The sequence below is a fragment of the Nicotiana tabacum genome, chromosome 10 (assembly GCF_000715075.1).
Source record: "Nicotiana tabacum cultivar K326 chromosome 10, ASM71507v2, whole genome shotgun sequence".
Classification (NCBI taxonomy): domain Eukaryota; kingdom Viridiplantae; phylum Streptophyta; class Magnoliopsida; order Solanales; family Solanaceae; genus Nicotiana; species Nicotiana tabacum.
The window spans coordinates 11,004,791-11,148,969 of NC_134089.1; the positions used below are offsets into that span (position 1 = coordinate 11,004,791).

Sequence of the window (144,179 nt, forward strand, 5' to 3'; positions counted from 1 at the left end):
TGAGGCAGAAAAGTTAAATTAGAATATACCAGTTTTAGGGAAAACAAATAAGTAAAAGTAGTCTTGAGAAAGCCAAGTTGCAAGCAAACAGTTCCAAAATATCTCAGAAAGAGTAGAATGATGTAAGAGTATTGAACTCAAAGCAGTATTGTAAGTATGTAAGTAAGTCGAAAGTATTGAACTAAAGGCTCGAGGTATTCATTTCGAAGTAGTGGTATAAAAGTATTGAATTGGAAGTGTGTTAAAAGTGCGGAAGGGTAGTCCCTTTTATAGTGCAGAGAAGCAAATAAGAAAGGTAAGAAAATAACTTGCAATCAATCACATAGGATTTCCCTTCAGTTAAGGGATTTGATTTCAAACGGTTAGAAGACATTTAAGGAAAGAAATTTTGATTAAAACCTTTTCAAAGTAGCACAAAAGGGGTAAATACATATAAGTCTATTTAAGGAAAAGCTCAGTGGTACATGGCTTGGGAAAAATAAGGAAAGGGAATCAATCAAACAGCCAGGGAAATCAAAGTTACAGGTTTAATCTCGAATGAACTAAGTCAGGAAAGGTAAAGAAGGTTAAATTAGAGAGAATCAGTAACAATCAGTCAGGACTTATTAAAAGGAATTCAAAATCAATCAATTAGTCGGTAAAGACCTTTTGAAAGAAGAGTTCCCATATATAAATCACACAAACATGTGAATCAAGAAGTTGTATAGAAGAGAGTTTACTCAAAGAGAGGTTCAGAATCATGAGCAAGAAAGGGTACAAGTCCAGTTTGCAGACTCGCAATGAGTCTGAGAGTTCAGAGTCCCAAAGCGGAACCTTAACTCGCGCAAATTCAAAATTGCAAACAAACCACCAAATCCAAGGGTTTCAAAGAGATGAGAAAGCAAGTCATTGAAACAGGCTCAGAAGCCTCTTTCAATAAACAGACATGATACAAAGAAAGAAAGCTAATTTGAGGTCATAGAGAACATATTTGATAAACTCGAAACTTAAACAAGTTCAGAAAAGAAGAGGTGATACAGACTTAAAGTAAAACAGAGGAAACATGTTCAGCAAGAACGCAAACAGAGTCTAATAGAGCAAACAAAAATCAAAAAAAACTCAACAGTAAGCACATATAGTAGAAGAGTAATGGAAACATAACAAGGATTAACAGGAGTAACAGGTATAGTAGAAAACGAAGAGCAGGAGAACAGTACACGCGTAGTAAAAGAAGCCATACGAGCATAGCATAGACAAACACACATAAAGAAAGAATCAGAAAGATCTTTTTTGAAAACTTTTCAGAAACAATTTTTGAAAAGAAAATTTGGGGTAAACACGTTAGAAGCCCAGTAGGACACGAACATACCATAGATCTAAGAAAATAAACAGATAAGAGCCTCGAACAACTTAGGGTTTCGGAGAAACCCTCGAAATGGGAAAGGCTTGGAAGACAAATCAGATCCTGAGTCGAAGAGGTGAGGAATCAGGCTCTTGAGGCCTGAATGTGCCGGAGCATGGCCGGAGAAACTATAGAAATGAAGATCTGAGAAGATCTGGAAGAACCATCGAAGTCAGCCTTCAAAACATCGAACACCCAAGGTATAATGATGGAGAGGGGTGAGTACGGACCATCCATGGCCTGAGCAGCCATGGATTCCGGTAAAAACATGGTGAAATAAGGTAGGTGGAGGCTAGGGTTTCGAAGAACTGATGAGAGGATTTGAGAGCGTTTAGTTCAAAGGCGGTGGGTCAGGTGAGAATGAGGGAGATTAGGGTAGGTCGTTTGGTTTAATTATGGAAGGGTGAGTTATGGTCGTTGATCTTGGATGATCAACGGCCCAGATTTAGGAGGGTAGGTGGGAACCGGGTAAGGGTCATTTGGATCGGGTTGTGGGTATGGTCAAATTAAAAATTGGGCCGGTCCAAATGGGTTAAGATTGGGTCAAATAATGGTTAAAATTGAAAGGTAAAAATGTTGTATTTGAAATGGAATGAGCCTAGATGTTAAATAGCTAGTTTTCCGTTTTATTAACGTTGTATTTGAAATGGAATGAGGCTAGATGTTAAATAGCTAGTTTTCCGTTTTATTTTATAAAAAAAAAAGTAAAAAAAAAATTAAAAGCAAACTAAAAGTATTGAGACAATTAATAATATATAAATATTAATTTTAAAATACTGAAAATAATTTTACAATTGTAAAATTCTATTAATCTTAAAGTAGGCTAGAATTGCAATTATATGCAATTTAGCTTTAACAATACCAAATATAATTTGTAAAAATATACAAAAATCACCTTAACTATATTTTGGTATAAATATGAGAATAAGATAATGTATTCACCAAAATAATAATCTTGGGAATAATTATTGGTTTTTATACTGCTAAAGCGGACAATAAATTGATTTTAAAATCTTTGTAAAAAAAATTAGAAAAAATATCAAAACACTTGGGTATAGCTTTTATATATATATATATATATATATATATATATATATATATATATATATATGTTATTTTGAAAGTATATTTGCATGTAAAAATACATAGGTAAAAATTGGGTATCAACAGGAGCGTGATCGGAATGTATTTTGGAGGTCCGTGGTAGATTTAGGCTTGAATTGCAAAATTGGAATTTTGGCATTTTCCGGTTGGTAGTGGAAATTTGGATATCAGGGTCGGATTTTAATTTGAGAAATTGGAATAGGTCCGTTGTGTCTTTTGGGACGTGTGTGCAAAATTTCAAGTCTTTCGGGCAAGATTTGATAGACCTTTTGATCGAATTTGGAATTCGGAAGTTTTGGAATCCTTAAGCTTGAATCTGAGGGTGATTTGGTGATTCGATGTTGTTTTGAGTATTCTGAGGGTTGGTATGAATTGGAATGGTGATATGTGACTTGTTCGTATTTTTGGTTGAGGTCACGAGGGCCTCGGGATAATTTTGGATGTTGTCTGAAAGATTGGAATTAAGTTTGGGCAGCTTCAACTGTTGTTCCTGTCATAAGGTGTGAGCCCGCAGAAGCGAAGATAGGGCTGCAGATGCGACCAAGGGTGTGAAAGGCAGGAGCCGCAGATGCGGTGAAGGGAGCGCACCTGCGATGGAGCAGGTGTGAGTGTTTGACCGAAGATGCAATTTTGGGCGGATAAGTAACTTTCGCAGGTGCGCCCTGTTGGACTGCAGATGCGGTCGCGCAGGTGCGTGTTTGAGGCCGCAGGTGCGGAATCCCTGGGCCAGAAGCTATATAAACTTTCCTTCGCGAATTTCAGCTATGTTCCACCATTTTTGAGATGGCCTGAGAGCTTTTTGAGAGGTTTTGAAGAGGGATTTAAGGGATAACGCTTGGAGGTAAGATTTTTGAACTCAATACTCGATCCTATGGAATTATTTTACTAATTAGGCTTGAAGAAATTAAGGGTTAAAAATTGGAGAATTAGAGCTTGGTATTGGAGAGTTTCCACTGGGGATTTGAGGGTCCATTTGGGGTCCAATTTTGATGTTCTTGGTATGTATGGACTCGTGGGAGGATGATGATTCTAGTGATATGATTTTTATCGAAATTCGAGACGTGGTCTGGGGGGTCGGGTTTGGTCAATTTCAGGATTTTGGATGTAATTTGATTATTTTCGTTGGGCTTTGTTCCTTTAGCGTGTAATATTGATGTGAAACTGATTTTGGTTAGGTTCGGAGCAATTGGAGATCGATTCGAAGGGAAAAGGCATCACGGGCTAGAGTTTGGACAGGATTGAGGTATGTAATGATTGTAAATGTTGTCCTAAGGGTATGAAACCCCGAATTTCACTTCGTGGTGCTACTTTGAGGTGACGCACACGCTAGATGACGAGCGTGGGATTGTGCACCGTTGGGGATTGTGACTTGGTCTATCCCGTATGACTGTTAAGTCGCGTATTTGATTGAAAACTATTTGATATCATTGTGTTTTGGAAAATACTACCATGTTTTGGATTGAATGCCATATTTGGGCCTCGTACCAACCATTTTGGACCATTGGGGGATTTTTACTACTATTCCTCTCTATTTTGACTTAATATCGGTACTCAGTCATGTTGTGTTCTACTGTTTTCATAACTCTACTGTATTTACTCCGTTTTGATATTTTAAATAATATTTTGGGTTGAGCATCATGTTTTACTGTTGCCCTAGGGGCTTGAGAGATTTATGAATGAGTTGTGTTGTGAGGATACTATGGGATAAGGCGGAGCGCTGCAGCATTTGTACTGATTTGTGACATATGAGAGACCGAGGGCCTGATTTGTTATGCCACGAGATGGCTTGTGATAGCGCTTGGGCTTTAGGAGCCGCTCCGGAGTCTGAACACCCCTAGTGAGCGCGGGTACCCAGTGTGAAAGATATGATATTGCCCGAGGGGCTGTTGTTATGTCATGTTGTTGCCCGAGGGGCTGATTACGAGTGATTGTGAGGTAGCCCGAGGGGCTAAATCTGTTGATATTTTTTTCGAGGAGTGCTTGTAGTACATGTTTGCCCGAGGGGCTGTTTATGTTTCTATCCTTTTACTCAATGTTTTCATCACTCGTTTGAAACTATTGAAAGATGTTTTAGAAAGCTTTTACTGAACTGAGTTGTTTTTACGAATTTTATTGACTTACTGTATTGTTCTACACATATACTATTTTGTTATAGTGCTATGATGTGAAATTACCTATTTTGTTACTACTCAGCTTATTACTTACTGAGTTGGCATACTCACATTTCTCCCTGCACCTTGTGTGCTGATCCGGGAGTCTCAGGATGCGATAGTGAGTGCTAATCAGTCTTCTACTAGGTAGTTGCTTGGCGTTCGCAGCCCAGTACTTCTCATTCCTATCTTATTCAGATTGTCTTAGTATTTTATTTTCGGACTATGTTGTCCTTTCTTGTTCCTAGATGAGTTGTAGTTGCTCATGACTAGTGACACCCTGATGTCGAGCTTGTGTTCTATTTCTGCACTGCTTGTTTTAACTTATATTATGGGATTTTAGTTCATTAATGGCTTAAAATGACTTATTATGAATTTCTGGTTAGTTTTGGGGTTTGTGTCGGCTGGCTTAGTTTCACGTTAGGCGTCATCACGACCGGGTCAGTTTTAGGGTCATGACAAATACCACAATTGTTTTAGCTCATCAATCAAAGGTTGCAAATATACATCAATCAAACTTCTCGGATTACGTGGACCGGGGATAATACAATTTAAGAATATATATGGACTAGTCATACACAACTCGGGTGATAGATTATAAGGTGTAAGAAAAACAGGACAACATGAATATGGTATCGCAGATATAGAAAAAGGCGTGAAGCCGTCCGCACACAGACCTAACCGAATGTTCCTTGGTTCACTAGCAAAATCTGGATATGTCCTATCAAAGTGCTTCCAAGCTTCTCCATCTGAAGGATGACACATAACACCAGGTGGTCTTCTATTTTCAAAGTGTCATCTCATATGAGAAGCAGAACTCATCGACGCATATAACCTCTTTAACCTAGGTATAAGAGGTTAATAATGCATCGCCTTGATAGCAGCCATATTCCTACTAGAAAGCCTCTTGAAATGAGGCTTTTCGCAAAATTTACAACTGTCTAAAGTTGCATTATCTTTATAATATAACATGCACCCATCTTCACAACAATCAATTCTCATTGACGAAAGTCCTAACTTATGAACCAATCTCTTTGCCTTATAGAAATCACCAAGTAAGTTAATATTATGGTCAAGTAGTTCACTCATAAGGTCAATGAAAGAGTCCATGGCTGCTTGAGAAATATTCCAATCAGATTTGATACTTAGTAATACAACTGTAACAGACAGCTCAAAGTGCGAACTTCCTTCACATAGTGGACGACTAGCTTCCTCTAATTGTTCATAAAAATGTTTTGCGTCATCATTAGGAGTTTGTTCAACATTTTCATTGGGCTTACCCCCGAAGTGCATCCCAAAAGCATCCACAACCATATCCTATATTCTAGAATCAAGATTTGTATTCTCCACCAACCTACTACTTTCACCAACAACCATGTTATGAAATATCTCACGCCTACCATCGATCTCTCCATGATTAAAAAAGTAATTCTCTATAAACCCCTTCCTATAAAGATGAAGCTTAACTACCTCCGGTTTTTCAAACTTCATATAGTCATACCTGACACAAGGACACCTAATTACTCCTTCACTTTGGTATGGTAAAAGTGACATTGCATGTCTAATAAAGTCATCAACCCTTCTACAAAATCCTCCCGCAATCCCTGTTGATTAGGATAATTCCTATTGTACATCCAAGTACGATGTTCCGTCTATACAAAAAAAAACAAGAACAAATTAATTTAGTTAATTGATATCCTACTCTTTTTTTAGTTAATCATATCCTAAAAGTTCCAATTCATATCCTAAAAGTTCAATTCATATCCTAAAATTTCAATTTATAAACTAAAAGTTCAATTTATAAACTAAAAGTCCAATTCATATCCTAAAAGTTCAATTCAAATCCTAAAAGTTCAATTCATATCCTAAAATTTCAGTGCATATCCTAAAAGTTCAATTCATATCCAAAAGATCCAATTCATATCCTAAAAGTTCAATTCAAATCCTAAAAGTTCAATTCATATCCTAAAATTTCAATTCATATCCTAAAATTTCAATTCATAAACTAAAAGTTCAATTCATATCCAAAAGGTCCAATTCAAATCCTAAAAGTTCAATTCATATCCTAAAAGTTCAATGCATATCCTAAAAGTTCAATTCGATTCACAAGAACAAATCCTAAACCCTAGATTCTAACTAAACTATTCAAGACAATACAAAGTTAATAATTCAATTATAACCAAACTATTCAAGACTAATTAAACTAATTAGTTAATAAAACTAATTAACAAAACTAATTAAAACAAGACCTAAACCCTAGTCCTCAATAAAATACAATGTTCAAATAATTGAAACACTAATTGAAATAATAAAATACAATGTTCAAATAATTGAAACAAAAACTAGAAATAACAAAGAAATGGGTTGTAATTCAAACCTAGAATTTTTAGGTGGAGAAGGAGAGGGGCGGCAGTGACAGTGGCCGACGACAGCGACGCGACGATAGGCGACGGGAGGTGCCGAAGTGAGGAATGGGATTTGTGTGAGGGAAATATAGAAGGAGAGGGGAAGGTATTGAGGGAGGAGTTGGGGAAAATTTGGGGAAGAAAGTAAGAGAAATAGGGGGAAACCCGTTATTTTATTCTGTATTTAATAATTACCAACCAACGTTAGTCGGTAATTTTGGTCGGTACATTAAGCTTTGACCGTTTGACCAAATACCGACCAACTTTGGTAGTTTTTTAAAAAAATAAAACTAAATTCTTTTATTTCTTAAAATATTATAAGCTATGAAAAAATTATTATAAACCATAAAAAAATTATTATTAACTATAAATATTTATTTTATTTAACTATACAACTATTATAAATAATTATAAACTATAAGCATAATCTTTACAAAAAAATTATATTAACTAGGTAATTACTTTTAATACAATATAATAGCATCTGTGTAAGTAAATTTTCTAATTTATATTTAAGTATATGAGTAATTTCACACACACACATATACTATATTATAATTGATAATCAATCATATATATTACTACGTACGAATAATTAATCAATTAATAAACTAATATAATATTATTCTATTTTAGGTCGAGACTTTTTTATATATATTAATCAATATAGCTCAAAAATTTTGTTTTAATATTCATCGATGCATCTAAATAAGTTATAAGTTGATGAATCAATTTACAAGTCTATCAATCTGTGATGACCCAAAAGGTCATCACTTGTTTTAGAAATAAATTCTGTGTCCCGAGGCCTAAAAAACCTCTTTCAGTATCACCTCAATTTGTATGCGCAGTCCGTGCATGTAGCCGGAAGGCCATTATGTGAAAACCTGTGAAAAATGATGAATTTTGACTTTAAAATGAATTTAAGTTGACTTTGGTCAACATTTTGGGTAAACGGACCAGGACCCATGATTTGACGGTCCCTGAGGGTACGTAAAAAAATATGGGACTTGGGCATATGTCCGGAATCGAATCCCGAGGTCCCGAGCCTGAGAAATGAATTTTTAAGGAAAATTATTTTCTGGAATATTTATGAGTTTTTGAAAATGAAATGTGTTTAAAATTTGATGATATCGGGACCGTATTCTGGTTTCGGAGCCCATTACAGGTCTTATATATGGTTTAAGTCGAGTCTGTGAAATTTGGTAAGAAACGGACTTAAAATGACGTGAATCGGATCGTATTTGAGAAAATTGAAAATTTTGAAGTTCTTAAGTGATTTCATGATTTTGATTCTAAATCCATAGTTATTGATGTTATTTTGGTGATTCGATAGCACAAGTAAGTCCGTAGGGTATTTTTGAGGTAGTGTACATGTTTGGTTTGGAGCCCCGAGGGCTCAGGTGAGTTTCGGATAGGTCCTGGGAGGTTTTTGTACTTAGGAAAATTGCAGAAACTGCTATCTGTTGGTGTCCAGGTCCTTGTGCTATGAGATCGCATAGGAAGGTTCGCGATCGCATAGTGTAATTTAAGGGGGTCCTATTTTGTGCTATGCGATCCGCATAGCTCCTTCCGCGATCGTGTAGAGTAAATTCTGGGAAGTCAACAAATTGTTCTATGTGATTGCATTATTTCTTCCGCTATCGCAATGGGTTGAGCCAAGCCTGGAAAGGGAATTATTTTCTTTTATGCGGTCGCACATCCTAGTCCACGATCGTAGTGCCCAATCCCCCCTTACCCTATGCGATCGCATATCCTTGCCCGCGATCGCAGAGACCAATTTTGCCCAGACATTTAAACAGTAACAGAACACATTCGGGATTAAACCTAAATTTCATAACTTCTTCTTCTAAACTCCAAATTGGGCGATTTTTGAAAGAGAACTTCACCACAAATCCATAGGTATGTAATCTTAGACTCATTTCTTCAATTTCCATTAACACACATTAGATTTCTAGGCCTAAATCATGTTCTTAGGGGTAGAAAATTAGGGATTTGGGTAGAGTTAAGGCTTTTTGTATAATTGGAATTTAGACCACGTTTTGGGGTCGAATTTCAAAACTAATTACATATTCGGGCTCATGGGTGATCGGGTTTTGGTCCGAACCTCGTGTTTTGACCAAGCGGGCCCGGGGTCAATTTTTGACTTTTTGGGAAGAATGCTAGAAAATCTATAATTAAGCATTGGAATTGAATTGTTTAGCGTTTATTGATTTTATTAAGTCGATTATGTCTAGATACAATTGATTTGGAGCCAAATTCTAAAGGAAAAGCAGTGTTTGAGGCTTGAGTTGACCGTGGAAGTTCGAGGTAAGTGTTTGGTCTAACCTTAGCTTGAGGGATTAGGAGTCGTGTCTTATTTGCTACATGTTAACTATGGAATACGACATATAGGCATGGTGACGAGTATCTATACATTGGTGTCAAGCATGACCATGATCTTAAATTGAAATTTTTGTGCTCTTAATAAATACTGTGAATGCCTAAGTTGTTGATTCTCTGTGTTGCGCAAGGATTTTGATTATTCTCATGGAAATTACTTACGATTGAGAATTGGTGCTAGTTGAGGAAGTTAGATGTTGGAACAAGTTCGGTTATAGTTGATTTTTCCCTTGACGGGACGTATTTACTTATACTGTAGATTCCCTTGCCGGGATAGTGTTGTTTCTTTATTGATCCCTTGTCGGGACTCTCTTTGTGATTTGGTGTTGAACTGTATATGTGGATCGGGTTGCACGCCGCAACAATAATGTAATTGGATCGGATTGCACGCTACAACAATAATATAATTGGATCAGGTTGCACACTGCAACAGTGATAAATGATATGGATTGGGTTGCACGCCGCAACAATATTATTATGATTTGGATCGGGTTGCGTGCCGCAACAATAGATAATAAGAAGTGCTTATTGACTGGTTACGAGTTCCTTATCATTTTGCTGTGAATTCTAAATTGTCCTTATGCTTTAATCTTGAATTACTATTGATAAATGATGTTTCCCCGCAGCATGTCCGCCTTCCATCTTTACTTATTTATTTCTGTTTTACTTTCCGCTATATATTATTTAACTGCACAGGTTTATTTGGTAGTCTGGTCCTAGCCTCGTCACTATTTTGCCGGGGTTAGGCCAGGCACTTACCAGCACATGGGGTTGGTTTTGCTGATACTACACTCTGCACTGTGTGCAGATCCTGGAGCGGCAGCTTTTGGACCATAGCGTTGGGTGGCTGCCTTCAGTCCAATCAGAGATCCCAAGGTAGTCCTGCAGGCATCCGCAGGCCCCAGTGTTCTCTTCTATCTTTATATTCTGTTTTCATTTACTTTAGAGACAGATTGTATATTTCTTTCTAGACAGTTGTTTGTAGTACTTGTAGACGGTCCGTGCTATTGCGACACCGGTTCCGAGTAGAGATGTACTTGATATTGTCGTACTCGTTTTTGGCTAAGTTACCAGATTATGTCTTTCGCATGTATTTAATTATTGTTAATATTTCACTGTTGATTGTATATTGATTTAAACTGTTTAAAAAGGCTAACTAAAAGAATTAGTGAATCTATAATACTCGGCTTATCTAGCTTTCATGAGTAGGTGTCATCACGACTCCCGAGGGTGGGAAATTCGGGTCATGACAAGTTGCTATTAGAGCTCTACGTTACATAGGTCTCAGAATTCACGGACAAGATTAGTAGAGTCTGCGGGATCGGTACGGAGACGTCTGTATTTATCCCCAGAGGCTACAGAGTTAGGAAAAAACTTCACATTTATTCTTTCCTGTCATGCGGTTTGGTTTCTCAATGCTAATTGAATTTCTACTCTGTTCTTTCGTAGAGGCGAGAACACGCGCTTCTTCATCCACCGATCAGCAGCCTGAGCCCCCAGCAGCAGCTCCATGAGGGGCAGAGGGTGAGGCCGAGGTCGAGGCCGTGTTAGAGGCAGGAGTAGGGGCAGAGCTCAGCCTAGAGCAGCAGCACCAGCAGCGGAGCCTCAGGTTGACTTTGATGATGAGGTTCAGGCCTAGACAGTTCTGGTGGGCCCAGCTTAGGTCCTAGAGGGGTTTATTGCTACCTCAGTACTCCAGGATGCTCTGGTCTATCTAGTGGGCCTTATGGAAAGTGTCACCCGAGCAGGCTTACTTCCTGTAGCACCAGCTGTCTCTTAGGCTGGAAGAGGAGCCCAGACTCTTACTACTCGCACTCCGGAGCAGATGGCTCCCCAGTTCCAGACTCCAACAACTCAGCCAGTTGGAGCAGTTCAATCGGGTGTGGTAGCGCAGACCAGTGATGGAGCATGTATGTCGATGCTTTGTGGAGGTTGGATAGGTTCACCAAGCTCTTTACTACTACTTTCAGTGGTGCATCTTCTGAGGATCCCCAGGATTATCTAGACAGTTGTTATGAGGTTCACACTAACATGGGGATAGTGGAGACCAATGGGGTCGACTTTGCTACTTTCTGCTTGTCTGGATCCGTTAAGACTTGGTGGAAAGATTATTGTTTGGCTAGGCCAGCCGGATCACCAGCTTTGACTTGGGAGCAGTTTCCTCAGCTATTTCTAGAGAAGTTTCTCCCCATCACTCAGCGAGAGATCTATCGGAGGCAGTTTGAGCGTCTCCAACAGGGTTCTATGACTCAGTATGAAACCAGATTCATCGACTTGGTTCGTCATGCTCTTATCATACTTCCCACCCAGAGAGAGAGAGTGAGGAGGTTCGTTGATAGACTTATTCAGCCGATTCAGCTTCAGATGGCTAGAGAGACAGGGAGTGAGATTTCTTTTCAGGAGGTGGCCAATGTGGCCAGGAGAGTTGAGATGGTTCTGTCGTAGGGAGGTGGTCAGGGGTCTGCCAAGAGGCTTCGTCATTTAGGCAGATTCAGTGGTGCCTCATATGGAGGCAGGGTTTCATATGGTAGAGGCCATCCTCCTAGGCCTTTTCAGTCAGCATTTTAGGTTTCTCACGGTGCTTCAAGTGGCTGTGGTTCTCATATGCAGTATTCTGATCAGCAGCCCTATAGTGCACCACCAGCTTCTATCAGTGCACCACCGCTCCAGAGTTTTCGAGGTGGTCATTCAGGTCGCCAGGGTCAGTCTCAGTTTCCTCAGGCACAGCACTCGGGTGGATGCTTTGAGTGTGGTGAGTATAGTCATATCCGGAGGGCTTGTCCGAGATTGGTGGGTACTCAATCGCAATAGTAGGTTCCCGTGCTATGGTTCAGGCAGCAGGTGTTCCACCGCCCGCTCCGCTAGCTAGGGGTGGGGGTTGAGGTGCTAAAGGTGGAGGTCAGGCAGCTAGAGGTGGAGGCCAGCTAGTAGCAGGCCGTCCCAGAGATGTAGTTCAGGGTGGTGGGGTCCAGCCCCGATGTTATGCTCTTCCAGCCAGGTCTGAGGCTGAGGCTTTCAATGCAGTTATCACAGGTACTGTTCTGGTTTGTAGTAGAGATACTTCAGTCCTATTTGATCCAGGGTCTACATACTCCTATATGTCATCTTATTTTGCATCGTATCTGGTCATGCCTAGTGATTCCTTGAGTGCCCTTGTATATGTGTCTACACCGGTGGGTGATTCTATTATGGTAGATCGAGTCCATCATTCTTGTATAGTTATGATTGGGGGTCTTGAGACTCGTGTAGATTTGTTACTTCTGGACATGGTTGATTTTGATGTCATACTGGGGATGGACTGGTTATCACCTTACCACTCTATCTTGGACCGTCATGCCAAGACTGTGGCCTTAACCTTGCCAGGTTTACCTCATCTAGAGTGAAGGGGGACTCCTGGTCATTCTACCCGTAGTGTTATCTCTTATGTGAAGGCTCGGCATATGGTCGAGAAGGGGTGTTTGGCCTATTTGGCATATGTTCGTGATTTTGGTGCCGAGGTTCCTTCTACTAATTTTGTGCCTGTTGTTCGTGAGTTCCCTGAGGTATTTCCTTCAGACCTGCTGGGTATGCCACCCGACAGGGATATTGACTTCTGCATTGACTTGGCTCCGGGCACTCAGTCCATTTCTATTTCGTTGTATCGTATGGCCCCACTTGAGTTGAAATAGTTGAAGGAGCAGTTGCAAGACCTGCTTGAAAAAGGTTTAATTAGACCTAGTGTTTTGCCTTGGGGTGCACCGGTGTTGTTTGTTAAAAAGAAGAACGGATCGATAAGAATGTGCATAGATTACCGGCAGTTGAACAAGGTTGCAATCAAGAATAAGTATCCACTACGAGGATTGATGATTTGTTTGATCAGCTTCAAGGTGCTAAGGTATTTTTAAAGATTGACTTGAGATTTGGCTACCATCGGTTGAAGATTAGGGCATCCGATGTCCCTAAGATAGATTTCCGCACTCGGTACAGGCATTATGAGTTCTTAGTGATGTCATTCGGGTTGACAAATTCCCCTGCAGCTTTTATAGATTTGATGAACTGAGTGTTCAGACCTTACTTGGATACATTCGTAATAGTCTTCATTGATGATATTTTGATCTATTCCCGCAGCCGGGAGGAGCACGAGCAGCATCTTAGAGTGGTTCTTCAGACTCTAAGGGATAGTCAATTGTATGCCAAGTTTTCGAAGTGTGAGTTCTGGTTGAGTTTAGTGACATTCTTGGGTCATGTTGTATCAGTAGAGGGTATTTAGGTGGATCCGAAGAAGATTGAGGCAGTCAAGAACTGGCCTAGACCCATATCATCTACAGAGATTCGAAGTTTCTTGGGTTTGGCAGGCTACTATTGTCCGTTTGTGGAGGGGTTTTCATCTATTGCAGTCCTGATGACTAGGTTGACCCAGAAGGGTACCAGTTCAGGTGGTCGGATGAGTGTGAGGTGAGCTTTCAGAAGCTTAAGACAGCTTTGACTACGGCACCGGTATTGGTTTTGCTCACAGGTTAAGGGCCTTATACAGTTTATTGTGATGCATCTCATATCAGACTTGATGCGGTGTTGATGTAGGATGGTAAGGTCATTGCTTATGTTTCGCGTCAGTTGAAGATTGATGAAAAGAACTATCTGGTTCATGATTTGGAGTTGGCAGCCATTGTTCACGCGTTGAAGATTTGGAGGCATTATCTGTATGGCATGGAATGTGAGGTGTTCATGGATCACAAGAGTCTGCAATACTTGTTCAAGCAGAAGGAGATAAATTTGAGGTAGAGGAGGTGGTTGGAGCTATTGAAAGGCTATGATATCACCATCTTATATCATCCGGGAAAGGCAAATGTAGTGGTCGATGCTTTGAGTAGGAAGTCAGCCAGTATGGGTAGTCTTGCTTATATCTCGGTCGGTGAGAGGCCGCTTGCTTTGGATGTTCAGGCTTTGGCCAATCAGTTCATGAGGTTGGATGTTTCTGAGCCCAGCCATGTGTTAGCTTGCACAGTCGCTCATTCTTCTTTATTAGAGTGTATCCGAGATCGGCAGTGTGATGATCCTCATTTATGTGTCCTTAGAGACACGGTGCAGCACGGAGGTGCCAAGCAGGTTACCTTGGGAGATGATGGAGTTCTAAGATTGCAGGGTCGAGTTTGTGTGCCTAATGTGGATGGGCTTCGAGAGTTGATTTTAGAGGAGGCACATAGTTCCTGGTACTCTATTCATCTAGGCGCTGCTAAGATATATCAGGATTTGCTGCAGTATTATTGGTAGCAGAGAATGAAGAAGGACATTGTTGCTCATGTGGCTCGGTGCTTGAACTGTCAACATGTTAAGTACGAGCATTAGAGGCCTGGCGGTTTGTTCCAGAAGATTAGATTCCTGAGTGGAAGTGGGAGTGTGTCACTATGGACTTCGTTGTTAGTCTCCAACGGACTCAGAGGAAGTTCGATACAGTGTGGGTTATTGTCGATAGGCTAACCAAATCAGCACATTTTATTCCTGTGGCAGTCTCGTATTCTTCCGAGAGGTTAGTTGAGATCTATATTCGGGAGACTGTTTGCCTTCATGATGTGCCCTTATCTATCATTTCAGATCGAGGTACGCAGTTTACCTCACATTTTTGGAGAGTAGTTCAGTGAAAGTTGGGCATACGGGTTGAGTTGAGCATAGCATTTCATCCTCAGACGGACGGGCAATCATAGTGGACCATTCAGATTTTGGAGGATATGCTCCGAGCTTGTGTCATTAACTTTGGAGGCTCGTGGGACTAGTTTTTGCCTTTAGCTTTGCCTACAACAACAGCAACTAGTCGAGTACCCAGATGGCTCCTTATGAGGCTTTGTATGGTAGGCGGTGTCGGTCGCCGGTTGGATGGTTTGAGCCGGGAGAGACTCGATTTCTGGGTACGGACCTAGTTAGGATGCCTTGGACAAGGTCAGGATTATTCAGGATAGGCTTCGTACAGCTCAGTCCAGGAAAAAGAGTCATGCCGACCACAAGGTTCGTGATTTGGCTCTCATGGTCGGCGAGCGAGTATTGCTTCGAGTGTCGCCTATGAAAGGCGTGATGAGATTTAGGAAGAAGGGCAAGCTTAGCTCTAGGTTCATTGGCCCATTTGAGATTCTTGATCGAGTGGGAGAGGTGGCTTATAGACTTGCGTTGCGGCCGAGCTTATCAGCCGTGCATCCAGTGTTTCATGTGTCCATGCTTCAGAAGTATTACGGCGATCCATCCCACATGTTAGATTTTAGCACTGTCCAGTTGGACAAGGACTTGTCTTATGAGGAGGAGCCGGTAGCTATCCTAGACCAGCAGGTTCGTCAGTTGAAATCGAAGAGTTTTCCTTCTGCTCGTGTTTAGTGGAGAGTTCAGCCTACTGAGGCATCGACTTGGGAGTCCTAGTCCGACATGCGTAGCCATTATCCCCATCTTTTCCCCGACTCAGGTACTTCCTTCTTATGTCCGTTCGAGGATAAGTGGTTGTTTTAGAGGTGAAGAATGTTATGACCCAAAAGGTCAGCACTTATTTTAGAAACAAATTATGTGTTCCTAGGCCTTAAAATAAGCCTCTTTCAGTATCACCTCGATTTGCATGCACAGTCCGTGCACGTAGCCGGAAGGCCATAATGTGACAATCTGTGAAAAATGATGAATTTGGACTTTAAAATGAATTTAAGTTGACTTCGGTCAATATTTTGGGTAAACGGACTCGAAATCGTGATTTGACGGTCCCGGAGGGTCCGTAGAAAAATATGGGACTTGGGCGTATGCCTGGAATCGAATTCTGAGGTCCCGAGCCCGAGAAATAAATTTTTAAAGAAAATTATTTTCTGGAATATTTATGAGTTTTTGAAAATGAAATGTGTTTAAAATTTGATGGTATCGGGCCCGTATTCTGGTTCCGGAGCCCGGTACAGGTCTTATATGTGGTTTAAGTTGAGTCTGTGAAATTTGGTAAGAAACGGACTTGAAATGACGTGAATCGGACCGTATTCTAGAAAATTGGAAAATTTGAAGTTCTTAAGTGATTTCATGATTTTGATGCTAAATCCATAGTTGTTGATGTTATTTTGGCGATTTGATCGCACGAGTAAGTCCATAGGGTGTTTTTGAGGTAGTGTACATGTTTGGTTTGGAGCCTCGAGGGCTCGGGTGAGTTTCGGATAGGTATCGGGAGGTTTTTTAACTTAGGAAAATTGCAGAAACTGTTGTTTGCTGGTGTCCACGTCCTTGTGCTATGTGATCGCATAGGAAGGTTCCCGATTGCATAGTGTAATTTCAGGGGGTCCTATTTTGTGTTATGCGATCGCATAGCTCCTTCTGCGATCGCGTAGAGTAAATTATAGAAAGTCACCAAATTGTTTAATGTGATTGCATTGTTTCTTCCGCTATCGCAATGGGTTGAACCAACCCTGGGAAGGGAATCATTTTCTTCTATGCGATCGCACATCCCAGTCCACGATCGCAGTGCCCAATCCCCTCTTACCCTATGCGATCGCATACCCTTGTCCGCGATCGCAGAGACCAATTTTGCCCGGTAATTTAAACAGTAACAGAACACACACGGGGTTAAACCCAAAATTCATAACTTCTTCTTCCAAACTCCAAATTGGGCGATTTTTGAAAGAGAACTTCACCACAAATCCATAGGTATGTAATCTCAGACTCATTTTCTTCAATTTCCATTAATACCCATTAGATTTCTAGGCCTAAATAATGTTCTTAAGGGTAGAAAATTAGGGATTTGGGTAGAGTTAGGGCTTTTTGTATAATTGGAATTTAGACCTCGTCTTGGGGTCGGATTTCAAAATAATTACATATTCGGGCTCGTGGGTAAATGGGTGATCGGGTTTTGGTTCGAACCTCATGTTTTGACGAAGCGGGCCCGAGTCAATTTTTTACTTTTTGGGAAGAATGCTAGGAAATCTATAATTAAGCATTGGAATTGAATTGGTTAGCGTTTATTGATGTTATTAAGTCGATTATGTCTATATACAATTGATTTGGAGCCAAATTCTAAAGGAAAAGCGGTGTTTGAAGCTTGAGTTGGTCGTGGAAGTTCGAGGTAAGTGTTTGGTCTAACCTTAGCTTGAGGGATTAGGAGTCGTGTCTTATTTGCTACGTGTTAACTGTGGAATACGACGTATAGGCATGGTGACGAGTATCTATATGTTGGTGTCAAGCATGACCGTGAGTCTTAAATTGAAATTCTTGTTTTCTTACTAAATTCTACGAATGCCTATGTTGTTGATTCTCTGTGTTGCGCAAAGATTATGATTATTCTCGTGAAAATTACTTACGATTGAGAACTGGTGCTAGTTGAGGAAGTTAGATATTGGAACAAGTTTGGTTATAGCTGATTTTTCTCTTGCCGGGATAGTATTGTTTCTTTATTGATCCCTTGTCGGGACTCTCTTTGTGATTTGGTGTTGAACTGTATATGTGGATCGGGTTTCATGTTGCAACAATATTATGTTTGGATCGGGTTGCACGCCGCAACAATAATATAATTGGATCGGGTTGCATGTCGCAACAGTGATAAATGATATGGATCGGGTTGCACGCCGCAACAGTGTTATTATGATTTGGATCGGGTAGCGCGCCACAACAATAGATAATAAGAAGTGCTTATTGACTGGTTACGAGTTCCTTATCGTTTTGCCGTGAATTCTAAATTGTCCTTATGCTTTACTCTTGAATTATTATTGATAAACAGAAAAGGGTTCAAAATGCCCCTAAACTTTTGGAAAAGGTTTAAAAATACTCTTCATCTACCTATTGGACTAAAAATACCCCTCCATCCACTTTTTTAGTTCACTTATGCCCTTTGACCGTTAGGTTAATGCTAAATTAAAAATAATTATTATTCTTTTTTTAAAACGTAAAAGAAAATTGCAAAATATTTTTGTTTTTTTAATCTAATGCACCAATAATCCACTAATTTAGTAAAGTCTTCTACTTTTTTTTTCATTTTTACAAAAAAAATATATTTTTTTCAATTTTTTTTGTAATATTCCCCCGCAACATGTCCCCCTCCCATCTTTACTTGTTTATTTCTGTTTTACTTTCTGCTGTATATTATATAACTGCACATGTTTATTTGGTAGTCTAATCCTAGCCTCGTCACTACTTCACCGGGGTTAGGACAGGCACTTACCAGCACATGGGGTTGGTTCTGCTGATACTACAATCTGCACTGTGTGCAGATCCTGGAGCGGCATCTTTTGGACCATAGCTTTGGGTGGCTTCCTTTAGTCCAGTCAGAGATCCGGAGGTAGTCCTGCAGGCGTCCGCAGGCTCCGGCATTCTCTTCTATCTTTATATTCTGTTTTCATTTACTTTAGAGACATATTGTATCTTTCTTTCCAGACAGTTGTTTGTAGTATTCGTAGACGGTCCGCGATATTGTGACACCGGTTTCGAGTAGAGATGTACTTGATATTGTCGTACTCGTTTTTGGCTAAGTTATCAGATTATGTTCCGCATGTATTTAATTATTGTTAATATTTCACTGTTGATCGGATGTTGATTTAAACGGTTTAAAAGGGCTAAATAAAAGAGTTAGTGAATCTACAATACTCGATTTTCCTAGCTTTCACGAGTATGCGTCATCACGACTCCCGAGGGTGGGAAATCCGGGTCGTGACACAATCTCTAAAAGAACCCGACCATGTGTTCCTAGCGCTTCGTGTTCTTAAATATATATATACGGCTATCAACGTAAGTACGTATACACACACACACACACACACACATACTTCATTGTAATATTTTAACTATATATATAGCTTGTTATAGTATATGTTAGTGTGTGTATATATATAACACACACTTCGTTGTGCTATTTTAATTACATATATAGCATGTTATAGTATATGTTAGTGTATTCATTATTCGTATTACAAAAGAGTTAACGGATTATATTCATTCATCACTAATAATGCATGACATAGATTAATCGATATAGGTCAAGACGTTTTGTTTTTATTATTAATAGATATAGGTCAAACATTTTATTTTTAATATTCAACAATGCATCTAAGTAAGTTATAAGTCGATGAATCAATTTACAAACAGATATATTTGATGATAAATTATATATACTAATTAGGATCTTCACAAGTCTATCAATGCCTGAAAGAACCCGACCCTGTGAAGATCCTAATTAGTATATATAATTATTCATCAAATATATCTGTTTGTAAATTGATTCATCAACTTATAACTTACTTAGATGCATCATTGAATATTAAAAATAAAACGTTTGACCTATGTCTATATCTATCTATCTCTTTATATACATATAAAGGTAAGTCTCGAGAATGCGGTTTGAAGAACGGCGGAGTTGAGGTTGTTGACGTTAAGTAGTTTACAGAAAAGGCTCAGAATTAACAAATGGTACTTCATTAATCGCGTTAGTCTTATAAATCTTATTTTATGAATGCGATTTATAATTTAACAACTGCGACTTGTAAATCGCAATAAAGGAAGACATTTTGTTTTGCATTTAAGTAATCCACCAAACATTTCAGAGATCGTGGTCGTGGACAAAGAAGAGGAAGAGGACGCGGCTACTATCAAGAAAATAATGGACAAAGGTATGACAAATCAAAAATTGAGTGATATAATTGTTATAAATTTGAACATTACTCTTGGGAATGTCGTAGCAATGTTGAAGAGAAAGTAAACCTTGTTGACAACAAGAAAGAAGAAGATAAGTCAACGTTGTTGCCGGCACTCAAGGAAGAAGACAAGAATGATTGTAGCTCATGGTATTTGGACAATGGAGCAAGCAATCATATGTGTGGATGCAAAGAGAAGTTTGTGGAGATCAATAAAACAGTGAGAGCTAATGCGTCTTTTGGAGATACCTCAAAGATTCAAATCGGAAGGATAGGTACGATTCTGATCTCCTGTAAAAATGGTGGTCATAAGTTAATTCAAGATGTTTATTATGTGCCAAAATTAAAAAGTAATATTTTGAGTTTGGGACAACTTTTTGAAAAGGGATATGATATCCACATGAAAAATATGCATCTTTGGCTAAATCAGGTGGAATTCTAATTGCTAAAGTGTATATGACAAAGAATAGATTATTCTCTCTGAATCTTAAGATAATTGATGCAAAGTGTTTAAAGACTAATGTGCAAGATGAATTATGGTGTTGGCACATGCGATTTGGACACTTGAATTTTGAAGCACTCAAATCAACGGGAGAAAAGAACATGGTGCATATTTAATCTTTAATTAATTGGTATGAGTATATTTTGTACCTTTGCTTGTGAACATTCAGATGGGGTAGTCTTAGATCTGATTTATGGATCCCTTTTGTATTTTTTATACATGTTATCTCTCTCTTCTTTTTTTAATCTTTTTGTATGTGTCCCTTTTTCAGTATTAGACAACTCTAGTCCCGTTCTGTGTAATAGTTAAGCAGTTGTATTACTATTCAATGTTGATAAATGTTATGGACAAATTATTGATCATGTAATCAGAGTTATTAAATATAAAAATGTGTCCATTTTTTAAAAGATTAATAAGGAAAGTATGCCATATGAATTAAAACAAATATCATAATAAAATTTTATGACGGTACCATAACTAAGATTGAAGAACCAGATATGAAATCTAAATAGTCGTAGAAGGGGACAATATATTCTTCATCCGTTTCAAAATGAATGAACATATTTCCTTTTTAGTCACCTTCAAAAAGAATGAACCCTTCCTAAATTTGGAAACAGTTTAACTTTAAAGTTTTCCTTTTACCTTTATAGCTACACAAATATTTATGAATTATTTTAGACCACAAGTTCCAAAAGTCTTTTTTTTTTTCCTTAAATTTCATACCCAGTCAAATAGGTTCAAACAAATTAACACGGAAGAAATATAAATATACGAGAAAATCATAAAAACCTGAGAGTCCTCAAGCTTCATTGAAATGAGATTGAACAACAACAAAAATAGTACTACCTGTCATTCCTACATGTTTCATTAGAAATCCCCTTGAGATGTTACCGCAGATTTTGTGTTTAATCTTTTCCAATTAGAAATGCCCGATTGGTGAATGATCGAAGGTTTTTATGTATGCTTGGTGTAAAAATTCTTCCCGTTGTCAATGCATATAAATTAAATCCAAATATTAGAAATGTTCAACCAAAGAGAATGGCGAAGCAATTGCAGAAAAAACAACAGATGAAGTGCGCGTTTGGACATAAGAATTGTGAAATTCCAAAAAAAGGTAAAAAAGAAAAATGAAAAATTCAAGTGAAAATGGTATTTGAAATTTAAAATTGTGTTTGGACATAAATATAATTTTGGATTGTTTTTGAAGTTTTGTGAGTAATTTTTATAAAAATTTTAAAAAACAACTTTTTAAAATTTTTCAAATTTCCAAAATGCATCTTCAAATGAAAATAAAAAAAAATTATGAACAAACATTGATTTTGAAAAAAAGTGAATTTTTTGAAAAAAGGAAAAAATTTCTTATGTCCAAACGGGTTGGAAGTTTGATGGCTTCGAAAAACATTGCTCGGACAAATAACTTCAGAAACTGCCCCTAGTTCCAAAATTTCACATAAATAGAATTAAATGTTACATAAGATGTTGAGAGAATCACCTTACAAGGATGTACAAACACAAGGGGCACTATTTTACACAGATACAACAAGAAGCCAAACCTTTTATACAACCCTAATATACACACAAAAAATAGAGGCTTACAGACAAGAAAAAATATTGTGGGAAACTATACACTTTGAAACCCCATAAGTGTTCTTGGAACTTGAAGATCTAACGTGAGAGTTTCCTGCTTTCATGTAGACGCTGTAGGTTACACTAATTGCAACATCATAATCTCCTAGCGGATTCTGGTTCATGGCCCCTATGCGATGAATCAACTCGATCAAGTCGAACGTCCTTCCAAGAGCTTGCATTGGATGATTTGAGCAACAAGCCTAGGGCTGAAGAACAAGTTGCTCTAACAATTGCATCCGTTGAACGACTCATTTTGCCAACTAACATATCGAAAACCTAAAAGAGTGCAGATCCCAAAAAAAAAATTAGAACATATAAGGATCCTTTATTAAAATCAGACAGGGAAACGGTGATATGAAATGAACCTGATTGTAGAAGAGAGCTGATATGTGCTTGTCGTCGGAGAGAGAAAGCACGCTGCTACATAAATAAACAGCATTTGCCTGGACAACTGGCCAAGGAGCATCAAATGCCTGTATACCAGAAATTTTTTACCAAGTTATTTTCCGAGTTTAGAGGAGGCTATAGAAAGCAATTCATCTCCAGTTTACCTTTAGAAAAGGCTATAAAATTTACTTGGTCTCACAGTTTTCAACTATTCTAGTGACACGGTACTCAAGTCGACTCCTATTAGCAAGTACATCAACAAAGAGAGAAAAGCTCCACCAAAATAAATCTGTGACTGTCCTTACAGCAATCCCATAAACTTTCTTACACCAATATATCAAGTTTTTTCCTCAGAAAATGTATTAAATAGTATCATATTATCAGCAACAGAGCTAACCATGCTAGAATTAAGATGCAACTGCAGCATCCACACTCTACAGATGCATAGCTTCACTCATCTCTGAGATAGGGCAGCCTTAGAGTATTCAATACACAGAAGGAAGCTTCAGAATTATTAACTTAGTTCACCTTTCTCCCCCAGTCAAACCCTTCAAGGAGAATTGCAATCAATCCCTAGGCATTGATTGCCTAGTAAAATTTGTAGGAGACAAATTAAAGGAAATTTATTCATCTTTGATTTTTTATTTGCTACTCAGATATGCCAAAAATGGTATATCTCTATGACAACAACATTATGGGTTGCAATACATGCTAAATGCCTAAATCTTCTTACTTCGCCATTCTCTAGCTTGGTTTTACATAGACAACCTCATCTTTTGCTTCCCATTATATGTTTCTGCATGGACGAATCAAGCACACGGCATGAACATCAAAATTTGACAGCTATTTTAGTATGCAATGAGAAAACATTCATCCCAAAATTTCACAACTTCGTCTTGGCAATTTTACATGTTTCGGTTTGATTCGACTACGGTGTATATATTCTCTACAAGTAAAGACATAATTATGGATCATGCAACAAAAGGAAGCTGCATTTACCTTTGAACGGTAGGAGATTACAATTTTTTCTTGTACCGACTCATCATAGAGCTAAACTTAATGGCATTTTCAACACAAAGACAAGTATATATTCAATAGTTCTTCTCTTAATGAAAGATTAAAAAAGGAACAACATGGACCTGTATTATTGATGCCATGTACGTATCAACTCGGGCAGCAAGATGTTGAGTTAGTTGCCTTGCAAGCTCTCGGAGAAAGTCTTCATAGTCGCTTCTATAAATAAAGGGAACTTAACACCATTTCTTATAAATAAATTAAGGACTACTCAAATCGATGGATACATACCGGTGGTCCGAACTAAACCAATGAGTGTTCAAAAGAGCATTTATTCCATCAATTTCCATCAAGGGAGCAACGCATTTCAAAGTGCTCTGGCATGTTGAAAAGTTAACTCATTTCACATCCTGAACAACGTAAAAAAGACAAATTGGCAGTTTAAACTTACTCGGCAAGCTTGTCTCACACTAAGATCATCCTCATGAAGATGTAGAACCATCCGTGGGAAAGCAGCATGAAACTGACGAGTAAAAAAGTGAAAATCATTTCTTGATAAAGTTCAATGAAAGGAAGGAAACAGACAAGAAATTGATTATCCAAATGGTGAAGTGAAAATTAACATACTTTTACTCAGCATACCTCTAACAAAAATGTAAGCTCAGTTAAATCATAGCCCATTCATAAATAATACATGACCAAAGAGGATGCGGATAGAAGGATACATTCATTACTCTTTTTTAACCAAGTAAAGTCTAATGATGGATGGCAGAAAAAAGAAGCATGAGATCCTTCAGATTAACAGTGAACTGATAAAGAAATGTGGACCGTAAAACAAAATATTTTCACTGCTGACTGAGGCCTCAGGGGGGAAAGTAAAAATGACGTCATCCAAACAAATGATGCCATGATGATAACACTGAAATTAACAGACCCATTAACAGCAAAGCGTAGCCTGGATTATGCTCCTCAGAGAAACAAGTTTAACTCAAGCTCAGGAAAAATGTAAAGTGGTAGAATATCTATAAGGGAAAAAGTTTATCACAGCATTGCTAGTCACAGTATTTCTTTATAATGGTTTCGCATTGTGCAAAACATCAGGCATATCCACAAAATGGGCAATCCCAGCCTAAGACAATAGATTGAAGATATTGAATCAAAGAGATCCAGCATAAAATAGAAATACATCTAGTAATTTCATGATTCAATAAATATACATAAGGAGCAGCTGCTATTGGTGGAAAGTGAATGCATTTTATAAAGAAATGGCAGCATGATTGACTTGGCCAATTCAGCTACATAACTACCAAATTTAATTGCCCCTTATTTTTCATGTAAGAAATGAATTGTATTGTCAATAAAATAAACATTGATCATTTGATGAAGAAGAACAGACATAATTTTGGACAATTAACTCCTTTACACGCGCTCATCCAAATATGATAAAGCCAACACAAACAAAACATCAAAGTCTCAGACCATTCTTGACTTGTGTATGTTGGATATAGGACCTTATGATGCAATCAAAATTGATAAAATTTAGAAGAATATCTAAAACTATGTACTAAAGAGAAAGATATTAAATCAAATTTAGGCGGTGACAAATAGTTGATGAGAAACAAGATACCTGCTCAAGAAATGAGTCTCGTTGAGGCCCAGTTCCATAGGTGCTCAGTGCTCCAAATGCAGCATATGCATTGGCTCGGATCTTCTCATTCATGCACGCCTTTCATGAGATAAGCAATTAGAGCTGTACATTATGACCATCTCAACATGCACTTGCTAATATTTCTAGTAATCCACAGTTTAGAAGATAATGATGAAACAATGTGCTTCTTTCCCAAGAGATAATAACACAATGATATGCACTAGTAATCAGAGACAAATTATAAAACCTACCATTGAGTTCGTGCAAAACTAAATTATTTCAGCTCTTATAGAACTTAGACCACAATAATGGCAACAACAGCACAGTACATTATATTGGTGTCACTCAGAGACTTAAAAACTTGCACATGCACTTAACAAGGGGTACAATATAAAAAAGTACAACTTGTATCATGAGAGATGTCTTGAAAGCTGACAAATAATGCAAAATATTGTGATTAAATCAAAACACATATCACCCTGGGATGTCCAAACAGAGTTGTGTTAGACACTGTCATGATATAAAATTCTTTCTAACACAATGGCACCCTGTAATTAATAATTTAGAATGTGGCACAATCGGACTAATACAGTAATTAACATATTTCAAGCTATTAGAATGGCACCAGAAAATCCAAAGTTGAAGAGAGGTAAACCCCGAGAGTCAATCAACTTACTTGCAGATTTCGAAGCCGTATGGAAAGGTTCAGGAGAACAGGTTCTACGGCATCCCTGGATGAAGACTCAAGAACCTACATCGTGGAATATGAGCACAAAAACATTCATGTGAAAGTAAAACAAAAAAGATAACAAAGACGGAGCAAGTTTTACCATCAGCAAACATGAGACTGCAGTTAATTGAACTGACTCATCTGAATCATCGAGCAAAGCTAATATCACACCTAGGATTTGAGTAGTATACTGGAGAACATGGATAGATGGCATCTGCAAGACCAGCATGTGAAATGAGCCTCAACCCGAAAGTGAAAGAAGTCGTCCCGCAATGATTACGGTGGTGTTTTACTAGTTCATCTTAAAAATTTCACGTTCTTTTGGGAGAAGAAATTAAAACATGCATGTAGTCAAAGCAAAGGGAAAAACAGAGGGAAGAAAAAGATGAACTAAAGGAGTATCTCCGAAGTGATGCCATAATATTATTTAACCAATGAAATCAAACTGAACCAGATTGACTCCTCACTGATTAAATCAAAAAAGAAAAAAAAATCATCCAGGAAAATTTGTCATCCCTCCTCATGGCCCAGAGAAAAGAAAAAGAAAAAAGAACACTGTATGGCCAGGAATACCTGGACAAGCCCTCTTAGACAAAGGCGCCTAACAGTAGGAGAATCATCTGATACATGCCGGCAAAGTGCTTGCACCATCTGCTCTAATAGGGGACCAAAGCCGTCACTGCATAAATTTGCATCCACACCTTAGGAAGCTTAGGAGAAGAGTAGGATTTGAGAACATCAATATAAACATTACTATCACAGTGTAAACTACCACATAACACTCTTGAAGACTGTAAGCTTACAAAGCTTTCTATTTACTTGTTTTTACCAGCACATGCTAGGTGCCTTCAACATAGTTCATTATGATTCATCGACTGAGTAGGGAGAACGGACATACACAAGTTGCCTCTAACTCAACTAGTAAGCTCAGATGTGCCCCACATTTTATAACATTGTTAAATTTTGAATCCAACTTCAAACATCATCTAATAATTGATAGAGCAGTCAGAAATTTCACATACCTATAGCGTAAGAACTCCGACAAAGCTGCAGCAGCTGATTCTCTTTGAAATCTTAAAGATCGATCCAGTGCATTGCTCAGTATCAAACATATGTCTGGGACCTGATAAAATACTCCTAGTGAGATTTTCAAATTTCTCACACAAATTTAATCAAGGAAATAAATATCTACAAGTACACTTGACATAACAAGAAAACTGGCAGTCCCCTTGAGCTTTTGGACCCGATATGGAGGCATGACTTAGATGGACAACAGCTTAAGATGAAATCTGGATATTGTCATAGAGCATCATCTGGCTTTGATGTTAAGGTCCTTTACATTTTAGGATTCTTTCTTTCTTATCCACTTTCGTTTTTTATATGGTGTAAATACTAGTAAATGAATCGGGAACATGACGAAATGGCCCCTTATCCTTGGGGATAGGTCTAAAGTAGTCCCCTAAATATTTCCTTGAGCAGTTTTAATCCTTTAAGTTTGTCAAAAGTAATGTCATGGGCGGCTTTCCAGCCGTGCCCCATGACCCCTTGGGCGCGCCCCGTGGCGTCCTAGCAAGCCTCCCAATGCCTAGCGCCACGGACGGCCCCGTGGTCTTGGCCGCGCCAAGTGACAAGCGCGCATGTGCCTTTGTCGCCCCACCGATATCCCTCGCCAGCGCCCAACCGCAGGCGGATGCCAACAGCACCGCGCACGCAGACCCTGATGCCAAAGACTATGCTGCTGACAACGGACCTATTTCTGCCTTGTAGAAAACTAAGTCTTTTTCACTGTAAATATAGAGTAGTTTTATTCCATGTACTTCCATTATGTTTCTCTAGCTTAATCAAGTCTAGTCTTGTAGCTTTGGTTTATTTTTTTTAAGTATTATTAGGGGGATCAAGCAATCAAACTTTCTAGCAAGCAAACAATTCTCTGTACTAGTGTCTCTCCCCCTCGACACCGCGTTGCCTTTCTGTAATAGCTTTCATTAATGCAATCAAGTTTTCTTTCATTCTCAATCCTCATTTCTGTTCTCTCAATTGCTCTTGACATTGGTTTTCCCGTACGGCACTGACAATCTAGTCTAGCGTACGGAGGGGACTTCAGTTGGCGGACAGTAACTGCACTGACATCAGTTGCTTAGCCTTACGTCGCCCTTACAAGGAATCTCAGGAAGGCGCCGCGTAACAGTTGGTATCAGAGCCTAGGCTCGACATCGGACGAGGGAACGCATTGCCATTACCACCATTTCTGACCATGGTGGAAAATTTCATCTTTGACATCAAAGAGTACTTTGATGCTGTTGGAGGCCTAGAAGAAGCTAAAAAGGTAGCAACTGCTGCCATGTATCTTCAGGGTGATGCTAAACTCTGGTGGCGGGTGAAGTACGAAGCCATCAAGGCCGGTGAAGATGCTCTCGAGACATGGGCAGAACTGAAGGCAGCCATACGTCTACAGTTTTTCCCCGAAAATGTGGAATACAATGCAAGGAGGAAGCTACGGAAGCTCCGCCAGACCAAGTCAGTGCGGGATTACGTGCGGGAATTCTCCGCGCTCATGCTAAACATACGTGACATGGGGGACAAAGACAAGCTCTTCACCTTCCTAGAAGGGTTGAAACCTTATGCCCGCATGGAACTGCAAAGACAAAGGGTAGATACCCTACCCAAGGCGATCCAAGCAGCTGAATGCCTTGGGGACTATCAAGTGGAAGCTCGGAAGGATCGGCCTCAGCCGCCTGTCCGAGCGGGAGTCAAAGGGGGCCAACCTAGCAATGGTGGCTCTAGCAGAAGTAGGGGAGATCGGAGTGCAACCAAATCTAAGGCTCCCTCCTCAGGCAGTAATAGTGCTGCGTCAAACAACAATGACCGGGGGAGAAAGCCTCCTTCGGGATGTCGTCATTGCGGCGGACCACATTGGAATAATGAGTGTCCACATGCACAGATGAACGCCCATCAAGCCTTTGATGATGGGACAGATGACATAGATGATGCAGACCAGACCGAGCCAGTAGGTGCCTTCAATGCAATTGTTAGCTCCATTTCTGAGGCCTTAGCGGGAACCAGTGCTGGCATCCGTAAGAAGAAGGACCCTTGCCCAAGCACCAAGAAAGGGAAAAAGAAGGCGGATAAGAAGAATCCTCCTAAACAAGAGAGGACTTTAATGTTCGTTGAGATGAAGGTAAATGGCAAGCCCATTCGGGCGATGATAGACACGGGTGCTACCCACAACTACTTAGCCTCGACCCAGGTGGAGCGCCTTGGTCTAGTTGTAGGAAAGGGCAGATGTAGTGTCAAAGCTATCAACTCACCTCCTCAGCCAGTGGGTGGGATAGCCAAAGAAGTACCTGTGAAGCTTGGCCCTTACGAAGGAAAATTCAACCTGCGCGTGGTGATCATAGATGACTTCGAGTTGATAGTTGGATTGGAATTCCTGAGGCAAACCAACACCATGCATGTACCATATGCTGACATGTGACTGATGATGGGAGCAAACGGGACCAAGCCCTGCATTATCCCGTGCATGCCCATGAAGATGGCCGTTGAAAACATCTCGGCCTTGCAGTTGAAGAAGGGGGTCAAAAGACATGAACCTACGTTCCTGGCAACCCTCTGCATTGAAGATGTAGAACGCTCCTCGGGTCCCATTCCTGAGCCCGTGAAGGAGCTACTACTAGAGTTTGAAGATGTCATGCCACAAGACATGCCAAAGCGACTACAACCTAGGTACATTGTGGACTATGAAATTGAGCTGGTATCGGGCGCGAAGCCACCCGCCCGGGCGCCTTACAGAAGGTCACAACCTAAACTCACCGAGCTTCGGAGACAATTGACGGAAATGCTAGACACAGGGATCATCGTGCCCTCCAAATCCCCATACGGGTCCCCTGTGCTATTCCAAAAGAAACATGATGGCAGTCTACGACTCTGTGTGGACTATCGGGCTCTAAACAAAATTACTGTGAAGAACAAGTACCCTATTCAGCTAATGGCAGACTTATTCGATAGACTGGGTGGTGCGACAAGGTTCACCAAAATAGACCTGAAGACAGGTTATTGGCAAGTTCGGATTGCAGAGGGTGATGAGCACAAGATGGCCTGTGTGACAAGATATGGGTCATACGATTTCCTGGTTATGCCATTCGGCTTGACTAACGCCCCAGCTACGTTTTGCACTTTGATGAACCAAGCCTTCCGAGAGTACATTGATGAATTCGTGGTCGTCTACTTGGATGAAATTGTGGTATATAGCCAAACATTAGAGGAACACCTGATGCACTTGCGGAAGGTCCTAGCTCGATTGCGGGAGCATGAACTATATGCGAAGCTATCTAAGTGCTCATTTGCTCAAAAGCAAATTGACTTCCTCGGACATGTCATCGAGGAAGGGCGGATCAAGATGGACCAGCAGAAGATTCAGGCAATCACAGATTGGTCGCCGCCTAAGGATATCCACGCCTTGAGGGCGTTCCTTGGTCTATGCAATTTCTATCGGCGATTTGTGAAAAACTACTCCCTCATTGTAGTACCATTGACAGAACTCCTCAAGAAGGTCACGCCTTGGGAATGGGACCCAAGCGAGCGGAGGCCTTCAACGCATTGAAAGCGGCTATGTCTAGTAGCCCCGTCTTGGCCCTTCCTGATCTGGCCAAGCCATTCGAAGTACAAACAAATGCATCTGACTATGCCCTCGATGGAGTCTTGCTACAAGAAGGGCATCCTGTAGCGTACGAGAGTCGGAAGCTGAAAGATGCAGAGCGGCGCTATGCCGCCCATGAGAAAGAATTATTGGCTGTCGTCCACTGTTTGCGCCTTTGGAGGCACTATCTGCTGGGGACCCCGTTTGTGGTCAAGACAGACAACACAGCTGTTAGCCATTTCATGACCCAGCCGAAGTTGAATGATCGACAGGCCAGGTGGCAGGAACTCTTAGCTGAATTCCACTTCAACCTGGAGTACCGAAGTGGGAAAACCAATCATGTTGCTGATGCGCTCAGTCGGAGAGCTGATCTAGCATCGGTGTGCCTACTCACCACCCTAAGGGGGAGCGAAGTAGCCACCTCCATCAAGGACCAGATACAGGATTTACTCATCAAGGATCCTGCTGCACAGTATTTGGTTGATTTGGTAGGACAGGGCAAGACTCGCCAGTTCTACATGGAAGATGGTTTTCTGAAAGTGAAAGGGAACCGACTTTATGTTCCTAAAGGAGGAGATCTGCGAAGGACTCTTTTGGCTGAATGTCATGATACTCTGTGGGTGGCCATCCTGGTGAGGAACGCACCATGGCGTTACTTCGCCGTGCATATTATTGGCCTCAAATGGCCGATGACGTTGCTCAATATGTGAAGACTTGTCTAGTATGCCAGAAGGACAAGTCGGACCGCTTAACACAAGCGGGACTCTTGGAACCACTAGCTGTCCCAAAGAGACCTTGGGAAAGCGTTTCCCTGGATTTCATCACCAGATTGCCCAAGGTCGGAGATCTAACAACTATCTTGGTTGTGGTAGATCGGTTTTCCAAGTATGCTACCTTTATTGCTGCCCCACAATATATATCAGCAGAAGATACAGCTCGACTCTTCTTCTCTCATGTCGTCAAATATTGGGGCCTGCCCAAAGACATTGTTAGTGATCGTGACTCACGCTTCACTAGTAACTTTTAGACCCAACTCTTTAAGTGCCTTGGGTCAAAGCTGAGTCACAGCTCAAGTTTTCATCCGCAATCTGATGGCCAGACGGAGCGGTTCAATGGTATGTTGGAGGAATATCTCCGTCACTTTGTAACCGGATCGTAGAAGAATTGGGTGAAGCTTCTGGATGCTGCTCAACTGTGTTTCAATTCACAAAAGAGCTCTAGTACAAACAAAAGCGCTTTTGAAATTGTTACCGGACAGCAACCGCTACTCCCACACACAGTCAATGCACCAAATATGTCTAAATCTCCTCGAGCTGCTAGCTTCTCAAAAGAGTGGAAGCGAAATTTGGAGATAGTGTGGAGCTATCTTGTCAAGGCTCAAAAGCGGATGAAGAGGCATGCTGATCAGAATCGTCGCTTTGTTGAATACCAAGTAGGAGACAAAGTGATGGTCAAAATTCCAAAGCGTTACTTATTTGCGGGGGTCCATGACCCTCGCCTATTGCAAAAATACATTGGACCCTTGTCCATTGAAAGGCGCATTGGGAAAGTTGCATACCGGGTGGATAGCCCAGCTTGGTGGAAAATTCATCCTGTCTTCCATGTCAGCCTCCTGAAACCTTTTCGGGAAGACACGGAGGATCCTTCACGGAGCCAGCTCACAATACCCAATATTCGAGGGCCCAATTCAACCGGGAAAAGGCATATTGAAGCTATCCTTGATGATAGAGTGATTCATGCCTCAAGGAAAGATCACCAAGAGTTCTTAGTGAAATGACAGGGCTGTGATGCAGAGGAGAACACTTGGGAGAGGAGAATAAACCTCAAAGCCTACAAGAGCCTAATTGAAGATTATCTTGCAAGTAAGGCGCCGAGGACGTCGCCAACTCAGGTGGGGGAGAATGTCATGGGCGGCTTTCCAGCCGTGCCCCGTGACCCCTTGGGCGCGCCCCTTGGCGTCCTAGCAAGCCTCCCAATGCCTAGCGCCACGGATGGCCACGTGGTCTTGGCCGCGCCAAGCGACAAGCGCGCATGTGCCTCTGTCGCCCCACCGATATCCCTCGCCAGCGCCCAACCGCAGGCGGATGCCAACAGCACCGCGCACGCAGACCCTGATGCCAAAGACTATGCTGCTGACAACGGACCTATTTCTGCCTTGTAGAAAACTAAGTCTTTTTCACTGTAAATATAGAGTAGTTTTATTCCATGTACTTCCATTATGTTTCTCTAGCTTAATCAAGTCTAGTCTTGTAGCTTTGGTTTATTTTTTTTAAGTATTATTAGGGGGATCAAGCAATCAAACTTTCTAGCAAGCAAACAATTCTCTGTACTGGTGTCTCTCCCCCTCGACACCGCGTTGCCTTTCTGTAATAGCTTTCATTAATGCAATCAAGTTTTCTTTCATTCTCAATCCTCATTTCTGTTCTCTCAATTGCTCTTGACATTGGCTTTCCCGTACGGCACTGACAATCTAGTCTAGCGTACGAAGGGGACTTCAGTTGACGGACAGTAACTGCACTGACATCAGTTGTTTAGCCTTACGTCGCCCTTCCAAGGAATCTCAGGAAGGCGCCGCGTAACAGTAAGCATGTTTGGTCTCCATCAAATATTTAACAAACTCCAGTTATTAGATATAACTGTGAAAGTAAAAAGATTTAACGACAACTCACATTTGGAGTTGCAGTTTTGGCTAATTTAAGTCTATTTCTAGCGTCTGTTGCCATTGGTTGAGGTGTTCTGGTGTCCAATGTAGCTTTGGGTGTTCCAGTTTCTAGGGTTTGACGGGGCTTTTCCGGTGTTTTTGGTTAAACCTTTTTTTGTTCATAGTTCCCGTTAAATCTAACGGCCAGAGTTTGTTAAATATTTGAAGAAGACCAAAAGTGATAAAACTTTTGGCAAGCATACAGGACTAAAACTGCTCAGGAGTATATCTAAGGAACTATTTTAAACCTAACCCCAAACATAAGGGCCCCTTCTGTCCTTTTCTCTAAATGAATCAATAGTACTTTGGGGTCATCATTCAAACAGTCTTTAGAATTTTGATGTTAGGTCCTTTATATTTTAGGATTCTTGCTTATTTAGAATCTTTGCAGTTATTATTACTTGCTTCACCCTTCCATCTCTTCATCTTCTCGAGAAAATCTTTTCTCTTAAGTCTCCATGTTCCCAAGTTCCTATCTGCTTTTCACTTGGCTTTTTTCACAAAGCCAACAGTTTCTAGTAGCATTGCATGGTTTTCAGTTTATTAAAAGGATCAATAATAGTGACAAACTCTAGATGCACAGCTATAAAGGAAGTTCTCACTGATCTGGGTTGTAGGAACGTAAACTGTAAAACTACACAAGTATATTTCCATCTAGGTTTCAGTTTATTTCCATCTCTTCGCACCAGTCTCAACCAAAATTTATGACGACAGAATTAGCAAAGATGACAAGGGGATCTCTGGAACTTAAACATGATTTTGAAAGAGTTAAATAAGGGCAGAAATCTCTCCTGACCAGGTAACTTCTTCAAGGATGTATACGAATTAGAAATTGTTAGTTTCCTTCCAAACTCAACAATTTATTTCCACACCCACAAATTACTTGATCCTCAAAAAAAGTTATTTTCTCAGTTTAAAAAATTATCTAGAACTATGCACCTTGACAAAAGAAACAAAAACAAAAGTGAAAGGAAAAAGGAATGGGACAGGAGGAAAAATAGGGAAAAAAGGGTAAACAAATATTAAAATGTGGGTATATTGTCATCATAGCAAGTTTTTTCTCTTTTCTTAAGTATCATTATAGCATCCATATTCTTGACAAAGTTATGAGCAGAGGGAGACAGGAAGATAGAAGTAGCAAATAATGGACGAAGGAAGCAAGAGCAGTGTTTGTGCAAGATATCCTACCTCTTTTGGTCTTTTTATAGAAATGCAGCCAGACAGATCTCTTATAAGGTTGATCCACTTCTCATTTTCACTTTGCTCTCCATCTCGCGCAAGAATCTGATCATACAACAGAATCCTTATCATCAAAACCATCTTTAAAAAGGTCAATTATTTAAGGAAGATTTCCAAAAATGTAGTCTGAAAAATCTTCACCTTTCCCATTTCCAGATCACCAACACATTCACAGAATGCTTGAAATGCAGCCAGTAGAGCGCTAGATATAGTAGGGAACAGGTGAGGTAACTGTAATAGGTACATCAAATAACATGCTTTTGAAATTTTTAATAACCATGCATAAAAAGTGAGTTTTCTGGAACACTACCGCAGTGGTTCTAGTTCACCAGTACTAGCTAAGCCATGACAGCTGCCCAGGTGAAGCGTTAGTGTCGCAAGAACAGAAGCATAACTTTGCTCAACTGCTTTTTTACCAACTTTACCACCACCCCTGATGAATTGGAAGGAAAAAAATGATAGGGCAACAAATTCAGCAGGAAAGAAAAGGAAAAAGACAATGCAATTGGAAATAATACCTAAAAAAAGCAGTAAGAGCAACAATAGCTGCTCTTGCAATATTATCGTCTACAATACTATCAACTGCATGCCCAGAACTTTCATCGTGACACAGATCCCCTTCAAGAGGAGGCATCTGATTGATGACAGACATAACATGGTCCAGAAACGTGAATGAAAGTACTGAATGTTGTGAGAACACCTATTCAAGACAAGTAGAAATTGGCAATTAGTGGCAATTCAACTCAGATAAATGAAACTAGAACATCGATGAAGAAGAGAAATAAGTCGGATAATATAGCCTATACTAAAGCTTCTTTTTAATAAGGAGCATATAATAAAGTTTCTTGTAAAGCATGATCATGTAAAATTTAGGTTTTAGGATATATGGGCAAAACCAAGATGATTTTGTTGTCCCCTATTCTAGCATTCTTCTTTCTTTCATGGCATAGGTTCTCGTCATTAGTGTTATGAACAAAAGGTTTGACATCATTGAGGATCTCGGATTTCCCCAATGACATATAAGCAGGAAGAGAAGAATTTTTAAATTGATCAGTTTGTCCCACATCGACTGTGGAGGGTGGGAAGGTCACTTTATATAGGCCTGAGCAATCCTCACCTCATGAGCTAACTTTTGGGATTAAGTTAGGTCCAAGTTCCATTTCTTATCATGGTACTAGAGCCCGACCTATCCCAACTCTTGGTTTACCCGATGTCGGGCCTCCATATTATGTCCCGCATTGTCTAAAAAGGGATGGGAAGGTCTCTGTATATAGTCTTGGGTGAACCTCACCTCTTGAGCTAGCTTTTGGAGTTGAGTAAAGCCCAAGGTTTATTTCTTATCAAAAGCAACATAAGCTAGGAAGAGTAAATCTCAAAACACTATAAAACAATACATTTCTAAAAAGGGGAAAGCTCCAAGGTGTGGAGTTCCCTCTAAAAGTAATTAACTTCAGTTAACACTTCAAATAAAAGAGAGTAAAGGGCCACGCATAAGAACATATTGATTCATTTTGCTATGCGCCATTCATGGTGCTACCGTAGAAAATACTTTATTTGAAGACGGTGGTCATTTCGACCCTTGTTCATGACCTTTACCAGTCAGAATTCCTAAGGACCAGCTATGCAATTATACTCATATAATAATCTAACCATAAAACTACCATTAAAAATGGTTCTGATCATACATTTGGCTAAAATAACCCAAAATCTTTTAATAATTGTCCGGCCACATAAGCTTTCCTAAATGAAATGAGGTAGCAACATAAGTTGCTGTACTTTTTATCTCACATACACAGTTCAATAAAGTACTTCTGTGTGTCTCGCCAGATTAAATATGAGGTCCTGAATCTAAATGACTCGTCTTTTGGATGTTCTTTGGGTAGAGGTTTAGTAAAATTTTGGAGCCTCACTGAGTGATGTAATTTCATCAAGCCATGTGAAGATCTTTAGCACCTTTTGAAATTGCACAACATTGAATTATTTTCTTGTTCTTACACTGAATGTTACAAAAACTGATCACCTATTTGTCAATGAGAAGAACCAATTCAAGGACTATCCGAATGCCAATTCTACCAGCTCCTGCGCGAATGATATAATCAGTTAACTGCCTTAATCCCAAACTAGTTCCAGGGATATGCTAAAGGATGGAAATAATGATCCTCCATTTATTCATTAGAACCAACATAAAAACCAGCCTCAGTACCTGATTCAACGAGTTGCAGTTTACTTAATCATGCAGAGTATGTCAATGTGCTTTAATTTTTCAAGAACATAAAAGTTGATGTATGAGAAGACTATTTTTCATACTTCTATGTGGCTATCTTGTAACTAGTCCTTCATATTCAGTTTTATTACTTACATTCTGTTGAATATTTCCTCCCTTTTTTGTGTACTTTACTTATAGTTCCTCCTATTTGCTACCCAGTTCCATTCCTTGATCATTGATGCTTCAACTATTTTCTATGGCGCGTTGCAGATTAATTCTACCACACATCAAGGCAGATCTGAAGAATGAAAAACATGCCACCAGACAACAGATTAGGATACTCACATGGAAGGCATCCTGTATTGGCCACCCACCCCGTAATCTAGATATATCTTTTGTGGCTATGTCCTTTCTTGCAGCAGCTAAAACTTCGTTGAAAACAATTCTTGAGCTTGTGTTCTCCGCAAGGGAACATATCTTCTCACAGTTAAAGAAAAGATTGATGGCAACCAACACACTATAACACTACAAAAATGCAACGAAAACATAGCGCATCGGCTAATAAGGGAATCGGAAAAATTGATAATCTAGCCATAACGTGTAAACATATTCTATTCAGTGGTTAAAAAGAAATTGCCGCAAAGATACAGCACCAAGAGCTTCCTGACGTAAATACTTCTCAGTCACATGAATTACTGCTGAGAGCAATGATTGTGTTGTTCTGTTGGCATAAAAATATAAACCAAAGTTAAACAGAAACCTTGTCAATCCTCGGAAGAAAAGTTGAATTAACTACTTCAGTCAGTATCAATGCTAGTTTAAGATTGGTTTGGCTGAGAATACCTTGCAATATCTGTCTCATTCAGTGCATTCCCTCTCTTTGTAACAAACTCATTAACTGCTTGGATTGCACCTTCTGCAGATTGCTTGATCTTGTCACATATAGCACCTGAGCAACCATGCAAAGCTGCAGCAAGCTGCACATATTGGAATAACATGAGCCTACAGAGAACACGTAACTGGCCAGCACTTTATAACAAGCTAAATGATACCTCATCCTTTGTCAGCAAGATGCAAACAGAAGAAACAACCCTGTTAAACACCTCTGATGGATCAATTGAAGCATCCTGAAAATATGAATGAGTTCAGAAGCAAAGAGCTTTATACACTGAAGACGCAAAGTGAAGTAAAATACTAAGGTATTACAGCGCGCTCTCATTAAATACTTAGGTATCACACTGTTCTGTCATTTTATTATTCTTTCAGCAGGCAAAGATTTACAAAGAAGAAAAAGAAAAAAACAAAAGGAAGCATTCGGAAAACTCACACTTCGTAGAATAGCTATAACATCCTCAAGGGAAGACAAAGCACTATAGGATGATTCAATGTCATTGCTGAAACCAGAATTTGCAGGCCTTGGAAGTGATAGAGATATACTGAAATATAGATGAAGGATCTGCCAGAAGAAAAACATCAAATCTGTTAGATGCAAAGAAACGAAAAACAGAAGAAAAAAAAATATGCATGCCAATCACATAGGCCACTTAGATTCGTTGGAAAATATCGAAGCTTGCCTGAACAGAAAGTTTTCGGACTTCAGAACTTGTATCCACAGATCGTGGAAGATACATCATTGTACGCTCTCCCAAGCGCAAAGCATCACGGCTTGGTAAAGCAAATGCAGCTGGTATCAAGGAAAAAGTATTAGGTCAGTAGAAAAAATCTAATATGAAATCTATGCAAAAGAAAGGCACTTACAAGGCAAATTAGATAAGGTGTGATGTAAAGCACGGTCAGTTTTCTCTCTGTGGGTGCAAGTTCCCCGACATCCTAGTGCACAGTATCCACTGATACAGATCATCCGAAACTTGAAAAGTAGCTCATGAGCTGCAAGACACCCTCTTTTCCTCTGGTAGTCCAAAGAAGAGGAAACATACAGATCGACCTTTCTCAATATGTGCAATAATTGCTCTGCTCGACTTCTTCCATCCTCTCCACTAATTATGAGAAAGCAACAGAAACATCAGTTGAGAGAAAAAAACCAATCATAATGCATGGCCTGCGGTCTACTTGACTGCAATTAATGCATACATTCATGTCCTGTACCAAGAAGCCATCCAAGCACAGCAAGAAAGTTTCACACACACAGACATAATCATGGATAAATCTTCTTATCTAATCTTCCACTATTGAAGTTATTGCCGAACAGCTTTATACGCGTCTCATTCTACAGAATAACAGCGTGCAGCTCTGCTTTCTAAAAATTCTCCAAACCTTCTTCTGCATTTTGATGAGCACAATTTTCAATCTAAACTGAAAAGTTGTAGATATTAAAAAAGTTGATGGGCAGTTTAGACAACTTGACGGACACGACCTGCAAGTTTGTCCTTTCCCAAAGGCTCAAGCTATTCATTTTTCATTCTGGGAACATATACTCACGATTCTGATCTTCTAAAAAGTACTCCCTCTATCTCATTTTATGTGACGCACTTTAACTGAGAACGGAGTTTAAGCAAGAAAGAAAGACTTTTGAAACTTATGGTCTAAAACAAGTTTGTTGCTATAAATCATTTCACTAGGCGTAAAATGGGAAGTTTAAAGTTAAATTGTTTCTAAATATAGAAAGATATCATTCTATTTGGGACAGACTAAAAAGAAAAGTGCATTACATAAATTGGGATAGAGGATGTATTTAAGATCTGGGCTTAAAGGAACGTTACACTTAAATGAAAAGAACCGTAGGATGTAGATTTCTTCAATTATGTGTATCAAGCTCATAAGAAATATCTTCATTCAACTAGGAACAAGAGAATTTGCCTCACCTAAGCTTCACACTAATTTTTGCCATTGCCAGAATCTCATGGCTAATCAAAGCACCATAGCAAAGAAAATCGGTTTTATTTCACAATAAAGCTGCAGGATTCAATTTTGGCTATTTTAAAAAGAAACTGCAGTACTCCTTTGACAAAAATGTCAAGATAGTAGGTAGAAACAATGCTGTGGCAACCTTCCCCATTCCCCAAAGACTGGAGGGTGAGAAAACCCATCAATTGTTCAGCTTTCGGGATACAACAGATTTAGCATGTGTAACCTCTAAGCAGATAGAGACCTATACATAGGCTACAAAGTGGCAGGGACGAGAACTTGGATTCAGTATGGCCTCTCTGTAGATACAAACATATCTTAACTGTACGAGACTGGTATTACCATATTCTATCAATTGGATCAATTAGACTGTACTTGTCAAATATTGGCGAACGGTCATCACGAGTATCAAATATATTTACCATCCAAAAGTTGTAATTTTAATCTCATAATGTACTGTTGCCAAGTATATAATCGAGGATATGCATGTCATTGTCTTCCGCACAACCAACGAAAATAGATTTATGTACGTTGTGCATGATTCACTTTTTTTCTTTAGAAACAACTCCGTATTCTTTATTTGTTAATGCATTGATTAAATTAGACTTCAAAGTCGTTTTTGTAACTTTCGCAATATTTCGTAAGAAAAGTTACTTTCTTGGGGCAATTCAACTATAGCTAGTTTCATTTATTGAATATGCAACATGAATTAGTCTGATTGGTTTGATAATTAAGTGAAGAGATTATCTCCATAAGTAATTAAGCAGCTGCTACACATAAGAATATAGCTTAATTTAACCAAAAAAAATAATTAAAAAGACAAGTTAACCAGAGAGGGAAGTACCTTGTAATGAGTATTGTACATAGAAGAGTAATCAGGTTGCCAATAAGGGGGTCGATAACATCAGCAGGCTCATTAGGCAAGCCAAAAAATCCAACTGTGGCCTGCCAAGTGAAAAATGATGTTAAGAGGACAAACAAATCACGACCACCTCACGGATGAAGCTAAACGCAATCACCTTCATAACAAGGTTTCTTGTTTCAGTAGTCAGTTTTGGCTCTACGGAAACCAGAGTAGTGCAGGCACTTAAAGCAAACGACTGCAATTCAAAAACCAATTTCCAAAACAAGGAGGAAATTAGAGTAATTTACATTCCATTCACCATCTTGGTGTCTGGTTTTATTATATCAATACGATCTGTTGATATCATAAAAGTGGGTTATCCTGATGAAGATAAGTGAAATGGCATTGAGCAGAGAAATCATAGGCAATACACAAACCTGAGTGCGCAGATGCTCAGTGCTGGATTCAGAAAATCCATCCCCCTCATCGCTGCCCATTAATGTTAATATATAATCAAGTAACTGGTCTCTTCTTTTCAGGGGGAATGATATACCACTTTCAGCTGCATTTATCACTGCCTGACCTAAAGCACAATGATACACACATAAGCACCACTTTCAGCTGCATTTATCACTGCCTGACCTAAAGCACAATGATACACTCAAAAAACCCTGTAGTTTAATCAACACCATGCTCACTTTTATTTACATCAAATATGTGGAAATGATTGCTGCTGCAATGATAATCATCAGCAACAGCAGCAGCAACACCTTAATTCCAAAGCGAATAATATATTTTTTTTGGATAACCATGGTGAATCATGACATGCATATCCTCATGGTGAAGCAGCAACACCTTAATATATTTTTCTGGACCAGCTTGTGTGCACCCAGACTAATTCCACGAGGGACCTGCTACCTCCCACCAACACAGGTACCAGGTAACTTTGTCCACCAAGGATTCAACAAATGGGAAGAAGTCACATGGTATTTTTGCCTCCACTCCGCTGGAATTTGAACCCGAGACCTCATGGTTCTCAACCCACTTCATTGACCTCTAGGCCACACATCTATTTGTCATATTTAATCTTGCCCAATCTTGTATGACCGCACATCCATCTTAGCATTCGCTTCTTTGCAACACTCATCTAGTGGATGTATTGGCCCTTAATGGCCCAATATTCCCTCCCGTATAATATTGGTGGACTTACTCTTGTGGATGTGACAGACTCTCTATTACCAGAATGAAGTTGCCTAATTGACTTGGTTAATAAAGGAACTAGTTAATCATATATTTTAAATTTGTGATATATGCAAGAAAACTACTTTTGTATTTCATTTTAGAAAACTAACATTGAATATAGGAAAAAATTTAATCAAGAATAAGCAAATAAATTTGAAGTTAATTTTGTAAGCATAGATAGAATTATTTAAGCCTTCCTCATTTCTTACTCGGAAAAATAAAACTAGGTTATACAACTTCTTTTATTAATTGTTAAAACTATTTTACAACTTGTTCTGTAAAATAAAATATATTACTAGAAGGTGAACAAAATGAAATCTATGATAACAGAACAGAACTCAAAACATACTTCCAATATTTTATTTCTTAACACTTTGACACTAATTTATTTTAATATAATACCTGGTGTTATCAAACTTTTGGGTAAGATGACCAGTATCTATTCATTGTTCTAAGTTTTACAACCACATGGACTACATGCAAGCTAGAATATATAAGAAACTGAAAAGTTGTTGATATGGAAAACATATTCCATTACCGCAGCAAAATTGGAATCCATACAAACCTAATAAATCAATCGCTGTGATGACAGCCTGCTTAGCTGTAGGATGGCGGACATGAAGAAGTCGTGACAGCACATTGGTCCCCTGTAAGGAATACAGCAGCCATATAGTTCGAAAAATTATATTCCAGAGCTGATTATGCAATGCGCTAAAAAATGAACTTAAGAAAAAACTTGCACCTATTGACAAGAATAAGCTTATAATACATGGAACCCAAAAGATCAAAAAATTCATATTCTGATAAAGGATGAAAATAGCAGATCTGGGGAAACGACAATATTACATACCACTAGTGCATCTATTCTGGCTTCAATAACAGTTGAGGGAGCATATTTTGCAGCATATCCATACATTAGCGCCAAAGCAGCATGGATATCATCAGATTCTTCCATTTTACCTCTATCCGAGAAAAATGATAGAATTCTGCAGCAATAAAATCTTCACAATTCTTACAATACTCTAGATGCAATACCGAGAAAATAACAATGGTAGTACACAGTTGCCACAAGCTCGTCTGTCAAAGTGACTATTGCTATCTATTACCAAATTGACACAAAATGAGTTGTTACTCTGTAAGAGAATTGCATGACACAGCAGAAGCTGTTCCAACTTCTTAATTATAAGGAGGAGGATATACTTTTTATAGGGCTGCCATGCTGCTACTTTTTTTCTTTTTCTATTCTTTTAATTTAGACGGACATATCAGTTCATTTATTTTGATTTCCTAGTTTTCCGTAACACCCAGTGTTGTGAAACGCGCTCGCTTCAGCGCTTTAAGCATGAAGCGAAGCGAGGCGGCCACTGTGTCGCTTCTGTAGGTTGAAGCGTAACAGGTAGGTTGAAGCGTCCGCTTTTGCCAAAAGAGCGAGAAGCCCTAGCGAAGCGAGAAGCGACGGAAGCGCTCGCTTTTGTCTTTTAAGTCACTGACAAATAACAAAGCTCAGTCATTTTTTACAAAATCAGCGAGCAGCAGAGCAAGCAGCGACTAGGGTTTCAATTTTCAAGCCCCGGTATGTCCGCTTTTGCCAAAAAAGCGAGAAGCGACGGAAGCGCTCGCTTCTGTCTCTTCTGTCTTTTAAGTCACTGACAAATAAAAAAGCTCAGTCATATTTTACAAAATCAGTGAGCAGCAGAGCAAGCAGCGACTAGGGTTTCAATTTTCAAGCCCAGGTATGTCCGCTTTTGCCAAAAAAGTGAGAAGCCCTAGCAAAGCAAGAAGCGACGGAAGCGCTCGCTTCTATCTTTTAAGTCACTGACAAATAAAAAAGCTCAGTCATTTTTTACAAAATCAGCGAGCAGCGGAGCAAGCAGCGACTAGGGTTTCAATTTTCAAGCCCAGGTATGCCTAGCAGCGACTAGGGTATCTCCTCCTCCTCCTCCTCCCCCCTCCTCCTCCTTTTCATTTCGGTGCTTAAAATAGCCGCAAAATGCTGCCAATCTTTTTTCCCTTTAAGTTTTTCTTCGTTTTCTCATTCTCTTCTTCTTCTTCTTATTTTTGTTTCAGTTCTTAAAATTGCAGCAAAATGCTTCCAAAAGAAAAAATTTCTTCAATTCATCTTTTGTCCTTAGGCTCACTGCCAATTTTTTAGTATTGGCAGTTACATTTTTTGTATGTAGTTACATGTGTAACGTGTGTTGTCTATGCAGTATTTATTTTAGTATTTTTTTTAATTCCGCTTCACTTCAAAACAGTGAGCACTTCGCTTCTCGCTTCACGCTTCAAGCGAAAAGAGGCTTGTCGCTTTTCCTCGCTTCACGCTCTTCACAACACCGGTAACACCTTACAACGTGAAACTTGAAGCATCCGACAAACATCATGAACCAGTTTCTACTAGGGAAATAGGTAGATCAGTATTGGAGGCAAACAAGTGTTTTATGATCCTACTTTTGCACGGAAAATTTTATTTTATCGCACATGAGATAAAAGCATATATAAAACAATGAAATAAGTATAATAGTATAGGATGAATCACTACATAACAATTACCATATGCAACTAGGTTTTAGTTGAAGTTATTACTTAATATAATTGTATCATAGATAACTTTGAAAATTGGATTGAGACAGAAATCTTAATTAAGCCACATAAGATCAATCACATCTAGTCCAATTTTCAGAGTATCCCCACAATCAGGGGCGGAGCTAGAGTGCTGGGAGAGGGTTCGGTCGAACCCAGTAGCTTTGGTTCGAACCCTATATTTGTCTTAAAAAATCCATTGAATATGTATAAATTATTAATTTAGAACCTAGTAACTTAAAACAATTAGAATCCCAAACTCATAAGCTTGAAATCCTGGCTCCGCTTGTGTACATAGTTAGAAAGTTCCAAATGATAAAGGTTATGAAATTCCAGCCCTTCAAGTTGATGAACTTAGTTACCAAGTCTAACATACTACTTGTTAACAGGAACTTTCCTGCCACATTAATAAAATAATTACTTTATCTGAATTACCAAGTCTAAAGAAATTTCAGACGACAAGAAGATGCAAAGAACTCAATTAATTCATGGCTCAAACATCACCTTTGGAAGATACTTTGCCCAACATTGTCGAGGATATCTTTCAACTTATCCAGAACTGTGTCTAGGTGTGATGCAGCCACCTATGCAACATTGAATCAGCACACTGTAAGCAAGACAACTCCAATGACTCAAAGTCCATTAGAATTCTATTTCTAACAAATTTGCCAACTAGGAAAAACAATAGTCTGATTTCAAATTAATTACCAATCCCATGGCTTTTGCTAAGCCAAGTCTATTTGTTGGAATCGTAATATTGGCTTGTTTATACATCAGATAAATCTTAGCGCGAACATAGGCTCTGTCATGAACCTTCTGCAGTAAAATTCCAAGACACCTGAAAAGAAATGACGAGCTCTCAAGAAAATCTTTCTTACAAAAGATGGAAATTGCTGGCTAAGCATCAAACCACATAATTTGGTACTATTGCAGAGGCAGGAAGCTATCTAAACATTGTGACAATTGCACTTGAACCGTAACTGAATGGTGAGAAGCAAGGAAGTTTAACTTGCACATTTTAATGGTGCTTCTGTGAGAAGAGAAATCTGCGGTACCTCAACCATAAAGCTGATAATTTTCTCTTCTAGAGATTCTTCCGTTTTTTCTTTTTTGTCTTCAATGCTGGGAAATATATTTTTCAAAGAGGCTCAAATAGTTTTATGGCCTCAAAATTAAAAGCCTTTATTCAGTTTAGAGTGAAGAGGAGCTGCTAGAAGGTGAGATTTGGGAATCCAAAAGGCCCTCCCGAAGAACATGAGGAAGAAAGCTAGGATGAGCCTGCAATTAGTCACGTAGACAACCCATCCTAGACCGAACAAAAAAATTCAAGTAGTAGAATATCTTCTTTTTTGAGAAGGTAATATTTGTATATTAATAACAAACTACACAGGGTGTGTAGTCCCCCATATTTACAAGAATCAAAACAAACTCCTAGTCCTTAGTCTTCTCGTAAGGATTCTAATACATCAAGTAAAAATTGCACGGGGCGCGCTATTTGGTCGCCCCCATTTAACTTTTACTCAATTTTTTAAAAAATTTTAACTTGTACCCACTTTTTAAATAACTTCAGCTCCCTTTCTCCTCCTCCTTCCCCTTTCTCCTCCTCCTTCTAACTTTTACCTTTTATGTAGTACATATTTATTTTTGGTGCTCAGCACACATTGAAACAATTTATGTTTACTTTAAATGTACATCTGTATTCTGTAATATAATACCTTTGAAGTTGTTGTTCTACTCATAATAAGAATTTATTCTGAATACGCTTGTATATTGATAGTTCTTTATCTTTATCAGGTAGGTTTAGAAGGGAACTTGTTTAAAATAAAATTTGAATTCAAGAGTATTAATAATTCAGTAAGCAAGACATAAGTGGAGTTTAAAATTACAAAACGAAAGACAAAAAAGCAGAAGCTGAAGAAGAAAGAAAAGAACTGGAACACACAAGCACTAGAAAGAAAAGAGAACTAAATAACTTCAGCTCTTCGACAGTTACAAAACAAATCTTCAGCTCTAGAGCTGAAGTTATTTAGTTCTCTTTTCTTTCTAGTTGATCAACCGCGAAACACCAAAAACAGTAGTGATTGCCTCAGACTTCAGCTCTAGAGCTGAAGTTTCCCAGTTACAACACAAAAACTTCAGCTCTAAAGCTGAAGCTTACAAACAAAAACTTCAGCTCTAGAGCTGAAGTTCGACATTTACAAACCAAAAACTTCAGCTCTAGAGCTGAACTTCAGGCCCGACTACTAGAATGCTGAAGTTTTGCGTGATTGCCTTGCTACTTCAGCCCCGTATGCTGAAGTTATGCGAAAAAGCGAGTACGCTTGCAATTTTTTTTGCAAAGCGGGCACAAGTTAAAACGTGACACAAAAAGCGGGTATAGATGCAAATATTCAGGTTCTTTTAAGAGAATAAAATAAATTAAAAGACTTCCAAGATAAGATATCCAGCTTTTTGATAAAGATAAGATATGCAGCTTTTATGACAATTTATACGTTGAATTAGCCAAGTGGCATTAAGAAAAATTGATTTAATTGTAGACTTTAATTTATTAGGCATGCACAACGGGATAGCTAATTAAGTGAGAGTAGTAAGAGTAGCATAAAAAGAATTTGCAGTTCCAGGTGATGTTATCAAATTGAAGATAGCTGACATTACCGATGAAGCAATGCAGAGTGCTCGTCATCAGGACTATAAAGTTCATATTGCTTTTCAAATGCATTTCCAAGTGATATAACCCAGTCAACATCCTGAATTACATCCAAAGATTCTGCAATAAACTGTCAATAGACAAATTTAGGTCCAATACATATTGAGGCAGGGTGAAACTTTACATCAAGTTGCTGAAAGCTAAACATGAGAAGCACTATCTTAGTGCTGGGTTATTAATGAAATTACCCTTTTACAGCTAAAAAAAAGTTAAAACATAGATGCAATCACAGAATTTCTCGCATAACCGGGAGCTGATAAGTCATTGTTTCCTACAGAAGCAACATGCTTTAAGAGATTGAGAAATGTTTATTGTTCCAAGTAGTGAAAATTACTCATTGCTTTTTGTAGTTTTTTCATGCTTATTCTCTGCGGCAATGTTATTTATGATACAAAGCAACATATCAAGGATCAACAAATCCCCTACACGTCGATCTATGTAGTCTTGAACAATAATTTGAACGTAAAGATAGAGGAGACAAATTTCAATGTTTCAAACATGTGGATAAAGTTACTAGTGCTTACATTGATAATCATGTCATCCCAAGACTCTTGATATGAAGGATCCTGCTTTAAGTCTTCTGTATCACTCACGTATGCCTTCATCTTTGGAATCTAGAGCTTAGCAAACAAGATAACCCATTAAGACAGAGACGAAACTTGTCTCCGTACTACATACAAAAGCAAAGTATCCAATATTTCTTGGGAATACACAGAATTTCTATCCTATTTCAGCCCCCCCTTATGTTACAAATTCTAGAGTTCAGATCTGCATTTTAATTTCCCCCATCGTCCTGAACTATCGTTTTTCTTATCCCTTTATTTACCTTTTGCTAAAACCAATATAAATTTTAGGACATGTTCGCAATATAAGTTCATGGCATTTTGCTTACCTTCTCTTTGCCCCTTTGCCTCACGCCCTAACCGTCCCGTAGCTCCTACGCTATACCTTCCCCCTTCCATGCACCCTTGTTGCACCTTTCCCTGCAAGCCTATGTACTGTTGTCGTTCACCCCTCCACTACCCATTTTACCCGAACCTATTCCGTCCACCTCCATGAAGAGGTTATGGGGGCTGCAAGAGGTGAAGCGGCAGTGTGATGCGATGGTTGATAGGGGCTTAGAAAGAAGAGTCAAGCAACAGTGAGGAGAGTAGGCAAAGGCAGAGAAAGCAGATAAGGAATGAATTGCGTAAACTGCTCTCAACATCTGCTAATTTAACTGGAAAAATAAGTCAAAGGGAAAATCCCAAAATGAACCTAGTCGCAAGACATCAGTCGAGGAACTTCAAAGATTTGGTCTCAACTCTCGAAAGTATGCCAACAGTTTACTCTTGCGAGGGTAAATAAACTAGAAAAAGGATAACTTAGCCAAATAGCAGTAAGTTCAAGTTAAAAAGTGTTACTTTTAGAAGTTCCAATAAACTTAGCCAAATAGCAGTAAGTTCAAGTTAAAAAGTGTTACTTTTAGAAGTTCCAATATAAATAAGATGATCAAACCATGAAACATACACTATAACCCCATAATTTAGGTTGAAAATAACTAAGCAACTTAATAATTTAGCTAATAGTTATCAAAATATTTACAGTGATAATTCAATTTTAGCTAATTAGAAAATAATTAGACCTTCAACATCAACCTTCAATTGTCTGGTTATTCATATAGCGAATAATTTCAATCATAAAACCAGTAAAAAAATTGCTAAAGAATAATAAAGTCAGTTTGTTAACAAATTGCATCTATTTATACCTCATCTTGCCAAAACAAGTTGATGTTCTTTGGAAAGAGCGGTGCCAGATAACACAAGACCTGAAAAAACAAAAGAGAAACGTGTTAAAACCATAAATTAATGTTAGATAGTTATGTGTAAATAGTCCTAGTCCGATATGAAGTAGGAGTAGAATATGTCCTAGTCCCATACGTAGGAGTAGTAGAATATGTCCTAGTCCCATATGTAATAGGAGTAGAATATGTATTATATGTAGGGCTCATTGTATCATTGTTAAAAATAGATTTTTCTCCCGTGCATTCTCACACAATTATTATTAGATTTCATAATCATTTGACCTTCATATACAAATAGAGGACCCTTCCTGATAAACCGATGCAGAAAAGAGGGGAACATCACTTTGTCAGAATAAAATGAGGATCACTATTACTTGGGTGTTAACAGCAGAAGGAGATAACTAAAAAGAATACATCCAGATGGCCTAAGAATCATTGACATAATAGTGGGATGAATGTATGAAAAGGCCATGAAGAAGTCATAGCAACTATTCCGGATGCTGAAGACTATTATCATGCAGAAGTTCTTCTCCCCTGCCTTCCTTACATCCTTTGCATTTAGAGGAATTTTATATGCTTATAAATATATGAAAACTATAATACTTCTACAGTTCAAATTGGTGGAGTGAATGCCTTCTATGTGACGATAGAAGACAGTCAAGTGGAAAAAAAAGGAATTTCAGGAACCTGTAAAATCACTATAAAAACATAGAGCCTGAATGACATTAGTCTACTTTGACTCTCTCAAGCAGTTCATCATACCTATGATTAACTGCTTTGGCATCTAAATCACAATGTTACCCAAGTTTAAATGTCCTACTTCCAAAATACCCAATACAAAAGCTACGTCTAACTTGCTATGTTCATTCCACTAACCATAAGAATTTCTTTTGGGGCAGCAAGTGGATGACGAAAACAAAGGTACATAAAAAAAAATCCTGGTCTTTCTAGAGTTCTGAGCTTTCCGATACCATCTTGGTACCTTTTCAATAATACCTTTACCATTTGAAGAAAACAAGTACATAGAAATTTCATCTTGATGTCGACAAGACAGATCACTTGGGAGTAGGTCAAAAAGCTCAGGATGAAGCACATTCAACATGTACATAAATTAGGTCAAAAAGCTCAGCATGAAGCGAATTCGGCATGTAAATAAATTTGTTCTACAAGTGGAACGTGCTTCATCCTGAACTTGTGGCAAGTTCATTGGAAAAAGAAAGACAGGTGCCATCTACTATTCAAATATTGGCTGAGGGGCATACCAGACAGGACAAACAATGGCCTTTCCATAAGCTTGACACATAATTATCAAGCTAACGAAGCACTCAGCTGTAATGAAACAGGCTAATCTGCCGCCTCTAGCACCAAGTATGTGGATACATGCTGATGGGCCAAGTCATTTTCATGAAATAATGCTAAACTTCTATTCTAGAATGAAGGCAAGAAAACTACTCTTTTAGCCTCACACTTTGAGCATGAATATGTCATAAAAGAACTGAGCAATGCCATCCAATCCAAGCACACTAAAAACCATAGAGTAACCATTCATAGCAGGTTTATGCGGCACCATGTAATCTTTACTTCAGCATCAACACCCCAAAAACTTAGTGAATAAGAAATCATTTACATTCTACCCAAAAAGAATAGTAGTCTCTGCGCGAAGTACAAAATCAGCTCTACAAAATCAAAGATGGAAAGTCATGCAACTGAGTCAATGCTGCCCACAAAAAAAAACAGTTTGGAGAATTGCCAGTTTCAGAACTCCATTTGCAGAGTCCTAGAAGTGTTTCTTCCTCTTTGTTGCCTATTTCGAAAACCACAGCAACAGAATACTCCTCAGAACATGACAAAAATCTCTCCAAACAGGTTGGACTCACATATATCTAAAGCATCCCTTCTATGCCATTGCATAAATATTCAAAAATTCTTCTTCAACCAATTGACATCCAAAGGCAATTCACTAACTTTAATCACACATCCTATAATAGTCAGCAAGTACAGTTTCAATTATTAAGGACGACAATTGGTAAATACATAGTTCCTATACAGTACTTCTCGTCATTAGCCTTTTAATTTTAATAATAGATTGTGTAAAAAAAATTGAGCATCCAACCCAAAATCTTAGGACAATGGGTGAAGTGTCCCAAGACATTAAAAAATCCCTTAACACAACCAATAAAGGACAAGTGTATTCTCTAACACCCTTCCACACATGTAACCCGATTCTAGGGCTTATGCATGCACTTAAGACTTCTTTTTTCCTTTTCCTCCTTTTTTTAGGAAGCATGAAGGTAGATTTGATTTAGAGAGAGGGGGGGGAGGCCTAGAGTAGAAAGGGAGAGTAGGTTCAACAGGATGGAGTGTCCTAAAGCAAATTTAGTGGCTTGGTATGATAAATTGAGAGATAGATGAGACAAGCCCAAAGTGATAGAATAGATAGAGAGAGAAAAGGTCATGAAACGAACTTACCAAAGTTTGACTCTTATACCATGTGAAAGAATCAGAGCATTCAGCCCAAAACCTTAAGGCAATAGGTGGAGTGGCCCAGACATTATAAACCCCTTTGGAAACCCTTACACAACCAATTAGAAGCAAGTGTATTCTCAAACTGATTGCTTCATCATTGAGTTAACAGCCCCAAACAACTTTCTAGAAAGACCAACCCAAGATGAATAACCCAAACCAAGTCGTCTAGATTTAGCTGAATAATGCTGTCCAAAAGGAGCCTCTTTAATGTTGGACGGTAAAAAACTATAAGGAGAGAACAGAGAAGATCATGGCCCATGGGATGTTACACGGCAAGCCATGATGCAGACTGTTTGGAGGGAAAAAACTTGGGGCTTTCGACGGAAAGGAGTAGACCTTCAATCAGATTCTGTCATATCTTTCGTATTTTTGAAGCACAAATAAGATTCACACGTGCACATATGAGTGGATGGATTGTGCCATAAGAATATACGCCTCTAAAGTCCATTGATGTAAGCTCCTTGTTTTTTTTTTCTTTTTTAATACGCGAGGAATCCTCGAAGGCCAACTGGCACACAGTACAAAACTCGTTGGATAATGGGTCCTCCCCTTTACCCTTCTATGCTTAAATACCGAACTTTTGTCCACGACATGATTCGAACTCGTGATGATGTTTGCCTAACCCAGATATCACGCATTGTGCTCTTACCATTGAACCAAAGCCTGAGGGGCCCATTGAATACTCCTTATATTCAGCTTTTGTTTTTGTTTTTTTACCATCAATAATATGCCGTACTTAACACCCAAGAGAAACATTTTAAAAACTACATTAATTATTATAGTCTAAAGATGCTACACACAGGACTACATTGATGATGTTTGCCTAACCCAGATATCACGCATTGTGCTATTACCATTGAACCAAAGCCTGAGGGGCCCATTCAATACTCCTTATATTCAGCTTTTGTTTTTGTTTTTACCATCAATAATATGCTGTACTTTACACCCAAGAGAAACATTTTAAAAACTACATTAATTATTATAGTCTAAAGATGCTAGACACAGGACTTACGGTTAGAATCTGGGTTGCCAACTGCTCCCTAGCCAGAGGATTATGGAGAAGAACAAGCAGGCGTGCAAAAAGCTCCTAAGAGACCAAAAATGAGGTTAGGTAGCTATATACATTTCTTAAACATGATGAAAACATATAAAAATTCTCCGCTGCTCAGTGAAACTAAAGTTGATCACCTCAGGATGCGGAATATCAGCACGAGCTTTACATTCCAAAACCCCAGCACCACTTTGAGAAGATCTACGCCTGCACAATTCTGATATGCATTTGCAGACCTACAACGAAGGTACTTGAAGGAGTTATTATGAATTTATGATATAAAAAGTAGGTGTGAAACCCCACTATCGATAGCAAATAGAGCATGTAAGCTTGACTTAAAGAGAAGAAATTTTCAACAGGCAAAACGGGTAGTGAACCATGTCAAAAAAGGAAGGTCAAAAGTAGACAGAAAATATCCCATACCGTGGCAACTGCACCCGTGTAAACCCGTGGTATGATCATCTTCAACAAAAATGGCCATAAAACATGCTACAATCAGCACAAACTGAATTCAGTTAGTCCCACAAATGATAATAAGCATAAGAAGAGGGGGTAAAAAGCAAATAACTAAAATCTGTTCACACAAGAGTACAAAACTGAAATGTCTCAACAAAGGACGGAAACTCCCATACCTCCATCTCAGGGACAGTAACAGTTATTAGAAGAAGACCCGTTTCACAGATTGCCCTCAATTCTGACAGTGTACCAACCTCCATCTTCGTCTGAGAGAACTCAAGCATCTTATAGTTTAGAATATCCAAAATTAAATCTGTGATTCTGAAAGAAATTCTGACACGCTAATTGAAACATATGCAGGAGTCATCTCAAGTTGAAAATTCCCCATTGATCTGCAAGTTCCAGAATATTTTACAAGAGATGCATACCTCTATTTTCTTGTACACAAAAGGGTAATAACCATCATTTGACGAGTTCAATTCCCTGGATCTCTCAGTATCATCTCTGTGCAGACCAAACATTGCAGAGTGGCGAACAAGATATTCAATGAACAACTCTCCAGAAGGACCAACCAAGTAACAGTGGGAAGCCATAACCACAATCAGCTACAAAGCCAGCAACATAATCACATAGAATCTAGAATAGAGTAAGTGTTTGCATAACTTGGTCACTAAGGCAAACTTTCAAATATTAAATACCTCTGCAAGAGCCTTACAGACCCCTAAATTAAGCTCATCCAATAACAGCTTCACAACTTCAATTAGTAAAGGCCTCTTATTATGCCAAGCCTCGGACAATCTACAAAAGTAGCCGATGACCGTCACATGGGGAAAGAGAAGATAAAATTAACATTAACAAATTAAGGTGGAAAAAAATAACCTGGGTAACAAATGCTTTAATACACAAAGTGCACCAACAGCCTGAGGTTCTTCTTTCAGCTTGCATTTCTGGCAGCAGCAAAGAGCAAATACAAAACATTTAGTGGAAGAATTACCTAGTAAATAATCAAGTCTCACTGTCTCACAACCAAGTTCGCCATTTCATTTTTTTTAAAGAAAGGGTTGAATTCTAGAGTTCAAAAACAAAGGGAGGAAAACGAAAAAAGGTTTTCCCCCCTATTGCAAACTTTTGATTTCCTTTCAATTGCCTCCTTGGTAGGTGATACACTGAGCATAATATCACAAAAACAGTTCACGCATTGGAATGCATGAAAGAGAAAATACCCACATTGAGAAGGAAGACAAACAGATCCTCCGGGTACACCAAACCAATTGTTAGGAAACAATGCTGAACTTCATTATAAGTCTGCCATTTGCATAAAAAGCCAAAAGAACTATATATTAATCAAATATAACATCGTGAAGATATATTAGAACAATTTTAAGAGATGAAGGAGATCTTTGTTACATGGCAATAAGAAAGCCCTGGTATGTTAATATGGCCAAGGAGTTGCGGAAGAAGGAAAATCAACTCTATACAACCTTAGAGAAGCTACTAATTTAAAGAATGGTATTTAGGGTGGCCAGTGTTGTTAGCCTCTCGACATTCTAAAGCCTTAGATGTGTTTACCAAGACCCCCAGAAAGCTTCATTTTTTACAGGTTGTACATTAGCCACTTTATTATCAACAGAGCTTCTTTCCTCCAAACTGAGGAAATAATAGCAGCAATCTTCTTCAAAAGGACAGCACGCAAGTACCCAAACTATCTATTCAGACATGTGGATGAACAGACTAAGGCCACAATCCAACCTGGGAGTAGAAGGAGTATCATCGGACTTTTTAAATGTAAGATCTTTCTACAATGCTCTGTTGAAGAGAGAATCCAAAGGCTTCCCTCACGCAGGTAGCTATCTGCAAAATAATGGCACACCGAAAAAGTTCCCTTTTCTTAGTGGCCAGCTGCTAGTAGTGTGATTCTTACTACTGAAAATCATAGGAGAGAGGAAATATGTGCGTTGGTGCCTCATGCATAGTCTGGAGAAGGTCATATAGGTCGCACATCTACTCTTGTACTGATCTTTCTTCAAAATTGTGTAATTTTTCATCTAGTCTGATGTGTGTTAAATGGGAGATGCCAAAAAGTAATGTGATCTCCTTTTATAAGCTGGAGAGGGAGAACCTTAGAAGTTGGAGAAGGAGAACAAGGAGGACAATCAGTTAAGGTTAGGGAGATCCTTCCACGTGCCATTTTTTGGACAGTATGGCAAGAAGCAACAGAAGAGCTTTTTAAGGAGGAAAGTTCACTGGTAATGAATTAAGGACATTTTGTTATCTCTTGAATATTTTTGAAATGCGAAGAAAACCCCCCTCTGTGTAGATGATTGAATGGGTTTCCTAGAATCTAACTCATTTATGTAGTGCTGATGTTCTATGGAGCTGTATCCCGGGTGTTTTCCCCTTTTGTTAATAAAATCTAAACTATCTCCAGCAGGAAAAGACCATCAGCTGGTAAATCAATTGAATTCACTCTTAAAGATAAAAATGAATAAATAAAACAAGACCTTCAGCCCAACTGAGAAATCTGAATGCTCTTTTTTGTCATTGCTCCTACAAACCACAGGAAGCAGTGTTGATAATATGACAGTAAGATCCTGCACACATTACAGATAGTCAGCTACCTCTCTTTATCAGAATGATGCTAGAAATGGAAATGATCTAGCAACATGTAAAATGAAATGAATGCATATAACAACAGGCATACATCACTCTAATGAGTGAAACCTAAACGGCTCTCGAGATAAGTTACAAGTGGCATCCCAACATAAATACAATTTGTGGCAGACTATATCCAGAAGAACATAGAATAGAACCTCAAGTTACCATTACTAAAATGAGTAGGTTCAACAATTTTTTTTGGTCAAAGGACCATACGAGGATATTTGTCTGCACTTTGGTCTAAGATAAACCCCTTGGACTGAATTCCTATGCCCTTTTCTTCAGACTTTTTTCAATGTGGTAAAGGCCTAAGGGTGAAATAAGTAAGGTGGTTAACAAGTTACGTTACATGAACTTGGTTATCAAGCCTTTCTATATTCTTTTGATAAGTCAGATTTTAGCAATCATCAACAGTAGGACCATGGCATAAAGTTCCTCTAATGAAGAGAGGAATGCCACTCTGTTCAAAGTGTTTCTTGTGTGGGATAGAAAGTGAAACAAACAGCCATCTCTTCTTACGGTGTCGGGTCACCCATAGATTGTGGCAGCTTTTTTGAGCATGAGAGGCTTGACATGGATAATGCCCTGAACTACTGAAGAGTTGCTAGCTTGCTGGAAAGAAACAGGCATATGTGCAACAAACAAGAGGTGGTGGTCTTATCCCTGCCTGCATATGGTGGACAGTTTGGAGGGAAAGGAACAACAGATGTTTTGAAGATATTGCTAACCATGAACAAAAGATAAAAGATAAATTATATATTTTTGTTTCACTTTTGGTGTAAAGCTGCTCTAGTACAGGATGTAGAGTCTTTAGTTGATCTAATTGGGGCATTGTAATTTTGGACAAGAATAGATTTTTTGGGTTGTTAGTTTTTTGGGTTGTCTGTAACTATGTCCTTTACTACCCTCAGCACAAACTTTGTTCTGGGGCTTACTTTATTATCATATATGAAATCTGTTACCATTTCAAAAAAAAAAAAAAAAGGAGTTCAGGAGTTCGAGTAGCGTGGTTACCTTGTATACATCTTTCATTTTGCAGCACATATGTTATTTCTCTTTCCCAAGCAACAAACAAAAATGTATGGGGACATGTTCTAGATCAACCTATGCTGCTTGTCCATCCTCCTTCCTGACTACCTTCCGAATGCTTTCATTAGAGTACTAGGCACCCAGTTTGACAAGACCAGCATATTTCTATTCTTCCAAGTAACGTGTATGTTCTGATATTTTTATAAGGCTGTGTATGTTTTGATATATCCAGATATAATATCAATACAGATGTCCTGCCCCTTTGTTCATAGGAAGTTGAAGGATGACTCTTTTATACACAAGGAGGAAGGGTAAAAGGGAGCACCGGTTCTATTATTTTTTCTGGTTGCTGCTTCTCTTTCCGTAGTTCTTTGTCATTAATGCAGTGATTATACTTTTCTTGAGCTGAGGGTCTACCGGAAACAGTCTTTCCACCTTCACAAGGTAGGGATAAGGTCTGCGTACATACTACCCTCCCCAGACCCCACTTGTGGGAATACACTGGCTATGTTGTTGAGGAAGGGAAAAGGGAAAATTGACCAGAAGAAGGTGAGACATGCCATTGGAATAACAGACTTGAGAGGAGGCAATCTGAGCAGCAGTAATGGCAAGTCACCAGTTGATGATGTTCAAAGTGGAAGTGCTGAGAAAGCAAACAACTGGATCATGTATATGGTCCAAATTGTGACTGCCTTCTTTTTCCTTCTTTTTTTTTGGGTTTTTGACAGGTAAGATTTTATTGATGTACAGCACTAAGGTAGTACTATAGAAAATTAAAAAAAGAAACAGTGACTTTCTGTTGTGGGGGAACATCAGAGTCCGAATGTATCTTCAAGGATTTGAGGAGATAGCAATATAACTTCATCTGATATAGTACAACAATGGCAAAAGGTGATTAGTTGAAAAGGAGATGAGGGTTTTGGCGAAGATAAAAACAAAAAAGGTAATGGAGAAAAAAAAAATTGCAAAGCTCTACCGATTAAGATTCACATGAGTAGAATGGAGACCAAGTAAAGAGTATTTCTTATAGAAACTAAAACAAGAATTGAGGGAAAGGAACCCAGCGAAAGGGCCACCATAAAGGTGATGTTGAGAGAGTGAGGAGCATGGTTAGTATGTCTGCAAGAAACAAAACCATTGCCTTTGCAAAAGTTAGACAAAAACTGACTAAGAGTAAGAGGTGCCTCTACAACATACTGTTTACAATTAATAATGACCAGGCACTATGACTTTACCAAGATTAATTCTTCTAGTAATGGATTCCAATTCCTTAATCCATGACAAGACAAGTAATCACAGGGAATTAGCAGTAATTGGAGAAGAATTAGCAGAATAGCAAGCTATTCTGCCGGACAGCAGAAGTACAAATTACTAGGTGTGCAAGAAAGAATATCAATTTAAACAGCAACATGACATGTGTTTCCTACCTCAAAATCAAGTAATGGTGGACCACTTTCTGAAAGTAATGAGGCGCTTAATACATTATGGAGGCTACAAGTTGCTACAAAGGCCACATCGTTATCCCTCTTGTACCTGAAAAACCGTAAGATTTCACCGTTACAGAGCCCACAATACCCAAGAAGATACAAGAAACAAGTGCTCCAACAGAAAGAGTGTCACTAGCATTTCTGACTAGAATAGAGAATTAGCACAAGCAAGGAGCTGGCCATTTGACATCAGAGGTATTCATGTCATTTGCAATTATAGATTTTCTCAAAACATAGCAGTCTATCGTATGTCTTACAGTTCCAATATAGTTGGAACAAGTCTTGGCAAAGCTGCCTTCAGCTGCGTTCTAGTAATAAGACCAACCATCTGCCCTAATGCTTCCACAGAAGATAAGCGAACCTGAGAAAATAGTATGTCAGGAAACAAAACTTCCTCTCCCCTTGCCAATTCAAAATGAGCAATAAATGTAATGTATGGAATGGAAGGAAAGAAAAAAGGAGTGTGAAATTTCTTGAATATATTAATAAGGGAAAGCAGCTATATACTACTTGCTGAGATAAAGCACCCTTAGCTATCATCTGTTCGACTAGTTTCAATGTGATTTTACATCAAACTTGTACAAAAGCAAGGAATGCTAGAAAATAAAATTAAAGACGACCATCAGGCAAGCTGCTTTCAATATCCATGGCCTCTGAACTTCGTCCACAGTGCATTTGCGGCACAAGGTGAAAATGGTAACTCACAAATTCAACTTGTTGCATCACTTTAACAAAAGAAAATTTATTACCATATCACACAAAGATCTTAGCATCCAGGAATAATGTTTATTCCGTTACCTTCAACCCCTTCACCATTCTTCCCCTGCTTCACCCTCTTCTCCCTCATTTCTCATTTCATCTCATACACCGCAATCTACTCGTTATCTTCTTTCTTCCAACTACTCTCTTTCTTACCCTCCCTCTTGCCATCATTTCATCACACTTGCTCTACTAGCTCCTGTTTAATATCTGTAAGCACTTTATGATTTAATCCTAAAAACCCTCAAGGGAAACCCCTGACAATTACCCGAACCCCAGAGTTTGTCCTCCCACTCATTCCATTATCCATTTCTCCGTGCAACTGCCAAAGATTGACTACTCTCCATTGTCTCTTTTCCCCCATTCATCCCCCAAGCATCTTCACCTTGGTCTTCCTCTCCCTCTTCTTCTAAGCATTCTCGCCCTTTCGGAACTGTCACAATATCTTGATGAGATGACTTTGCCCTTCTGGAACTGTCACAATACCTCGATGAGATGACTTTTGAGACTACCTTTCTCCCCTTACTTCACATTACCAATGTCATAGTGGCTTTGACACGATGTTTCAAATTGGAAGGAAAGGAGAAACTTAGAGAGACAATATTTACTTTTACTTGATACAATATGAGATACACCTTGTAAAATACGCAATAGTAAATACATAAATGTATATCAATCCAACTCAAAACAAAATTGAGGGTGACACATTGTTGCACCGCACTGAAAGTTGACTTTGACTACAGTCATCTCCATGAAAATACGAGAACATACCATTAGCCCTCTGTTGGTATTTACTATTAAGTTAGCACCAAGGTTTTTGCAAAATTCAGGGGCTATTTGTTCTAAACATATGGTATATAACTACCTCTTGGAAAATTCACCTGAAGGGCAAGTAGTTTTCCTTAAACAAAAGAAATTGACCTCAGCTATAAGTACTCTAAAATGGAAGCGAAGTTGGTCATAACACTTGATCTGCCGTCACAATGAAACTTACGTAGATTTTTTTTTATAAGGTTCAAAAAAAAAATTTAGAAGGAACTTAGCTATACTTTTAACAAGCAAAAAAAAAATATGGATGAAGGAAGCTAACCACGCATAAAGATTACATTCTTTTAGGTCTAGTGATAAGAGCACAGCTCATGATGAGTGGGTTAGGTGCATGTCACATGTTCAAAGCTTGCTGCAGATAATAGCCCGGTATTTAAGTGGAGAAGAGTAGAGGGGCGGGCTCATTATCCATTGAGCTTGGAGCCGTGTGCCATTCGCCGTGGGAATTTCTCGGTTATCCAAGAAAAAGAGAGAGAAAACATTCTTTAAAAAGTTCTAAAAGGAACTGAATAGGCAAACCTTCAGATCCCGTGAAATTGCCCAAACTCTCAATAATAGTTCAAATGCCGAATTCAAGAAAGACCTGCACAATTGACACATTTAAATCACCATGAACATCTAAATGAAAAGCCTTGAAGAAAATCAAAACCAACCAGAAGCAGAAAATTGGTCTCACATGATATCAGCATCTAGAACGGAAGACAAAGGGAAGTCGACACTGCACTGCCAGCAAGATTGGCACCAACATTTGAATGCTGGAAAAAATAAAAACTTTAGACCCTTCAAAGAAAACAAAGGACACACTTGAGCAGTAAAGTCTAATCGTAAAGCAAAACATTTTACTAGAACAACTTTTTTCATGGATAACTGAGTTCGTGATTTGTATCCCTCTTTACCAATCATGTGCACTGATATGAACTTTGAGATGAAAAGAAGCTTCACATTAGAATTTCAAATGTACAGTAGCAAAATGTTTATGGCTTTTACTCAAAAAATATTTAGGGGCGGTTTTCACAACACTGCCATTACTTTCCTCTTGCTTTATGAGTAAACCTTTTTTTAAAAAGGAAAAAGTAGTGCAAACCTCATAGATTGATTTCGCAATCATAAAAATATACTCCCTTTGTTCCAATTTATGCGGCAACATTTCCTTTTTAGTCTGTTCCAAAAAGAACGGCAGCTTTCTAAATTTGAAAACAATTTAACTCATACTTCCTATTTTACCCTTAATGAGAAGCTTTTACAGCCACACAAATATATGGCTTGTTTCAGACCACAAATTTCAGAAGTCTTCCTTTTTTTCTTAAATACGTACCAATTCAAAATTTGCCCCAAAATGAAATGGAGGGAGTATTAAGATAGCGGTATTTAACAGCCCAAACTATTGGCTTAGAGGTCAGCACCTTGGACCTAAAAGCTGGTGATAGAGCAGGTAACTAGTTCGATTCCTGTAGCATGCATCCATTCTAGTGTTGGGCAACGAAAAAATATTTTCATGCTCATAAAAAACGAAGCAAACAAAAAAAATGCCGGTCAACACAGTTAAGAAATCCAAAGAAAACTCTCTCCTCAATGTTAGCCTCTCGCCATCACAAATTTTTCTACAGATTTTCCTCGCTGCTGCCCACCTAAATTTTGTAGTCTCCTCTACAGAAAATCAAAAGAAACCCCTTAAATTTGTAGTCTCCTCTACAGAAACCAAAGAAGTCGGAAGAACTGCCAATCCCATTAATTACTCACAAATTGTTTGTGTCAACAGAGTAAAGGGATAGCTGTTATCCCCTTTTGCTACAAACCCTTTCTTCATCAAGAGCCATCTTTAAGTCCAGCTTCACTCCTCAGAGCACATAGGTGTCATCTCATGGCTACCACATTCCAGTCGGTGCCGTCACCAGCCCATACTGTTCCTTCTCTTCAGGAATTGTCAGCCAAGCAAATTTTACCAACTTCTATGAAACAGAATGATTCTAACAAATTTAAACAATTTACATAAAAAATAATCTTCAACCAGATGTATTCCCAAACTGAAAATTTAAAAGTTACAGCATCCCCATAGTAAATTCTCCTATTTCTTCTGTTAGGAGTGACATATTTTGCTAATGTTTTTAGAAGGATTATTTTGCTAATAATGAGCAAGAGAAAGCACTTCTTATTATGTTAGATCATAAAAAGTTCTGAGGTCTATTACCATTTGCAAAAATAGGCCGGTGTATGTCCCTCACATTTCCAAGAATGGGCACCACTCGTGCCAGTACACCCTTAAGGTGAGGAGTAAACTGCAAAGCTTCAAATATTGTAGACATAGATCAGATAAGTAATTTGGGTAATAATGTTAAAGCGGCCCACAAAGTATTTGCAAACAAATCGAAAACGAACCATCAGATGATGCAAAGACTGCAAGAATTTGAACCATGGCTGGCAGAGCAGAATTTGACCCTGAAAGATGGAGGAATATTTCTTCCATCATCTGCCACGGACAATTGAAGAATTAAACTAAGAATAGGGAAACTTCAGAGTATCAAAAACCAAGAAGAAAGAAAGAGTGTTGGACACACAGCTATTTGTCAGAAAACTGTGCAACTGCAACAAAAGTAAACATAATACAAAAAAGGTAACGAGCCAAATCCTTTGTTCTTTTCTCAGTGACAAGAGAAATGTCCATCAAGGAAAAGAAGCATTCATCTCTGAAATTTCAATTACCACAGAAAGTACAACCTAGTATAAATCATCTAGTGATGAGAAGAATAAAACACTCCCCAGCTAAAGAAAATAACTGTGGTAAGCAGTCTACTCAGAGGGTAATGCATCAACAAATGATAGTTGGATTTTTTATGATTGCCTAATGTACTATACCAGCTAAAAAGGAACTTCATATGGTCTCATTGATTGTAAGGAATTCAATATTTTAATTACTATAAAGGAACAAACATGCAAAACTCCAATTATGAGATGAGTGAAAAAGAGTTTTGCAAATGAAAATATCTGTAGTCTGGTCACAGCCTCCCCATTTATTTCCTCTAGTCAAAGTCAACCCATAATATCACTATAAGAGCAAACTAGTTCAACCATCAAATAAAGCCACTTACGTGGAGTCGTTACAGCAATAGCCTTTAGCTACTTATCTGCACAAACCAACTGCTACCGACTCAGGTTCATGGAAAGCCTGTCGCTATCCAAATTATGCACTTCGCTCTTTTTCCATTTAGAATGGTTCATCCCCTCCCAATTTCCATCCAACAATAATAGTGTGATTCATTTTCTTTATAGGGGGTTAATTATATATCTATATCCAGTCATGTCACTCAAGCTTGTGAAAGAAGTTGAGCATTCTACCCAAAACCTTAGGACTGTTTTTTTATATCCCCTTTATGTCCTTTTATACCCAATGTGAGACCATATTGTGTTGCAAACCTAAAATAAATAAATGGAAGTGTCCCATCTCTAATTTTTTAAACTTTCAGATGAAGTCGTTCTACAACTCTCCATGGTATTGAAGTACATAGAGGTAATAATTTCGAGTTTCACCACCACCAATCAGAAAATATGTTTACATGTTTAGCTCAAGAAAAGGAATCAGGTTGGGACGTGACAGGCCAAGTTGCAGGTCTAAAGTAATTAAATAAAAGTGACCCCTCTCTTAAGACTTTAAACTTTTAAATGAGCTGATGCACACAACTCAACGGAGCTAATATGAAAAGCATTGAACAATTGAGGAGTTTCACGGCACTTTCTAATAGTTAGACTGAAAATTGGTCAGCTTACTGCTTGCAAGCTATGACAAAATCAACTCTACCACAAGGCTCTAAAACTTTGAGAGATACTATTGACAGTCACAGAAATAAGAAACAGGAATGATAAAAAAATACGTTCACAAAAACAACTGAAAGAAGATGTAAATTAGAAACTGATCAAACAAAAGAAGATATAAATTAGAAAGCACAGATTACATTCCCTCTTCTAGAATCTATTTTCATAAGGAAAAGAAAAGTGCACACTCACCAGATCAGGCATATGTGAACCAATTGATACAAGTCACCAGCCGCAGCTCTTTGCCAGTCAGCATTAAGTTCCTATCATGAGATTGAACATGCTGTTAGAGTAGTATGAAATACTACCAGCATTCCACTGGACTTGGAGGAAGTAAAGTTGATACCCATTATACAAATAACAAAGTACTGACTCCCAGTGGCGAAGCCAGAAAATTTCCTAAGGGTGTCAGACTTGAAAGGAGTAAAAACAATTTCTGACAAGGGTGTTCAATATATGTTATATAGATCTAAAATGGTGGCTTCGCCCCTGCTGACTCCCACACCAAACAACATGGTCAATGTACTGGCTTCCACACCAATCTGAATCATGGTGGAAAAAACCAATAACTCCACAATAAGGTAACAGGAAACTAGTACTTATGATCATTACAATCCCAGCCAACGAACAAGAGAGAACAATCCACTGTACAGAATATCACATTCGATATTCCCATATTGTGACATCATAACTTGAGGGTATACAACTAATCAATCTCCACCAGAGACTCTAGTCGAAACTCTAAATTGCTACATTTTGATTCATAGGAAATCAGTGCAAGACAAGTGGATGCAAGGGTCCAACAACAAGTTCGTCCACCACTTTCTACTCCTCCTCTACATAAATAGTTGGAATATTTTTGAAAGTGCATATATATGCTAATTTTGCACCCAAGTCACATAAAAGTTTAAAATTAAGGATCTGCATTTGGTTCAGCATGGTGATGTAGCTCCTGCCTGAACTATTATAACAAATTGTAGCACAAACTTAGAACTCCCTGTGTCCTAATTTATGTGACACTCCCTGACTCGAAAAAGAATGACACATTTCTATATCTAGAAACAATTTAATTTGAAACTTTTCATTTCATCCATAATGAGATGATTTATAGCCACAAAAATGTCAATGGCTTATTTTACACCACAGTTTCAAAAGTCTTAAACCTCATGCCCAGTCACACACCATCACATAAATCATTATGGAGGAAGTAATATAATGGGGTTTCGTTTACCTTGGTTGAGATCACCTCAGAAGTGGCAATCTTGGCCAACTTAGCCAGATAATTAGGATCAACATCTCCCTTATCCAAAGCCTGAATTGCCACTGACATCACTTGAAATAAACCAGCTATATTCCCAAACCTCTAAAAAATCCATAAAATCCCAATTAAAACACTACACTCAAACCCAATTGTTCATAAAATATCAAATTAATGAACATACAAAAACCATAGTTTCAGAACAGTACCCGTCGTCCACCTCTCGATACTGTTAGGCAACAATCAAGAACCAAAAGTGGGTTTCTGAAAGAACAAAAAATAATAAACTCAAAAGTAAACCCAGAACAGTTAAAAACAAGTTCTTGAAACCTTTCAAGCAAGGCAAAATACACATACGCACACACATAAATATTACTCCCTCCATTTCAACTTATGTGTCTTACATTTCTTTTTAGTTATTTCAAAAAGATTGCGACTTTCTATATTTAGTAACTTTTCAACTCTAAAACCTTGCATTGCATGATTAAGACCATACAACTCGAAGGGGAGTTTGGCACATTATACACATCTTTAGTTTAAGGTGCACAAATTTCAAAAGGCTTTCCTTATTTTCTTGAACTTCCTGCCTAATCAAACTAAGATACATAAATTGAAACAGAGGTAGTAATATATATACATAGGCAAAAATCAAGCAAGGGAAACACACACACATACACACAAAGGGGGGAGCTACAGGGCCTAATACAGGTTCAGCCTAACCTGTTAGCTTTTGCTCAACAGTGTTTTTGTGTTAAAAACTTCATTAAATATGAACAAATATTAAATTTAGAACCAGTTATTAGCATTTTAAGTCGTTGTTCTAAAATTTAGAACCCATAACATTGAAATCATGGCTCCATCTACACACACACACACACACACACACACACACATATATATATATATATATATATATATATATATATAGGAAAAGAGACATACAAGGAAGTGATGTCCTTGAGAGTAGCCATTGATGCTTCACGTACAATAGGTGAATCATCCGCCAATGAAGATACCAGAACTTGAACTGCCTCTATAGACAAAACACCAATTAAAATTTAAACAAAAACAATAAATCGAAAGCCAAAAGAATGAAATTGGAAATTAAATTTGATTTGCTATATAGGAAAAAGGGGTTACCAGCGGCAGGAACGGAGTTGCCGGAACTGGAAGACGCCATAATTTAGGATGGCGATCGACAAAAGAACGACGGAAAAAAGGAAAGACCCCAAAAGGGAATATAAAGAAGGTACAACGACAACGAAGCAAGCAGGTTGTGCCAAAGATTTTGGAAATCGCCAGATGTTGTGTCAAAGACTAATGTATTACGTTGTTGAAAGTTGGCGTGTCGAGCTCGAGATGCCCCCTTTTGGAACTGATTTTACTGTCCGCTGACGTTATAAATGCTGTCAACTGCTAAAAATTATTGCGTTGAAATGCTTGTGAACAAATGTTTTCTTTTTTCCTTTTTTTTAGGGTGAGATCATTTGCGATAGCAGTTTAATTGATATCAAAATTTAAATGGTAGGCTGTTAGGTATATACTTTACGGGTGGGCAAAACTCTAAGACTCATTTTGTACGAAGAATAAAGAATAATTAATTTCAATACTAAATAAAATTGCAGTATAATTAATTTGAAATTAGTTATCCCAAATTATAATTTTTTTTATTTCTGTAAAAGAGTAAAATAATTAATTATGAGATAACTTAGTTTCCCAATCAAAGAACCCTCATATTGTTATCAAATTTCTATTTCTTGGCTACTAGGCTATCCCCTTCGGGATAACTATTGAAAGAATGGTATTATATTGACCAAAATGACGACTCTAAAATTTGGTTTAAAACACGTGCTAGAAAATAGAAAAAAGAAATGAAGACAAACCGAAGAAGTTGCATAAAATGGAAATCATAGATTTTCAGGAATTTAACTAATAGTATCCAACAACGAAATAAAAATATCAAATCACCTTAATTTGTTGCAGCAATTAACCTGCCAAAAATAGATAGAACGTGTAATGAACTTCAAAAATCAGGCTGCTAATGAGAATCCAAACTTCTCTTCTAAACCTGACTAATTAAATTTTCTACTTTCAGGCAGCAAGGACTAGCATCAGGACAAAGCTCTTGTCATTTAAGAAAGTAATATGATTGGTGTAATAAACTAGTTAGGGCTATAACGTTCTTATAACTCTAACAAAATTATATACAAATTTTGTATCAAAACTCAAACCCTATTTGCTGAAGCTGTCTGACCAAAATTGTTACCCCCACAATAAGGTACAAGTGAGGTTGAGGTTATAAATCATGACCAAACATGTCCTCCATCCAACTTCTTCTGTTTCTTCTTTCTCTTCTTTTCTTGTTTTGTGTCTGCCCTTGCTTCAATACGTTTTGTGTTGCGTGCACGTATCTCCAATAACTTAGCCTTTGCATCACGAAATAGAGCATCCGAACTCATAGACATCAATTGCTGAGACAACAGAGATAATCAATTCACATCCTCATGAACTTGGAAAAGAGGCTGACAAAATCAAAATCACAAGTGTCTTACCTTGAGATGATTCATTGCAGCAAGGTTGAAACCGAGGGCATCTTTGCATTCCTGTGGTAGTCAGACATGAATTCGTGTCAAAAATAGAATGGGGTGTGATAATTTTAAAAAATAGAAGGTTGAAACCTCTCATACAGTGGTTCTCCATTTACATGCTTAATTTTAAAACAATATTAGAATGGGGTGAGGTGTGCAGGTAGTGAAAGTCACAGACATGGTTGAACAGTTTCAATTTTTTCTTTAATTAAAAAGAAAAAAGAATTGCTCAAAAAGTCATAGCAAATGTACTCAAACTTACCTTAACTCTTGCATGAAGAGTTTCTTTTAGAACGGTCAAGAGGGGTCTGGAAGAGACAGTTGAAAGCAGCTGGTGATGATGAAGTTGCAATAGCACTGTCGCTATCCTACAAACAAGTTCCACCTGCAAGAACCATAGAAGGATAATGACTGTGAAATTCAAGATTGGACATGGCCTGTAAACTGCAGAAGACAGGAACTTCATTCAAGCAAAGCATACATTGTACAATTACAAGTAAGAAGACAAAAAGCTACCTTGTCGATGTAGATGTGCAAAAAAATGTCGATTGCTACTTACCGTACTTTATACACGCACACCAAAAAAAAAGAACTTGTTGATTGCTACTGAAATTACCATTCTCCACTCTTTTGGAGATTAAACTTAATATGAGAGGAGATTCTATTCAATTATTTTGTTTTCAAAAGCTCAAGAACAATATTTGTGTTTACATACAACAACGACAACAACAACCCGGTAAATCCCACAAGTGGAGTCTGGGCTTACATAAATGTAAAAATTCTACTTCTCTTGTAAGAAAATATTAACCTTATCTGGGATACATGCCCAATCCTTCAGGTTCGACAAGAGCTTCAAAGCATCAGAAAAGGGTAAAGCCTGCAAGGATTATTTGAAATAGAATCTTATATACAAGACGAAATAGAAATTGACAGGATACAAACAATTTAAACTCAATTACAACAACAACAACAAAAAACCCAGTGAAATCCCATACATGGGTCTGAACAGGCAAATTCTAAGAGATACCAAATGTTAATATGTGTAAAGTTAGGAAAGCTGAATTATGGATTCAGCGGGATTGAGTAGGATAACACATTACTGGAGTGAGATATATAACCCGCATCTCAACCATTAGAGCGAATAGAATAAAGTAAAACTAGGTTTTTCAATGATGTCACTCTAACATACATTAGATGATATGATGTCGGAAAAACTTGGGTATGCCAAGTCTTTTTTCTGGGTAACACATGATGTAAGCAATGGTCACATACTGTATTTTGGGATGTGCCTTCCAACCGGATGGATTTAAGGCATAATATGAATTTTGAGTAAACCGCGCAACAATACCCCCAATGTCTTTTTTCTGGGTAACACATGATGTAAGCAACGGTAATTTGGGATGCCTTCCAACCAGATGGATTTAAGGCACAATATAATTTTTGAGTAAACCAAACAACCATGTCACGGTTAAGTTTTATGTCAAAGATGCCACACAGCCTTTCGCATCCAATCGACCCCATTTCGACCACAGATAGGCTCCAGAAACAGAAACATTTACTAGTGTCCTTACTCAAAGCTGGAAAAAGTTAGTTCAGTTTGATAATACTTGCTTACCTCTAGTGACAACTATCACGTGTATCCCTCCTCTAAGAAACAGAGACCAATTATAAATAACAAAAGATATTATTCCAAAATGCTGGAAACACAAGTATGAAAGAATTATAAAACCCTTTGCCATTGAACTTAAGAATTCCATTTCCGCTAGTTTCAAATTAATTCACTGCCCTAAAAAGGACGTTTTATCTCTTATTACGCCCCATCTGAAGTTAAAAGGGACAGACCTACAAACTTCCCAATATCAAAATAAACCAAAAGTAACCCAGGGCCCAACATTTAGGCACTGTGCCTCCAAGTAACAATTTGCAAACTTAAGCTCAATAAACTACGCATGGCCAAAGCTATAGCCTCAAATGTATGGAATCACAGCGATGATATTTGAATTGAAACAGTTATATAATAACATTTCAGGTGAGGAAAAAATATTAAAAAGACTGATTTTCCTAATTAAAAGGAAACATTTACTTCAAAATAATCACTTACCAGCAATGTTTGCTCCAGATCATTAGTATGAACACTCGATAATGCACGAAGAACATAATCAGAAGGAGAAAGACCAAGCATGAGAACATTGGGCCTGAATTCTGAAACTCTGCCCTTTGATTTGTCCTCCTAAATTGAAAATAGTATTAGCCATTCAAGAAATTACAAATTCAAAAGTTATGATAACAGTTTCATTTTTTAATAAAAAGAATAATTAACTAACCACTTATTACCTTCCACATCCATTCACCCAGTTTCAAAGAAAAAGGAGAGCAAAGAAAAGGCGCAAACATTCAGATAACCACCTCTTTTGACAACCTTTGTTTAGTTTTTTTCTTAATTAAAATCTTGTTCATTAGTTACACCAAAAATCTTCTGGATAATTCAAAATCATTTTAGCAATGTTTTACCAAGTAGGTTTCAGTCTATACAAAAAGATTACATAAATTCTAAAACCACTCTGCTTTAATTTCATTCTATTAACCCTTTTTCCCTGTAAAGGAAGATCAGTAAGAAGATGCCTCCAAGTAAGCCGCAAACCTCATGTTCAGCAATTCGTTTCAGTTCCGCTTCGGCCATGTCAAGTGCATCAATGATAGAATCTGTAGCAGTAAGAGTCTCTTGAGTCTTTTTCCCCGCTAATGCCACAGCTCCCTCCTCGGGAAGTTCTTCCTTTGGTCCATACTTATTCTCAAATGCATTGTCAATGTCTGATTCAAACATCTCTTCCAGTCTCTTTTCTTTCTCTTCCTGCAAATCCAAGTAGCAACTTATAATTATTTGCTTAAACTGTCTAAAACCGATGCAGTATTTCAGACATTAAAACAGAATACCTCAAGAAAAAATGGTTCTTCAGTACGATCCCATCGGCGTATGGACCGATCATGAGATCCTGTAACAATAAAATCACCACGGTTGCTAACAGCAAGACACCAGACTTCAGCATGGTGACCTTCGAGGGTTAAAAGCAACTCAAACTTGTCAGCATCCCAGTATTTCACCAGACGATCTTTCCCCGCAGTGAAAAAGTAATGGGTGTTGCGCACAAACTTAACTCCCATAACGCTGCGATGGAAACAGATTATCAGCATTGGTTAGCTGTGAAACATTACCTAGTGGAATACTAGATTACTTAATGCTTTAATCAAAGCACCTATCAGCATGCGCAAAAAGTGACTTATGGCAATCTCCAAAATCTAGACCCCAAATCTTCACATTTTTGTCTCCAGAGCCACTGACAAGCAGATCCCCATCTGAAGAAATATCCATACACAATACAGGCAGCTTATGACCGTAGAGTGAAAGAAAGAACTTGAGTGAATCCATATAGAAGACCTGAAAACGTATGACATCACAAGTATTAGGTCTAAATAAGACCGGAAAGAAATAAGAGCCTTGAGATGAAGTAAAACGCAAATGCATTTGGTGGACTGCAACACAATGATGAAGCAGAAAAACAAACTGAATTAAAAGTTTTAACAGTGTAATGAAAACAACCTGGATACGAAGCTAGATAGAATTTCGGGAGCTGACTTAAGAATCTAGTCTCAGTCTCAAACCGCTTCCAGGCTGTTCAAATGGATCTAAGTTAGGAAACAGGATATTTTGGGAAGTAGTTTGACTTTTGCTAAGGACCTTAAGGGTTAAACCTCAGGTTTCTCTGTTCAGCTTATTAGCATGGCACTTTAACCGGAGAAAACCATTGTTTGATTTTGCCTGAGAAGTTCTAATCTTTTGTTTTATTGATAAAGAGAAGTTCTGATCTTTTGTTACTTCCAGATCCTACTTCAGTGAATAATAGTTTTCCTGCTTTCTGCTAGACCAACCAACGTGGCTCACAGCAATATTGAGCTCTGCGATACAACATTCATTGTATCTGCTATCAAGATGAAAGCCCAAAATATTGGGAAAAATCACCTTCTGTAATGATGAAAACCGCTTTTCTTCTATGCCATAAGCTTACAGGTAGCTGGTAAAGCAGCAAAAATAAACATATGGCATACAGAAGCACTGAGCTTCTCCAGTAATCAAAATTAGGCTCTGAATTAAGCAGAAAGATAAATAGGCGAACAAAGCCAGTTGCAACGAAAAAGAAGCTGATATGACAAGCAGCATTTGTTTCTAGAAGCATATGTACCAAATAAGGTTTCTACCCACCATCTTAAGGAAACCGAAAATGAAAATGTAGTTGACTTTTGTAGCTAATATGCCTATCACTGTCAAAGAAATTACTTAAGAAGAGCTTAACTAATAATGTTAGGCAAAACCTTTTTGTTTTTTTATAAATAATGTTACACTTACACCGAGACATTTGATCAGGTAATTTCACAAACACTTCATAAAGAATACTTCCAAGTCCCAAGAGATGAGAATTTCTACTTTAAAGCTGTTCTTCAGAAATTATAATGTGGACCGACCATTCAAATAAGTTAGACCGTTACCTTTACTGTGCTATCCAACAAGGCAACAGCAATATATTTACCATCAGGGCTCACAGCAACGACTAGAACATCTTCATTCATTTTTAAGCTCCTTGTAGCAGATGCGGTTAAATGCTTAGACCCCTGTAAGTCAATAAATTAAACACATGATTACTCCCCAGCAAGAACAGAGATTCTTTTATCCAGCAGAAACTAGAATGTTAAGAAACAAGACCATGGTTGTAAGAATCCCAAGCCAATTTTGCATTCTAGGATTTGACATATGTATATTAGATAAATGCCTATTCAGCGGAGAACCTCAGTATGCTGTTTGAACCTCCATAGAAGCAATCAGTTATTCTATGCTACTATTTCTTTTGTACAAAAACATTATTATAGCCCCTCTTTTAAGAAGTATAAGAGCACCACTACAGCTGTTGAGCAATTGTATTAGTATGTGGTAAAGTGTAAATAATCTGTTTTCATAGGAATCCAGAGATCTCTATTAAGATCCTAAACCATCCAACATGAGATCCCAACATTAAGAACCAAAGTGCAGATAACAGCAGTACACTGTCAAGAAAGATGGAGATGCACAGTAATTTAGCATGAGTCATCCATGTTTAGCAATTTGGCATATGTTTGAATATGGAGAAAGCTAGATTACGCACTTCACCAGCCTTTTGTACCATTTGGAATTCCCAGAATTTAATGTCATGATCGGCACTGCCAGTAAGAAAACCTGTACCATCTGGAGTTAAAGCAATCGACTGAACAGAACCGCCATGGGCTTCCACTACATCCACACAAGTACCGCTTCTAACGTCAATAAATTCCAGAGTACCACCTTTTGTACCGACGACCACATACTTGTTACCTGGAACAAACAGTCCACAAAGACCATATCCTGAATCAATAGTGCGGAGGCAAGAACCAGTAGTAGGGTTCCATATTTTAATTGCACTGTGACTAGTTGTCATCAAAAGAGTGTTATCTGAGCTGAGAGTAACACTTCTGACATCAGAGCGATGCCCCTGAAGCTCAATAGCACTCAATTTAGTAGTTGAACTGCTTTCTATAGCATGAAATTCCAACAAATTATTGTTCAAAGACAGTGCTAATGTAGCCAGTGAGTTCTTTGAAGTGACTGGGGAGAAAGAAATTGAGGAGATCTTCTTTCCAGCCCGTAGAGTCTGAAGAAGCTTGAAGATATCCATGACTGTAACAACAGGATTGCTGCCTTCTTCAGCTCCAATATCTGTCTCTCCTTTTTCCGTTGCCTCAAGGCCTTCTTTGGCAGCTTTTTTCTCCTTCTTTCTACTGATTCTTCTTTTTGCTTTGCGTTTAGATTCAGACTCATCCAGCACACGGAATATTTCCACCGTCTTCCCTGCAACTTGACAAGCCAGCAGGTTTCCGGACTTATTAAATCTCACTGTTCCAACTCTATCTTTGCTTTGACGTTGAATTTCACCGAATGGCTTTAATACTTCCCATTTGTTTTCAGTAGGCAAGTCCTTATTTACATCAGTTTCACTTTTGTTTGCAATCAATTGTCCATCAGCTGAATCATGCTTTATAGTGTAAAAACGAAGCTCAAGGTCAGCCGAACCAGTGACAAGATATCTTTCCTCAGGGTCAATATCTATGGACCAAATTTCAGTATGATGGCCACTTATAATCTGCATGCAATGTTGAGTATCAAGATCCCATACCCTCAAAAATTTGTCCTTAGAAGCTGTTACCAGCTTTTTGCCAGAATCCAAGAAAACAAGATCAGTAACCTGTAACACGGATGGCAATGGAACAAAATTAGAATTTCATAAGTGACACGTGAAGAAGTCAGAAAAGAAAAGTACATCACTGCTAATTCCAAGGTAGTATGAACCTGATCGCGATGTCCCCGAAGGCGAAACAGACCAGACTCACCCACCACATCCCATAAAATAATGTCATTATCTTTGCTTCCTGATGCAAGCAATGATCCAAGCTTATTGAATCGAAGGGCAGTGACAGCCCCTTTATGCCCATTCAGTGTGGTTTCACATATCCCTTTCTCCAAATCCCAGATTCTAATGCTTCCATCAGCATAACCACTTGCTATCTGCAATTAAATCCACCTTATCATTACTAAAACCATGAAAATAAATCTTAAGTTTCACAACCTTTTCCTATGAAACAAAACAATATAAGAAACAAATATATCGCGACTGATCACTCAAAGAGGGCAAACAAAAACAATGACCTCGGAACATGTCTCGTCATTTAAGCTTTCCTGCTTCCCTACACCACAATAATTTGCTACAACAACTTACATTTTAAGATGCAACTCTATCTTAGATGAAAGAGTACCATAACTACAGTACATGTATAGCTACCCATAAATCAAGCATTCAAATTATTTCTTTTAATAATTGAGAAATCTGCTGTTTGTAGTTTTGAAACTAAATGGATAATGCAATCTCCCCTCTACTCTTCTCCACGTTGCTGTGAACTCATGATGTGCCCATACCACAAGTCATATGCTGGACCACCTTACTGTTGAACCAAAAGCATAGAGGAAATAATTCTTAATTGAGAAAAAAAAAATCATACTGGAAATAAGTTTTTCCCATTCATCATGCCCCTATCAGAAATTATCCAAAAATCATATCAAGCAATCAAATACACCTCAATCCTTCATAGTTGGGATTGGATATATGGAATTTCCTTATTCATTCTGCCTAATTGGACCCATTTCTTTCCACTACTCAATAAACACACCCCCTAATGTAAGTGAAATTATAACAACTAATAACTCTCAATTAATTGGCATCAGATCACATAGACCACTCAACCTAGCTTGTATTGCTGCATGCGATGCTTTATCCCCCATTCTAGCAGTGGCAGAGTCACAGCCAATGAAGGGGTTTCAACTCTGTTGGAAAATCATACAGAGTAAATAGGGCAAAAATACTCTTTTTCCAAATATATATAAACTTTTGATCCCTTAAAATAATGGAAGTAGCAAAGCTAGTTCAAACACTGATTTAGGTTGCAAGTTCTAATTTTTTGATTCCCCTTATTAAAATTCCTGGCTCCGCCACTGATCGCTCGTAGGTTGATAGGTCAAGTGTTTGCTTTCTTTTTTGGGTAGCTAAATATTTTTATTTATCACCAAAGAAATCGTACAACCATAGCTAACTAAATCAGTTAGCTATCAAAAAAATCTCTATCCGACTACTACATAGCCATAGAATTTCTACTAGAATCTAAACTTAAGTACTTCATCTCTAATTCTAGTAGGAGCTCTAACACTACAAACACAAGCAATATTTCTAGCTATAGTTTCACTATTTCTATGCACTTTCTCAAAGATTCTCATATATCTTTCAATCTGAATACTGTGGACAAATTCATATTTCTCAAGTGCTTGCTTTAATTGTGTCATTATTTTAGCTAAATTGTAGGTCATTAAAGATAACAATATAATGAACACTTATCTCTAGCAATATAAAAATTACAGCTTACGGAGAAATGCAGCAAAAAAAGGAAGGAAAGAGGGATTTACAAGGGATGAAGAAGAGGAAGCAATTGAAGTAACGGCAACGGAGAGGCCTTTCGAGTTAGACGAAGGAGGAGCTAGGTTTTTGGTGCAAACACCCTGCCTCACATGCCATACGCCGACTTTCTCTAACGCCGCCGTTAACAAGTGTTTGCCGGAGCTGTCGTAGGCGATGTTTGACTCCCCCGATACTATTACCCCAAACGACGACGCCGGCTCATACCGGAGATACGCCTTCACCATTGCTGCTGTTTTTCCTGTTTTTCTCTTCACGTGTTCTCAGCAATGGTGTGGAAGTGATAGTGGAACTTATCAGGGCCAGGGTTTAGGGTTTAAGCTCTCTTTCTCGTTTTCTTTTCTCATTTTTTTTTTCCATTCTTATTTTCTTCTTTTTAGTTTTTTTCTTCTTATTTCTCGGTTTTCTATTTAATTAACAACAACAACGCCCAGTATAATTCCATAAGTGGGGTCTGGGGAAGGTAACATGTACGCAGACCTTACCCCTACCCCGAGGGACAGAGAGATTGTTTCTAGGAGACCCTCGGCTCAAGAAAGCAACAAGAGACGATATATTAGTATCATCGATAGACTCGTAATAAAATAACAGCAATATAAGAGATACGAAATACGAAATAGATGGATGGTATAGTAATAACCTGCAGATAAAGCCCTGCATCAGTAGACGACCAGTAGCATCCTCACACTAACTCCTAACTGGCTAGTCTCACTCTCGTGTGCTGTAGAAATATTCACAACTTTCCCCTAACCAACAACTTTAATGCTCGACCTCCATAATTCCCTGTCAAGGGTCATGTCCTCAGTAATCCTAAGTCGCGCCATGTCCTGTCTGATCACCTCTCCCCAATACTTCTTAGGTCGTCCTCTACCTCTCCGCGTGCCCACTACAGCCAGTCGCTCACACCTCCTCACCGGTGCATCAGTGCTCCTCCTCTGAATGTGCCCGAACCATCTGAGTCTTGCTTCCCGCATCTTGTCCTCCATGGGGGCCACGCCCACCTTCTCTCGAATATCTTCATTCCTAATCTTATCCATCCTTGTATGCCCGCACATCCACCTCAACATTCTCATCTCTGCTACTTTCATCTTCTGGATGTGTGAGTTCTTAACCGGCCAACACTCAGTCCCATACAACATGGCAAGCCTAACCACTACTCTATAAAACTTACCTTTTAGTAACGGTGGCACTTTCTTGTCACACGGGACTCCCGACGCTAACCTCCACTTCATCCACCCCACCCTTATACGGTGTGTGACATCCTCGTCGATCTCCCCGATCCCCTGAATTACCGATCCAAGGTACTTGAAACTACCCCTCTTAGGGATGACTTGAGAGTCAATCCTCACTTTCACTCCCACTTCCGTCAGCTCAACTCCAAATTTGCACTCGAGATATTCCGTCTTCGTCCTGCTCAACTTGAAACCTTTAGACTCAAGAGCATGTCTCCAAACCTCTAGCCTCTCGTTGATGCCGCCTCGTGTCTCGTCAATTAGAATAATGTCATCAACAAATAGCATGCACCATGGCACCTCCCCTTGAATATGATGAGTTAGTGCATCCATCACTAGGGCAAATAGGAATGGGCTGAGCGCAGACCCTTGGTGCAACCCCGTACCAACTTGAAAATGCTCGGAGTCGCCTCCTACTGTCCTAACTCGAATCTTAGCTCCAGCATACATGTCTTTAATCACCCTAATGTAGGCAACCGGGACCCCTTTATCCCCTAGGCAGCTCCATAAGACCTCCCTAGGAACCCTATCGTACGCTTTCTCCATATCAATAAACACCATGTGGAGATCTTTCTTCCGATTCCTGTATTGTTCCACCATACTCCTAATAAGGTGGATAGCTTATGTCGTAGATCGCCCCGGCATGAACCCGAACTGGTTGTCTGAAATAGACATCGTCCTTCGCACTCTCATTTCTACCACTCTCTCCCAAACTTTCATGGTATGACTCAATAATTTGATACCCCTATAGTTGTTACAGCTCTGGATATCACCTTTGTTCTTATACAACGAAACCATTGTACTTCACCTCCACTCTTCAGGCATCCTATTAGTCTTGAATATAACATTAAACAATCCAGTAAGCCATTCCAAGCCTGCTCTACCCACACACTTCCAAAGTTCAACCGGAATTTCGTCTGGCCCGATGGCTCTGCCCCTTCTCATCTTACGCACTGCCTCCATAACCTCATCGACCTCAATGTCCCTACAATTACTTAATTCATGGGGACTGTCGGCATTCCTCAATTCCCCTAGTACAGTATCCTGATCCCCTTATTCACTTAGAAGTTTATGAAAGTAGGCCTGCCACCTCCTCTTAATCTGGTCATCTCACATCAAAACTTTGTCGTCTTTATCTTTTATGCACCTCGCTTGGTCCAGATCCCAAGTTGTCATCTCTCTTACATTAGCGAGTCGGAATAACTTCTTTTCCCCGCCGTTGTTCCTTAGTTCCTTATACAGATGAGCAAAAATTATCGTTTTAGCCTTCGTTACTGCCATCTTCGCCTCCTTCCTAGCTACCTTATACCTCTCACTATTCGCTCCCTTCTCCTCCTCGCCAGTGCTCCCTACTAACCGCAGGTAAGCCGTCTTCTTTGCTTCCACTTTACCTTGAACAACTCCATTCCACCACCAGTCTCTTTTGCGGCCACTGGTGTGTCCCGTAGATATCCCTAACACCTCTCTCGCCGCTTTCCTTATACATTCCGCTGTCGTGACCACATAGTGTTCACATCCCCGCTACTTCTCCAAGCTCCCATTGTCGATAACATTCCTTCCAACTCCTGAGCTTTATCTTGAGTTAAGGCGCCCCACTTAATCCTCGGGCGGCCTCGTCCTGACCTCTTCTTCCTCCTTATCATAATACCAATGTCCATCACCAAAATCCTATGTTGCGTTGTGAGGGTCTCACCTGGGATAACCTTACAATCTCTGCACGACCTTCTGTCGCATCTCCTGATGAGGAGATAGTCAATCTGAGTCTTCGCCACCGAACTTTTGTAAGTAACCAAATGCTCCTCCCGCTTCGTAAAACTTGAGTTTGCAATCACTATATCGAATGCCTTGACAAAGTCCAACATCGAAATGCCCCCTCAGTTCCGCTTTCCGAAACCAAAGTCGCCATGCAGCTCAGTGTACCGACGACCCAATATATCAAAATTGATATGTAGGTGATTCAAGATGTTCTGAAATGGTTAGACATAGATCTACAACTTTGGTGAAGACCCGAAAGTCTAGATTGTCCGTGCAGATCTTCAAAACTGAGTCACAACTCGGAACAGTGATACTGTCCAGAATTTCTATTTCAAACGTTTTTGGGTAATTTTCACCAATATCATATTTAGTTTGACTTGCTAAATCACTGAACTTATTTAGATACTTGATTATGTATTTAAGGTATATAAACCCTTGGAAAAAAATCAAAGGGGAAGTGTTTGAGGAAGTGGACAGATTTGGTTTGTTTACGGCGTAGACGATTCGAACGTCCCCAAGTTGTGATTGAACTGTTTCGTGGTAAAACACCAAGGTTTGTGTATAAACTTGTACTCTTTTGCTTGCTGGAATATGTTGAAATAACTTGATATTTTATTTTTCTTGACTTCAATTTATATTGTTATATTCGTACTATATCAAGTATTGTAAGATATTTGCTAAATCGCCCATTCGTACAGATTGTTTGATCATTTTGCATTCTTGTTGGGACTTTGTCCTTCTTGTGGCAGTGACTTTGTCACTCATCTTGGCATGCCTCTTGATTTGTATTTTTTGTCATCTTGACTTTGGATTTGTAGTTCGTCTTGAATTATGGAACTTGTCCGTGTTAAGTACGAACTAGGAAGCCATTTTTAATATAGTTCTTGATTCTGTTGTCTATTGGGTTTTGACCCTACTTGATTTGGGGCTTTGGTCCATCTTGATATCTGATTATGCTTAGTTTGATGGCATGACACATATTGGGCGAAAAATAGATATTTGGTATACTCTCTTAAATTGATAGTATACACTTTCTAGACTCTTGAACATTGTTATTGATATTTGGAAACACTTCAAAGTTTGATATTGATATGTTTGATATATTTGTTCACTTGTTTTAAATTATGTTAAATTGAGCTAACTATGACTGAAAAGGGGAATTGGAGAATTTAATGACTCCAAGCCTAAAGTTTATACACCACTAAGCTTTATGCTTAGCGATAGTTGTTTTCTATCATAGGAAATGTTCGGGATGAAATCTGAAGATGGCTAGGGTGAAGTAGTCTTTTTGGGAGAATTTATGGAGATCACATTTGCATATGCACCTTGGTTTGTATAGTTTTGGGACATGTACATGATATACATGATATACATGATATACAGGATATATAGGATATATATATATATATATATATATATATATATATATATATATATATATATATATGTCACACTTATGTTATTTGGAGGCTTGTTGGATTTTAAAGACCAAAATCTTGTAACTTGAATTTGTAGCCTATTTTATTGTATTAGGGTGTTTTAATAACTCAAGTCTTGTAATATGCTGAATTTACACTTTGTCTTGTAAATATGTAGAAAAGGAGAAAACTAGTTTCTTTTTTTTACCCGATTGTTTGAAATTTATGTACAATACAAACTTGTAGTGATTTTGAATGATTGTATAAATCTGTTAGAAAGTTGCTTTAATCTGTTGTTTAATCAAGAAGGGTTATATCACCATATGTTAATATTTTGACATTGTATTTCATTTAAAATAAAATTATGATGTATTCTCAAAAAAAAAATATATTGCACTTTGAACCTTTTCACATGGGCCTACTTTCGCTACTAAAATTATTCTGAATATTTTTATTAATATCTCTTTTAATATTTTGTAAGTAGAAAATTAGATTTGTTTCCTAAGTAGTACCCTCCCAAAGTGGTTGCTACAAGTTTTGGTATCAGAGCCACGGTTTGTGGTTCTAGGATTTGTTTTGTTGTGATAGTACCTAGTATTTGTTGTTATTTCCTTTCTTGAAAATGACTTGGAGTTTATAAATTTTTGCATACTTGTTTAATTTAATTTATTGTATTCTGTGTGCATATACATCATGTACATGTCCCTAATGCAGTGTGATCTTATCTTTTATAGGACTTCTAATATGGCCTCTTCTTCGAATAGAGCTGTTGAATCCATTGATGAAAGTCAGGTCCAGTATAATGTCATGCCTCACCTTCAGGGAGGAAATGAGGAACCCTTGCTGACCTAAATCATCCCCGTGTTAGTGGAAATGAAATGGGCAGTAATCCAAGAGCAATGAGTCATAATACTCCATTTATGACTCCCCCATTCCAGCAGATGGCTGAATTCTTTCGTCACTTAGCTGGGACAATGTCAGAACCTAATGAAATGAATTTTGAGAAGATGAGAAAAATGGGCGGAGTTGAATTTGAAGGCACTACAGATCCCACGGTAGCTGAACAATGGCTCGAGCGCATGGAGAGGGTCTTTGAACAACTGGAGAGTACTAATGCTGTCAAATTTAAGTATGTTATCTCCCTTTTGCAAAAAGATACCTATGATTGGTGGGTAAGTGTGCCAAATGCAAAAGCAAAACCTCCGGTGCTGACTTGGGATGACTTTGTGAAATCATTTCGTGCAAAATATGTTCCCCCTGTCTATTGTGATGCTAAAAAGAAAGAGTTTTTGAATTTAAGACAAGGGGGTATGTTTATTGCAGAGTATCAACAAAACTTTCTCAGGCTTTCTCGCTATGCTAAAGGTATTATTGATGGTGAAAGAGACAAGTGCAGAAGATTTGAAGAAGGTTTGAATGGTTACATTCGAAAATCAGTGGCAATCTTACAACTTGAGGATTTTTCCAAGCTGATTTCAGCTGCACTTACTTGGGAAAGAATTGACAAGGAAGAGGCTAGTAGGAGAAAAAACAGGTTTAGGAAGGGTAATTCAAATTATGGCGGTCCATCCAGAAAGGGAAAATTTGATTATTCCAAGACTGAGAGTACACATAAATCATTACATCATAAGCAGAATAAGTCAAATTTTTCTACTGCCAGTACTCCAAGTTATGGACAAGGCAAAACTCATACACCTACTTGTGCACAGTGCGGGAAGAATCATTATGGTGCATGTAGACGAGCTTCCGGTGCTTGTTTTAATTGTGGAAGTATGGATCATAAAGTGAAGGATTGTCCCAATCCTAATCCTCTTTCTTATACACATACAGAATGATCAGTTCAAAAGCCTGTCACTACTTATTCTCAAGCTAATAGTAGTGCTAGACCTCGAAATATGCAAGCAGCGGGCTCGAGTGTAGCTAATCAGGCTGGTGGGTCGAGAGCTGTTGCACGAGTTTATGCTATGAGACAGAAGAATGACCAGGATGGTCCGGACGTGGTTGCTGGTAAATTTCACTTGTTTGGCATATCTGTTGTTACATTATTTGATCCTGGATCTTCGCACTCTTATGTTTGCTCATCAGTTGCATTTCCCGATACTGTTAAATCTGTGAGACTTGACTTTGATGTGCTGGTCACGAGTCCATTAGGTCATCAGGCTGTTGTTAACAGGATTTACCGAGATTGTCCATTCATGATTCAAAATCTGGTCTTCCCTGTCGACTTGCTTGAAATGCCCTTCCGAGACTATGATGTTATTATTGGCATGGATTGGCTCCATAGGCACCATGCATTGGTTGATTGTAGGTTGAAGCAAGTGATGTTTAGAACTCATGCATATTCACACATGGTAGTTCAAGGAGAAAGATCATTGGCATCTAATATTATTTCTGCGGTCTTGGCAAGGAAGATGATTTGTCAAGGTTGTGATGCCTATCTTGCTCATATAGTCGATACACGATTGGGGAGTCCAAGTCTTAAGTACATACCAACTATGTGCGACTTTCCTGATGTATTTCCTGATGATCTTCCTGGGTTGCTTCCAGAAAGGGAGATTGAATTTCCTATAGAGCTTGTCCCTGGAACTACTCCTATTTCTATCGCTCCCTATAGAATGGCTCCAGCTGAATTAAAAGAGTTGAAGGCTCAATTGCAAGAATTTCTTGAGAAAGGTTTTATCCGTCCCAGTATTTCACCTTGGGGAGCTCCTGTTTTATTTGTGAAAAAGAAAGATGGCACTCGTAGGCTTTGTATTGATTACCGACAGCTGAACAAGGTAACAATCAAGAACAAATACCCACTGCCTAGAATCGATGACTTGTTTGACCAACTGAAGGGTGCCAGCTTATTCTCAAAAATTGACTTGAGATCTGGATATTATCAGTTGCATGTGAGGGAGCAAGATGTTTCTAAAACTGCTTTTAGGACCAGGTATGGCCATTATGAATTTTTGGTAATGCCATTTGGTTTGACAAATGCTCCTGCTGCATTTATGGATCTAATGAACCGTGTATTCAAGCCTTATCTCGATCAATTTGTGGTGGTGTTTATTGATGACATTTTAGTCTATTCCAAAAATAGAGAAGATCATGATAAACATATCCGAATTGTCATGCAAATTCTGAAAGAGAGACAACTCTACGCGAAGCTTTCCAAATGTGAATTATGGCTGAATGAAGTGGTTTTTTTAGGGCACATTGTATCATCTGAAGGTGTGAAGGTTGATCCTAGTAAGATTCAAGCTATTGTTGATTGGAAACTCCCTAAAACCCCAACTGAGATAAGAAGTTTCTTGGGTTTAGCAGGACACTACAGAAGGTTTGTGAAGGGCTTCTCTATTATAGCTTCTCCCTTGACCAAACTTTTGGGGAAAGACGCCAAATTTGTATGGGATGACAAATGTCAAGAGAGATTTGAAAAGCTCAAATCCTTGTTGACACAAGCTCCAATATTTTCTTTGCCAGCTGAAGGAAAAGATTATGTGGTATACAGTGATGCATCTCATCGTGGCTTGGGTTCTGTTTTGATGCAAGAAGGGAAAGTAATTGCTTATGCCTCTCGAAAGTTGAAATCGCATGAGTTGAATTATCCCACTCACGATCTTGAACTTTCTGCCATTGTTTTTGCCTTAAAAATTTGGAGGCATTACTTATACGGAGAGAAGTGTCACATACTTACTGATCACAAGAGTTTGAAGTACTTGGGTACACAAAAAGAGTTAAACTTGCGACAACGTAGATGGCTTGAACTCATCAAAGATTATGATTGCACGATTGATTATCGTCCTGGTAAAGCCAATATGGTTGCAGATGCATTGAGTCACAATTCCCTTGCAAGTTTAACTCTAAGTCCTTTGCATTTGCTTCTTGAATTAAGAGCCATGAATGTTTGCCTTTCATTTAATTCTAATGGTTCTATCATTGCTAATTTGCAAGTCAAGCCAGTCTTACTTGAGCAAGTCCAAGAAGCACAGAAGTTAGATGAGAAGCTTTTGAAACGGGTTGAAGAAGTCCAAAATGGAAGAGAATCAAATTTTTCATTAAGGAAAGATGGTACCTTATTTTATAAAAATAGGTTGTGTGTTCCTAATGATGATGAATTGAGAAAGCAGATCTTGATTGAAGCACATAGTTCACCTTATGCAATGCATCCTGGAGGTACTAAAATGTATCGGACCATTAAGGAGCACTATTGGTGGAGTGGTATGAAGAAAGACATTGCAGAGTTCATTTCTAAATGCTTGGTATGTCAACAAATAAAGGCTGAACATCAAGTCCCAGCTGGTCTCCTGCAACCTTTGTCAATACCTGAATGGAAATGGGAAAGGATAACGATGGACTTTGTTTCTGGACTTCCACGCACTCAAAGAAATCATGATGCAATTTGGGTCATTGTAGATAGACTAACTAAGAGTGCTCATTTCTTGGCAATCAGAATGGATTACTCACTTGAACGTTTAGCAGAATTGTACATTAATGAGATTGTGAAGCTACGTGGAATCCATGTTTATATTGTGTCTGATAGAGATCCGAGGTTTATATCTAGATTTTGGTCTAGCTTGCAAGAAGCTTTGGGTTCCAGGTTGAATTTTAGTACCACTTTCCATCCACAAACGGACGGCCTGTCTGAAAGGGTAATACAAATCTTGGAGGATATGTTTCGAGCCTGCATTATTGAGTTTAAGGGTAGTTGGGACAAACACTTATCCCTAATAGAATTTGCTTACAATAATAGCTACTAATAAAGTATAGGCATGCCTCCTTATGAAGCTTTATATGGGAGAAAATGTAGAACGCCTCTTTGTTGGAATGAGGTTGGTGAAAGAAAATTTGTGGGTCCTGAGATTGTGCAACAAACTGAAGATAAGGTAAAAATCATCAAGGATCGTTTGAAAATTTCTTCAGACAGACAAAAGTCATATGCTGATCTTAAAAGGCATGAAATTGAGCATCAGGTGGGCGATAAGGTATTTTTAAAGGTTTCTCCATGGAAGAAGATCATAAGATTTGGCCAAAAAGATAAACTTAGCCCTCGATTCATTGGAGCTTATGAAACACTTAAGAGAATTGGTCCAGTTGCATATAAGCTAGCTTTGCCACCTGAATTAGGTAAGATCCACAACGTCTTTCATGTTTCTATGCTTCGAAAATACCGCTCAGATCCATCTCATGTTCTTCCTATTGAGTCTATTGAGGTTAATCCTGATTTGACATATGAAGAAGAACCAATCCAAATCTTAGCGCGTGAGATAAAAGAGCTTAGAAATAAGAGAATATCATTAGTGAAAGTTCTTTGGAGAAATCATTCAGGCGAAGAAGCTACCTGGGAGCGAGAAGAGGATATGCGAGTTCAATATCCACATTTGTTTCGGGACTAGTACAAGGTAAATTTCAAAAGGAAATTTTTTTTTAGGGGGAGAGAGTTGTAACACCCCAAAATATTTTATAATATTTGCATTCTTGATTGGGCATTTTTATAACGAGGAAATATTTTACTTTGCACTTCCTAAATGTGAAATGGTCAATATATGAAAATTTCTTACTTTAGGTTGTGTTAATATTGGCAATAAAGTTTCATGATGTTGCTATATGTAACACTTAATATTATTTTGACGAGTTGTTATTAAATATAATATATAATTAAGTTTTGGTTTCCAACCTTTTGTATTTATCTAAGAATATTTAGTAGTTGAGTAACCATTTTGTTTCTACTCTTCAAGACAAAGAAGAGTAGCTATCCATCTCTCTTTCTATCTATCCCTCCTTCTCTCTATCTCTCTCCTTCGTAGAAACTTGAAAATCTGAAGTTTCATGAAAAAAACCATGGATTTCTACTAAATCAACAAGCAAATTTCATTTTTGGTGAAGATCAAGTTGCTCCTCTTGGTTAGTTTCTAAACTCGTTTTTATACTAGACACCTACTAGAATTTTCTACATATCTTTTTGTACAGAGCTTCAATTTAAGTGATCCAGGACTTTCTGAAAAGGTATTTCATAAATCTATAACTCTTATGAAGTAACCAAAATCTAGTTTTGTTGGTATTTACCTGAAAAAGGATCAGAAAGTACAGGGCAGGTGCTGTCCAGATTTTCAGTTTTAGAAATACTCCATGTACTGCTGTTAGTAATTTTAGCATAACTTTTTGTTCAAAATTGATATGGAGGTGATTCAAGATGTTCTGAAACAGTAAGACATAGATCTAAAACTTTTGTGAATACATGAAAGTCTAGTTTGTCCGTGTAGATCTTCAAAACTGAGTTACAACTCGGAACAGTGATACTGTCCAGAATTTCTGTTTCAAACGTTTTTGGGTAATTTTCACCAATACCATATTTAGTTTGACTTGCTAAATCACTGAACTTATTTAGATACTTGATTATGTATTTAAGGTATATAAACCCTTGGAAAAAAATCAAAGGAAAAGTGTTTGAGGAAGTGGACAGATTTGGTTTGTTTACGGCGTAGACGATTCGAACGTCCCAAAGTTGTGATTGAACTGTTTCGTGGTAAAACACCAAGGTTTGTGTATAAACTTATACTCTTTTTGCTTGCTGGAATATGTTGAAATAACTTGATATTTTATTTTTCTTGGTTTCAATTTATATTTTTATATTCGTACTATATCAAGTATTGTAAGATATTTGCTAAATCGTCCATTCGTACGGCTTATTTGATCATTTTGCATTCTTGTTGGGACTTTGTCCTTCTTGTGGCAGTGACTTTGTCACTCGTCTTGGCATGCCTCTTGATTTGGATCTTTTGCCATCTTGACTTTGGATTTGTAGTTCGTCTTGAATTATGGAACTTGTCCGTGTTAAGTACGAACTAGGAAGCCATTTTAATATGGTTCTTGATTCTCTTGTCTATTAGGTTTTGACCCTACTTGATTTGGGGCTTCGGTCCATCTTGACATCTGATTATGCTTAGTGTGATGGCATGACGTACATATTGGGCGAAAAATGGATATTTGGTATACTCTCTTAAATTGATAGTATACACTTTCTAGACTCTTGAACATTGTTATTGATATTTGGAAACACTTCAAAGTTTGATATTGATATGTTTGATATATTTGTTCACTTGTTTTAAATTATGTTAAATTGAGCTAACTATGACTGAAAAGGGGAATTGGAGAATTTAATGACTCCAAGCCTAAAGTTTATACACCACTAAGCTTTATGCTTAGCGATAATTGTTTTCTATCGTAGGAAATGTTCGGGATGAAATCTGAAGATGGCCAGGGTGAAGTAGTTTTTTTGGGAGAATTTATGGAGATCACATTTGCATATGCACCTTGTTTTGCATAGTTTTGGGACATGTACATGATATACATGATATACAGGATATATACATATATATATATATATATATATATATATATATATATATATATATATATATATATATATATATATGTCACACTTATGTTATTTGGAGGCTTGTTGGATTTTAAAGACCAAAATCTTGTAACTTGAATTTGTAGCCTATTTTATTGTATTAGGGTGTTTTAATAACTCAAGTCTTGTAATATGCTGAATTTACACTTTGTCTTGTAAATATGTAGAAAAGGAGAAAACTAGTTTCTTTTTTTTACCCGATAGTTTGAAATTTATGTACACTACAAACTTGTAGTGATTTTGAATGATTGTATAAACCTGTTAGGAAGTTGCTTTAATCTGTTGATTAATCAAGAAGGGTTATATCACCATATGTTAATATTTTGACATTGTATATCACCATATGTTAATATTTTGACATTGTATTTCATTTAAAATAAAATTATGATGTATTCTCAAAAAAAAAATATATTGCACTTTGAACCTTTTCACATGGGCCTACTTTCGCTACTAAAATTATTCTGAATATTTTTATTAATATCTCTTTTAATATTTTGTAAGTAGAAAATTAGATTTGTTTCCTAAGTAGTACCCTCCCAAAGTGGTTGCTACAAGTTTTGGTATCAGAGCCACGGTTTGTGGTTCTAGAACATATGTCTTATATATATGTATATACACTATATTAAAAATACAAAGGTCCTTAACGAAATGTCGTCTTTCTTACCCTTTAAATATAAGTTTTACACTAGGCAAAATAGCTATTTTATTATTTTTCTAATATTTAGTAATAGACATTAGTTATTTTTCCTAATATTTAGGAATTCGAAATCAAGTAAATTTTGTGTAATTATGAACTTTCCTTATTTTAAAAAATAATACAAGGACTGTAAAATAAAATAGGAATATAATAGCTTAATGAAATACAGTCTCCATGCTCCATATGTTTTCTTTAGTATCGTTGTCTATTCAACGCAATTAGCATAATGAGACTATCATACATCCTCCGTTTATAAGGGTAATTAACATATGAAATTCTTGTGCATGAATAAATTTATATTTATATCTATACTATATTAAAATCACGAAAGCCCTTAGCAAAATACGTTCATCTTTTTTACCCTTATAAATAGTTTTTGCAATAGACAAAATGACAATTTAGTTTTTATTCCTAATATGTAGGACTTTGAAATCACCTAAAATTATCTCTTATTAAATCTTTACTTATTTTGAATTAAAATTATTGTCTTAATTATATTTGAACGACTATCCTTTTGTGTATGAACTACGTATTATGTAAGACTTTTTCGTTTCCTTATAGTTTCTCACAACAATTTCCATATAAAAAAAATTTAGACACTCATTCTTCTCGCAGGGAACTTATTCTTATAAGGGAAAACTTCTATAGATTGTAACTATTAAATGTAAGAGGTATATATTTAATTAAATATTTTTTAATTATTGAATGTAATTTTAAAATATTATTCAAAAATTAATTAAGAGAAAAATTATTGTTCGAATAGGAATGGAGGTAAAAATTATCTATATTTTTTAAGTTATTTTAACAACACAAAGTCCCAATGCGAAAAAAATAAATCCATTGAATTAACTAAATAGAAAAGGAATCTAATTCAATTCTTTTTCAACATCTTCACGTAAGTAAAATTATTTTTAAGTTGATAAAACTCGTAAGTTACGTAAATTTATCTCCAAAGAAGAAGAACACTAGAGGTGAAAGAAATTAAAAAAATAGAGCAAAATTAGCTATATCATAGTACTGTTTGTTAGTTATTTTCGGTATTGGGTAACAAAAAATAATATATTTCATCATATATTCCTATATAAGCCATCAAAAATCACAATAAAGTATGTAAGGATTTTGACATGGCAGTATTCTTTATCTATTGAACTAGCTAAATTGGATAAACATTTATCAATGTTAGGAACTTATATTTTCTTTTAATTTTTGTTCAATAGCTCAAATACATTATTTAATAATAATAATTACTTAATTTTTTAAGATCGTATATTCACTTATATAGGGTACATGTGCAAAGCGCATAACCTAGGACTAATACTTTTTAATAGTTGCACATAGTTAAGTAATATGAATTTTGTACTTTGATTTATTAATTCTTAAAATTAATTATTTAGTTAGGTGTAAACACTCGAACAAATCACATATCCTAGTTCTACTCGATAATTAGAGGCTTCTTCATTGCAAGGGAAAACGATATGTTCACTCTCATAGTAAAGGATGGCTACTACTTGAGAGACTAACGGTTATGACTGCCTATAAGCCAATTAGCATAAAAAAAAATTAGCCAATTCATAAAATATTACCTCCAAATATTATAATATTAGTCAATTAGTTATTTGCAGCTAAAAAAAGTTAAATTTTTGCTTCCTTTTGAATGGGTATTGTTTGAATAGATTTTGCTTCCTTAAAGAGATTGAATCTCAGTTTTCGGATGATTTGATGGAGCCTTAAGGAGGTTTTATTGAAAATTTGAAGCAGAGAACATGGAAAAATATGATATGTGTAGCATGTGTGTATCACATATGTATCAAATATGTATCGCATATATATATTTATGTATACTTGTGTGTGATATACATGCATGATACATATTTGATACCTGTGTCACACAAGAATTTTTTAAGCTCCATTTTAACGATGAACTTTGACACTAAATCAATCCAAAATTGTGTTTCATCGCCTTGTTTACTAACTCATCTATGAAATTTCATTTCCGTCCTCTATCTAATGTTACTCATCACGCTTAAAAATATGGAAGGATATCTTTGTGTATGATTATTGGAGAGAAAGAATACTTTTTTATCTATATTTTCAATTTTGTATGTATTTTGCTAGTTTTGATAAATCTGTAATTAATGGCAAGATATTGATAAGTTGGGTTTATTTTGAAGTTCTGTAAGATTCTCCTATTGGCGATCCTTTACTCCGACAACATTTAGGGTTTCTTGAACAATGTAATATCTCACCCCGGGTAAATTCTTAACCCTTCCCCATCTTACTAAGACTACAAAATATTCTTGTAAATTATGGGCAATACCGGGTATATAACTAGTGATTTCACCCGGTAGATGCTACATCATAAATACTTTGAGAGTGGAAATACTTATACCCATATACATAAAAAAACACTACTAGAAATTCGGCAAAAACCGACCAAAGTCGACCTACCAACTTTGGTCGGTCAAAAAACCGGCCAAAAAACTGAATAAAATTGGTCGTTTTTTTTTTAAAATTTTTTTTTTTGCTAAACCAACCAACTTTGGTCGGTTTTCTTTTGCGCGAAAATGAGGGAAACTATTTTTGAGTCCCACAAAATTTATTTTTCAAGAAACCGACCAACTTTGGTCGGTTTTCATTTAAAATAAACTAAAATTAATATTTTAAAAAACCGACTAAAATTATTCGGTTAATTCGGCCAGTCATTTTAAAAAACCGACCAACTTTGGTCTGTATTTTTTTTTTAAAATAAAACCGACCAATTTTGATCGGTTATTTTCGTGCAAAAATACAATTAAAGAGTATAAATCAAATAAAAGACAGTTTAAAAACAAAATGCACCAGTGATCTAGTGGAATAGTATCCTGCCATAGTACAGGCCCTGGTTCGATTCTCAGTTGGTGCATTTTTTAATTACATAATTAAAATACCGGGCAACTCTGGTCGATTTTTTTTAATATAATTGATCGGCCAAAGTTGGTCGGTAATTTCCGACCAATTTTGGTCGGTATGCCCTTCCGACCTTTAAAATACCGTCCACACATAAATGATCACGTTTTGGACTTTTATTGGTCATTACTAACCAACTTTGATTGAATTTTTTGGACGATTTTACCTGAATTTCTAGCGGTGGAATGACAGCAATGGAATGCCTACTTTTGTAGCTAACATAGCACTGCTTCACATACTTGTTCCACCACTTTTTTTCCAAGAAGTCCTAGAATAAAAAGTTCTAAGCCAAAAGAAAAGGAAAAAGTCATATATAAATTTTCAAATGGTAGACACATCACATGGATCGTACAGTGAACTGAACCTTTTTGTTGGTAGATGTGATCTGAATTATGCATTGAGAACCACAAGTATAAATCACAGAATATATTCTTTTCTCCAATATGCACTGACATGAATTTATGTGTGTGTTACACTCTCAATAATCATGTAATTAGGTTGAAGACAACTGTAAAGACTATTTTCCAAAACTAAACTTTTAATAAATGGCTCCATTTTGTTCGAGAAATATATAGTTTTTGTCGTTCTCAAAAATAGTAGCCGATAAATATATATATTATATACTTTTTAGTTTGAAACTAAATAAAGGAAGAAAAAATGTAGTTGGAATTAAAAATTAGTATCTATCCGATGAAAATAAAGTATTCTTAATTCTTTCCTCAATATTAAGTATTTTGCTTCAAATGCACAATTTATGAATCTTGAAAACGAGTTCATATCTATGTATTTATTTGCAATTTGTGCAAATGGTGTTTACTTGTCAAATGTGTTCTTTTCTTTGTAAACTAACACATAGTGGAATTTGAGACTTAAGTCACCAAAATAGTCATAATTATCCACAAGACAATTAACCACCCTACCCCACGGTACTCCACTCCACCACTCACAATTTTTTAGTCGTTAGGTATTCGAAATTTATTGGTTCGACTAATCTGATCTTATATCAAGCCTCTTGCATCGAGCCCATTAAGTAGGTAAAGCATTCATCAAAAAAGTTTTTTAGTTCGCGGCTCTACCCCGAGATCTCTTATTATAAATAATGAAATCTCAATCATTCTACCATATCCCTCGGTAATATCCACCACCACCTCAAAAAACAAGGGAAAACTAGTTGTCACTGGTGTTTTACCTTTTTTTTTGGGTTCGTTCCCTCCGTATATAAGCTATCTATAATGAGTTGTCACCATTTAATCAAAAACGGAGAACAGCATACTCCAATGTACTTGCATTTCTAAGCAAAGTGATTAAAAAGAGAATAATACGAAACTTTTAAGAATAACCTTAGATGGATAGTTAGAATGGTCAGATCATAGGAAGAAAAAGAAAAAGAGAAGCAAGCCTATATATGTCTAACCGTCCAAAATGCGACCATTTACGAGTGGACGGTATTTTGAAGGTCAGAAGGGTATACCGATCAAAATTGGTCGGTCAATTAAATTAAAAAGAAATTGCCGAAGTATTTTAATTATGTAAATAAAAAATATACCATTTGGGAATCGAACTGAGTTCTATACTGTGGCAAGATATTATTCTACCACTAGACCATTCGTGCATATTGTTTTAAGACTGTCTTTTATTTCATTTATACTCTTTAATTGTATTTTCGCACGGAAATAACCGATCAAAGTTGGTTGGTTTTATTAAAAAATAAAATTACCGACCAAAGTTGGTCGATTTTTTAAAATGACTGGCAAATAGGTCGGTTTTTTTAATATTAATTTTAATTTATTTTAAATAAAAAACCGATCAAAGTTGGTCGGTTTCTTGAAAAATAAATTTTGCGAGATTCAAAAATAGTTTCCCGCATTTTTGCGCCAAAGAAAACAGACCAAAGTTGGTTGGTTTCGTAGAAAAAAAAAATTGAAAAACCGACCAACTTTGATCGATTTTTTGGTCATTTTTTTGACTTTCTAGTAGTGTTTCAAGTAACAATGTTTTTAAAATCCGAATAAGTTTCGTTTAATACGAGAAGGAAAGTCTTGGAGCAACGGTAAAGTTATTTATGTGTGGCTTATATGTTACCGGTTCGAGCCGTTGAAGCAGTCACAAATATTTATATTAGGATAAGTTATCTACATTACACCCCTAGGAATACGATCTTTTCTTGGACCTTACGCGAATACCGAATATACTTTGTACACCAAACTCTTTTTCGTTTAATGTTGATTTGTTTTAAGGATGAGGTAACAAAGTAGGAAAGTGGAGTCATAGTCAGGTACTACATGGGAAAGATACAATTGTATTCCACTTACAATATATGGATGATCATGTTCCATTTATTGAAACATGGGGGACAGTTTGCAAGGACTTTTTTGATAAGGACATTGGTTTTCTTCAAGATGATATAAAAATGGTATAAAAATAAGATCGTAATTGTAGTATAAACTACCTTTCAAAATTGCTTGTATATACCAAAATTAAAAATCAGCTAGACATTCAAATAAAAAAATCTTGCATTTTATTCTGATTGTTAACCCCTTATCCTTGTAATCAAATGATCCCAAAGGAATAGTAAGAGCCCGTTTGGACATGATAATTTTTTTTTCACTTTTTTAACAATTAACTTTTTTTTCGAAAAAAAATTATTTTTTTTTTCGAAATCAGTGTTTGGTCATAAAATATTCAATTTTCACTTGAAGATGAATTTTGGAATTTTTCGGAAATTTGAAAAACTCCAAAAGGTTATTTTTCAAAATTTTCACTCAGATTACGCACAAAACTTCAAAAATAACCCAAAATTATATTCATGTCCAAACACAACTTTAATTTTCAAATATCATTACTTTTTTTTTTTTTTTTGAAATTTTACAATTCTTATGTCCAAGCCCATTAAATGTTGACCACCCTCAAAATAATAAAAACAACGTAGAAGTTAGTCAGTATTAATAGGTCAAATCTCATACTAGGTGTCGACTTTATAACCCCCACCCCACCTCCCCCACCCAAGTAGGCCAATTACCCTTTGTAGAGTCAACAAGTAGTTGGTGAGTTGGAGCTAAATTTTCAAATCCTGAGGCTATATTATCATAAGAGAAAATGTTTAAATTTGTTCATCTATTATTTGAAACTGAGTAACTTTACCATTCGTCAAATTTTTGGTCTAATATTCCCCTGTCATTAGAAAAAGATATCTTCTTTACCCTTGACCCTTAAACAAAGCTACAACCATTGAGTAATTTTAAACCATAAAAAAATGGTAAATTTCTTTTTGCTGAAAAAATAATTTGGACAAGTGGAGTCCATCAATTTTATATTTCTAAAATGTATAATACAACAACAACAACAACAACGACCCAGTATAATCCCACAAGTGGGGTCTGGGGAGGGTAATATGTACGTAGACCTTACCCATGTCCCGAAGGGTAGAGAGACTGTTTCCAGGAGACCCTCGGCTCAAAAAAAGCAACAGGGGACGATATATTAGTACCATAAAAATGCATAATAAAATAACAACAATATAAGAGATATGAAATACAGAATACGAAATACGAAATAGATGGCTGTTATAGTAAAAACTAGCACGTAAAGCCCTGCATCAATAGACGACCAATGACATTCTTAGTCTAACTCCTAACTGGCTAGTCTCATTCTATTGTGCTATAGAAATATTCACAACTTTCCCTTAACATACAACCTTAATGCTCGACCTCCATAATTCCCTGTCAAGGGCCATGTCCTCAGTAATCCTAAGTTGCGCCATGTCTTGTCTGATCACCTCTCCCCAATACTTCTTAGGTCACCCTCTACCTCTCCGCGTGCCCACTACAGTCAGTCGCTCACACCTCCTCACCGGTGCATCAGTGCTCCTCCTCTGAATATGCCCGAACCATCTGAGTCTTACTTCCCGCATCTTGTCCTCCATGGGGGCCACGCCCACCTTCTCTCGAATATCTTCATTCTTAATCTTATTCATCCTTGTATGCCCGCACATCCACCTCAACATGCTCATCTCTGCTACTTTCATCTTCTGGATGTATGAGTTCTTTACCGGCCAACATTCAGTTCCATATAACATGACAGGCCTAACCACTGCTCTATAAAACTTACCTTTTAGTAACGGTGGCACTTTCTTGTCACACAAGACTCCCGACGCTAACCTCCACTTCATCCACCCCACCCCTATACGGTGTGTGACATCCTCGTCAATCTCCCCGATCCCCTGAATAACCGATCCAAGGTACTTGAAACTACCCTTCTTGGGAATGACTTGAGAGTCAAGCCTCACTTCAACTCCCGCTTCCGTCGGCTCAACCCCAAATTTGCACTCGAGGTATTCCGTCTTCGTCCTTCTCAACTTGAAACCTTTAGACTCAAGAGCATGTCTCCAAATCTCTAGCCTCTCGTTGACGCCGCCTTGTGTATCGTCAATTAGAATAATATCATCAGCAAATAGCATGCACCATGACACCTCCCCTTGAATATGATGAGTCAGTGCATCCATCACCAGGGCAAATAGGAATGGGTTGAGCGCAGACCCTTGGTGCAACCCCGTAATAACTGGAAAGTGTTTAGAGTCGCCTCCTACTATCTTAACCCGAGTCTTAGCTCCAGTATACATGTCTTTAATCACCCTAATATAGTCAACCGTGACCCTTTATCCTCTAAGCAGCTCCATAAGACCTCCCTAGGAACCCTATTGTAGGCTTTCTTCAGATCAATAAACACCATGTGGAGATCCTTCTTCCTATCTCTGTACTGTTCCACCATCCTCCTAATAAGGTGGATAGCTTCTGAAATGTATAATATATATGAAAAATTTGAGAAATTTTGAATAATACAAAAGCAAATTAATTTAGTCCACCAAGTTGGCATATATTAAAAAAAAGGCTAAACCCATAAGCAGCCCTCTAAAGTTGGCTTCACTTTTCATTTTGACACTCTTACTTGAAACATTTTCATTGTTACACTTCAAATCATACTATCACGTGCCACTTAAACACAAAATGATTATCAGTCAAAAATATGAAGAGAGTGTAATTCACACGCAGCTTATGTGGCAAAGTAACCAATGGAACGATGACATGAGACTTTTGTTACCAAATAATTTCAAAATGGATTTTGAGCACAAAAAAAAAAATGAAAAAGAACTATTTTCAATCAGCCCTCCGTCATCTTCTCCGGCCACCCCACCCTCTGGTTCCATCATCATTTTCCACAATCACCAGATCTCTCACAACTAAAATCTTCATTGGCTTTAATCACATTAAAATCTAGTATAGTAATAAAATGAGTATAACTCTTTAACCAAAAGAATAACTCACTACAAAGCTCTAATTAATTTGCACCCACGTGATTTTGCTCGCATAAGAGTTAACCAAAAATCAGTTTAACTCTTGATTATGTAAGGAGAATTCTTCTGGCGAAGGATGGAGATTTTACAAAGTATTTGACGGCAAATCTCTGGGTCTCTATTGCTGTTGACGGCTTTGAAAGTGTAGATTGTAGAAGTGCACTGGTGGTGTTGGCAGCAGAATTGGTAGTGGAGCAAGCAGAAAGATAAAAAAATTAAAAAGCAAAAAATCTCAAAATTTGCCTAAAGGCTAAGATCTCAAAATTTTGTAGTGAATTATGTTTTAGTATAACCTATGTAAGCACGTGATTTTTGCTTTACGAGCAATCGCTCCAAAAGAAAATAAAAATAGTAACAAATTGTTTCGCTGTACAATTGTTCGAGTTTTCGTGACATGTGTTGTTAGTCATTTGTGGATCTGTCCATTTTTGCATTTAATCATTAACAAACAAAAATACAAAAATATGTATGTTAGGATGATTAAATCATAATTCGGTCAGTAAAAGAAAATTCAAAAAAATATATATGTGTGCATCGTTCGTTCTAGGCTTTTAGTTAACTTACTTAAATATTTTTGTGATAATTGTGTTAAAATGTTGCATTGTTGTTTAGTTTTAATTTCGTTATTTTATTATTTATTATTTTTATTTTGTTTTAAAAGAAAAATGAAATTAGAAAACAAAGAGTGAAGGAAATCAGTTTGGGCCAAAAGAAGTGGAACAAAAACAGGCCCAACCAGCACTCAGATCCAGTCCAAGTCCAGGCCTGCCCAGGCACCTCCTGAAATGACGCCGTTTCAGGCAAATCAATCTGAGCCGTCCGTCCAGGCCAATCCAACGGCTCAGGACCCCTTTCAGCAACCCGTGTTCAAACCCGACCCAATAACCAATCCGACCCAACCCCTCACCTAAACCAAACGACCCCGTTTAACTACCAAACGACCCCGTCTCATTTCTCACCCTCAGATCCAAGCCGTTGAGATCATCTGATCTAACGGCTCAGATCCGATCAACCTCCCCATATATAAACTCAGCCCTTTACCCCGCACCCCCTATCCGAACCCCACCCCTCACTCGTCTCCTTCCCCAACCTGAAACCCCCAAACCCTAGCAAGCCGCCCTAGTTTTTCTTCCACCAAAACCCGGCAGCATGAACGCCGGTGGCCACCTCCCGAACACCCTAAGACCCCCTCACTCCCCTGAACACGAATCCACTAACCATGAACCTCGAATCACCTCCTGTCGTCTCGAATCTGGATTTGAAGATTCGAGATGAAACTCGATCTATACCAAACCTCACCATCTTTGTATCAAACACTCCCCCGACCTTCCTCGTGACCAAACCAAGCTTGGTTTGGTCCGAATCTACCCACAACTCCCTAAAAATCAGATCTGGAAATCCAGACCTTAGAACACATGCACCTGGGGAATCCGGCCGGTCTTGACAAGGGTTTGAGGTCTAATAGACCTTAATCAAGGTGTTCTCATGTGAGAACACCCTGATTAAAGTTTGTTCGGCCTCAAGAGTTCAAAGTTGAGTCTGATTTGGGTCCGTTTTGATTTCAAACTTTTTCGGTAAGTTTCCTTTTCTCTTTGTTTAGTTCTAATTAAGTTGTCAGCATGATTTGTTGTTGTGGTTATTTGTTTTGGTCTGTTACTTTGTCTGTTTTTTCCATCTCTAGCAAAGACCCTTTATTTGGTCGATTGATTTTCTATGTGTGTATTCTGAATGTACTCTGTGATAAACATGATCGTCGATTAGTTTAATCGTCAGATAAGTTAACTCATATAGGCCCCAGTAATTGAACAAAAATTGTCTGATGCCCTTTAGGTCCCTGAACGTATTGTTTATATGAGCGACTGATTATTACCTGCTATAATTAGTATAGTCAACTCGATAAATGTCGTCGTTTAGTTTTCTATAACTAATGAATCGAATGAGCTAATAATGTCGCATGAATAATTGAACGTTGCCACTGACTGAATGCCCCAGCATTGTTTAAAATGGTTTGTTTGCATTGTAAAAATGACTGAAAAGGTTCAGTCCAGGCAGCCTTGAATTTGAACTTTCATCAGTTCAAAACTGCCCTGATGCTGCAATAGGCAGGGCAGTAATAATCAAGGTTAAGCAGGGGTATTCTGGGGTGTTAAAAAGGACAGAAAGATTAGTTTAAATGAGCTGACAAGTAGGGTACTAATTTAGGATTAAACTAATACCAATGGGGAGCAAGACATGAGAGTATGGGGCTTAAAATGAATAATAAAATGATGCCCATAACTCTTGATTAAACAAAAACCAGGCGTGGGGAATAAAGGGGCTGGCACCAAAAGATGCTTAGGCATGGGCTTTAAGGGGTATGGGCAGACTGCAAGTTGCAGAAGAGGCAGCTTAGCTGCACTTGGTCATTTTGGCTTATAAATAGGCCATTCAAGAACTTAAACGGGGGCTGGACTTTTAGTCTTCAGAAAGAGAGAAAACAAAGTGGAAATTTTTTTTAGTCTTAAGGCTAGAGTTCTAATCTGAAAAGAGGTCTAGTGAGTCAAAAGAAAAACTGAAAAACATAAGATAGCTTCCAGTAAACATTGCAACCAACCACTGTCTGAAAGTTGTATAAGAGTGCATTTTGGTCAAGCTGTCTTGGCCAAGTTCTGTTGCTGGCATTGACTGAGCTGTTTATGGTTTTTGAATTGTTGGTGTTGCTGCATTGAACACTTTGTTAGTACTGTGGTTTCTCTACTCTTTCCTGGGATTACTCGACTATCTGTTAGTTCTTCTGTTCTGGGAAATATTGCTGGTTGTCTGCGGGCTGTGGAAAACAATTTTGGTTGTTGGTTTGTTGCTGTGCTGTTGCTGTGTATCTGCTATTGCTGTGTTTACTGCATACTGCCCAGCTGATCACTCCTATCTTCTTTGTCCTCTATACCAGGTACACAATTACACTACCAATGTAACTCGAAAGTTTGAGCAATGAGTATAAAAGAGAAGATCTGCAGATGTTGTTTATACATATGTACTGCTGTGTTGAATGTCATGTAATGTCTAATAGCTCATATTTTGGGATACTGAAGTTAGCTTACAAGCCTAGTTGATGTCAATGTAGGGTATCGAATGATAATTGTATATATAAGCTGTTAGATAAAAGTGGTCTCAATGAACTAGGTTGCATCTCAGATTTGGTTTACTTTGCCGTATATACTGTAACATATGCCAAACACGAAAACTGTACACAAGGGGTTAAATTCTTCCTTTTCTGATTGATGGTCTCATATAACTAATAAACCACCTGTTAAGATAAAGAACAGGGAATTTGTAATACAAACCCCGTGAAGGTCGAGTTCAGGTCCAAACAGGCCAAGCAGGCCTGCTTCGAACAAGCAGTGGCCCAGGTTTGGCCCATCACGCATGGGTCGAATTTGGGCCCATGATTATTTATTCGACTGACTGTGCACGCAGCCTTGTCCCTGATTTTAAGCATTTCCGAATTCTGTTACAAATAACTTGCAAGCATTAATTAATTAGGACTATCTACTGCTTTCGATTGATAGAGACAAACACGACAAGAAACGTAGTTGCTATAGGATATCCTTTTAAAAATAAGAATGAGATGAGCCTCGCCGAATAAAAATACAAATTGCGGGGCCCTCAGTAAATACTTGTTTTAAATTACTTAGAATTCAGGAGGGTCGCTTAGTGAATTTCGTGGTCTTCCCAAAATAATAACACGATAGTCTCTTTAGGCGCGTGTTTAATAATCTATTTTCTTAAACTTGGGCGTGCATTTCATGTGACCCAAATCCAAATCTCAAAACATCAAATAAAATGCGTTCCGGACTGTGGGTGCATTTCATGTGACGCAATCCAAAGACGTGTTTTATGCGATGTTCACATTCTTTTGAAATAACCATAATAAAGCGGTAAAAAGTTAAAATTGGCACATTGGTTCATAATTGTATTTAAAATCAGATAAATAAGCCGAATATAACAGTTGAGCGACCGTGTTAAAACCACGGAACTCGGGAATGCCTAACACCTTCTCCCGGGTTAACAAAATTCCTTATCCGGATTTCTGGTACGCAGACTGTAATATAGAGTCATTATTTTCCTTGATTCGGGATTAAAATTGGTGACTTGGGACACCCTAAATCTCCCAAGTGGCGACTCTGAAATAATTAAACCAATCCCGTTTCGATTGTCCTTTAATTGGAAAAAACTCCCCTTCGCCCTTCGCGGGGTCGGAAAAAGGAGGTGTGACAGCTCTGGCGACTCTGCTTGGGATTGTAAACCCAGAACCACTGGTTCAGGGTTAAGAATTCGAGCTTAGAATAATTGTTATTATTTGGCTTTATTTATTATCTGATTTTTACATGTTTGAGCCTAATGTGCTAAATGCTGCTTTACTGCTTTGATATTACGTGAACTGTATATAAACTGTGCCGAAACCCCTATACTTTCTGAGTCTTCTAAATCATGAAGAAGGGCATACTTCGTATGACTTCTTTTCTGTATAGTGTCAAATCCCAATTTAGAACGAGGTTCGGATAAGTTGCTAAGCCGGTGAAGCTTCTGTATTCTCGGTACGCTGCCCCCCCTCGGCTCGAGCTGTCCGCTCGGGTAAGCCAGGTCTAGAACAAACACCCAGGTTCTGAACCTAGAATAACTCAACTTCATGCCGGATGCCTAGTAGGAACGCTTATTTGCATCATGTGCATTTTTGACTTAGGGGACTCAACACAGGGGTTGGGTCCGTCTAGGAATAGCAACCTGAAGTAGAAAGGGCCATCCTGATGCATCCTACTCACTGCTTGTGCATTTATTTGCTTCAAACATGCATGATGACCGGTTTTGAATGTTGGGAAATTTTTAAATAAAAAAAAAAATAAAAAATAAAAAATAAAAAAATAATGATAAATAAATAAACTAGTTAGTTTATCACCCGAACTACGTCGGTTTGATTCTCACCGGATGTGAGATACGTAGGCAACCCTCATCGGGTCCAACTTTTTTTTTCCATTTTTACCAAAAATGATATACCATAAAGCACATATGTATATATGTATACACATGTATATAGATACATATATTGTTTGTTTTTGTGCCCAAAGATTTTTGTTCAGAGTCAAAATAAAGGTTTTTGTTTTCACCTAAAAGGTCACCCTAATAAATGTGCAGGAAGAACACAGAGCAAAATGAACCATTCTCGGCCCTCAGCGAGGTCCCTCTACAACTCCACATGTGGTGGAATGACTTGGAAGCCGATAGCAAAGGGGTAGTAGGAAGAATATTGGGAGGTTTTGTAAATTTGTTGGGTGTTGGGCCGAGGACAGATATTCTTGAAGCTCTAATACCATTTTGGGACCCTACCTGCAATGTATTCCGTTTTGTTGACTTTGAACTTTCACCGACACTTGAGGAGGTTGCCGGATATGCGGGACTGAATGAGAGGTTAAGAGGGCAATATTTGCTTTCGCCAAGGCCAGTGTCTCCGCATGCGTTTCTGGATCTACTAAGCATTAGTCGGAAGGTACAACATGACGATTTATCGAGAGGGTGTTGTGATCTCCATTTCTTGTATCAGCGGTACGGAACCCCGCAGGGTTTCGAGGAACCGAACCTTGGGCTAACTCACGGCGGGAACAGAAACAAATGGGAAGCAAGACGTACTTTGGCTTTTATCACAGCATTCTTGGGAGTCATGGTCTGCCCAATGAAGGATAAAAAGATAGAGATAGGTCTGGTAGGGATGGCCGACGTGGCAATCAAAAGAACCAATAGTACTGTGGTTCCTTTGATTTTGTCTGAAATCTACCGGGCTCTGACTATATGCCGAGAAGGAGGCAAGTTCTTCCAAGGTTGCAACCTGTTACTTCAGCTATGGATACAGGAACACCTCCATCACCGAGTAGGATACATGAACCACGGGTTGACCGAGAGGAATTGTATCAACGGATTCAAGAAGCGCATGACAGGCGCCAGATTTCCTGAAGGTGTCGAAGAATGGTTTACACGGTTAAGGTCAACAACAGCTGACCAAATTGAATGGGCATTTGGTTGGTTGACTGATACTGAGGTCATCTACATGTCGGCTGAAGAATGTCATGTTCTCTTAATGGGGCTTCGCAGCATCCAGCCATATGCCCCTCATCGGGTATTACGACAACTGGGCAGGTTTCAAGTAGTCCCTAATGATGAAAATCTGAGCAAGCATGCCTTGGAATTAAGCCCGGGAGTCATATTCCCCGAGGGGAAGATTAGAAAACTGTGGCATGAATGTAGATTCTTGGAGCCCAAAACCATGGTACGAGAGCTAGCTAAAGGTGAGGTAGACCCAAAGTACGATGCTTGGTTCGAAAGAAGGTTTCAGACTCGGCAAAGACCTGCTAAAAGGGCCCACGTCCAACACTTCACCAATGATTCACAAGAGCAATGGGGATGGTTAAAAAGGGAGAAAGGTTACCGGGTCGAAATCGGGAAGCTAAAGCAACAAGTGGAAAGGCTTGTATTTGAGAAAAATGTGCAAGTCGCCTCGGAGCAGGCTGAAAGAAACAAGTTAGCCCAAGAAAACCAAACCTTGAAGGCCCGCCTTCGCCAAGCCAGTAAGAGTAACGTTGACCGACAGAAGCGTCGCTCTGATGAAAGATTGATAGCAAGTTTGAGAAATCAGGTCATCCAAAGCCAAGAAGAATTAGAACAATCAAAAGCTTGCATAACAAGGATGAAGGTCAGATGGGCAAAGTACGGAATGGCCCGGAAGCAGCGTTTGCAACAGGTCATAAGGGATTATGAAATGAGCGTCAGAATATTAAGGGAGACGAGCTCCACTCTACATGATCGGATCGTCAAACAAGCACGAGACGCCCAGGCCGACAGAAGACAGTGCTACGATGCAATGGCCTGCATGGAAAGACAAATGAAGTTGTTTCAGGATCGACTTGCCGACGATGCTCAGGCACTGGGGTTAAAGAACCAACAAATCAGGCAGGTTCTTAGTGAAAGAGATAACATTCGAGCAAGGATTGATGAAATAGGGCATTACATCTACATGAAATGCTTGGCATGTGAGCGAACACCTCGGAAGACCCTCCTTGTTTCCATCATGGGCTGCGTCCACCGGATTATGAACGAGTTGAAGAGCCTGCAAAGAGACCTTACACCTAGAGCCGCGGAAAGGCCGAATGATGCCTCGCAGGCCCTTAAATTGGAGAATTAGTTTTGGTCGAGTCCTGTTTATTTGGCTTTGGTTGTTTTCCCATATGTTGTTTTCTTTTCGTTAAACCAAGTTTAAAACCGTGGAGTCTGTACTTCTGCTATTTTTATTTTAAGTACTGTGTAATAGCAAATTTTGATAATGAAATTAACTGACTCCAGAAGAATTACTATGTGTCTTTGCTTTGAGGCAGAACTACGCCTGGTCTGATTCACGCGGGGACGTGATACGTAGGCAATCCCCATAAGATTCGACCGCTTTAAATAAATAAAGAAGAGAAAATGTAAATAAAATAAAACGCAAGGTTTCGCAAAATACTTTAAAGAGACAAATGAGCAAACCGGGATGACGCATGTTGTTTGAAGCAAAGCATGTAGAAACGGTTAACTGCCTAGGCGCATTGCATCCTCTATGTATTGTGATCAAATCTGTTAAGCTCTAACGCTAACAAAGTTTGTTGTTGTCTGATACCAGACAGTTAGTTGTTAAAGAATTCTGGCAACACATTCATACCAAACCAGATCCAAAGGACCGATAGCATCAAGCATGACTACTTCGGAGAATAGCAATGAAGAAGAAAGGCCGATGAGCCAGTTGTTAAAAGAAGCGATGGAAAAGATTGAAAGGATGGGACTAGAAATGAATGCAATGCAACTAGCCCTAGCCAAAACCCAAAAGAGCCCCGACACACTAGGACACCTGCCGGAGTACCATCACTCTGGCCCTTCCACAAGCCGCCCAAATCCCCTCTATCATCAAGAAAGAAGCCCTCATGATTCCCAAGCTCCACCACCCCATCAACCTCTCCCAACGCCCAATATTCCCATTTTTGTGGGACCTACATCAGCCCCTTTGCAGAGAACGACCAGTGAGCCATTGTTTCAGGCTCACGATACCCAATACTATCCCCCCGAGCCTACATTCCATGCACCCGAACCACAGGCTTACAATCCCCATTTGGAAGTACCGGCAGAGGTTGAGAAGCCGGTTAAGGCCCCTGAACAGGATGAAGTGTTGAGAAAGTTCAAAAGCCTGGAGCAATCCTTCAGGAACTTGCACGGGCTGGGCAATCAAGTAAGCGTGGCATACAAAGATCTGTGCCCTTTCCCAGATGTCCAACTCCCGGCTGGGTTCAAGATGCCCAAGTTTGATTTATATGAAGGGCACGGTGATCCCATGGCACATTTGCGGGGATTCTGTAGCAAAATGAGAGGGGTAGGAGGCAAGGATGAGCTTTTGATAGCTTATTTCGGCCAAAGTCTGAGCGGATCTGCACTGGAATGGTATACCAGGCAGGATTTCAGCAGGTGGTACACGTGGGATGATCTGGCGCAGGCTTTTGCAGGTCATTTCCAGTACAATCTAGAGATAGTCCCTGACCGTCTCACGCTATTGAGAACTGGGAAGAAACCCGGGGAAAGTTTTCGCGAGTTCGGGTTCCGCTGGAGAGAACAAGCAGCTAGAGTCGATCCTCCCATGAGAGAGGGAGAGATGGTGGATTATTTTTTGCAGACATTGGATCCAACCTACTTTGGTCACTTGGTGACAACGGTTGGAAAATCTTTCAACGAGGTGGTCAAAATAGGGGTCATGATAGAAGAAGGTTTGAGGTCGGACAAAATCTTGAACTATTCGGCACTCAAGGCCACAACCCAGGCTATTCAAAGCGGCACGGGAGGTGCGTTAAGAAGAAAGAAAGAAGAGGTTGCCACGATCGAGGCAGGCAGTTGGTCTAGGGCTGGCAGGCCGCATTACAACCAACCTAGGCCCCACCGGTCAAACTACCCATACAACCCACCACAAAATTTCTATCCACCTCGAGAACCACATTGTTCCGTACACCAAGCCCAGGTATACACTCAGCCTCCGGTTCGCCCATAATGGCGCGCACCGGCTCCCTAGAACATATATGCACCACCACAAAACACCTACCCTCCTCCAAGGGCATATAGAAACCCTTCAGGGGCAGGCTTCCGGGGAAATCCAGATGCTAGGAATGACAGGTTGCGGAAGCAAAGAACCTTCACAAAGCTGGGAGAAACCTACACCGCTTTGTTCCACAAGCTGCGGCAATTGGGTTTGGTTAGTCCTGTCCATACTCGGGAACCAAATCCCCTACCTCAGAATTTGGATCGTTCAATCAGTTGTGAATACTGTTCAGGGATGCTCGGGCACGATACCGAGAAGTGCTGGAAGTTAAGGCATGCCATACAGGATCTTATTGACACCAATAAGATCGAGGTCCAGACACCGGAGGCTCCTAACATCAACCAAAACCCACTGCCAGCGCACCACGAAACTCACATGATTGAGTTGGTGTGTGAGGGAGGAGAATTAAGAAAACCCTCACAAACAGTGATGATGATCCAAGCCGCTCCGAAGGAAGTCTTAACCAGTGGAGGGACGAGTGTACAGTCGCAGGGAGGAGGCGTCAAGCCGGTAGTAATATTGGGGAAGAGCCCGTCCGTCATAACAAGCAAACCCGAGCCAAGCAAGTTGGTAATACCAGGGATCCTGCCCACACCGGCAGTCGTGTTGAAAGGGGTGTGTAGAGAACGGGTGACCATAAAGCCTGTGGTACAACTGCCGATGATTGACAGCAGGGCTGTACCTTGGAAATATGAAAAGGCAGTGGTGACGTACCAAGGAAAACAGGTGGAAGAAGTCAGCTGTGAAGCGCAAGGGCTGACTCGATCAGGTCGATGTTTTGCTCCGGTGGAGTTAAGAAAAACCAACCCAGTGGCAACTAAGAAGCCAGTGTCTGAAGAAGAGGCTGAAGAATTCCTAAGAAAGATGAAAGTGCAAGACTATTCTGTGGTTGAGCAACTGAGAAAAACACCTGCCCAGATCTCACTATTGTCATTACTCCTCCATTTTGAGGAACATCGTCGGGCCCTGTTGAAGATACTGAACGAGGCTCATGTACCCAGTGAGATTTCTGTAAACCACCTGGAAACCATTGCCAGCAAGATCTTCGAGGTGAACAGGGTAACATTCTCAGATGATGACCTGCCGGTGGAAGGTACGGAGCATAACAAAGCTCTGTACCTAGCTGTCAAATGTGAAGACTCGGTGGTAACTCGAGTATTGGTGGATAACGGCTCAAGCGCCAATATTTATCCATTATCCACCCTGGACCAGTTAAAGATTGACCGTGGAAGAATCCGGGAGAATAGCATCTGTGTCCGGGGGTTTGACGGAAACGGAACAGCCACTGTGGGGGATGTTGTACTTGAACTGACCATTGGTCCGGTCCTGTTTACCATGGAATTCCAGGTGTTGGACGCCACGGTATCTTATAACCTGCTGTTAGGACGACCCTGGATTCATGCAGCCAAGGCGGTGCCTTCCACCCTACATCAGACGGTGAAGTTCGAGTGGGAAAGACAAGAGGTCGTGTTACACGGCGAGGATACAACGTGCATCATGGAAGGAACCATTGTGCCTTTCATAGAGAACATTGATGACAAAGGTCCTTGGGTCTACCAGATTTTTGATGCAGGGTCGGCCAACAAGATTTCTGAAGGAGAAATCATCCCGCACCCTAGGGTAGCTGCCGCAACAGTCATGATGGTCTCAGAAATGCTGGGTAATGGATGTAAGCACGTGATTTTTGCTTCACGAGCAATCACTCCAAAAGGAAAATAAAATATAAAAATAGTGACAAGTGACCCCGCGGTACAAATTTTCATGACATGTATTGTTAGTCATTTGAGGGTCTGTCCATTTTGCATTTAATCATTATCAAACAAAATACAAAAATGTGTGTCATTAAAAGAAAATTCAAAACATATATATGTGCATCGTTCGTTCTAGGTCTATTTACTTAAATATTTTGTTGCCTTGTTATTTAGTTTTAATTTCATTATTTTTATTATTTGTTATTTTCTTTTTTTTGTTTTGTTTTAAAAGAAAATGAAATTAGAAAACAAAAAAAAGAGGGATTAAAGTCGGTTTGGGCCCAGAAATTGAAACAAAAAAAGGGCCCAAAACCAGCATTCAGACCCAGTCCGAACTAGGCCTCAGGCAAACCTCCCAAACGACGCCGTATAAAGGCGTTTGATCTGAGCCGTCTGTCCAGGACGATCTAACGGCTCAGGACCCCTTTCAGCAACCCGTGTTCAAACCCGACCCAATAACCAATCCGACCCAACCCCTCACTTAAACCAAACGACCCCGTTTAACTACCAAACGACCCCGTCTCATTTCTCACCCTCAGATCCAAGCCGTTGAGATCATCTGATCTAACGGCTCAGATCCGATCAACCTCCCCATATATAAACTCAGCCCTTTACCCCGCACCCCCTATCCGAACCCCACCCCTCACTCGTCTCCTTCCCCAACCTGAAACCCCCAAACCCTAGCAAGCCGCCCTAGTTTCCCTTCCACCAAAACCCGGCGGCATGAACGCCGGTGGCCACCTCCCGAACACCCTAAGACCCCCTCACTCTCCTGAACATGGATCTGTTACTCCCTAGCCTCGAATCACTTTCCTTCGTCTCGAATCTTCGTTTGAAGATTTGAGTCGAACCCGGACCTATACCAAATTACCCATCTTCATACCAGACACTCCCCTGACCTTCCTCGTGACCAAACCAAGCTTGGTTTGGTCCGAATCTACCCACAACTCTTAAAAATCCAGATCTGGAAAAGCCAGACCTTAGAACACATGCACCTGGGGAATCCGGCCGGTCTTGACAAGGGTTTGAGGTCTAATAGACCTTGATCAAGGTGTTCTCATGTGAGAACACCCTGATTAAAGTTTGTTCGGCCTCAAGAGTTCGAAGTTGAGTCTGATTTGGGTCCGTTTTGATTTCAAACTTTTTCGGTAAGTTTCCTTTTCTCTTTGTTTAGTTCTAATTAAGTTGTCAGCATGATTTGTTGTTGTGGTTATTTGTTTCGGTCTGTTACTTTGTCTGTTTTCTTCCATCTCTAGCAAAGACCCTTTATTTGGTCGATTGATTTTCTATGTGTGTGTTCTGAATGTACTCTGTGATAAACATGATCGTCGATTAGTTTAATCGTCAGATAAGTTAACTCATATAGGCCCCAGTAATTGAACAAAAAATTGTCTGATGCCCTTTAGGTCCCTGAACGTATTGTTTATATGAGCGACTGATTATTACCTGCTATAATTAGTATAGTCGACTCGATAAATGTCGTCGATTAGTTTTCTATAACTAATGAATCGAATGAGCTAATAATGTCGCATGACTAATTGAACGTTTCCACTGACTGAATGCCCCAGCATTGTTTAAAATGGTTTGTTTGCATTGTAAAAATGACTGAAAAGGTTCAGTCCAGGCAGTCTTGAATTTGAACTTTCATCAGTTCAAAAATGCCCTGATGCTGCAATAGGCAGGGCAGTAATAATCAAGGTTAAGCAGGGGTATTCTGGGGTGTTGAAAAAGACAGAAAAGATTAGTTTAAATGGGCTGACAAGTAGGGTATTAAGTTGGGATTAAACTAATACCAATGGGGAACAAGACACAAGGGTATGGGGCTTAAAATGAATAATAAAATGAGCCCATAATTCTGGATTAAACAAAAACCAGGCGTGGGGAATAAAGGGGCTGGCACCAAAAGATGCTTAGGCATGGGCCTTAAAGAGTATGGGCAGACTGCAAGTTGTAGGAAAAAGGCAGCTTAGCTGCACTTGGTCATTTGGCTTATAAATAGGCCATTCGAGAACTTAAACAGGGCTGGACTTTTAGTCTTCAGAAAAAAGGAAGAATTTTGAGTCTTGAGGCTGGAATCTTTAAGTCTTAAGAAAGGTTTGTGAGTTAAAAGAAAAGACTGAAAACATAAGAGAGTTCCAGTAAGACATTGCAACCAAACACTGTCTGAAAGTTGTATAAGAGTGCATTTTGGTCAAGCTGTCTTGGCCAAGTTCTGTGTTTGTATTGACTGAACTGTTTTTGGTTGTTGAATTGGTAGTGTTGCTGCATTGAATACTCTGTTGTTGCTGTTGTTTCATCATTCTTTTCTGGGTTCACTGGTTTGGTACTCGACTATTTGCTGGTTCTCTTTGGTTCTGGGAAATATTGTTGTTTGTCTGTGGACTGTGGACACTACTGGGATTGTTCATTTATTGTCCGACTCTTTGCTGAGCTTTATCATTATTGGCTGGTTGTTTGTTGCTGTGTTGTTGCTGTGAATCTGCTGATTGCTGTTGTTTGCTGTGTGCTACTCAACTGATCCCTTTCCTTCTTCTTCTGTTCCTCTATACCAGGTACACACCTAATACACTGTCAAATGTAGCTGGAAATTTGAGCGTGAATGCAAATGAAAAGACCTGAAGAATGTTTTTTTTCTATATACATAATTTGCTACCTTAAATATCATGTAATGTAGAAAATTTTATGCTTGTTTTGGATGCTGGGGATAGCCTTCAGGCCTAATACTGACAATGAAGGGTAGTTGAATGTTAGATTGTGTATATAGGATGGTGATAAGAGCATGCACAAGGTAATAGGTTGTATCTCAGATTCAGTGCAATGGTGCAGCATAAGCATGTAATGTATGCCAAGCATGAAAATCGTATACTGTAAATTAATTTCTTTCCTTTCCAATAAATTTCATATATAACTGTTAAAACCATTTTTAGCTAAAGAATACGGTTTACAATCTCAACCCCACGAGGGTCGAGCCCGGGTCAAAACAGACCTAGCAGGCTCGCGTCGAACAAGCAGCGGCCCAAGTCTGGCCAATCATGCGTGGGCTGGATTTGGGCCCATGATTATTTGTTCGGCCGACTATGCATGTGGCCTCATTTCTGATTTTTTTAAGAATTTCTGAATGTTGTTACAAATAACTTGCAAGCATGTAATTAATTAGGACTATCTACTATTTTCAATTAGTAAAGACAAACGCGATAAGAAACGTAGTTGTCATAGGACATCCTTTCAAAAAATAAGAACGAGATGAGCCTCGACAAACAAAAACGCATAAGATGCGGGGCCCTTGTTAGAATGTATATTATCGGAGCATTTAGTTTCCAGGACGGGTTGTTTAGCAAATCTCACAACCCTCCTAAAATAACAATACGCTAGACTCTCTAGGACGCGCCTTAATAAATCTTACCTTCTTAAACTCGGGTGCACATTTATGTGACCCAAATCCAAATCTCAACGAAGTCGAAATGTGTTTCTAATCACGGGTACATTGATTGTGACGTGGTTCGAGATGCATGTCCATGACGTTGCAAATTCATTTTTTAAAAATAAATAAATAAATAAAATAAATAAGAATGAGATGAGCCTCGCCAAATAAAAATACAAATTGCGGGGCCCTCAGTAAATATTTGTTTTAAAAATTATTTGGACTTCGGGATGGACCGTTTAGTAAAATTTCACGGTCTTACCCAAAATAAATACGCTAGTCACTTTAGGCGCGTCTTTAATAATTTAATTTCCTTAAACTCGGGTGCACATTGATGTGACCCAAATCCAAATCTCAACGGAGTCAAAGTGTGTCGACGACCACGGGTACATTGATTGTGACGCGGTTCGAGATACATTTTCACAACGTTGCAATTCCTGATAAAAACAGTAAAATGATAAAAGCGGTTAAAAGTTAAATTTTGCACATAAGTTCACACTTGTATAAAATCAGATAATCAAGCCGAATATGACAGTTGAGCGACCGTGCTAGAACCACGGAACTCGGGAATGCCTAACACCTTCTCCCGGGTTAACAGAATTCCTTATCCGGATTTCTGGTACGCAGACTGTAATATAGAGTCATTATTTTCCTCGATTCGGGATTAAAATTGGTGACTTGGGACACCCTATATCTCCCAAGTGGCGACTCTGAAATAAATAAACAAATCCCGTTTCGATTGTCCTTTAATTGGAAAAAAACTCCCTTGCGCCCCTCGGGTGCGAAAAAAGGAGGTGTGACAGCTCTGGCGACTCTGCTGGGGATCAGTGACCCAGAACCACTGGTTCAAGGTTAAGAATTCGAGCTTAGAATAATTGTTATTATTTGGCTTTATTTATTATCTGATTATTACATGTTCTGAGCCTAATGTGCTAAATGCTGCTTTTACCGCTTTGATATTATTTGAACTGTATATAAACTGTGCCGAAACCTTTCTCTTCTTACCTCCGGGGATGTGCTCACTGGTTGAGACTCCTTATTCTGTTAGTGTCATACCCTAAATAAAAGAGGCTCGGAAAGTTTCTAAGCCGGCTGGCTTTTTGGTTCCCGGAAAGGAGCTCCTTCCTCAACTCGAGTTGTCCGCTCGGGTACACTGTCTAGAACACCGACCCAGGTTTTGAACATAGAATAACGTGACTTCATGCCGGATCCCTAGTAGGAACGCTTATTTGCATCATGTTGCATATGACTTAGGGGACTCAACACAGGGGTTGGGTCCGTCTAGGACTAGCGACCTGATATGAAAAGACCATTCTGATGCATCCTATTGTTTTCCGTGCATTTATTTGTCTCATGCCCGCATGCTGACCGGTGTTTGAATATTTGGAAAATTGTGAAAAAAAAGAAATAACGGTTAGGGAATTGATTGATTATTTTAAAAAAAAAAAAAACAAATACTGTCAAAACCCTGCCGAAATTTTGAAAAATCATTGTTCTGTTCTGTTTTTTTTTCAAAAATAAAATATAAATAGAAATATATAGTTTGTCTTGCCATAAAAATAAAAAATTAAAAAAAAAGAATCTTATTTTTAAAATGGTTTTTATGAAAATTCGAAAATAATAATAAAAAAAAGGGAGTGAAAAAAAGGGAGTCTTATTTTGCCTTTACTTCTATTATTTGTTGCAAATATGTGTATATATATATATGAAAAATTCAAAAAGTCTTTCTTTACTTCAAAAAATGTATATATATCTTTATTTGTTGCAAAAGTATTTGTCTTGCCAAAGGTCTAGAGAGTTCTTTTAGGCTCCCAGTTTTCGAAACAAAAATCAAAAATATTTTCCGTTATTGACTTCTTTAGAAAGTTTTTTTTATATATATACGAAAATTCAAAATTCAAAAAATCGCATATATTTTTGTTTTTATCAGAATAAGTGTCGTTTGTTAAAATCTTATTAATAAATGTGCAGAATGAGCACGACTCCGAATGAACCCTTTTCAATCATGAGTAAAATCCCCCTCCAATTGCGGCTCTGGTGGAATGATTTAGGCAAAGAAGGGCATGGCGAAATCAAGAAGTATCTGAAAGGCCTCACGAGTTTGTTGGATATCAGGCCACGAGGAGATATCATAAGGGCACTAGTTCCCCACTGGGATCCTGCGCACAATGTCTTCCGTTTCTCAGATTTTGAACTTACCCCAACTTTAGAAGAAATAGCAGGGTATATCGGCAGCACTGAGACTCCTTTGAGGCACAAATATCTGATTGCTCCAAGAGCTGTAGCAATACACCGGTTTCTGGACTCCTTAAAGATAGTCAGAACAATTCATAACCCTGACTTGGCAAAAGGTTTTTGCAGCATGAGTTTCATATATCAAAGATATGGTCACATAGGAGGATTCGACAAGCCAGAAAACCAGTTGTGCAGCAAAGGTAATCGCCAAAAGTGGGAAGAACATAGACAGATTGCTTTCATGATAACTTTCTTAGGACTACTAGTATTCCCAAGAAAAGACGGGAATATTGACATAAAGATAGCAGGGGTCGTCAGTACGTTGCTCACACAGAGTGATAGTACGTTGGCGCCCATGATAGTATCTGATATGTTCCGGGCTCTCACATCTTGCAAAGCCGGAGGAAGCTTTTTCGAGGGTTGCAATTTGTTGTTGCAAATGTGGATGACCGAACACCTATGTCACCGAGCCCAGTTTCTGAGCCATGGATCCGCTGGAAAGACCTGCATAGAGGAGTTCTATACCAGAGTTAATAAGACATACCTACTAGAAGGAGTCATAGCATGGACCTCATATTTCCGTACCCTCAATGCCAGTCAAATACAGTGGGCGCTAGGATGGTTACCGATCGACGAGGTCATATACATGCCAGCAGCCAGACCCCATTTTCTCTTAATGGGACTCAAGAGCATTCAACCATACGCGCCGCATCAGGTTTTAAGGCAACTGGGGAGGTATCAGATAGTGCCGAAAGATGAGGATCTAAGCACCCAGGTGATTGAGATCAGTCCCGACGGCCAGTTTCCCGAAGCAAGGGTGCGTCAAATTTGGAGCCAATGTCAATACTTAGAAGCAAATACTTGTGTAATGAATCGGGCAAAAGGGGAAGTTTCGCCCAGGTATCAGGCCTGGTACAAAGGGGAGACATCATCTGGAAGACCGACCAAAAGACCTCACCTGCAAGAATTTGCCAAATCTTCACAAGAGCAGTGGGGCTGGTTGGCCAAAGAGCGGGAATATCTTGCCGAAGCAGGCAAACTGAAGCAACAAGTTCAGGATATGAGGTTTGAGTGCCAATTACAGTCTGCCGCCCACAAGGGAGAAAAGAACAGATTAATCAGAGAAGGTGAAATCCTCAAAGCTCAGATCCGGAGAATGAAAAAAGAGGCTAATAGCCAGCTGAGAAGCCAGGCAGATAAAAGATTGATAGCAGGGTTAAAGGATCAGGTTGCGGAATGCCAGGAAGATTTGGAAAGAGCCAAGGCCAGCACAGCAAGATTGCGGACCAAGTGGGCAAAGGGTGCGATAGCTCGGAGGCAGCGCCTGCAACGAGTCATAAGGGATTATGAACTGAGCATCGGGACATTAAGGGAAACGAATGCCTCTCTTCAAGAGAGGGTCTTCAAGCAAACACGAGATGCCCAAGCCGACAGAAGGCAATGTTACGATGCAATGACCAGAATGGAAAGGCAAATGGAGATGTTCCAGGACCAGCTTGCCAGCAATGCACAAACACTAGGATTGAAGAACCGACAGATAAGGCAGTTGTTCGCGGAAAGGGACAACATTCGGGGAAAGATCGACGAGATTGGGCATTACATCTACATGAGATGCCTGGCATGCGAGCAAAAGCCTCGAAAGACCCTCCTTGTTTCCATCATGGGTTGCGTCCACCGAATCATGAATGAGCTGAAAAACCTGCAGAGGGACCTCACACCAAGGGCCGCGGAAAGGCCGAATGATGCCTCGCGGGTCCCTAAGTTGGAAAATTAATCTTTGGTTGAGTCCTGTTTATTTGGCTTTGTCGCTTTTCCATATGTTGTTTTCCTTTCTTTTAGTCAAAACGGGTTAAGAACTGTGGAGTCTGTACTATTGCTATTCCTTGCTTGAAGTAATTTGTAATAGCAAAATTTTGAGAATGAATTTAATGATTTCACAAGAATTGTGTGTTTCTTTACTTTAAGGCAGAACTACGCCTGGTCTGATTCACGCGGGGACGTGATACGTAGGCAATCCCCATAAGATTCGACCGCTTTTAATAAATAAAGAAAAGAAAATGTAAATAAAATAAAACGCAGGGTTTCGCAAAATACTTTAAAGAGACGAATGAGCAAACCGGGATGACGCATGTTGTTTGAAGCAAAGCATGTAGAAACGGTTAACTGCCTAGGTGCATTGCATCCTCTATGTGTTATGATCAAATCTGTTAAGCTCTAACACTAACAAAGTTTGTTGTTGTCTGATACCAGACAGTTAGTTGTTAAAGAATTCTGGCAACACATTCATACCAAACCAGATCCAAAGGACCGATAGCATCAAGCATGACTACTTCGGAGAATAGCAATGAAGAAGAAAGGCCGATGAGCCAGTTGTTAAAAGAAGCGATGGAAAAGATTGAAAGGATGGGACTAGAAATGAATGCAATGCAACTAGCCCTAGCCAAAACACAAAAGAGTCCTGAAACACTGGGACACATGCCGGAGTACCCTCACTCTGGCCCTTCCACAAGCCGCCCAAATCCCCTCTATCATCAAGAAAGAAGCCCTCATGATTCCCAAGCTCCACCACCCCATCAACCTCTCCCAACACCCAATATTCCCATTTTTATGGGACCTGCATCAGCGCCTTTGCAGCGAACGACCAGTGAGCCATTGTTTCAGGCTCACGATACGCAATACTATCCCCCTGAGCCTACATTCCATGCACCCGAACCACAGGCTTACAATCCACGTTTGGAAGTACCGGCAGAGATTGAGAAGCCGGTTAAGGCCCCTGAACTGGATGAAGTGTTGAGAAAGTTCAAAAGCCTGGAGCAATCCTTCAGGAACTTGCATGGGCTGGGCAATCAAGTCAGCGTGGCATACAAAGATCTGTGCCCTTTCCCAGATGTCCAACTCCCGGCTGGGTTCAAGATGCCCAAGTTTGATTTATATGAAGGGCACGGTGATCCCATGGCACATTTGCGGGGATTCTGTAGCAAAATGAGAGGGGCAGGAGGCAAGGATGAGCTTTTTGTCACACCTCCTTTTTCCGCACCCGCGAGGGTGCGTGGGAGTTTTTCCAATTAAAGGACAATCGAGACGGGATTGGTTTATTTATTTCAGAGTCGCCACTTGGGAGATTTAGGGTGTCCCAAGTCACCAATTTTAATCCCGAATCGAGGAAAAGAATGACTCCATATTACAGTCTGCGTACCAGAAATCCGGATAAGGAATTCTGTTAACCCGGGAGAAGGTGTTAGGCATTCCCGAGTTCCGTGGTTCTAGCACGGTCGCTCAACTATTATATTCGGCTTGATTATCTGATTTTATACAAATATGAACTTATGTGCAAATTTTATATTTTAACCGCTTTATTATTATTGTTTTTAAAAGAAATATGAACATCGCTTAAAACACGTCTTTGGACTGCGTTACATGAAATGCACCCACAATCCGGAACACGTTTTATTTGATGTTTTGGGATTTGGATTCGGGTCGCATGAAATGCACACCCAGGCTTAAGAAAGTAAAATATTAAACACGCGCCTAAAGAGACTATCGCGTTATTATTTTGGGGAAGACCGTGAAATTCGCTAAACGGTCCTTCCGAATTCTAATTAAACCATATATTTTGTGAGGGCCCCGCAATCTATACGTTTTAGTTGGCGAGGCTCGTCTCATTTTTATTTTTAAAGGATAAACCTACAATGACTATATTTTCTATTAAGTTCGTCTCTAAAATAAAAGAAAATCTCTTAATTATTTACATGCTGAAAAACGTAACTTATTAGTTATTAGTTTACGGCTAATGCGAATGGAAAATTGCGATCGAGTTTGTACAAAGAAAAACTGCTTTCATTTTATATTCTGTTATTCAATAATACTAGAACATGAGATTGACCATAATATCAAAACAGATTAATTATTCTCCGTAATTTAAACTAACATTATTAGATGAAGAAAGTATACATATGCAACCTCATTATTCATTAATCATTCAACTACATCTTTATACGAAGAAAGAAAAATTATATTCAACCACAAATCTAAACAGGAGGAATTCAACAGGAACAAAGCCTGATTAATATTTCATTTTTTGCTTCAAGCCGAGATTGTACAAATGTGTACCTGGAAACAGCAGTACAAGAACAAAAGAAGGAGAAGTCAGCAGCAGTAATAACACAGCAACAGCAGATTCAGCAACATCGCAAACCAGTACAGTAGGAATAGCAGAAAACCCAGGAGACTATAAACGACTCCAAGTATAGTGAAGAAGTAAAAGGTAGGAAGGTTCTGACTATTTCAGATCTTAAGCGAGGCAATGAAGCAGTAACTATTCTTTTTCAACTTCAAAACTCTCCAAAATGAATTCTGCCCTTGTATATTCAGTGTATCCAGAATGTATATCGGGTGTATACTTCTCACTCCGCCCCCTCTTTTTTTCTTCTCTCTATCTAGTTTTTCCTCTCTTTTTTTCCACCCTTCTTCCTAAATTTTCTCTTCTATTTATAGCAAAATTTTCGAAATTTTCAGATTTGTTTTTTATTATTTTATTATTTTTTTAATTAAAAGAAATCCCACTTACAAATTGCTTTTATTTTTTTAGAAAAAGAAATCCCACCTTTATTTACTTTTATTTTTAAAATTCCAACTTTAATTACTTTATCTTATTTAAAATCCCACTTTTTATTTTTTTAAAAGAGAATCTCACTTTATTTAACTTTTCTTTAAAAAATAAACCACTATCTTTTCTTTTTCTTTTAAAAATGCTACTTTCAATTACTTTAAATTTTTTAAATTTTCAGATATCTTTATATTTATTTTTTAATTCCAACCTTCTTTTACTTTTAAATTTTTTTAAAACTTTTTACTTTTTTTTTTAAATTTTCTACATTCTTTTACATTTTTTTTATTTTTTTATTTTTTATTTTTTTAAAATCATTTCCGAAATTACTATATATATATATATTTTTTTTAAAATAAAAATAATAAATAAAATAAAATATTTTCGGATTTTTTTATATATATAAAAAAACAAAAAATAAAACTATTAATAGTGATAATTCACTTTTTATTTTTTTTTTTTATTTTTTTTTGGTTTTGTTTTGTGTTGGACAAAAATGAAGAAGGGGTGTTGGGTTAATGGACTGGGTCGACCCAGTTCGAAATGGACTGGGTCGTAGGGAAGATTGGGCCATTTTTTGGGCCTATAGCTTGAAATTGAAGAAGAGGCCCAATTCCGACTTTCTTTATATTTTCGCTCTCTTTTCTTCTTTTATTTTTCTAAAACTAAATTATAAAAATACTTAAACTATTATTAAGAACTAAATTAAGTTATAAAGGCGCAAATTAACTCCCAATAACAATTAACGCACAATTAAGTATTAATTAAGCATAAAATTGTATATTTGGACATTAAATGCTAAAAATGCAAACGATGCCTATTTTTGTAATTTTTAATTTTTGTAAAACAATTTTAATTACTAACAATTGTAGAATTAAATCCTACATGCAAAATGCGACATATTTTTGTATTTTTTATTAATTTAGCGAATAAACACGCACAGACAAATACAAATAATTCTTCAAAATATCACAAAATTGTACACCAAAGAAAAATCATTTTATTTTTGAATTTTTTGGGAGTAATTCTCATATAGGGCAAAAATCACGTGCTTACAGCTGCCCCTCTTTGCCCGGAGACACGAAGGGTTTTCGTGCAAAGATAAAGCGAGCGATTTTTGCCCATCCGAGTACTCCGTTGAAGCATTTTTTGAAAAAGATTTGACCGAACCTTTGCTTCAAAGGTTTCCTACATATCCTGGGCTAAACAGGAATCAGGTCAATGTAGTTCGAGAAATTTTGGTAGCTGGGACTACCGTTGGAACTGCAATGTTACTGTTGTTGCATGTTATTACTACTGCTTACCGATCTCCTTGTTACACCGTGCTTAAAAAAAACAAGAAGCTAGGCTAGAGTACAATTTGTTTTTGTTGTCTTGCTTCCTTGTCTGCTTGCATTTCTTTCGGTGCTTTACTTCTTTTGACACATGTACTTGAGTTTGTATTGTGACCTCTTGTTGCAACCTTCTGTTTCCCGGTGCCGGGGAATTTTATTGTTTCCTGCTGGGGATTCCTATTGTAACCCTCTGTTTTATTGTCCTCTGACTTGATTTTGAAATGTATGCCTCTGTTATCTGGGCGGGCTCCCAATTTTAATACTTGAAAATTAAAGACTTGAAATGTATGCCTCTGTTATCTGGGCGGGCTCCCAAGTTCAATGCTTGAAAATTAAAGACTGAAATGTATGCCTCTGTTCTATGGGCGGGCTCCCAACTTCAACAACAACTTTAAAAATGAATGTCATTCCTCTCTTCAACCAATACATCGCCATTCTGTTCTTCAGAGGGGGCTCCTGATTTCAACAACTTTAAAAAATAAAATCCTATTCGAGGGCGGATGAACCCGAAATATCCTATTCGAGGGCGGATGAACCCAAATATCCTATTCGAGGGCGGATGAACCCAAAATATCCTATTCGAGGGCGGATGAACCCAAAATATCCTATTCGAGGGCGGATGAACCCAGAATATCCTATTCGAGGGCGGATGAACCCAGAATATCCTATTCGAGGGCGGATGAACCCAGAATATCCTATTCGAGGGCGGATGAACCCAGAATATCCTATTCGAGGGCGGATGAACCCAGAATATCCTATTCGAGGGCGGATGAACCCAGAATATCCTATTCGAGGGCGGATGAACCCAGAATATCCTATTCGAGGGCGGATGAACCCAGAATATCCTATTCGAGGGCGGATGAACCCAGAATATCCTATTCGAGGGCGGATGAACCCAAAATATCCTATTCGAGGGCGGATGAACCCAAAATATCCTATTCGAGGGCGGATGAACCCAAATATCCTATTCGAGGGCGGATGAACCCAAAATATCCTATTCGAGGGCGGATGAACCCAAAATATCCTATTCGAGGGCGGATGAACCCAAATATCCTATTCGAGGGCGGATGAACCCAAAATATCCTATTCGAGGGCGGATGAACCCAAAATATCCTATTCGAGGGCGGATGAACCCAAAATATCCTATTCGAGGGCGGATGAACCCAAAATATCCTATTCGAGGGCGGATGAACCCAAAAATCCTATTCGATGGCGGATGAACCCAAATATCCTATTCGAGGGCGGATGAACCCAAAATATCCTATTCGAGGGCGGATGAACCCAAAATATCCTATTCGAGGGCGGATGAACCCAAAAATCCTATTCGAGGGCGGATGAACCCAAAATATCCTATTCGAGGGCGGATGAACCCAAAATATCCTATTCGAGGGCGGATGAACCCAAAATATCCTATTCGAGGGCGGATGAACCCAAAATATCCTATTCGAGGGCGGATGAACCCAAAATATCCTATTCGAGGGCGGATGAACCCAGAATATCCTATTCGAGGGCGGATGAACCCAGAATATCCTATTCGAGGGCGGATGAACCCAGAATATCCTATTCGAGGGCGGATGAACCCAGAATATCCTATTCGAGGGCGGATGATCCCAAAATATCCTATTCGAGGGTGGATGAACCCAAATATCCTATTCGAGGGCGGATGATCCCATTTTCAACATCTTGGAATTGTCTTACCTCCGACTGTTTTTCTCCAAATCTTATTGTCTTGCTATCTCTTAAAACTTGAATTGATTTCCTTGTTCTTCTGAGAAAATTTTCGACCATGGCAGAAAATCTTCTGCCCCAGTTTTGATGCTTTTCCTTGTTCTCCAGGTGGACGCCTGACTTCTGATATTTCAACTCTTCTTCCTTGTTCTCCAGGTGGATTCCTGATTGCTATTTCAACTGTCCTTCCTTGTTCTTCAGGTGGACGCCTGATTTCTGATAATTCAACTGTTTACCCTTGTTCTCCAGGTGGGCGCCTGATTTCTTCTTCGATTTTTCATCCTCATTCTCCAGGTGGACGCCTGACTTCTTTTTCAATTTTTTCATTTTTTTTAAATTATTATCCTAGGAGAAAATTCATCAGACTAGGATTTGATATCTTATCTTAGGAGAAAGATTCATCTGACTAAGATTTTATCTTGGGAGAAAAATTTCATCAGACCAAGATTTTGACTCTAGGAGATAAATCGTCAGACTAGGTCCATTTGTTGTGATCTTAGGAGAAAGATTCATCCGACTAAGATTTTATCTTGGGAGAACAATTTCATCAGACCAAGATTTTGACTCTAGGAGATAAATCGTCAGACTAGGTCCATTTGTTGTGATCTTAGGAGAAAGATTCATCCGACTAAGATTTTATCTTGGGAGAAAAATTTCATCAGACCAAGATTTTGACTCTAGGAGATAAATCGTCAGACTAGGTCCATTTTGTTGTGATCTTAGGAGAAAGATTCATCCGACTAAGATTTTATCTTGGGAGAACAATTTCATCAGACCAAGATTTTGACTCTAGGAGATAAATCGTCAGACTAGGTCCATTTTGTTGTGATCTTAGGAGAAAGATTCATCCGACTAAGATTTGATATCTTATCTTGGGAGAAAAATTTCATCGGACCAAGATTGTATCGGGAGGTAAATTTATCAGACTAGGACTTTTTATCCTAGGAGAAAAATGTAGTAAAGATCAATGATTTGAGAAACTTACCTTCGTAATTTCTTCTTTTCTTTTCTCCTTCCTTTGCGCTGCTTTGTTCTTGCTTGCCGGGGATAATACCACTGTGGGAGTCTCCTTTCTTCCCCTCCTTCAAATTTGTTGTTTTTTTTTCTTCTTTTTTTTTCAACACTGCTGGGGATAAAAGTGTTATCTTCTTGGGATAACGTTGTTGAGGATAACGCTGCTGGGGAATTTTATCCCTTCAAATCGATGCTTCATTCTTGTGGAAGCTGCTGGGGATGATAATGGCTTTTTGCTTTTCTGAGCACAAGTGTCATCCCTTTATTCTGTCTGCTGGGGATAACTTCCTCCATTGAAACTTATTATGTTGGGGCAACACTGGTTCAAAGACCACTTCCTTGGTGTTATCTTTATTCTTCCCCAGATGGGTACCTGATTTTCAGAAAATTTTCTAATTGAAAAGAAAATTTTCTGCCCCAGTTTGATAATCTTTTTTTTTTATGGCATGCCTTTCTGTCATCAATGCCATTTCCTTTACCTGTTTCAAATCAAAAATTTGTTAGCTTAAAGCGTGGTAGTTGGCTGTGATACTTCACTCGGATGGCTTTTCCCTTTATCCTTCCTTGCTCTGCGTTCCACAACTTGCTGGGGGATGATATTATTTGCTGGGGATAATCCTTTTCTGCTGGGGATATCCCTCTTCTTTAGTGGCATGGCTCGGAGACTTTCATTTTCCCGACCTTTTAGTTTCGCATGAATTTCCCAAATCATGCTTATTGCTCTCTTTGTTTGTCCACGGGCCTTGGCCTTGAGGTTTTAATAACCTCTTATTTCGGCAAGGATATCCCTCTTGACACTCGTTGATCTTTTTGTCAATTCCCTTTTGCCGGGGATATCATTTTTGATACTAGCCTCACGCTTGTTCCTTGCTGACTATATCACTTGGATGTATTAGTCAGATCTTATCTTGGAAAGCTGATGGCTTATTTTGAAGTCATTTCCCACTGGTTCTGACCAAACAGACTCTACTGGGGAATTTTCTATGAAAGGAGAAAGATAAAAAGGAACAGAATAAAAGACAAAGGAAAATGATGACTCTTTAACAAAAGAAATTATAAATAAAAACCTATCAAACGCAGACACCGACTCTAATGGTCATGACATGCATATGTGGCCTATCCTCCGTCGTCAATCGTCTTTCAAGATCTTCCCTTGACTATCCTCCATCTGATTCCCAATCTTATTCGACTTGTAGTGCCCAAAAGGTTTTCACCATCAAGTCTCTCTCATTTTGGTTTTTCTCTCAGCTTTCATCGCCTTATGGTGTCCGTGAAGATTTTCACCGATAAGACTCTCTCATTTATATCACTTTCCAGCTGGGGATTTGGAGTGTTGCCGGTATGACTCTCTCTGCTGGAGATTAGAGTCCTTTCTGCTGTGGAACAGAATGTTATGTTCGTCGGTAAGATTCTCATTTGTCTGACTTGGCATCTTTTGCAGACTGGTCAGAAGGTCTTTCTTTGGACCGTAAAGTGGGTTTTTTGGATAGGCTTAGAAAGAAAGGGTATTAAAGGCTCAAAAACAAATCAAATTTGGGGTTCAAAATTACAACTTTCGAAATCATATTTGTTTACAACAAGCGCAACCTTTGCCCCAGTTTCTTGCTTGGGGATTATTTATTATTATATATATTTTAATTTTTTTTTTACACTATGCATATTACGCACATTATGCGCACTATGCACCCTATGACCGAGCTGTGAAGCGCCTACGTATCCTCTTTGAGGAATCAGGTCAAACGTAGTTCCCAATTCCTCTGTTTTCTTCTGACTTTCTTTTGTTTTTTTTTGTTATCATTTTTCTCTCATTTTTTGTTGTTTTTTTTTTTTTTTTACCTTCTAGGCTTGTATTTCCTAGTCGTTGCTATTGATTCCGAACGAGGGGTATGAAAGAAAATAAAATAAGGCTCAAAAGGGGTAACGAAGGATAAAGTGTTTAGGTAGCAGAACAAAATGTCTTCGTCATTCCAGTCTTCAAAACATGCCAAGTGCAAACAACATAATTGAACATAGATTTATAGTCTCTTCCGACGGTGCTGGTCTTGACAATTATTTTAACCACTTGCTTTTTCATTTTGTCATTTCTAAAGCACTGCTGGGCGACACTCTCACTCTCATGCACGACCTTCATGCCAATTTGGCGAATCTTGCATTTAACGGTTTTCTTTATGTTTTACTTGCCCTAATTCCACATGACTCGGGCTTCAAATAATCTCACACCGTTCTTATTTCCTTTAAATGGTCTGATCACCTTTCCGAAGTTTTATAATTAACTTTTAAGACTAGGCCCAAACTGTGTGCGCATGTCATGTCCCTAGAATCGGCATTGAACAAAAATGACAAAAGGACTAAATAAAAAGATGACTGGAAATAATAAAAGACCGGCTTTTGTATTAGACTTCCGGCGAAATGGTTAGAAAAACAAACAAAACAACCAGAATAAAATCTTAACACAACATCAACGAGACTTAAACAAACTGATACGACAAAAATGGAAAGATAAGAAGGTTTGACACAAGACAATATTCGGATTACAACCCTAAGAAAAATCCGGACAACAGAAATGACAACAAAATAAGACACCACCAACTTCTCTCTTGCTAACCAAGGAACGGAGCGTCCTCCCATTTTATCAAAATTGGCATCTTTAGCCACTGAGCTTTGCATCAGTATTGTCCAGACCATTTCCAACTTCGATATCATCAACCTTAGTCAACAAGTCCCAATAGGATTCGAGTGCTTCTGTTATCATGCCTGATCCCCACAAAGTGTGCTTCTGGGTCTTGTATTTCCGGCTTACCACAAACCAACCACCTTAACTTTCTTTGTGATTCAAAGCGAAACAGGTTAGAATGGACTCCGTTGGTCCCCATTATTAACAACATTTTTTTTTCTTTTTTTTTCGATTTTTCTTTTCATTTTTTTTCTTTTTCTTTTTCAATCTTTTTTTTCCATTTTTTCTTTTTCATTCTCTTTTTTTTTTTTTGCTTTTTTTCATTTTTTTTTGTTGTGGTCGAATCTTATGGAGATTGCCTACGTATCATGACCCCGCATGAATCAGACCTTGCGTAGTTCGGGCCAATAAAAGATAAACAATACTAATCATTTTTTTTTCAATTTTCATATTAAACAAAACTGGGTTTCAAAGGTTTGAAGATGACCTACAAACTCGAAAATCAAACAACCCACATATTCTAATTAAAAGATTTACAAACTCCAAAAATAAACGACCAGCTTCTTTTCCCGTTTGACAAAGACAACCAAACGGTTATTTTTCAAATGTGGCCCCTTCCAAATTTTGAGGCTGGAGAGTATTATTTTACGACACTTTACAAACTTGTTCATTCTTTTACGAAAATAGCCTTTCAATAATTGAAAGATACTCTAGGGTTATTTTGGCAAGAACGGTTTAAGACGTGGTCAAAGCTGGGTCGGCTTATTTTGACCAAAAATCCAAATGGTATTCACCTAACCGTTGACTCTTTGTTTTTTTTTTCAAATTACAATAAAAACCGGGTGTTGCAAACACGGCCCTTCAGCGCCTCGGGGACGAAGATTTTTTTTTTTAAGGCCGTGTGGGTCAACTGAACCAAAATCCTACACATGACCCAAAAAGTGGCTGTTTATGCAAAGTCAGCCTTCCGGCGTCCTTTTCGGGAACATTCGGCTATGTCTTGATAAAACAGCGTCACCCGATTTCTTTATGACAAAATTAAAATTAGACATATTTTTTTTGGCTATTTTTTTTAGCAAATGGGAGGCTGGACACTGCCCGACTTATTTATGACAAAATTAAAATTTTGACACGTTTTTTATTTATTTATTGGTTTTTGGCTATTTTAGCAAAAAAAGGGGTTGGACCCGATGAGGGTTGCCTACGTATCTCACATCCGGTGAGAATCAAACCCGCGTAGTTCGGGCCTCGTGAATAAGTAAATGAACTAATATTTTTTTTTATTGGAACTGTGAAAGAACTGCTCAAAGGAAGTATAAATATTTTTTTTTGATTGATTTCTTTTTGAAAGAAAAACTCGTAAAAATTCCTTTTCTTTTGATTTGAACTTTGAAAATTTCAAAAGTAAAAGGAAGTTTTTTTTTTCGAATTCCATTTGTCTTTTTTTTTATTCTAAAGAAAAAAAATATTTTTGGAATTTTACTTTTGATAAAAGAAATGCTTCTAAAAATATTTTTGAATTTTGAATTTTCTTTTCAATTTTGAAAGAGGAATCAAAATATTTTCGGATTTTTTTTTTACTAAAAGAAAACATTTTTATTATTTTTGTTTTATCAACAATGGAAAATAAAGATATTTATATTATTTTTTGCAAGACATATTTTTTTGGAATTTTATTTTGAATTTTCTTGGCAAGACAAATACTCTTTGCAACAAATAAAGATATATATATCTTTTGGAAATAAAAAAAACTTTTCGGATTTATATATATATATTTGCGACAAATAATGAAAGACCTTTTTATATATTTGCGACAAATAATGAAAGACCTTTTTTTTTATTTTTTTATTTTTTTTTGCATTTTCATAAGCAAATAAAATAAAAAAAACCATTTTTAAAAATAAGACTCTTTTTTTTTCATTTTCTATTTTTCTTTTGCTTTTAATAAAACAAACTAATAAAACATTTTTTTTTATTTTCTCAAAATTTCGGCAGAGTTTTGACAGTTATTTGGGCATTGGTTTTTTTTTCCAAAAATAAACAGTCAATTCCCTAACCGCTATTTTCTTTTTTTCAATTTTAAAATATTATTCATGATATTCAAAAGTCAGTCAACACACAAATCCGGATCAAATAAATGCGCAAGTAGCAGCAAGTAAGATGCATCAGAATGGTCATTTTTTTTTGGTACACCTGTCCTAAACAGACCCAACCCCTGTGTTGAGTCTCCAAAGTCAAATGCACGTGATGCAAACAATCGCTCCTACTAGGGATCCGGCATGAAGCTGAGTTATTCTAAGTGAAAAAACCTGAGGCATATTGATCTAGCCCTGGCTTACCCAAACGGACAGTTTGAGCCGAAGCGGGGGCAACGTACCGGGAGCACGAAAGTCTACCCGGCCTAGTTACTTGTCCCAACTTCGTCTTATTTGGTATGACTTTAACAGAAAGGTGGGCCACGCGCACGTGTGCACCATAAATTTAGAAGACTCAGAAAGAAGGGGGTTTCGTAGCAGTTGTATATATTCATAATTCAAATAATATTAAAGCGGTAAAAGTGTCATTTAGCACATTGGGCATATATCATGTAAAAAAAATCAGATAATAAATAAAGCCAACTATAACAATTATTTTAAGCTCGAATTCTTGAACCCTGAACCAGTGGTTCTGGGTTTCTTCCCCAGCAGAGTCGCCAGAGCTGTCACACCTCCTTTTTCCGCACCCGCGAGGGTGCGTGGGAGTTTTTCCAATTAAAGGACAATCGAGACGGGATTGGTTTATTTATTTCAGAGTCGCCACTTGGGAGATTTAGGGTGTCCCAAGTCACCAATTTTAATCCCGAATCGAGGAAAAGAATGACTCCATATTACAGTCTGCGTACCAGAAATCCGGATAAGGAATTCTGTTAACCCGGGAGAAGGTGTTAGGCATTCCCGAGTTCCGTGGTTCTAGCACGGTCGCTCAACTATTATATTCGGCTTGATTATCTGATTTTATACAAATATGAACTTATGTGCAAATTTTATATTTTAACCGCTTTATTATTATTGTTTTTAAAAGAAATATGAACATCGCTTAAAACACGTCTTTGGACTGCGTTACATGAAATGCACCCACAATCCGGAACACGTTTTATTTGATGTTTTGGGATTTGGATTCGGGTCGCATGAAATGCACACCCAGGCTTAAGAAAGTAAAATATTAAACACGCGCCTAAAGAGACTATCGCGTTATTATTTTGGGGAAGACCGTGAAATTCGCTAAACGGTCCTTCCGAATTCTAATTAAACCATATATTTTGTGAGGGCCCCGCAATCTATACGTTTTAGTTGGCGAGGCTCGTCTCATTTTTATTTTTAAAGGATAAACCTACAATGACTATATTTTCTATTAAGTTCGTCTCTAAAATAAAAGAAAATCTCTTAATTATTTACATGCTGAAAAACGTAACTTATTAGTTATTAGTTTACGGCTAATGCGAATGGAAAATTGCGATCGAGTTTGTACAAAGAAAAACTGCTTTCATTTTATATTCTGTTATTCAATAATACTAGAACATGAGATTGACCATAATATCAAAACAGATTAATTATTCTCCGTAATTTAAACTAACATTATTAGATGAAGAAAGTATACATATGCAACCTCATTATTCATTAATCATTCAACTACATCTTTATACGAAGAAAGAAAAATTATATTCAACCACAAATCTAAACAGGAGGAATTCAACAGGAACAAAGCCTGATTAATATTTCATTTTTTGCTTCAAGCCGAGATTGTACAAATGTGTACCTGGAAACAGCAGTACAAGAACAAAAGAAGGAGAAGTCAGCAGCAGTAATAACACAACAACAGCAGATTCAGCAACATCGCAAACTAGTACAGTAGGAATAGCAGAAAACCCAAGAGACTATAAACGACTCCAAGTATAGAGAAGAAGTAAAAGGCAGGAAGGTTCTGACTATTTCAGATCTTAAGCGAGGCAATGAAGCAGTAACTATTCTTTTTCAACTTCAAAACTCTCCAAAATGAATTCTGCCCTTGTATATTCAGTGTATCCAGAATGTATATCGGGTGTATACTTCTCACTCCGCCCCCTCTTTTTTTCTTCTCTCTATCTAGTTTTTCCTCTCTTTTTTCCACCCTTCTTCCTAAATTTTCTCTTCTATTTATAGCAAAATTTTCGAAATTTTCAGATTTGTTTTTTATTATTTTATTATTTTTTTAATTAAAAGAAATCCCACTTACAAATTGCTTTTATTTTTTTAGAAAAAGAAATCCCACCTTTATTTACTTTTATTTTTAAAATTCCAACTTTAATTACTTTATCTTATTTAAAATCCCACTTTTTATTTTTTTAAAAGAGAATCTCACTTTATTTAACTTTTCTTTAAAAAATAAACCACTATCTTTTCTTTTTCTTTTAAAAATGCTACTTTCAATTACTTTAAATTTTTTAAATTTTCAGATATCTTTATATTTATTTTTTAATTCCAACCTTCTTTTACTTTTAAATTTTTTTAAAACTTTTTACTTTTTTTTTTTAAATTTTCTACATTCTTTTACATTTTTTTATTTTTTTATTTTTTATTTTTTTAAAATCATTTCCGAAATTACTATATATATATATATATATTTTTTTTATAAAATAAAAATAATAAATAAAATAAAATATTTTCGGATTTTTTTATATATATAAAAAAACAAAAAATAAAACTATTAATAGTGATAATTCACTTTTTATTTTTTTTTTATTTTTTTTTGGTTTTGTTTTGTGTTGGACAAAAATGAAGAAGGGGTGTTGGGTTAATGGACTGGGTCGACCCAGTTCGAAATGGACTGGGTCGTAGGGAAGATTGGGCCATTTTTTGGGCCTATAGCTTGAAATTGAAGAAGAGGCCCAATTCCGATTTTCTTTATATTTTCGCTCTCTTTTCTTCTTTTATTTTTCTAAAACTAAATTATAAAAATACTTAAACTATTATTAAGAACTAAATTAAGTTATAAAGGCGCAAATTAACTCCCAATAACAATTAACGCACAATTAAGTATTAATTAAGCATAAAATTGTATATTTGGACATTAAATGCTAAAAATGCAAACGATGCCTATTTTTGTAATTTTTAATTTTTGTAAAACAATTTTAATTACTAACAATTGTAGAATTAAATCCTACATGCAAAATGCGACATATTTTTGTATTTTTTATTAATTTAGCGAATAAACACGCACAGACAAATACAAATAATTCTTCAAAATATCACAAAATTGTACACCAAAGAAAAATCATTTTATTTTTGAATTGTTTGGGAGTAATTCTCATATAGGGCAAAAATCACGTGCTTACACTTTTGATAGCTTATTTCGGCCAAAGTCTGAGTGGATCTGCACTGGAATGGTATACCAGACAAGATTTCAGCAGGTGGTACACGTGGGATGATCTGGCGCAGGATTTTGCAGGTCATTTCCAGTACAATCTAGAGATAGTCCCTGACCGTCTCACGCTATTGAGAACTGGGAAGAAACCCGGGGAAAATTTTCGCGAGTTCGGGTTCCGCTGGAGAGAACAAGCAGCTAGAGTCGATCCTCCCATGAGAGAGGGAGAGATGGTGGACTATTTTTTGCAGACATTGGATCCAACCTACTTTGGTCACTTGGTGACAACGGTTGGAAAATCTTTCAACGAGGTGGTCAAAATAGGGGTCATGATAGAAGAAGGTTTGAGGTCGGACAAGATCTTGAACTATTCGGCACTTAAGGCCACAACCCAGGCTATTCAAAGCGGCACGGGAGGTGCGCTGAGAAGAAAGAAAGAAGAAGTTGCCACGATCGAGGCAGGCAGTTGGTCCAGGGCTGGCAGGCCGCACTACAACCAACCCAGGCCTCACAGGTCAAACTACCCATACAACCCACCACAAAATTTCTATCCACCTCGAGGACCACATTGTTCCGTACACCAAGCCCAGGTATACACTCAGCCTCCGGTCCGCCCACAATGGCGCGCACCGGCTCCCCAGAACATATATGCACCACCACAAAACACCTACCCTCCACCAAGGTCATATAGAAACCCTTCAGGGGCAGGTTTCCGGGGAAATCCAGATGCTAGGAATGACAGGTTGCGGAAGCAAAGAACCTTCACAGAGCTGGGAGAAACCTACACCGCTTTGTTCCACAAGCTGCGATAATTGGGTTTGGTGAGTCCTGTCCAGACTCGAGAACCAAATCCCCCACCTCAGAATTTGGATCGTTCAATCAGTTGTGAATACTGTTCAGGGATGCTCGGGCACGATACCGAGAAGTGCTGGAAGTTAAGGCATGCCATACAGGATCTTATTGACACCAATAAGATCGAGGTCCAGACACCGGAGGCTCATAACATCAACCAAAACCCACTGCCAGCGCACCACGAAACTCACATGATTGAGTTGGTGTGTGAGGGAGGAGAATTAAGAAAACCCTCACAAACAGTGATGATGATCCAAGCCGCCCCGAAAGAAGTCTTAACCAGTGGAGGAACAAGTGTACAGTCGCAGGGAGAAGGCGTCAAGCCGGTAGTGATATTGGGGAAGAGCCCGTCCATCATAGCAAGCAAACCCGAGCCAAGCAAGTTGGTAATACCAGGGATCCTGCCCACACCGGCAGTCGTGTTGAAAGGGGTATGTAGAGAACGGGTAACCATAAAGCCTGTGGTCCAACTGCCGATGATTGATACCAGGGCTGTGCCTTGGAAATATGAAAAGGCAGTGGTGACGTACCAAGGAAAACAGGTGGAAGAAGTCAGTTGTGAAGCGCAAGGGCTGACTCGATCAGGTCGATGTTTTGCCCCGGTGGAGTTAAGAAAAACCAACCCAGTGGCAATCAAGAAGCCAGTGTCAGAAGAAGAGGCTGAAGAATTCCTGAGGAAGATGAAAGTACAAGACTATTCTGTGGTTGAGCAGCTGAGAAAAACACCTGCCCAGATCTCACTATTGTCATTACTCCTCCATTCTGAGGAACATCGTCGGGCCCTGTTGAAGATATTGAACGAGGCTCATGTACCCAGTGAGATTTCTGTAAACCACCTGGAAACCATTGCCAGCAAGATCTTCGAGGTGAACAAGGTAACATTCTCGGATGATGACCTGCCGGTGGAAGGTACAGAGCATAACAAAGCTCTATACCTAGCTGTCAAATGTGAAGACTCGGTGGTAACTCGAGTATTGGTGGATAACGGCTCAAGCGCCAATATTTGTCCATTATCCACCCTGGACCAGTTAAAGATTGACCGTGGAAGAATCCGGGAGAATAGCATCTGTGTCCGGGGGTTTGACGGAAACGGAACAGCCACTGTGGGGGATGTTGTACTTGAACTAACCATTGGTCCGGTCCTGTTTACCATGGAATTCCAGGTGTTGGATGCCACGGTATCTTACAACTTGCTGTTAGGACGACCCTGGATTCATGCAGCTAAAGCGGTGCCTTCCACCCTACATCAGACGGTGAAGTTCGAGTGGGAAAGACAAGAGGTCGTGTTACACGGCGAGGATACAACATGCACCATGGGCGGAACCATTGTACCTTTCATAGAGACCGCTGATGACAAAGGTCCTTGGGTCTACCAGATTTTCGATACAGGGTCGGCCAACAAAATTTCTGAAGGAGAAATCATCCCGCACCCTAGGGTAGCTGCCGCAACAGTCATGATGGTCTCAGAAATGCTGGGTAATGGATTTGTGCCGGGAAAAGGCCTGGGAGTCGAGCTTCAAGGGATAGTCCAACCTGTCTCCCTTCCTAAGAATCTGGAAACTTTCGGGTTGGGGTTCAAACCAACCGCAGCAGACAGAAAGCAAGCGCGAAAAATGAAGAAGAGGGTCTGGTTTCTGCCTAAACCAGTGCCACGCCTCTCAAGGTCTTTTGTCAAAGCGAGTGCCAAGGGGTCGCCGGTCCCAAAGATTCTAGGACCTTTGATCGGTATAAATGAAGACCTGAATCAGAGTTTTGAGAGACTATTCGCGGATGTCAGTATGGTGGAAGCTGGAGAAGGTTCCAGCAGAGCAGAGATACAATTTGTGGGGCCTGAGGCCAAGACCAACAATTGGACGGTTACTCCTCTTCCTGTCCGAGGGGAGTCTTGGTAGTAGGCTTTGATTAATGTTTTGTTTGTTTGTTTGTTTGATCGGATTATTCAAGGGTGTAATCCAAATTTTACTTTCGTTTTTGTAAAAGTGTGAACCCTTTTATCCCGCAAATTTAATAAAGTTCTTTTCTTTTGTCCCATTTTAATTTTTGTTTTGTTCTTTTTCTTTCTGAACAGTTCCCATTTTACTGGTTCTAATGACATGGCATGCACTGCGGATCTTCGACCTAGTCTAATAAATCAATCTGAAACCGACTCAATGATGCAAAAGGTCGTTTGTGACGATGAATCTGAATGTGACGAAGGTGAAGCCTTCGAAGAAATAAACAGAGAACTGTGCCAATTTGAGGAGAAACCCAAGCCTAACCTAAATGACACCGAGTCTGTGAATCTAGGAGACGCTGATAACGTCCAAGAGACCAAAATTAGCATCCACATTGAGCCGAATGTCAAAGCAGAATTGATCAAAACTCTCAGGGAATTCAAAGATGTTTTTGCCTGGTCATATGATGATATGCCTGGATTAAGCACCAATTTAGTGGTTCACAAATTACCCACTGACCCGGCATACCCTCCGGTCAAACAAAAACTAAGGAAATTTAAAACAGAAATGAGTGTAAAGATCAAGGAAGAAGTGATTAAGCAGTTACAAGCGAAGGTCATTCGGGTCACTCGATATCCCGAGTGGTTGGCCAATGTGGTACCAGTCCCAAAGAAGGATGGAAAAATCAGGGTGTGCGTTGACTATCGCAACCTCAACAAAGCAAGTCCCAAGGACAATTTTCCGCTGCCCAACATTCATATCTTAATCGACAATTGCGCAGGGCGCGAGATTGGATCCTTTGTGGATTGCTATGCAGGTTATCATCAGATCCTAATGGATGAGGAGGATGCTGAGAAAACAGCGTTTATTACGCCATGGGGAACCTACTGCTATCGGGTAATGCCGTTCGGGTTAAAGAACGCTGGGGCAACATACATGCGAGCAATGACTGCGGTGTTTCATGACATGATACACAAGGAAATTGAGGTGTACGTCGATGATGTGATCATCAAATCTTGGCGTCAGGAGGACCATGTAGCAGACCTAAGGAGATTTTTCCAAAGACTCCGGAGGTATGATATCAAGCTTAACCCGGCCAAATGCGCATTCGGGGTTCCATCAGGAAAGTTGCTAGGATTCATCGTCAGTCGACGGGGGATTGAGTTAGACCCATCCAAAATTGAATCCATCCGAGATTTGCCACCACCAAGGAACAAAACAGAGGTAATGAGTTTGCTGGGTAGACTCAATTATATCAGCAGGTTCATCTCTCAACTCACAGCAACTTGTGAGCCCATATTTCGGTTGCTGAGAAAGGATGCTGCGGTAGGTTGGACAGCAGAGTGTCAGGAGGCCTTCGACCAAATCAAAGGGTATCTGTCTAATCCACCCGTGTTAGTCCCGCCTAAGCCCGGGAAGCCCCTAATCCTTTACCTGACGGTTTTGGAAAATTCATTTGGTTGTGTACTGGGGCAACATGATGACACAGGAAGGAAGGAGCAGGCCATCTACTATCTTAGCAAGAAATTCACAGTGCATGAGGTCAAGTACACTCAACTCGAGAAAACGTGTTGCGCCCTAACTTGGGTAGCTCAGAAATTGAAGCACTACCTGTCTTCGTATACTACTTATCTCATATCCCGTTTGGACCCGTTGAAGTATATCTTTCAGAAACCTATGCCCACGGGTAGGTTGGCAAAGTGGCAAATTCTGCTCACAGAGTTTAATATCATCTACGTAACAAGGACGGCCATGAAAGCCAAGGCACTGGCAGACCATTTGGCAGAGAATCCCGTTGATGAAAAATACGAGCCCTTAAGAACGTATTTTCTTGACGAAGAGGTGATGCATACGAATGATTGGGAATTACCTGAGGAACAAGGTTGGAAGCTTTTCTTCGATGGAGCTGCAAACACAAAAGGGGTTGGAATAGGAGCAGTACTCATTTCTGAAACAGGACGGCATTATCCTGTTACGGCTCAACTACGCTTCTATTGCACCAACAATATGGCCGAGTATGAGGCTTGCATTCTGGGTCTGTGCTTGGCTGCTGACATGGATGTCCAAGACGTCTTGGTCTTGGGAGACTCGGACCTCTTGGTACATCAAATTCAGGGTGAATGGGAAACACGAGATCTAAAGCTCATACCATACCGACAATGCTTGCATGATCTGAGCAAGCAGTTTCGATCGGTGAAATTCAAACACATTCCGAGAGTTCACAATGAGGTTGCAGATGCTTTGGCCACCTTAGCATCAATGCTGCACCACCCTGACAAAATGTATGTTGATCCTCTACACATCCAGGTCCGTGATCAGCACGCCTACTGCAATGCCATAGAAGAAGAAGCAGATGGCGAACCCTGGTTTCATGATATCAAGAAATACCTCAGGATGGGGATATATCCGGAACATGCCTCTGGAGACCAAAAAAGAGCCCTCCGGCGTTTGTCGAATGGTTTCTTCCTCAGTGGGGGAATATTGTACAAAAGAACCCCGGATCTGGGATTGTTGAGATGCATAGATGCCAGGCAGGCAACGACGGTTATGGCAGAAGTACATGCTGGAGTTTGTGGGCCACACATGAGTGGATATGTATTGGCAAGAAAAATCCTTCGAACAGGGTGTTATTGGCTCACCATGGAACACGACTGTATCACTTTCGTGAGGAAATGCCATCAGTGCCAGATACATGGAGACTTGATTCATTCTCCGCCAACAGAGTTACATACGATGTCAGCACCCTGGCCGTTTGTAGCATGGGGCATGGATGTCATTGGGCCCATCGAGCCAGCAGCATCCAACGGTCATAGGTTCATTCTAGTGACCATTGATTACTTCACCAAATGGGTTGAGGCTAAAACCTTCAAATCAGTAACCAAGAAGGCAGTGGTGGACTTTGTTCACTCCCATATCATCTGCAGATTTGGGATCCCAAAAGTGATCATCACGGATAACGGCGCGAATCTTAATAGCAGCCTGATGAGAGAGGTATGCCAACAATTAAGATTATACACCGCAATTCCACCCCATATCGTCCTAAGGCAAATGGAGCAGTCGAAGCAGCCAATAAGAATATCAAGAAGATACTGCAAAAAATGGTGGAAGGGTCCAGACAATGGCACGAGAAATTACCCTTTGCCTTGTTGGGTTACCGCACTATCGTCCGGACTTCCATAGGCACAACTCCTTATTCGTTGGTGTATGGAACTGAGGCCGTGATGCCAACGGAGGTCGAAATTCCGTCCCTCCGAATTGTCGCTGAAGTCGGGATTGACGACGATGAATGGGTCAAAGCTCGGTTGGAACAGTTGAGCCTGATAGATGAGAAAAGATTGGCAGCAGTGTGCCATGGTCAGCTGTACCAGAAGAGAATGGCAAGAGCGTATAATAAGAAGGTGCGCCCTAGGAAATTTGAAGTAGGGCAGCAGGTATTAAAGAAGATCCTCCCACATCAGGTCGAGGCAAAAGGCAAATTCGCCCCAAATTGGCAAGGGCCTTATATCGTGACCAGAGTATTGTCCAACGGTGCTTTGTGTTTGACAGATGTCGAAGGTAGATGTGTCGACATGGCTATCAATTCAGATGCAGTCAAGAGATATTATGCGTAACTTCTTTAATTATGGCAATTTTTGGTCTATTTGTTTGTATTTGGCATTCATTGGATAATGAGATGACGGAGACAATTCTTTCTTTTACCCAAACACTGTTTAACCCTTGCTTCCCCCTTTTGAGCCTTAAGTTATTCTTTCATACCCCTCTTTTGGAATCACTAATGGAAAAGACATGAAGAGAAAAGAAAAGAAAAGAAAAAGAAAATGAAAAGAAAAAAAAAGATAAAATCACAAATACAAAACCGTGGGAACTACGTTTGACCTGATTCCTCAAAGAGGATACGTAGGCGCCTCACGGTTCGGTCATAGTACGCATCATAGCAAATATAGGATGCATAATGTACATAGTGTGCATAATAGGCACAATGTGCGTAACGCACATAGCTCAACATAAGCGTAAAAAATAAATTCCCCAAGCAAGAAAACTGGGGCAGAGGTTATGTTTTAAGTTCCAACAAAGGTTTGATTCCAAAAGTTGTAGCACATCACCCTTCAAATTGTTTTCATTTTTATAGCCTTTCTTCAAACCCACACCAAAACCAACATCAACATCCAAAAGACCTCCCGATCAATGTTCGAGAGATGCCAAATCCGGCGAATAAGGCCGAGAATAATACACTGATCCCCAGCAAAGAAGAGGATCGTAAGACTGGGAATGAGTTGATAGTCAAAAGAATCCCCGGAAGAGAGGGTCGTATCTACAACACCCCGGATCCTCGAAAGAAATAAAATGAGAGAGTCTTATCGGTGAAAACCTTCACAGGCACCGAGAGGCGATGTAAGATGAGGGATATGAAATGAGAGAGTCTTATTGGTGAAAACCTTCACAGGCACCATAAGGCGCCGGGAGATGAGAGAAAAGAGAGAGTCTTATTAGTGAAAACCCCTCGAAGGGCACTGTGAGGGGACAAGACAGATCAGCAAAGCTACCACACTCGAAACGAAATGAACACTCCTTTATCATCCCCAGCAATTCAAACCATCGGGCAAATCAATTGATGCAAATAGACTGGGTCGGAATCTATGGTGCACTCCATGATCACGGGGACCAATTGTGTCCTCCAGATAAGTTCTTTTGATTGTCTCCTCCCACAAAATATTGGTTCAGAAAGATTTTCTCCTTTCCATATCTTTTATTTCTTTTCCTAAAATGTGTCTTGAAAGGATTTTTCAAAGCTTACTACCAGAAACCGGAGGGGAATTCATCCAATGCAGGATAATACAAACAGTCCTAAAGGCCGGTCCCAGGCAATGCAGTGATCATACCCAACACTGTCGGAGGAAGTAAATTCATAAAGGGAGTGGTTTCAGGAGTTAAGAGCAGACTCCCACAGCATGTGCTTTAAGAGAAAGCAGAAAGGGGAATTAATTGAAAGCCAATCCCCAGCAGGCTAGAAACCCCCCCAGCAGGCAACTCTGCCCGTTAATCGATTATGGGGACAAAGAGCAAGAAAAGGGAAAGAGAGAAAAATTGCTCGCCAGAAAGGCACCCTCTACCACCACGATTAAAACTGACTAAATCTTTTTGTCTGTTGCAGGAGAACAAAGAATTGATGATGGCAGAGAGATGCAGCGCCATGGAAGTCACCAAAAACCGGGGCAGAAAATTTTCTGCCAATTGTCGAAAATTTTCTCAGAAGAACGGGGAACCAATTTCAATACTTTTAAGTTCTAGGTCGCCCACCAGTATAATGCGGGAATACATTTATGTTCTAGGTCGCCCACCAGTATAATGCGGGAATACATTTATGTTCTAGGTCGCCCACCAGTATAATGCGGGAATACTTTTAAGTTCTAGGTCGCCCACCAGTATAATGCGGGAATACTTTTAAGTTCTAGGTCGCCCACCAGTATAATGCGGGAATACTTTTAAGTTCTAGGTCGCCCACCAGTATAATGCGGGAATACATTTAAGTTCTAGGTCGCCCACCAGTATAATGCGGGAATACATTTAAGTTCTAGGTTGCCCACCAGTATAATGCGGGAATACATTTAAGTTCTAGGTCGCCCACCAGTATAATGCGGGAATACATTTAAGTTCTAGGTTGCCCACCAGGTATAATGCGGGAATACTTTTAAGTTCTAGGTCGCCCACCAGTATAATGCGGGAATACTTTTAAGTTCTAGGTCGCCCACCAGTATAATGCGGGAATACATTTATGTTCTAGGTCGCCCACCAGTATAATGCGGGAATACTTTTAAGTTCTAGGTCGCCCACCAGTATAATGCGGGAATACTTTTAAGTTCTAGGTCGCCCACCAGTATAATGCGGGAATACTTTTAAGTTCTAGGTCGCCCACCAGTATAATGCGAGAATACATTTAAGTTCTAGGTCGCCCACCAGTATAATGCGGGAATACATTTAAGTTCTAGGTCGCCCACCAGTATAATGCGGGAATACATTTAAGTTCTAGGTCGCCCACCAGTATAATGCGGGAATACTTTTAAGTTCTAGGTCGCCCACCAGTATAATGCGGGAATACTTTTAAGTTCTAGGTCGCCCACCAGTATAATGCGGGAATACTTTTAAGTTCTAGGTCGCCCACCAGTATAATGCGGGAATACATTTAAGTTCTAGGTCGCCCACCAGTATAATGCGGGAATACATTTAAGTTCTAGGTCGCCCACCAGTATAATGCGGGAATACATTTAAGTTCTAGGTCGCCCACCAGTATAATGCGGGAATACATTTAAGTTCAAGGTCGCCCACCAGTATAATGCGGGAATACTTTTAAGTTCTAGGTCGCCCACCAGTATAATGCGGGAATACATTTATGTTCTAGGTCGCCCACCAGTATAATGCGGGAATACTTTTAAGTTCTAGGTCGCCCGCCAGTATAATGCGGGAATACTTTTAAGTTCTAGGTCGCCCACCAGTATAATGCGGGAATACTTTTAAGTTCTAGGTCGCCCACCAGTATAATGCGGGAATACTTTTAAGTTCTAGGTCGCCCACCAGTATAATGCGGGAATACATTTATGTTCTAGGTCGCCCACCAGTATAATGCGGGAATACATTTAAGTTCTAGGTCGCCCACCAGTATAATGCGGGAATACTTTTAAGTTCTAGGTCGCCCACCAGTATAATGCGGGAATACTTTTAAGTTCTAGGTCGCCTACCAGTATAATGCGGGAATACTTTTAAGTTCTAGGTCGCCCACCAGTATAATGCGGGAATACATTTAAGTTCTAGGTCGCCCACCAGTATAATGCGGGAATACTTTTTAAGTTCTAGGTCGCCCACCAGTATAATGCGGGAATACATTTAAGTTCTAGGTCGCCCACCAGTATAATGCGGGAATACATTTAAGTTCTAGGTCGCCTACCAGTATAATGCGGGAATACATTTAAGTTCTAGGTCGCCCACCAGTATAATGCGGGAATACATTTAAGTTCTAGGTCGCCCACCAGTATAATGCGGGAATACATTTTAAGTTCTAGGTCGCCCACCAGTATAATGCGGGAATACATTTTAAGTTCTAGGTCGCCCACCAGTATAATGCGGGAATACTTTTAGCTCTAGATTCTGGAATCAGTAGCCCCACCTGAAGACGGAAGGTTACAACAGAGATCCCCAAGCAGGAAACAATAAAATCCCCAGCGCCAAGAAGCAGAAGGCTGCAAAAGCAAGCGCACATTCAAAAGGAAGAAGGAACACGTCTCAAAAGAAGCAGTTTGAGAACGCTATGGCATGCCCAACATAACAATTCTGATGAAAAGCCATACCACTGAAGAAACCATTGAAAGATTTAAAGAGGAAAGCCATGTTCCCAGCAAATCAAGCAAAGTGATGAGAACTGACATTCAGAAAAGGTGAAGGACCAGCATCATCTCCAAGTTCACAAAATAAAGGCGTCAGAGGAAAGCGTCAGCCGACAAGAAAGCAAGACAACGAGAACAAGTTGAAGATATATGAGATCTCACACTCTAGCTTAGCTTCTTATTTTTCCTTTCAAGAATAATGTAACAAGGAGATCAGTGAGCGGTAGCATCCTACAGCAGCGTGCAACAGCGCACAACAGCAACAAGCAATACAGTCACACGGTAGTCCCAGCTACCAAAATTTCCCGAACTACATTGACCTGATTCATATTTCAGCCCAGGATATGTAGGAAACCTCTGAAGCAAAGGTTCGGTCAAATCTTTTTCAAAAATGCTTCACACGGAGTATTCGGACGGGCAAAAATCGCTCGCTTATCTTTGCGTGAAAACCCTTCGTGTCTTCGTGCAAAGAGGGGCAGCTGTAAGCACGTGATTTTTGCTTCACGAGCAATCACTCCAAAAGGAAAACAAAATATAAAAATAGTGACAAGTGACCCCGCGGTACAAATTTTTCATGACATGTATTGTTAGTCATTTGAGGGTCTATCCATTTTGCATTTAATCATTATCAAACAAAATATAAAAATGTGTGTCATTAAAAGAAAATTCAAAACATATATATGTGCATCGTTCGTTCTAGGTCTATTTACTTAAATATTTTGTTGCCTTGTTATTTAGTTTTAATTTCATTATTTTTATTATTTGTTATTTTCTTTTTTTTTGTTTTGTTTTAAAAGAAAATGAAATTAGAAAACAAAAAAAAGAGGGATTAAAGTCGGTTTGGGCCCAGAAATTGAAACAAAAAAAGGGCCCCAAACCAGCATTCAGACCCAGTCCGAACAAGGCCTCAGGCAAACCTCCCAAACGACGCCGTATAAAGGCGTTTGATCTGAGTCGTCTGTCCAGGACGATCTAACGGCTCAGGACCCCTTTCAGCAACCCGTGTTCAAACCCGACCCAATAACCAATCCGACCCAACCCCTCACTTAAACCAAACGACCCCGTTTAACTACCAAACGACCCCGTCTCATTTCTCACCCTCAGATCCAAGCCGTTGAGATCATCTGATCTAACGGCTCAGATCCGATCAACCTCCCCATATATAAACTCAGCCCTTTACCCCGCACCCCCTATCCGAACCCCACCCCTCACTCGTCTCCTTCCCCAACCTGAAACCCCCAAACCCTAGCAAGCCGCCCTAGTTTCCCTTCCACCAAAACCCGGCGGCATGAACGCCGGTGGCCACCTCCCGAACACCCTAAGACCCCCTCACTCTCCTGAACATGGATCTGTTACTCCCTAGCTTCGAATCACTTTTCTTCGTCTCGAATCTTCGTTTGAAGATTTGAGTCGAACCCGGACCTATACCAAATTACCCCATCTTCATACCAGACACTCCCCTGACCTTCCTCGTGACCAAACCAAGCTTGGTTTGGTCCGAATCTACCCACAACTCTTAAAAATCCAGATCTGGAAAAGCTAGACCTTAGAACACATGCACCTGGGGAATCCGGCCGGTCTTGACAAGGGTTTGAGGTCTAATAGACCTTGATCAAGGTGTTCTCATGTGAGAACACCCTGATTAAAGTTTGTTCGGCCTCAAGAGTTCGAAGTTGAGTCTGATTTGGGTCCGTTTTGATTTCAAACTTTTTCGGTAAGTTTCCTTTTCTCTTTGTTTAGTTCTAATTAAGTTGTCAGCATGATTTGTTGTTGTGGTTATTTGTTTCGGTCTGTTACTTTGTCTGTTTTCTTCCATCTCTAGCAAAGACCCTTTATTTGGTCGATTAATTTTCTATGTGTGTGTTCTGAATGTACTCTGTGATAAACATGATCGTCGATTAGTTTAATCGTCATATAAGTTAACTCATATAGGCCCCAGTAATTGAACAAAAAATTGTCTGATGCCCTTTAGGTCCCTGAACGTATTGTTTATATGAGCGACTGATTATTACCTGCTATAATTAGTATAGTCGACTCGATAAATGTCGTCGATTAGTTTTCTATAACTAATGAATCGAATGAGCTAATAATGTCGCATGACTAATTGAACGTTTCCACTGACTGAATGCCCCAGCATTGTTTAAAATGGTTTGTTTGCATTGTAAAAATGACTGAAAAGGTTCAGTCCAGGCAGTCTTGAATTTGAACTTTCATCAGTTCAAAAATGCCCTGATGCTGCAATAGGCAGGGCAGTAATAATCAAGGTTAAGTAGGGGTATTCTGGGGTGTTGAAAAAGACAGAAAAGATTAGTTTAAATGGGCTGACAAGTAGGGTATTAAGTTGGGATTAAACTAATACCAATGGGGAACAAGACACAAGGGTATGGGGCTTAAAATGAATAATAAAATGAGCCCATAATTCTGGATTAAACAAAAACCAGGCGTGGGGAATAAAGGGGCTGGCACCAAAAGATGCTTAGGCATGGGCCTTAAAGAGTATGGGCAGACTGCAAGTTGTAGGAAAAAGGCAGCTTAGCTGCACTTGGTCATTTGGCTTATAAATAGGCCATTCGAGAACTTAAACAGGGCTGGACTTTTAGTCTTCAGAAAAAAAGGAAGAATTTTGAGTCTTGAGGCTGGAATCTTTAAGTCTTAAGAAAGGTTTGTGATTTAAAAGAAAAGACTGAAAACATAAGAGAGTTCCAGTAAGACATTGCAACCAAACACTGTCTGAAAGTTGTATAAGAGTGCATTTTGGTCAAGCTGTCTTGGCCAAGTTCTGTGTTTGTATTGACTGAACTGTTTTTGGTTGTTGAATTGGTAGTGTTGCTGCATTGAATACTCTGTTGTTGCTGTTGTTTCATCATTCTTTTCTGGGTTCACTGGTTTGGTACTCGACTATTTGCTGGTTCTCTTTGGTTCTGGGAAATATTGTTGTTTGTCTGTGGACTGTGGACACTACTGGGATTGTTCATTTATTGTCCGACTCTTTGCTGAGCTTCATTATTATTGGCTGGTTGTTTGTTGCTGTGTTGTTGCTGTGAATCTGCTGATTGCTGTTGTTTGCTGTGTGCTACTCAGCTGATCCCTTTCCTTCTTCTTCTGTTCCTCTATACCAGGTACACACCTAATACACTGTCAAATGTAGCTGGAAATTTGAGCATGAATGCAAATGAAAAGACCTGAAGAATGTTTTTTTTTCTATATACATAATTTGCTACCTTAAATATCATGTAATGTAGAAAATTTTATGCTTGTTTTGGATGCTGGGGATAGCCTTCAGGCCTAATACTGACAATGAAAGGTAGTTGAATGTTAGATTGTGTATATAGGATGGTGATAAGAGCATGCACAAGGTAATAGGTTGTATCTCAGATTCAGTGCAATGGTGCAGCATAAGCATGTAATGTATGCCAAGCATGAAAATCGTATACTGTAAATTAATTTCTTTCCTTTCCAATAAATTTCATATATAACTGTTAAAACCATTTTTAGCTAAAGAATACGGTTTACAATCTCAACCCCACGAGGGTCGAGCCCGGGTCAAAACAGACCCAGCAGGCTCGCGTCGAACAAGCAGCGGCCCAGGTCTGGCCAATCATGCGTGGGCTGGATTTGGGCCCATGATTATTTGTTCGGCCGACTATGCATGTAGCCTCATTTCTGATTTTTTTTAAGAATTTCTGAATGTTGTTACAAACAACTTGCAAGCATGTAACTAATTAGGACTATCTACTGTTTTCAATTAGTAAAGACAAACGCGATAAGAAACGTAGTTGTCATAGGACATCCTTTCAAAAAATAAGAACGAGATGAGCCTCGACAAACAAAAACGCATAAGATGCGGGGCCCTTGTTAGAATGTATATTATCGGAGCATTTAGTTTCCAGGACGGGTTGTTTAGCAAATCTCACAACCCTCCTAAAATAACAATACGCTAGACTCTCTAGGACGCGCCTTAATAAATCTTACCTTCTTAAACTCGGGTGCACATTTATGTGACCCAAATCCAAATCTCAACGAAGTCGAAATGTGTTTCTAATCACGGGTACATTGATTGTGACGTGGTTCGAGATGCATGTCCATGACGTTGCAAATTCATTTTTTAAAAATAAATAAATAAATAAAATAAATAAGAATGAGATGAGCCTCGCCAAATAAAAATACAAATTGCGGGGCCCTCAGTAAATATTTGTTTTAAAAATTATTTGGACTTCGGGATGGACCGTTTAGTAAAATTTCATGGTCTTACCCAAAATAAATACGCTAGTCACTTTAGGCGCGTCTTTAATAATTTAATTTCCTTAAACTCGGGTGCACATTGATGTGACCCAAATCCAAATCTCAACGGAGTCAAAGTGTGTCGACGACCACGGGTACATTGATTGTGACGCGGTTCGAGATACATTTTCACAACGTTGCAATTCCTGATAAAAACAGTAAAATGATAAAAGCGGTTAAAAGTTAAATTTTGCACATAAGTTCACACTTGTATAAAATCAGATAATCAAGCCGAATATGACAGTTGAGCGACCGTGCTAGAACCACGGAACTCGGGAATGCCTAACACCTTCTCCCGGGTTAACAAAATTCCTTATCCGGATTTCTGGTACGCAGACTGTAATATAGAGTCATTATTTTCCTCGATTCGGGATTAAAATTGGTGACTTGGGACACCCTAAATCTC

At 38.8% G+C, this 144,179-nt stretch overlaps 4 protein-coding genes and 1 long non-coding RNA gene across 5 annotated transcripts; 3 read left to right on the forward strand and 2 right to left on the reverse strand.

Annotated features, from left to right (window-relative positions):
* Positions 1-21,939: 21,939 nt before the first annotated feature.
* LOC107768284 (protein SHOOT GRAVITROPISM 6-like) lies at positions 21,940-65,960 on the reverse strand. The gene is given in 52 exon segments (XM_016587397.2): positions 21,940-22,427; positions 22,517-22,624; positions 23,678-23,771; positions 23,844-23,929; positions 24,004-24,075; positions 25,180-25,278; positions 25,877-25,951; positions 26,031-26,144; positions 26,504-26,609; positions 26,953-27,053; positions 34,456-34,551; positions 34,648-34,708; positions 34,817-34,939; positions 35,025-35,206; positions 37,058-37,189; positions 37,361-37,433; positions 37,556-37,689; positions 37,765-37,839; positions 38,040-38,168; positions 38,287-38,396; positions 38,471-38,709; positions 40,422-40,522; positions 40,597-40,677; positions 40,859-41,004; positions 42,229-42,310; positions 42,514-42,649; positions 44,748-44,827; positions 44,952-45,081; positions 46,899-47,020; positions 47,475-47,564; positions 48,698-48,757; positions 52,272-52,346; positions 52,448-52,546; positions 52,734-52,799; positions 52,943-53,032; positions 53,195-53,371; positions 53,465-53,564; positions 53,646-53,713; positions 53,994-54,071; positions 55,268-55,357; positions 57,878-57,983; positions 58,195-58,298; positions 60,044-60,107; positions 60,201-60,279; positions 61,713-61,808; positions 61,901-61,991; positions 63,524-63,558; positions 63,561-63,594; positions 64,563-64,694; positions 64,799-64,853; positions 65,532-65,622; positions 65,730-65,960. Coding segments are annotated over 52 exon segments (5,190 nt in total). The 5' UTR covers positions 65,770-65,960; the 3' UTR covers positions 21,940-22,244.
* A 543-nt stretch (positions 65,961-66,503) lies between these two features.
* LOC107768283 (uncharacterized) lies at positions 66,504-75,655 on the reverse strand. The gene is made up of 12 exons (XM_016587395.2): positions 75,249-75,655; positions 73,587-73,802; positions 72,370-73,482; positions 71,720-71,842; positions 70,432-70,613; positions 70,112-70,343; positions 69,819-70,028; positions 69,279-69,407; positions 67,986-68,054; positions 67,440-67,562; positions 67,142-67,192; positions 66,504-67,060 (listed from the first exon to the last, which is right to left on the reverse strand). Exons 1-12 carry the CDS (start codon positions 75,483-75,485, stop codon positions 66,893-66,895), a joined length of 2,853 nt encoding a protein of 950 aa, XP_016442881.2. The 5' UTR covers positions 75,486-75,655; the 3' UTR covers positions 66,504-66,892.
* A 5,903-nt stretch (positions 75,656-81,558) lies between these two features.
* Positions 81,559-82,577, forward strand: LOC142164990 (uncharacterized). Its single transcript, XM_075223645.1, has 2 exons — positions 81,559-82,414; positions 82,549-82,577. Exons 1-2 carry the CDS (start codon positions 81,559-81,561, stop codon positions 82,575-82,577), a joined length of 885 nt encoding a protein of 294 aa, XP_075079746.1.
* Positions 82,578-84,417: 1,840 nt separating this feature from the next.
* Positions 84,418-85,041, forward strand: LOC107814389 (uncharacterized). The gene is made up of 2 exons (XM_016639798.1): positions 84,418-84,772; positions 84,824-85,041. Exons 1-2 carry the CDS (start codon positions 84,418-84,420, stop codon positions 85,039-85,041), a joined length of 573 nt encoding a protein of 190 aa, XP_016495284.1.
* A 341-nt stretch (positions 85,042-85,382) lies between these two features.
* On the forward strand, positions 85,383-87,011 carry LOC142164844 (uncharacterized). The gene is made up of 3 exons (XR_012695917.1): positions 85,383-85,549; positions 86,055-86,184; positions 86,874-87,011. It is a non-coding gene; the product is annotated as an uncharacterized LOC142164844 (long non-coding RNA).
* The last annotated feature ends 57,168 nt before the right edge of the window (positions 87,012-144,179 follow it).

Excerpts from the sequence above, each read along its gene's own strand:
- LOC107768283 (XM_016587395.2), bottom strand. The coding sequence starts at position 75,485 with ATGGTGAAGGCGTATCTCCGGTATGAGCCGGCGTCGTCGTTTGGGGTA. Across the intron at positions 69,408-69,818 it reads AACGAATTGCTGAACATGAG|GAGGACAAATCAAAGGGCAG; the intron begins GTTTGCGGCTTA and ends TTTTCAATTTAG. Across the intron at positions 67,193-67,439 it reads CTCTTCATGCAAGAGTTAAG|GAATGCAAAGATGCCCTCGG; the intron begins GTAAGTTTGAGT and ends TGACTACCACAG.
- LOC142164990 (XM_075223645.1), top strand. The coding sequence starts at position 81,559 with ATGCAAGCAGCGGGCTCGAGTGTAGCTAATCAGGCTGGTGGGTCGAGA. Across the intron at positions 82,415-82,548 it reads AGATGGCACTCGTAGGCTTT|TTGCATGTGAGGGAGCAAGA; the intron begins GTATTGATTACC and ends GGATATTATCAG.
- LOC107814389 (XM_016639798.1), top strand. The coding sequence starts at position 84,418 with ATGCCTCCTTATGAAGCTTTATATGGGAGAAAATGTAGAACGCCTCTT. Across the intron at positions 84,773-84,823 it reads AGCTTTGCCACCTGAATTAG|ATCCATCTCATGTTCTTCCT; the intron begins GTAAGATCCACA and ends AATACCGCTCAG.